This window comes from Schistocerca cancellata, chromosome 4, assembly GCF_023864275.1.
Source record: "Schistocerca cancellata isolate TAMUIC-IGC-003103 chromosome 4, iqSchCanc2.1, whole genome shotgun sequence".
NCBI classification, from domain to species: Eukaryota; Metazoa; Arthropoda; class Insecta; order Orthoptera; family Acrididae; genus Schistocerca; species Schistocerca cancellata.
The window spans coordinates 373307510-373451688 of NC_064629.1; positions in this window are offsets into that span (position 1 = coordinate 373307510).

The window sequence follows — 144179 nt, forward strand, 5'->3', positions numbered from 1 at the left end:
CTGGCTAGTACAAGAGTCTAATTAGGCTTTTCCAGTTGAACAGAAGAGCGTTTTATTTCATAAAAAATTAATCTTGTTGTAGAATTAATGAACAGCCAATCTGTTGGAAAACGGGAAGACTATTTTAAACCTCTTTAGCCTGGTTTCTACGTTTATAGAAAGCCCTCCTCAGAAGGAAATAGTAACAACCTAAACAGGTTAACAGTGAAACGATATAAGGTATAAAAGGACAGAGGATTAACAGAGCTGTCGTTTGCACTTAGGTGATTCATGTGAAAAGGTGTCCGACGTGATCATGGCAGCACGACGGGAATTAGCACACCTTGCACGCGGAATGGTAGTTGGAGATAGGGCATGAAACATTCCATTTCGGAAATCGCTAAGGATTTCAATATTCCAAGATCTGCAGTATCAAGAGTGTGACGAGAACACCACATTTCAGGCATTAGCTCTCACCGCGAACAACGCAGTGGCCGACGGCCTTCACTTAACGACCGAAAGCAGTCGCGTTTGCGTAGAGTTATCAGTGTTAACAGACAGGTAACACCGAGTGAAACAACTGCGGAAATCAATGCGGGACGTAAGACGAACGTATCCATTAGGAGAGCGCGCCGAAATTTTGCGTTAATGGTCTATGGCAGCAGACGATCGACGCGAATGCCTTTGCTAGGAGCATGACATCGCCTGCAGCGCCCCTCCTGGGCTCCTGACCATATAGGTTGAACTCTTGAGAACTGGTACCCTGACCTGGTGGGTCCCCACATCAGTTGGTAAGATCTAACGGTAGTGTTCGCGTGTGGCCCAGACACCAAGAAGCCATGGCCCCAGGCTGTCAACAAGACACAATTCAAGCTGGTGGTGGTTTCATAAGGGGTTGATCTGTGTTTACATGGAATGGACTGGGTCCTCTGGTCTAACTGAAACTTTGATTCGCTGGGAATGGTTATTTTCGGCTGCTTCGAGACAATTTTCAGCCACTCATGGACTTCATGTTCCCAAACAAACATTGTAAACAGTTCGAGCGAATGATTTGACCACCCGCATCGCCTGACATGAATCCCATCGAAGATTTGTGGGACGTAATCTACCGGCCTCTGCGGCAGAGCGGCTATAGGCGCTTCATTCCAGAACCGGGCTGCTGCTACGGTCGCAGGTTCGTATCCTGCCTCGGGCATGGATGTGTGTGATGTCCTTATGTTAGTTAGGTTTAAGTACTTCTAAGTCTAGGGGACTGATGACCTCAGATATTAAGCCCCATAATGCTTACAGCCATTTGAACCATTTTGGGACCTAATCGAGAGGCCAGTTCGTGCACAAAATCCAGCAGCAGCAACGCTTTCGAAATTATGGAGGCTATAGAGGTAGCATGGTTCCATATTTCTGCAGGGAACTTCCAACGATTTGTTGAGTCCGTGCTATGTCGGGCATAAGGAGGTCCGACACGATGTCAGGAGGTATTCAACGCTGGTTGTCACCTCAGTGTATAGGTACAATAATACCTCGTTATGATTACCCCTCCACATTCTCCACTTTCCCCTTCTCCCCCTCGCCCTCCCCCTCCAGTCTTTTGTGCTATTGTTTTCTATTTGAACTATCTCACATTTTACGTAATTTGTTGTTACCACCTGACATTTCGTAGACAGTAACTTATTATTTCATGTCATTTCGTTAATTTTAAATATTTACACAGCTAAATATGACCTATTTTTAATTTCATAATTTTAATTTTAACGCTTTAAACAAATTTAGCACAATGATGTCCATTGACTATCGCACAACCTCCTCACTCGTACTGCTAGTGCCCTCACTTGCCAGAAGCATTCCTTAGCCCGAGCTTTTCGTACGTGACCCTCGTGCACTAGCTGTACTTTGATGATGTAACACTAAATAACGACCGCCTTATAGAGCATGTTTTAATTATTTTGGGGGTGAAATTTTATAACTGACTGACGCCTTTCGGCTATATTTTAACGTACCACTGCCACAACATGATTAACTTTTTGTGTTTGTAACGAGGTATTGTAATTAATTACGTATATAAATATGTCTTCATATGTTTTCATTGTTATGACTACCACAACCTGTCCACCTTCTCCAGTACGCCGATGACACCGCTTTCCTCGCACTCTACCCCACACTCCAGAAATCTCAACGACCCCTGCAAATCTACCTATCCATCTCGATTACTTTACCTCCTGTTATAACCAACGGCTCCTCAAGATCAACCCTTCCAAAACCCAGTTAATAAATATAGGCCGAATCAAACCACCAGCACCTTCCGTCTCCCTGACTTCTAACTTACCATTTACAACCGTCGTATCTCGTTAACTAATACACTAAAATATCTTGGACTCCCCCTCGTCTGGCAAATAACGTAGAAACGTGATCTACTAACCATGATAGACTGAAACTACTGACAGCCATAACTGGGGGATTACACGCCTCTAGTATTCTCCACACTTACAAAACTCTGATACAACTCGTCCTCTGCTATGAAAATGCTGCATGGATCTCCACCCCATCATTGTTCTATAAGTTCCTCTATATCCTCGAACGCCACGCACTATATCTCGCTTTCCGCATTCTTTTACCTTCCTCCACATGGATCCCCTACCATCTCATCAAATTCCTACCCCTTCTCACCCACTTGAAAAACTCCATATCTCTTATACTATACGCTATCTAGGTCCCAATAACCTCATTGTCTCCCCTCTGACCACCAACCCTGTTATGCTGCCACGCCTTCACATCCCTCCGTCCCGCCGGCCATTGTGGCCGTGCGGTTCTAGGCGCTTCAGTCTCGAACCACACGACCGCTACGGTCGCAGGTTCCAATCCTGCCTCGGGTTTGGATGTGTGTGATGTCCTTAGGTTAGTTAGGTTTAAGTAGTTCTAAGTTCTAGGGGACTGATGACCTCAGATGTTAAGCCCCATAGAGCTCAGAGCCCGAGCCCTCCGTCCCTACACCTACACACACCCCATATCTTATCCCAACGCAACTTAAACCAGTTCCCTCTCCCAGACAGAGATCCACCCGGATATTTCTCCCTCCTACCGACTTCACACCCATCCCACTCCACATCAGGGCTCCTCTTAGTTTTGGCCTCTCCATCTATCCCCATCCATTTCCTCTTGTAACCACTACCCTACCCACACAATACACTACTCGTCACCCTCTACCATTCCTACCGATTGTATATCTCATTATTCACCTCGGCATCTACCTATCATCAACATAGTTTCCCTACCTAACAGACCCATATCTTTTTACCCACACCCCTCAACTCTATGGTTCATACTCTCTCCTCCGGCAATACTTCTCACACTGTGCAGATCGTTCAAGTTTTAAGTGAAAGTGCAGTGCTTCAGTATTTTTTGTTAAAAAATTTCATCTTCCTGTGATGTGGTTTCAAAATGCACATATTTTCGTTTTTTAACTGTTCATCTTTGATTTTTGATTTAAAGTAGAAAAACAGCGTTACATTTTGTTGCTAAGTCTCATTATGATTTTCTTAATTCTCTTGGCTGAAGAGCGTAATATTGTACGGCTGACTGCCGACCCCGCTATCCATATGCGGTGAGGGGGATGAAATAACAATAAAGGAAAACAATGTTCACTGTTTCGATTGCAATAATCCTACAGTTTCCACTCTAGTTCCCAATCCTCGGATGCTGCCGCGCCTTTACGGATACATCCGATCAACCATACGCCTCCACACTCTCCACATCTCGCACTCCCAGATCGTGAACTCCATCCAGACGTTTTCCCATCCCACTAGTTATAAGTCCATTCCCACCCATTCCGCCTTATCAAGGCTACCTCTCACTCTCCTCCCCACATTTCATTATCCCTTTTTCCCCATCTGTCTTTCTTTCCCCATCTCACTTTTCTCAACAACTATTAGCCTTACGAATAGCCTCCGCTACTCCAACCCCTCTTCTGTCCCATCAGTCACTCCTACCCAATCGATACTTGCACCAATCCTCCATTCTTATACCACCATATTCGTACACCCTCCTCACCGGCCAATCCTTTCCCCTTCAACAACAGACTCCATAGCCCAGGGCAGGTCCTTTCAGTTTTTAGTACCATGAAAGTGTTTCTCTTGAATATAACTGTTCGGCATCAGGTTTTAAATGTTTTTAAATATGATCTCATTGTGTTTCGTTTTACCTTTTATTATTGTTGTAGTTAAATACAAGTGCAAGTGCAAGAAGTCCTATCTCTCGTTTATATAAAAACTTGCAATTTATTTTAACCTTAAAAAGTTTTAAATTCATTGTAATATCTCACCTTTCTGTTTCTTGTTTTTCCGTCTCATTTACTTTTTATTGTCAATTGACTGAAGAGCTGGTTGACTGTAACGCTGACAGTCACCCCCACACTCCCTACCCCACCCATATTGGCGTGGGGGGATGAAATAACAATTAAAAAAATATTCACTGTTAAAGTGTTTGGGCTGTCACTATTTTCTTTTGAAGAAGACGTTTTGTAAACGCTGGAAACATGGTAAAGAGATTTAAATAAACCTTCCTCTTTGCAACTCATTGTCTGTTTACCAATTCTACAAGAAGATTTGATCCTACAATTGCTCCTCCAGCCACGTACAAAATTCTAAAATAAAAAATTAATATACCCAAAAATCAATAACCCTTATATTTCACCGCAGAACCCTCAGTTCTTAGATGAAATATGTATGAAATATGTATTTTGAAGATGATTGTTCTCATTACGTTGCTGACGAGAGATCACTACACCACGATAAATCCCGCCCATGAGAGCGGTCGAGAGCATAATTATTTGAAGTACACTCTACGGCACTCATGCCGGCACGTGGATGCGCATTTCCATCGCTAAAACCGGACTAAACACAATATTCACGATGTTGCCGTTCTGTAAGCAGTGGAAATCGATCAACAAACATGTTTGGAGTTATGATATTGCAGCATTAAAATATAGAGCGTTACTATGTTATATTTGACTAAAAAGTACATACAAAGTTCGAAGATAATTTGCCGTCGTGTCAAAGCTAAAAATAACAGTCGTTGATGATTCCATCTGCTGCCATTACTCTCTGATTAAATTTCGCAATTCACTTTACGAATTAAAATCCTTTGCATTGTGACATGTTACGCAGTAGCTGTTAGCCAGATCGGAAGCTTTCCCTTCTTTTTTATTGCCATTTTTCTCAACTTTTTTAGGTTCACTGCTTAAGCAAAAAGCGGACGATACATATGAAAACGCTGTGACATTATCTTTCCGTCACATGGGTATTTCACGATACGATATTTGAAAACACAAATGTGTCCATTCTGTTCCCTGTCACATTAAATATGATTATCGTGAGATTCTATTCCTGCTGGTATCAAGCTAAAGCCAAAATATGGAATAATTGAAAGTTCTTCTAAGCTTCAATAGTCATACATCTTGCTACGAAATTTAAAATTTCCAGTAAAATTCGTTCTTTCTCTCCTCTTCCTCCTCCTACTCTCTCTCTCTCTCTCTCTCTCTCTCTCTCTCTCTCTCTCTCTCTCTCTGTTTCGGTTTCATGGAAACACGGTGACTGGATATTTTGTGGAAACAGTTTAGCTGAGAAAAATATTGTTCTAATTACTTTCAAGTAATTTTAGTAAGACAAGCAGAAAAGGAAACACATTTTATTCATAGCAATTTTGCGTTAATTTGAAATATCCAACGAATCTGGTAAGATTGGAGTCTTCATTCTTGTAAAAAATATTTGCTTGGCAGTTTCTGTGTGAAGATTTCGTTTAAAGTAACAGTAGCCTAGCAGTAAGCAGAACTAGAGCTGCACATGCAAGACTAGATACGGGAGAAAGTGACCTTAGTCAGCCGTATATCCATAATTTATAATATTATCAGAAGTTGGATTTCACGTGTACCCATAACTGTTTGTAGTTTATATGACTTCTACGTACATGGATTGTCTGCCAGTTTGTTTCAGATGCATGGTACTGCCTGTAGAGGATCATATTTTACATGGTACATATTTCAGATGAGGATGGTTAGACAGCAAACAACTATTATATTTAATTACCTACACACCTAGCTATATAGCTAACTAACAGATATATCATGCCAAGTACCTACGTATCTTAATGTTATACGTTGAGTAGTAGACAACTGTTAACGAACAGAGATTTTCACACACTGTTTTTCAGGTTCCAGCTCCAGTTTTTCAGAACACTGTTATTAACGTATAGATACGTGAATATCTGTCCTGTTGTAAATAGAACGCATTTAGGACTATATACAGTATACATACCTTCGTTATTATACAGGGTGTTCGAAAAACCACTTACAAATTTCTGGGACTTGTAGAGGGGAGTGAGTACGTAATATTTTGGATAGGAACCCATAGGAAACGTATACCGTTTCCGTTCTACGACGGTTTCAGTTTCAGGTGTTTAACTCATCCATTCTGCTTGAGGAGTTGCTTTACGCGTGTGCAGTGCAATTATTAGATAAGAATTGGAAACGAAACAAAACGAAACACCCACTTATCAGTTAAATACATTTGCTTGTATTAGCATTTAAACGTTCCGTCTTTACATTGTTCCAAAACAAAAAATGAACTCAGCATACTGATACATTACAACAGCGGCTCGATATGGCGATACTAACATTGTTACAGACACTGCACCTAAGGAGTTTGTTCTGGTACACACTCTCCGTCCCACATGGTGTCTCCTAAGTGTCTAGAGCAACTATCACAACTCGTGTCAGCAGATCTTTCTCTATCTCAAAAGGGGTTTCGTAAACGAAGCTTTGCATACGCCCCCACAAGGAGTAGTCCATAGCGGCTAAATCCGGCGATCGCGGCGGCCACGCGGTTGGACCACCTCGGCCTATCCACCTGTCGCAGTACAGCGTCATTTAGTTTCACTTACTTGACGTGAGCTAAACTTACGTGTGGGTGATACTACACGTTCCAGTCACATTTATATGAACACCGCCTATGTTCGAAGTCAACATGCAATAACGACTCATAGATGGCAGGTGGCAGCACGAGCAGTGGAGGAAATATAAAATCTGACAGGGGGACACGGAAAACAATGCAGCTGTTGTTATGAGGAAACGAAGCGATTTACCTGACGTAAAAAAGGGCAACATCATTGGATTTCGGATCAAGGGTGGAAGTATTTCCGAAACGGCTAAGTTTGTAAACGGCTCGCATGCCGCCGTGCTTAAATCACACCGTGCATGGGAAAATAGCGCTTTCCAAAACTGGCGTCGAGGGCAGCCGTGGCGCAGCCCTGGCCATGGATGACAGAGGTGAACTACGGCTGCTGAGATCTGTACAGGCGAATGGGTGTGACGAACTGACTGGCCAAAGGGACGAAGAGACTACCAGCTGTGTCTCCTCAGCGACAATTCAGCGAACGTTTCTGCGTATGGGCCTCCGCAGCAGGAGTGCATTCGCGGCAACGAAGACAGGAATTTGCACGCCAGTACCACAACTGGACGTCCACTGAGTGGCGACAGGTGGCCTTCTTAGAAGTATCCTGTTTTATGCTCCATAGGACAGATTGTCGTTGGCGTGTACTTCGCGAAACGTCTGAAAACAAACACCAGCATGGCATATGGTCTGGGGGATATTTTCGTGGCATTCCCTGGGTGATCTCATCATTTTGATAAGCGCAATGGATCAACACATATATTCATCTGTCCTTGGGGACCATATCCACCCCTACATTCAATTTTTTCCCTGCACGATGGCATCTACCAGCAGGACAATGCAACGTGTCAGACAGCTCGCAGTGTACTTGCGTGGTTCGAAGAGCAGCAGGATGAGTTTACCGAACTCCACTGGCTATCAGAGAATCAGTGGGACCGATCGGGCTGTTCGTGCCGTGGATCCTCAACCGAGAAACCTACTACAGCTGGCGACGGCAATGGCGTTGGCCTGGCTCCAAGTTCCAGAACCTCGCTGTCTCCAGCATGTCTCACAGCGGTCCGCGCGGCAAAAAATGGTTATTCACTATTTTGACAGGACAGTGTAGCATCGTAGATCCCAGAGAGACAAAAACAACCTTTTTTCAGGGAAACTACTATATTCGGATCATAATATTTTGTCATGCCAATAGCTTTCTTATCCGATAGTACAGTTCGTGATGTCGTACTACAAGAATGAGATCATTACATCCAATAAAAATATACTAGGACGTCACACCATCACAATCTCGGTTTTTAAAGGGGCGCTGAGGAATTGTAGCTTTTTATTGGAGGAGGAAATTAGTGTTTAACGTCCCGTCGACAACGAGGTCATTAGAGACGGAGCACAAGCTCGGATTAGGGAAGGATGGGGAAGGAAATCGGCCGTGCCCTTTCAAAGGAACCATCCCGACATTTACCTGGAACGATTTAGGGAAATCACGGAAAACCTAAATCAGGATGGCCGGAGACGGGTTTGAACCGTCGTCCTCCCGAATGCGAATCCAGTGTGCTAACAACTGCGCCACCTCGCTCGGTGTAGTTTTTTATTCCATGTGCTTCACGTGTATCCTACGTACGTTCTTAAGGGAAAAAAACCAAGACAAATAATATATTTTATTTATTCACGGGAAATATAGTAGAAACTACAAGAGAACATTTGAATTGTAAGAACAAAGTCATTCTGTCGGGAGATGTTCAATAAAATGGTTCAAATGGCTCTAAGCACTATGGGACTTAACATCTGAGGGCATCAGTCCCCTATACTTAGAACTACTTAAACCTAACTTGCCTAAGGACATCACACACATCCATTCCCGAGGCAGAATTCGAAGCTGCGGCCGTAGCAGCAGCGCGGTTCCGGACTGAAGCGCCTAGAACCGCTCGCCCACAGCGGCCTGCGATGTTCAATAAGAATTACAGTTCATCGAATGTGGAGAACTTTCTATTATAAAAAAGGGTAAGGTGCAAGCATGCAGTGAGCAGAACCAACGAAATAAATGATGTGGAAGTCTTTTCTTACATCCCGTATCTCCTGATAAATTGCGAGTGATTGTTAAAATAAGTCAGCCTAATATTTATCGCGTTTCACACTCAAATGATTTCCATCTGTACTACGTGTCATTTCACCGGGAAATTATATTCGTGGGATCACAGAAAAAACACGAACATTTGTAGCTTGGTTCTTATGTAACATCAAGATAGCAGCCTTATTCTTCAAAGAAGTCTCTTTGCCCAGGGTGAAACTATCACGTCATGGAGATCTGAATGAATGGATATACGTTACTGAGCCTCTCAGAACCCATTCTCGTTGAGGCATGTTGAACATAATAGGCAGTGGACTACAAAAGTTCGGGATGGAATTTTGGGAGATTGTGAAACTATTACTTACTTCATTGAAGGTGTGCACATTAATATTTGCACAATATCTTACTGAATTACTACCGGCTATTCTAGAGGAAGTATTACTTGTGGTAACAGCCCGACGACCGCCTTAGCTCACTTCTTACGTGTGGTTAAGAAAAGTGCCAGCCAACTCTTTCCTGGTCGCTTGACGAGACGTAGAGGGATTATCCGTTGGCCTCCAAGTTCGTTTCATTTCATGATGCTGGACTTTTCATTGAGTTATGAGTATAGTAATTTCTCTTAAAGCAGTTACCGGATTTTAGAGATTGAAACACGGTTGAATCCTTGTAATTAACCCTAGATTACTAAACCCTCGTAAGATTTACGTTTACAGCTGGTACCAAATTGCGGTTCCCACTAATCTCGTGTCGTTAGTATAAGCTGTGAAACAGGACGTTTTTGTACTTGTTTTGTATGTGGCATACCACAGGAGGCCTTATAACTGTAATCACCAAGTGCATGAACTATAAACTATGACGTCCTTCGAATAAAATATGGAGTAGTAAAATGTACCACGGTTTATAACATTGTAACATTTTCCCACCTTAAATGTTCTAGGATTAAGAACGGTGATACTACGACGATGGTTCAAAAAGTAAAAAGAATATATTCTCTGATGGAAAATATTTATTCAGGCAATCAAGAAGATGCACGAAGTTATTACGGCACTGGTACATATTACTTTTCTAAATTATCATCCAGATTGTCTACGTATTTCTTCCATCGGTAAACTAAGTTGATGAAAGCTAAACTACAGAAATTAGAGTTCAGGTCTACGAACTCATTATCTGACGTATGATCTCTCGTCAGAGATATGGAGGATGGACAAAAATTTGGAAACAAAAAACAACACAATACATTACTATTCCTAATGTGGTGTAGGAAAACACCTGACATTCCAGTCGTCTCGGAATGCATAAATACGACTATAGTATGGTTTTCATGGGAATCTCATAGCATTCTTCCCGCAAAATAGTGACAAGTTCAGTTAAACAATAATGGAGATGAATAGCGATCACGCACCTTTCTCTGCAAAGTAGTCGACAAAGGCCCAAATCAATGTAATCTGGTGACTGTGATGGCCAGAGGAAAAGCGACAGTTCGGTCTCGTACTCACAAAACCAGTTACAGACGATGCCAGATGTGTTATCAAGGACCATCTCATATTGTAATATAGCATCACGCTTAGGGAACAAATATTGTACCAAAGGTGGGCTTGTACCATAGGTGGACTTGTCCCCCCGACCGCCATGAACCATGGACCTTGCCGTTGGTGGGGAGGCTTGTGTGCCTCAGCGATACAGATAGCCACACCGCAAGTGCAACCACAACGGAGGGCTGTCTGTCGAGAGCCCACACAATGTGTGGTTCCTGAAGAGCGGCAGCAGCCTTCTCAACTGTTGCAGGCGCTATAGTCTGGATGATTGACTGATATGGCCGTGTAACACAACGAAAACGGCCTTTCTGTGCTGGTACCGAAAACTGCTGAAAGCAAGTGGAAATTACTGCCGTAATTTTTCCCGAGGGCATGCAGCTTTACTGTATGGTTAAATGATGATGGCGTCCTCTTGGGTAAAATATTCCGGAGGTAAAATAGTTCCCCATTTGGATCTCCGGTCGGGGACTACTCAGGAGGATGTCGTTATCAGGAGAAACAAGAGTGGCGTTCTACAGATCGGAGCGCCGGCCGCTGTGGCGGCCCGGAACCGCGCTGCTACTACGGTCGCAAGTTCGGATCCTGCCTCGGGCATGGATGCGTGTGATGTCCTTAGGTTTGTTAGGTTTAAGTAGTTCTTACTCTAGGGGACCGATGACCGCAGATGTTAAGTTCCACAGTGCTCAGAGCCATTTGAACAGATCGGAGCGTGGAATGTCAGATCCCTTAATTGGGAAGGCAGGTTAGAAAATTTAAAAATTGAAATGGTTAAGTTAGATACAGTGGGAATTAGTGAAGTTCGGTGGCAGGAGGAACAAGCCTTCTGGTCAGATGAATACAGGGTTGTAAATATAAAATCAAATAGGAGTCATGCAGGAGTATGTCTACTAATGAATAGAAAACAGGAACACACACAAGCTACTACGACCAGCTTAGTGAATGCATTATTGTAGCCAAGATAGACACGACGCCCACACCTGCCACAGTAATACAAATTAGCTCCGCAGATGACGAAGATATTGAAGAAATATATTATGAGATAAAAGAAAATATTCAAATAGTTAAGGCAGACGAAAATTTAATAGTCATGGGGGACTGTAAGTCGATAGAAGGAAAAGGAAGAAAAGGGAAAGTAGTAGGTAAATATGGACTGGGGGTAAGGAATGAAAGAGGAAGCCGCCTGGCAGAATTTTGCACAGAGCACAACTTAATCATCGCAAACACTTGGTTTAACAATCATGAAAGAAGGTTGTATACGTGAAAGAGGCCTGAAAACACTGGAAGGTTTCAGATATTATATAATGGTAAGAGATACACTCCTGGAAATGGAAAAATGAACACATTGACACCGGTGTGTCAGACCCACCATACTTGCTCCGGACACTGCGAGAGGGCTGTACAAGCAATGATCACACGCACGGCACAGCGGACACACCAGGAACCGCGGTGTTGGCCGTCGAATGGCGCTAGCTGCGCAGCATTTGTGCACCGCCGCCGTCAGTGTCAGCCAGTTTGCCGTGGCATACGGAGCTCCATCGCAGTCTTTAACACTGGTAGCATGCCGCGACAGCGTGGACGTGAACCGTATGTGCAGTTGACGGACTTTGAGCGAGGGCGTATAGTGGGCATGCGGGAGGCCGGGTGGACGTACCGCCGAATTGCTCAACACGTGGGGCGTGAGGTCTCCACAGTACATCGATGTTGTCGCCAGTGGTCGGCGGAAGGTGCACGTGCCCGTCGACCTGGGACCGGACCGCAGCGACGCACGGATGCACGCCAAGACCGTAGGATCCTACGCAGTAACGTAGGGGACCGCACCGCCACTTCCCAGCAAATTAGGGACACTGTTGCTCCTGGGGTATCGGCGAGGACCATTCGCAACCGTCTCCATGAAGCTGGGCTACGGTCCCGCTCACCGTTAGGCCGTCTTCCGCTCACGCCCCAACATCGTGCAGCCCGCCTCCAGTGGTGTCGCGACAGGCGTGAATGGAGGGACGAATGGAGACGTGTCGTCTTCAGCGATGAGAGTCGCTTCTGCCTTGGTGCCAATGATGGTCGTATGCGTGTTTGGCGCCGTGCAGGTGAGCGCCACAATCAGGACTGCATACGACCGAGGCACACAGGGCCAACACCCGGCATCATGGTGTGGGGAGCGATCTCCTACACTGGCCGTACACCACTGGTGATCGTCGAGGGGACACTGAATAGTGCACGGTACATCCAAACCGTCATCGAACCCATCATTCTACCATTCCTAGACCGGCAAGGGAACTTGCTGTTCCAACAGGACAATGCACGTCCGCATGTATCCCGTGCCACCCAACGTGCTCTAGAAGGTGTAAGTCAACTACCCTGGCCAGCAAGATCTCCGGATCTGTCCCCCATTGAGCATGTTTGGGACTGGATGAAGCGTCGTCTAACGCGGTCTGCATGTCCAGCACGAACGCTGGTCCAACTGAGGCGCCAGGTGGAAATGGCATGGCAAGCCGTTCCACAGGACTACATCCAGCATCTCTACGATCGTCTCCATGGGAGAATAGCAGCCTGCATTGCTGCGAAAGGTGGATATACACTGTACTAGTGCCGACATTGTGCATGCTCTGTTGCCTGTGTCTATGTGCCTGTGGTTCTGTTAGTGTGATCATGTGATGTATCTGACCCCAGGAATGTGTCAATAAAGTTTCCCCTTCCTGGGACAATGAATTCACGGTGTTCTTATTTCAATTTCCAGGAGTGTATTTAGTAACCAAGTTTTAAATTGTAAGACATTTCCATGGGCAGATGTAGACTCCGACCACAGTTTATTGGCTATGAACTACAGATTACAAGAGAAGAAGCTGCAGAAAGGTAGGAATTTAAGAAGATAGAACGTGGATAAACTGAAAGTACTAGTTTCAGAGGGAGCATTATGGAGCGATTGACAAGAGCAGGGGAAAGAAATAGAATAGAAGAAGAATGGGTAGCTTTGAGAGATGAAATAGTGAAGGCAGCAGAGGGTCAAGTAGATAAAAATATAAGGGCTGGTAGAAATCCTTGGGTAACAGAAGAGCTACTGAATTCAACTGATGCAAGGAGAAATTATAAAAATTCAGTAAATGAAGCAAGCGAAAAGGAATACAAACGTCTCAAAAATGAGATCGACAGGAAGTGTAAAATGGCTGAGCAGGGATGGCTAGAGGACAAATGTAAGGATGTAGAAGCACATGCCACTGGAGTAAGATAGGTAGTGCCTACAGAAAAATTGAAGAGACCTTTGGAGAAAACAGAATCACCTGTATGAATACCAAGGGCTCAGATGGAAAACCAATTCCAAGCAAAGAAGGGAAAACAGAAAGGTGGAAGGGGAGTGTAGAGGCTCTATATGAGGTCAATGTACTTGAAGACAATATGGAAATGGAAGGGGACTTAGAAGAAGATGAAATGAGAGATATATTACTGTGTGAAGAATTTGACAGAGCACTGAAAGACCTAAGTCGAAACAAGGGCCCGGAGGTACACAACATTCCATTTGAACTACTCATCTCGTTGGGAGAGCCAGCCATGACAAAACTCTACCATCTAGTAAGCAAGATGTATATGACTGGCGAACAGTCTTAGACTTCAGGAAGAATATAATCACAGCAATTCCAAAGAAAGCGGGTGCTGACGTGTGCGACAATTACCGAACAGTTTCATAAGTCACGGTTGCAAAATAGCCTACTAAGACGAATTGTTCAAATGTGTGTGAAATCTTATGGGACTTAACTGCTAAGGTCATCAGTCCCTAAGCTTACACACTACTTAACCTAAATTATCCTGGGGACAAACACATACACCCATGCTCGAAAGAGGACTCGAAACTCCGCCGGGACTAGCCGTAAGACGAATCCTTTACAGACGAATGGAAATATTGGTAGATGCAAATCTCGGGGAAGATCAGTTTGGATTGCGTGAAAATGTTGGAACACGCGAGGCAATATTCAACCTACGACTTACCTTAGAAGATTGGCATTTGTAGTCTTAGAGAAAGCTTTTGACAATGATGACTGCAATACTCTCTTTCAAATTCTGAACGTGGCAGGGGTAAAATACAGGGAGCGAAAGACTATTTACTATTTGTAAAGAAACCAAATGGCAGTTATAAGAGCCGATGGGCACAAAAGGGAAGCAGTGATTAGGAAGGGAGTGGGACAGGGTTGTAGCCTATCCCCGATGTTATTCAATCTGTATATTAAGCAAGCAGCAAAGGAACAAAAGAAAGATAAACATCAACGAAAGCAAAACGAGGATAATGGAATGAAGTCGATTTAAATCAGGTGACGCTGAGGGATTTAGATTAGGAAATGAGACATTTAACGTAGTAGATGAATTATGCTATCTGTTAATCAAAATAACTGTTGATGTTCGAAGTAGAGGATATAAAATGTAGACTGGCTATGGCAAGGAAAGCGTTCTTGAGGCAGAGAAATTTGTTATCATCGCATATAGATTTAAATGTCAGGATGACCTTTCCGAAAGTATTTGTTTTGAATGTATTGTGTATTTGCATTGAGTGTATGAAAGTGAAACATGGACGATAAATAGTTTAGACAAGAAGAGAATAGAAGCTTTCGAAATGTGGTTCTACATAAGAATGCTGAAGATTAGTAGGTAGATAACGTAACTAATGAGGTGGTACTAAATAGAGTTAGGGAGAAGTTGAATTTGTTTGCCGACCGCTAGGCGCTTCAGTCCGGAACAGCGCTGTTTCTACGGTCGCAGGCTCGAATCCTGCCTCGGGCATTGATGTGTGTAGTTTCCTTAGGTAAGTTACGTTTAAGTAGTTCTAAGTCTAAGGGGCTGATGACCTCAGTGTTAAGTCCCATAGTGCATAGAACAATTTGAACCATTTTGGAATTTGTTCCACAACGTTACAAGAAGAAGGGATCGGTTGGTAGGACACGTTCTGAGTCATCAAGGGATCACCAGTTTAGCACTGGAGTGAAGTGTGGAGGTTCTCGTATCCAGTGTATTTTGCACTAAATCCATTACAGTACGCGCATCAAGCCCTCTCGTTACTCGTGAGCATGGCAGCTGCTCGAGAATAGAGCAGCGAGTAATTCGTGGCTCGAGCACAGGTGCCAACGAGTGAGGTTACACGGTCACATACGTAGCGGACGGGAAATCGCCAAGCCTGGTAATGAAAAGCTTACGATGAAAACTGCAAGTACGATGGTTACACGTATGATTGATTCATTATATCACCAACATAATATTTTGATCTTTGCATTTTCGTGCTGTCTTGTTTGCAAACATCGTAGAAGCAGGAAATGATCACACTATTTAATCGTTGAGCATGTGCCAGAAGTAAAACTTTCTTTCTCTCCTATAATCAAACTCAAGCCAATTCATAGCTGTTTAATGGAAGAAATAGCCTTGTAGTTAAAGTAAAGACTACTAGAGTAATGAATGATCAAATGGAATTGGTTAATGCAATTGATGCTAAAAATAACGTAACAGAGTAGACGACATCTATGGGCCTGGAATGCAAAAATCTATTCGTAACAGAAACTTCTGAATACAAATCTGTATATTATATTTATCTTAAACAAGTGGAGACTGTTTACACAGATGCTTTGTGTTCCATCTCGTCTGATACGATTTTCTTCACAAAATAATTTCTTTGCCCCTCTTATTGTTATGAATAAACACAATACCATTGAGTTGTTCTGGATCGATACAGCAGCGCTTCTCGGATTCAATTAAGCATTCCCTGCTCAAATTTCTTTCGTTTGCAGCGCTACTAACTTAAATTCAGGAAATTTCTTTCGCCAGTTCAAAGAGCTTCGGGAAGACATAGGCATTGGCCTTCCACCACAACAAAAGTTCTTGACGTTATCATCTTGGGTATATATATTCAAATATGTTTCAAGTTCATTTTTGTGTTTAGAAGTTGATGAACGGCAGCTTCGAAACTTCTTCACGTGAGAGGACATGGGATCTATGTTCTCTTCATCACGACGACACTGTTTAGATTTTGACGATCAGTTTGATAAATATTTTCTTTCTTCTCTTCATTCTGTACTAAGATTTCCTTGAAATGAGACAGAAAATCTGTGGTCATGTAATGAGAATCCTGTAGTTAGTTTACGACTTTCTCTTTTAGGCAGGTTTCTGCACGTCCTTTTTGCGATTTAACTGCTGTATTGCTATCTTCACTTTGGCAAGTATCTAGTAAACTAAATGCCCACGCCACCATAAAAGGCAGGGTTGGTTCTGTTTCACCCTCCAGGTCATTTTTGGCTGCTTTAAAAAGTTCAAGGAATATAATTATGCCCTCCACTACATCAGGTGATACGAAGGTATTGCCCGCATCTCGTGGTCGTGCGGTAGCGTTCTCGCTTCCCACGCCCGGGTTCCCGGGTTCGATTCCCGGCGGGGTCAGGGATTTTCTCTGCCTCGTGATGGCTGGGTGTTGTGTGCTGTCCTTAGGTTAGTTAGGTTTAAGTAGTTCTAAGTTCTAGGGGACTTATGACCACAGCAGTTGAGTCCCATAGTGCTCAGAGCCATTTGAGAGCCAGCCAGCCACGAAGGTATTATTTCCTGTTTGTTTTTCTATCCAACAGCAAATTCTCAATTTCATTTTTTTGTGAATGAAACGAATCCAACGTCATGTAGATGGCATTCCATCTCGTTTCAGCATCTTGACGTATTTTTTTTTTTTTAATCTTGCCTCCAGACCGGAACGTTTCACGTATCCTACAGTTCTACACACTGCCTGGGTGGTTTCATTAATGTCAGGCATTCTTCACAAAGGAACTTTTCATCCAATGTGTGTCTTAACGCTATGTTTATACAGTGCATTGTGCATGGGAGACGTTTGTGGTGTTGAAGAGCTTTCCTTATGTACGGCCCTTGATCTGTCACAAATATCACATGTTTAATTACAGGAGAGATATATCTATCTCAGACTATTTTTCACATAGCTCTGTAAGAATGTTTTTACTCGTCTATCAAACGTCGTGAAACTTGGTTGTAAGGAGCACCTTCTTTCGCAGTTCTTATCAATCATCAGAGTCTATAATAATACTATGTGACAGTCCGATAATGTATTTTGCAATACTTGTCATTCCGAATATCCCACGTCACAGAACAATCGTTCTGGTCAATAGCTTTCCCTGCTTGAGGCAAGATCTCACTTCTCACGCGATCGGCAGTATCTGTATATGTCGAGAGACAGTTTTCGGAGAAGGGAAAATCTCTTGCGCTCTCACTGTCCCATGCTTGGCACCAGTATCTGTTAGTCCTTGTGAAAGGCTAATAAACCTATCTCTACAAACAATGTTGAACGGCCGTAGAGCGAACGCACACATTTGCACGCACTTGTCCCAGACTCACTCCTTATCGTTGTTGGAAACTGTTATAGATGTCTAATGTGTTACACTTTTGCACGTATGACTTTTCCATGCTCGTGGTGCTTCCTGTGTATACGGGACTGAACTTAACCCACAGGGTCACGGGTATTCCTTAGCCACTATCTGGAATTAGAAATAGCAGAAGTAAACATTTGTTGTGTCGAAAACAGCTCCTATTTTTTCTCCTTTCTCTTTAAAACAATGAAGGATTTTTTTCGGAAACTATAAGCCAAGAAAAGTATATCCAAAAAAATTGTCGCATGATTTAAATTATCACGTCATCACATACGTTGCTGAATGCGCTGAATGTGCAATTTTTTTTTAAAGAGCCATCATGTCCCAATTTGAAACGTGGTGGACTGTTATTTCAATAAATTTTATATCATTCAGATCTACATGAAGTCGAAGGAACACATTTACGTTCACAAAAAGTACTTCCCATTGCATTTTATTTTGTTTTTAACAGTGACCTACGTCCGTGACTGAGCATTTCAGCTTTAGGTGGAACTGAACTAAATGAAATTAGTCTATGAGAGAAAGTAATGCATCAGTTTTTATAGTTTGTAATGTGAACGTCCAGCGTAAATAAACTTGGCATCAAAGTTCCAAAATCACAATGTAATTTCTAAATTGTGTCGTATTAACGTAATAAAAACATACTAGGTAACGAAATATTTTACTACACATCACAATATTATTAGACACTTACGGCAGAGAGCACTTTAAGAAATTTAGACTTTAGTGGCTACAGACTTTTTGATAAACTTTCATTCAGTCGAGCTGATGGCTCTTCAAAAAATTGCGCATTCAGAGAAATGCGTCACGTATGTCATGACTTGATACTTTAAATCATGCATTCAAAATATCTGGTAGGGACTGATTTATTTCCACTATTAAATGATGGGAGGCCTGGACAGACGTAGTGAATACTAGAAGTAAGTACGAGATCAAATGAAATTTAATTTTACTGGCTTTCTCCGTCAGCAAGTGGATGCAATTAGCAGAATGGCCGGCCGATGTGGCTGAGCGATTCTAGGCGCTTCAGTCCGGAACCGCGCGACCGCTACGGCCGCAGGTTCGAATCCTGCCTCGGGCATGGATGTGTGTGATGTCCTTAGGTTAGTTCGGTAGCTCTAAGTCCTAGGCGACTGATGACCTCAGATGTTAAGTTCCATAGTGCTCAGAGCCATTTGAACCATTTTTTTTACCAGAATGATTTACGAAAGTCTTACTTCAGCACAGCGTCTTTGGTTCACTTACTTGCAAAGCATATCTGTTACGAGCGCTCCAAATACTCATTCGTAATAACATTCGAAAACAAACTAAACGCTCTAATAATATACAACAACCTTTAACCAGCCACTGTTCAGAAAGCAAAAGCGACCTGAAAATAAATCTTGAGCACTCTTTTTTGACATAGCTATAAGAGTTAACTTCAGGAAAATCGGATAACATAATCGTGGGTACCTTGTTCAACTACCCCAAATTGTTTCGGGACTGTACATCAGAACGTACGTCCCATCTGCTAACATTTGCAGAACGTCGTCTTTGGGGCATTTTTTCAAGCGTGCACGTTGACTCGAGGCATTATGATACATATTCGATAACATTTTACCTTTCCGTTCCCTCCGATACCATTTCCCAAAAATACATTATAGACCTCGAAGGTGCTTCAGTTTACTTTACTGAAGGATGTGAAGCATTGCAGAAGCACTGCCTACCTCAGGAGATTGGAGGGCTGCCCTATTTCTGAACCATCAGTACTGAATTGCAATGTTTAAGAGATTTATGCATCTCTGCAATTTTCTAGATACTCTCCTGAATATATAATAGCAACACTCTTTCAAAAATATGTCTTTATAATTTTATTTTGATTCATGAGTTGTTTTTTATTACGATAACATAGCTTTAACCATTGGGAGTATTTAAACTTGACTGCTACTTTACCCAACGCTATAGATGATGATGTTTGGTTTGTGGGGCGCTCAACAGTGTGGGCATCAGCCCCCGTACAAAGTTCTAATTTTTAAACAGTCAAATTTTTAACCAATCCTATCTAGCCACTGTTACGAATTATGATGGTGAAATGATGAGGACAAAACAAACACCCAGTCCCCGGGCAGTGAAAGTCCCCAACCCGGCCGGGAATCGAACCCAAAGCTATAGACGAGCACGTCGAGTTTGAATGTTATTGCAGTTTATTCAATGTTGCGAACAACTGAAGTGCCTCGAGATATCCGTTGAGATTCCGCCAATGGCGTCTCAAGTACCTTTCCACAACTTTGGTGCTGTAGGTGCCTCATAAATTTCTAACACTGTGGAGATACGTCCCGACGTATTCAGTTTGTAATCGCATGCCGAAGTTTTAATCTTAATTCTCCAAAATGAAATAGAAACGAGAGATCTGTCATCGTCGTCCATTTGAAGGCATGCATGGAGGGTACGTGCCACTCCACGCATCTTACGATTAGGTGACATTAGTCATGTGCTACGATCTGTCCAAATTGCAGCCACCTGAGAAAAGATGTAAGCGTTACTGTGCGCGGAACGCTTCAGGAAGCTAATATGAATGTGAAGCGACCGGCATGCGCGCTCTCAACGTTGCCCACAGGACTGAACTTTCTCGTTGGACACAACATGCATTATGACCTCCAGATTAATGAAGTTGCGCTTTCTTCGCAAAAGTATTCCAGTTCAGTTCGGAAAAGTAATAGCAAAGATGTTTTGGTTTAATGAGGTACTGATACGCTTCATTATGCAGAGCCAACCCCAACTCCGCCTACAAAATTCAGGAGGTTGTTCACGGATATTTAGCGAGTATTTTCATATACGGGACACGTGATCTATGGTTGCTCATTTCAGAATGATAATGTATTTATGATTTTGCGATTTTTATCCCCAATTAACTTTTTCATAATACGAAAAAGCCGGTAATATGTAATCACCAAAAAGTGAAACGCAAGTCAAGGTGTAATGCAGCAACCCTCGTATGCAAAATTACTATGACGTGTCTGCCATCTCTGTGGGAACAGGTCAACATAGCGCCATTATGCCGCTATTCAATTACATTTAACCCATACACGAGGACCGCATCAGTTAACTCTTCGTCAGTTAACAAAAAAAAAAAAAATGGTTCAAATGGCTCTGAGCACTATGGGACTTAACATCGGAGGTCATCAGTCCCCTAGAACTTAGAACTACTTAAACCTAGCTAACCGAAGGACATCACACACATCCATGCCCGAGGCAGGATTCGAACCTGCGACCGTAGCAGTCGCGCGGTTCCGGACTGAAGCGCCTAGAACCACTCGGCCACCACGGCCTAAAATTTATTAACACCGAATACAATTTTAAATATTAGGAAGTCTTTTTCTGAAGGTATTTGTATGGAGTTTAGCCTTGTACGGAGGTGAAATATGGACTATAAATAGTTCACAGAAGAAGGGAATAAAGGCTTTTGAAATGTGATGCTACGGAAGAACGCTGAAGATCATATGAGTAAACAAAATAACTAAATTAATTGGAATGAGGAAAAATCTACTCAAAATAATAAACTGAAGGTACAGAGAAGACGGATTATGACAACCATAAAACACTAGCAGTTTATTTTACGACGTCAAATTTTAAATGAAATTACTTAGTAGGGAAAAGGAATTACGAAGGGACTATCATTTCTGTATCTACATTTGTGAACATTCTGTGAGAAGAACAAATTTACATACAGCAATATTATATGTTATGTGTGTTAAATGCTCCCAGAACTGCGAGTAGTATCGACACGGCTTTGCAGACTGGAAGATTTTACCTGCATGTCGCTTCTAACTGGCTGTTAGAAAACAGCAGTGAGACGCAAGACGAAATTTCACAGTAACTGGTGTTGAATTTGTAACTCGATACTAATGAATATTCATCGTGAGTGTCTGACAGTCAGTGCTCCTCTTCCCTGTGCCAGGAGAGCATCTAGGGTGTCAAGTCGATGTTCAATCCCTAAGAAAACTTTCAGATAGCACGATACTCACATAAATTGCCTCATAAGTGAGGAATAGTTATAGCTCATACATGAAAGCAGTATTTAGTATTTTGCTATAAAGTTTATTTCTGTGAAAGCTCACTTTTTAATGGCTATAGCTGTTATAAATCACTTATCATTACCCATAGCCCATAAACACTTCTTAGCCGATGGTTGCGTCTATGTATTGACTGAAATAAAATTTATAGTTAAAAATAATGCTCTCACTGATGCTCTTATCCAAGAACGTGGGTACCTTTCTAGTACGAATACTCTTTTACAATTTGCATGCATTTGCTAGGCTGAATTTTCATGAAATTTAAACAATGTGCTGCGGAAGGGAACTTGAAATTATCAACATACCACGAGCGTTATTCTTCCATCTCGAACTTTTCACAGCTTAAGATGCAGAAATAACTACTCGGACTAAAGAAGAGGGAATAGGGACACTATACAATTAGCAAACAATTCCATTAGTAATTAATAAGATGATCGGAAATGTTCATGAGATTTACTGTGTAGAAACGTTTCGCTGTCAATAACAAACAACGTATGATGATTTCTACGATGAGAGATCCTGGTATAAAACGACATGTAAAATACATAGGTTTTGTCTAAAGGGAGATGAAGCAAGATTTACGCAATAAAATTCATTCTTGAATTCGGATATTGTATCTTACATTTTTGTAGTCTTGTACAGTGATTACAGACGCTTAGTACTTTACTTGAATGACGACTGAAACTTTCTTAATTCAAACTTGTGCATTATCGTGATTATAGGCTACAAAATCAGTTTTATATCAGCGTTTCATATTCAGCGCGTTGGTGGCTGTAAATACGAACATGATTACCACTTGCCACAAAGTATTAAGACTAGACTGTACAACCTAACTGCTCCTCAGGGACACGGAAGAAATATGTTGACCTTCGTTTATTGATCCGTGTCGGGCTGCTAGGCAGAAACGGAAATGTTTATTCGCTGAAACTATAAACTGCATGGGAAAACATAAAATCAATTGAAAGTTTTACCTTATGTGATCTCATGAAGCTATATGGCAAATTAGAAGTCACAGATGTAAAAAATTCATGAAAAGCACAATACCTAATTAAGCATATGACATAACTACTGTAAGCAGTCTAATAAATACCATACTTATGTCTTACTTCAGACAATTGGAAGCAAAATTCTGCTAACTTGCAAAGATATATACACTTAAGTGAAACTGAATACGTTGGTGTCCATGAACTAAGAAATATTCTCAAAATATGGCGATTCACATACTTACGTGTTGAACACGAGGAATTCGGAAAAAGTACGATAGTTGGTGACTCACGAATAAGAAATGGAAACACATAGTATGAGAAAAAATTAAGCGAATTTGAACTGTCAATTTCGTATAGCTCATATAACTTCAGAACAAAATGTGATTAGCTACAGAAACAAAGCAGCACACATTGTGATGTGTTATACACTTTTTGATGATTTCTGGAAACTCCACTAAAAGTTAGCGCCATTAATTTTCGAAGGCTGCTCTCCCTTCAGCAGCGGTCGGTAGAGGACACAGAGAGCAACACGAGTGACGAGAAGATCCCAAACACAATACAGAAACTAGTGATGAGATAACTAACAACTGTGTAATATTTCATTGCTACCTTTAAGATAAAATTTTGAATAATTGTGCCAGCATAAGGGCTTACGTAAGAATCTTCACCCCTGCAGACCTGTGAACTCACCGTTCACTGTGAAAACAAAAGAACGTCTCCTAAAGATACACTCCCCGCCGCATACAGACGTTATTGCTTTTAAGGACAAGCTATACAAGAATGTTTGAAGTCCAGCATGAACCCGGACTCCACCAGCCAAATTTCGAAGGTTCTTTCGTAAGTTTTTCAGAGTTGTAGCGTAATTCCATTTCTTTTGTTACCTTACAACATTTACTTTTGTATCTATGTTGCACTGAAAATATCTGCACAACGATGCAGATGTCGACGGTATGTGCTGCTTCTATTGTCACGAAACAAACTTGTTCATTGTACTCACTGTACTTGCTACTGACAACAGTAATGGCCACTTTACTCTCTTCCTTCAAGCTTGCAATCAGGAGTACTCGGTTCTGTCTCGAATTTCTTTTCCCGGCAGTGATAATACGTCAGAAGTGATACACGGTAGTGCTGTTGTGTTCTGGTCTTCGCTCTGAGACCTACTCTGTGGCAGCTCTCGACGCTTGTCTACCCTGTGCAAGTCTCTGCAGAAGTACTTACTCACTCACGTGGCATTGTTGCAGTCCCCAGTGTTCACGCCACAAGAGGACGCAAGTCCGGAGGGCTGAAAAAGCGCACTATCCTTTCCCGCTTCGGATCACCTTCAAATTTCGTCGAATGGTTTTTAACGGGCCCTGTGGTTCCACCCTGAATATCGGAGCTCAGATTGTGGTCACACAACATTCCAACGAGTCAGATCACGTTCAGTGGGGTCGCAGCCACACAATGGCCTTACGTTAGAGCTGAAACGCCATTGGGGTGCCATTAGTGTCGAACGTTGTCCAGAACGTCGTCCTGTTTTCCTGTTTTTCATCGCTCTGCGAACTGTCGTTTTTGACTTCGAAATCTGTGGGAATAAACGCCCCAATGGAAGGTGTGGTTCCATTGACACCCTTTATGAGACCTCTTGAGGCCTTTCCGTGTCGATTCTAGGCGGCGGGGTGTCTGGAACGTCTTCCTCGGCCAGACCCCCCCCCACCCCCTCCCGAAAAAAAAAGAATGCGTGTTATCAATGTTGAGTATCGCGGTTCTAATCTCTATCGCAGAGACGTCAAAATAACATGTAAATCGTGGGTAAGAGAGGGTGTGACCTCATTTCCATTGTGTGACATGTCCACGATGGCAATGGGCAAAATTGTAAAATTGTAGTCAGATTTGGTACAAATGCAGCTTCCAGCTCACATTAACTTCTAAGCTATGGTCCTCCCTTCTCATGTGTCGACAACTTGTTGTTTGAAGCGTCGCCAAGAACGAGGGTAGCGCACAGGGTGCCATTCTTGTGCACCGTTACAGATGGAGCTTGTAGGCACCTTTGAGCTAAATTTCATACTTACGTATCACAATTGGAGACATTTACAGCTTCTCGAAAAAGTGATCTTTTTATATTATTGCGCAGTGCAAGTACCAACAAGCCGTATTAGAGCATTTTTACTCCACCTCTTACATCCAAGCTCCCTCCGCTATTGGGAGTGACACATCTTTCTCCCAAAGTATTTTCGTATGTATAATAACTCATCTACCTAACAAATTTACACAAAATCGCTCTACCTTTGCTTGAGTTATACTTCACGTCACTCCGTTTCTACTGCCTACTCTCTCCCGATTCTACAAAGAACCGAATTTCTTCTATAAAATGGCTTCAAACTTCTTATCACCTTACAACTAATGTAATGTGTTAACATTTGACGTTATACATTTGAGCGAGAAAAGATTTACAAAACATCTGAAATTTTGCTTACAGAATGTTGGAAGTTTAGAAGTGCTCTCATTAACAAATATGTACAGTCTGGATAATTTGCGCTCAATTTTAAGAAAATGCAGTTTTTCACGCATCATAGTGTTTATGATGTCATATCTCCTGAACTATGTTCATTCAATAGTAGATGTGAATACTGTCTACAAAATGTGTGGTGAATACATATAGTAAATGAGTAATAAATTAAAACATCGTGCTTCATGCAGCAGTTTTACTTCATGAAAAGCGGAAATATTCTAAGCTATAAACTTTTATGGTTTCTCATTTTGTGGGGGTTGTCAACGAGAATAAGTTTCGTAAAGGTCTGAAATTATTTGTAAAGTTTGTTACAAATCGCTAAGTGCTGGATGAATAAAGTATGGGTATTCGCGCGTCCGTGTGCTACACTCCTTTCTCACCTCCACCTCCACCGCTTTGATAGGTAGGTAGTTCTTTCCCCAACATCGATCCTTTCAGACAGTAAGTGATACATATACCACTCTTGATTGAAATCGGTCCAGCTGTTTAGGAGGAGATGTGAAATATATACGTACATACTTACATAGATGTATTTTTGTAATATGTATGGCTATACAGTAGAGTCTCGATAGTTCAAGTTTCCAGTAATCCGAGCCTCTTAAAAAAAATTGCAACGATCTACTTTCTTTTTTTTACTGACATGATAATAATGAAAACATCATTGCAGAAGATAGAAAGGGAGAATACCGCTCAGTGACAAGGAAGACAACAATACTATCAACACCGACGATTAGCTCGCTGCCCTGTTTCACGAACATCTGTTGCCAGTATAGCACGAAATACCCCGACTGCTGCCGGCTGCTACCGGTCAAAACTAGGAGTTCATACGCTGCTGTAGTTCCCAGTACCTGTAATGTTCAGTGTTGTGTGTCGTTTTGATTGTTGACTGTGTGTTCCGTTGTACATCTTACAAAGATGAGTGCTGTAACAAAAAAGAGGAAATTTGTGCCTTTGCATCTACAATTAGACGTACTAAGACGACTTGACAAAGGAGAAACAATAAAAAAACTTGCTCTCGAATATGGTGTCCGTGAAGTTACTGTTGGTGACTGGCGAAGAAACCGGTTTAAATTGGAACAGTTTTCTTCACAGAAATGCTCACACGAATCTCTCAGTCGAAGAAGTATAAAGAAGTCTTCGAAAAAACAAGTGAGACATTGTTCATGTGGTTTACCCAACAGAGACAGAAGGGTGCTCCGATTTCTGGCCCAATCTTGCAAGGAAAAGCTTTGTTTTTCAGAAACCAGCTGCAGGAAGGAGTTGACAATTTCGCCGCTAGTGTGGGCTGGCTCGACAAGTGGAAGAAGAGGTATGGAGAGCGTCAACTAGACGTATGTGGAGAAAAACTCTCTGGTGACGCTCAGGCCGTTTCGGAATTTATCGTCGAGTTTAAAAAAATCATAACTGACGAAAAGTTGTCTAATGAACAAATATATAACTGTGACGAAACTGTGCTAAATTTTAAAATGTTACCAGCGAGAACACTTGCTTCTTGTGAAGAAAAAAGTGCTCCTGGGCACAAAAAAAATCAAAGAGCTGCTCATAGTTCTGGCAGCTTCAAATGCAACTGGAAACAACAAAGTAAAACTAGTTGTGATTGGGAAGTCTGGTAAGCCAACAGCATTCAAGAATGTATCCATCTCAGCTCTTCCGGTTGTCTATACGCATCACAATAATGCCTGGATGAATCAGGAAATCTACAAGAACTGTTTTTTTGACTCATTTGTACCTGACTGCAAGAATTTTTTAAAAGAAAGGGGACTGCCATGTAAAGCAATTTTGCTCATGGGTAATGCGTCCTCACATCCAAGAGCAGGAGAACTGCAGTACGACGGTATCCGTGCCTTGTTTTTCCCACCAAACGTTACCTGTCTCGTTCAGCCCATGGATCAGGGCGTTCTGGAATCTCCAAAAAAAGTATCGACGGCGATTGCTACAGTCAATCCTGCATTCCGAAGACAACGAAAGCATTGTAGGGGCTTTGAAGAAAGTGACTTTGAAGTACGTCGTGTACTGGATTAGCGAATCTTGGAGCGAAATAAAGTCAGACAAAATTACTAAGTCATGGAGGAAAATTCTACAGGAAAGTATGCCAAACACAGAAACTGAAGATTTAGCAGATGAGGACGATCAACCATTGTGTAATTTAATCAGAAGGTTGCCAGGGTTTGAAGAGGCAGAAGAGGTGGAAGTAGGCGAGTGGTTAAATTCGGACGAACAGTTGGAAGTGACAGACTCTTCTATAGTTGACATGGTTAACATTCCATCGCAGTGTGAGAGTGACCAGGATGACGAGGCAGAGGCTGCAGCGATGATGAGTCACACCGATGGCTACGCTGCTCTCGAGGCCGCCATACGCTACGTGGAACAACAGCCTGAGGCGACACCAACTGACATACTGCTCCTGAGACGGTGGGGTGACATTGTCCCGAGGAAACGTTGCAGCTTCGCCAAACTAAAGACACTTCACTATTACTTGTCTAAATAAATAATTATTGTTATTCTGCCAATGCAAATGCATGTGTAAATACTTTTATTTTAATAAAGTTCATATTTTGACCTGTATTACTTGCAATATAATATTTATTTTCTCATTTAAATTTCGATAGTCCGAGTTTTCGATAGTTCGAGGTGGTTCCGGTCCCTATCACCTCGAACTACCGTGACCCTACTGTACCACATATACTAGAATTTAAGTAATGTTAGGTACAATTTACGTTTGTTTTACGTATTGTTTTAATGCACATTAACTTTAGTGGAAGGGAAATCAGTAATGCCAACAAGTTATCTTCACTTCATGTTGTTTTTTTTGGTTCTTATTTTAATCCACAGCCATATGTACTGATTACCATTACTCCCAAATATGCAGGATACACATAAAAATACGTTAGTGTAAGATTCATGTAGAACACTTTCCTAATGTTACAGTTCAATCTTATTGTTTTGATTGTCGTAGGTTTCATTTTGTTTGTATTTCCTGTCCGTAAAGCCACAATAAATTCATTTGCGACATTACACGATTTCACCGATCAAGTCGAAAGAGACGTTGAAGAATTATCATCTTAGCACAACGGTATTTTACGTAGGAACGGTATAATACCTGCTTATTTGTTATCAAACTGTGATAAATAAAGGCCAGCGTGTTTGGTTTGAGATGTTTCACGCCATACGTGCCAACGGCCATCTGTGTGATGGAGCATAGAACGAGATCCATCTGAAAGACCACCTGTCGCCACTTAGTGGATGTGCCGTTGCGGCACTTTCTTGCAAATTCCAGCCTTCGTACCCAACGAACGGGATCCAGCATTGGTGCATGAACTAGGGGCCTATTGTGGAGGCTCGCAGGCAGCTACGTTAGCAAACGGTAGTTGAGGAGACACTGTTAGAAGCCTCTTGTTCATCTGGGCGGTAATTTGTCGAACAGTTGGACGTCTATTCGCCCGTACACATCTCCGCAGCCATCGTTCACCCCTGTCATCTATGGCCCTTGGTGCACCACAGTTGACTGGGCACCAGTTCTGGGATAGCGCTGTTTTGCCACACACGGTAAACTTTAACACGGTGGCATGCGAACCGTTTACAATCTTAGCCGTTTCGGAAATGCTTCCACACATGACCCGAAAGCCAGTGATCGTGCCCTTCTGGAAGTCAGATAAATCGCTCCTTTTCCGCATTACGACAACGACTACACTGTTCCCGGTCTCTCAGACAAGCTGTATATAGCTTTCACTGTTAGTACTGCCGCCTGTCGTCTGTGAGTGGTGACGTCGAAAATAGGCGGTGGCCACATAAATGTGACCGGACCGTCTAGTTACGACCTGGAAAGAAATACTCTTATGATAAGAACCACCATCATCTTACCTCTTATTACGGTAAGGGTGATTACGTGGATTGAGGAGGGGCGAGGAGAAGATGAATGAACAGGGTGGGGGAAGGTGGAGACGGATTCAAGTAGCGGGAGTCGAAGATGAACACGTAGAGTGGTAGATGCAATGGACAGAGAGAGGGGAGAGGAAGAGGTGGACGGAGAGAGAGGGAAGAGGAAGAAGTGAACTAACAGAAGGTGGAAATAAATACATACGTGAGAACAGCGGGTACTGAGCTAGTGTGGAATAAAATGAGTGAGTACTACCAGTAAAGTACAAATAACACGAGTTTCATGTAGTTAATTATTTTTTATTGTTACCGCGCGAATGTATTCAAATAATATGAATGCAGAAATACCATGAACTGGATAACGACTAATTTTAGAACACTAGGTTAAAGACCGAACATAGAAAAATGCACACTTAAATGGTATAGAGTGTTCCCAAATAAATTCACATAAATTGTGGGGTAACTGATTAAGCCCACCACTATACCATCTGTCCGCAACTGAGTTAGAGCTTGATGTGTAATAAACTCGACGTTGACAAGACGTTCCTTTCTTCTTTCTTTCACGTGGAAAGATCGTGCATTAGTACTGTAAGCACATTTTCCGTCAAATAATGCAAAGAGCCCGTTGTCAAAATGTTATCTGGGCTGTAAGGTATTAACTGAAAGTGTATCGTGCTGGAAAAAATAGTACTTGTAGGAAAAAAAAACAGGTTGGTTCCGTACACTGCTACTGATTCACTGCGAATACAAACGGAAAATCTTTCAGTTAAGTCGCAAAAAACCGTGCCATCGTGCGTGCTTTACGAAGCGTTACTGCTTTTTGGCATTTCACGTGATTGCGATTGTTCTTGTTCATTCTTCCTGTGTCGTGCCTGAAATATTACTGCAGTGGAGATACTGGTAGTATTGCAGAAAAATGCGACGGAGCATAAAGGAAGCTTGGCGGTGCACGCAAGAGCAGCTCAGTGTCGGTGGCGCCACAATGGAATTAGGAAGAGGAGTCCTGCGACACCGGTGCCGCCAGCGCCGAATCCTGATTTGATTTCTGGTTCGAGTATTCGGATTTCCTCAGCTTCAGCCCTCAGCTCAAATTACAGACTTGCTCTCCATCAAAGATCACAGTCGGCTTCCACTGCACAGGCGCACTCCTCCAGAAATATTGCGTTGAAATCAAATTTTTTCCACTTCACTGACGCACGCCTGTAGAAATATTGCCTTGAAACCATACTTGAGAAGGCTGGTGCTAGCATCACTGTCATATTACACTTCTCGAGACATTAGGTAGGTGCCTTCTGTTTATAACTCCTGGAGATTTCAGTATGTTCATTTTCATGTAATTAACTAGGCATGTGATAATAACTGTTATACATGTTAAGTCAAACTATACAGTTATCATACTGCACATCTGATTGCGTGTGGGTATTTTCAACTGAAGGTTTTGAATGTAATCTGCAATTATATTGAACGGGTACCTGCCGTCGCTGGACTGATACCAGTACTATTATGTGCATGTGACATACATAGAGGATCAACACTTCAAAAGAGTCTCATGTGAAAAGATGTATAATACGTAATCGAGCAATAGCACATCTTTGTTAAAGCAAGAAGCGGATAATGATTTTCTTAAAAGTACGTATTTTCGTCATCCATGTTAAGGGCAAAGAAATGTATTTGGGATTATACTGCTAGCACTTCGCTTCTATTTATGGGTGGTAACAATGTTCGCTGAAGATGTTTAGGGCGTGACTACGTGGAAACTGAAAAAGCAGAGTAGGCTACACAAAAGACGAATGTCCAACAGAAAGAAAAAGAGCATCCTATGGGCTCTAAACTAAAGACATAAACAGAGTTACTAAGGTAGTGGTACGTACTACCCCTCCAGATAGTCTTTATGGTAGTCTAAGTATTTGTTCCATAGGTACCGCTCTGTCGAAACTGACATAAAATAAATCGACGCCCACGTGTAGGACCAATTTAATTATTATATGTTTTTACCGACAACCGATTCCACTGTGATGATTTTAGAATCATTCAAAGAAAGTCTACGGTCACTAGTGTGGAAATACCCAGATCATGCAATATTAGTTAGAGGCGACTTTACCCTACCAAGTATAAACTGCGACGTCTATGGATTAATTGCAGTGGGCTCAGAAAGAGAGTTATTTTCAACATGTTTTCCAAAAACTGTATTGAGCAGTTAGTTGGACTTCCCACACGCAGTAGGAATATTTTAGACCTTGTAGCTACAAATAGGCCTGACCTAATCGACGGTATCAGTAAAGAGACAATGGTTAGCTAAAATGGTTCAAATGGCTCTGAGCACTATGGGACTTAACATCTATGGTCATCAGTCCCCTAGAACTTAGAACTACTTAAACCTAACTAACCTAAGGACATCACACACATCCATGCCCGAGGCAGGATTCGAACCTGCGACCGTAGCAGTCGCGCGGCTCCGGACTGAGCGCCTAGAACCGCTAGACCACCGCGGCCGGCCAATGGTTAGCCACCATGATGTCATCATAGCGACTTTGGTTACGAAAGTTACTAAATCTATCACGAAGGCCAGCAGAGTATTTCTGCTAGAAAGAGCAGACAGACAATTGTGAGCATCCCATTTAGATGATGAATTGACAACATTTAGTTCCATTACAATAGATATAGAGAAATTATGGACAAAGTTTAAACGGGCTGTAAATCATACTATGGAGAAAGTACACGCCGAGTATATGGATGAAGGCCCGAAAAGACCTACAGCGGTTTAACAACTGAATTCGAAAAATTCTGAGGAAGCAAAGGCTGTTGAACTCTCGGATCACAAGAGAACGCTCAAATGACGACAGGAAAAGCTCAAAAAGGTTCGAGGGTCTGTAAAAGGTCGATGTGCGAAATTAAAACTAACACCGTCATACTTCAGCAAAAGACCTTGCCGAGAGCCGAGAAAATTCTGGTCCCACGTAAAATCGGTAAGTGTGTTTAAGGCTTCCATCCAGTCCCTCGTTGACCACTCTGGTGTGGCAATAGAAGATAACAACACTAATGACGAAGTTTTAAGCTTCAAATTTGAGAAATCATTGACGCAGGAGAATAGTGCAAACATACTGTCGTTTGATCATGGTACAGACTCCCATACGGATGACATAGTACGACGCATCCCTGGCATAGAGAAACAATTGAAAGAGTTAAAAGTGAATAAAACGCCAGGTCCTGATGGACTCCCAGTTCGGTTTTGCAAAGAGTGCTCTACTGCATTGACCCTTTACTTAGCTTGCATTTATCGGAAATCTCTCGCCCAGCGCAATGTCCCAAGCAAAAAAAGGGCAGGTGATTTATGTATTTAAAAAGGGTAAAACAACGGACCTGCAGAATTACAAGCCAATATCCTTAGCATCGGATTGCCGCAGAATACTTGAACATACCATCTATTGGAAAATAATAAATTTCTTTGACGCGGAAAGCTTCTGTCCACAGATCTCTACGGTTTTAGAAAGCATCCCTCGTGCAAAACTCGTCTTTCTCTTTTCTCAAATGATACCCTGCGAACGTTAGATGAAGGAGTAACAGGTGGATTCCATATTACTACAGTTTCGTAAAGCAATTGACACGGTGCCACACTGCCTACTGTTAACGAAGGTACCAAACGAACGGAATAGCTTCCCAGATACGAGGGCAGCTCGAAGACTTCCTTAGTAACAGAACTCAGTATGTTGTCCTCGACGGCGGGTGTTCATGAGAGACAAGGCTATCGTCAGGCGTGCCCTAGAGAAGTGTGATGGGACAGCTGTTATTTTCTGTACACATAAATGATACGGCTGATAGAGTGAGCAGCAATCTGCATTTGTTTGCTGATGATGCTGCTGTGTAAGGGGTAGGTGTCGTCGTTGAGTGACTGTACGAGGATACAAGATGACTTAGATTGAATTTCTAGCTGGTGTGATGAATGGCAACTAGCTCTAAATGTATAAAAACGCAAGTTAACGCAGATGATTAGAAAAACAAACCCATAATGTTCCAATACAGCATTAGTAGTGTCTCGCTTGACACAAATGGTTCAAATGGTTCTGAGCACTATGGGACTTAACATCTGTGGTCATCAGTCCCCTAGAACTTAGAACTACTTAAACCTAACTAACCTAAGGACATCACACACATCCAGGCCCAAGCCAGGATTCGAACCTGCGACCGTAGCAGTCGCGCGGTTCCGGACTGAGCGCCTGAACCGCTAGACCACCGCGGCCGGCTCGCTTGACACAGTCACGTCGATTAAATACACTCCTGGAAATTGAAATAAGAACACCGTGAATTCATTGTCCTAGGAAGGGGAAACTTTATTGACACATTCCTGGGGTCAGATACATCACATGATCACACTGACAGAACCACAGGCACATAGACACAGGCAACAGAGCATGCACAATGTCGGCACTAGTACAGTGTATATCCACCTTTCGCAGCAATGCAGGCTGCTATTCTCCCATGGAGACGATCGTAGAGATGCTGGATGTAGTCCTGTGGAACGGCTTGCCATGCCATTTCCACCTGGCGCCTCAGTTGGACCAGCGTTCGTGCTGGACGTGCAGACCGCGTGAGACGACGCTTCATCCAGTACCCAAACATGCTCAATGGGGGACAGATCCGGAGATCTTGCTGGCCAGGGTAGTTGACTTACACCTTCTAGACCACGTTGGGTGGCACGGGATACATGCGGACGTGCATTGTCCTGTTGGAACAGCAAGTTCCCTTGCCGGTCTAGGAATGGTAGAACGATGGGTTCGATGACGGATTGGATGTACCGTGCGCTATTCAGTGTCCCCTCGACGATCACCAGTGGTGTACGGCCAGTGTAGGAGATCGCTCCCCACACCATGATGCCGGGTGTTGGCCCTGTGTGCCTCGGTCGTATGCAGTCCTGATTGTGGCGCTCACCTGCACGGCGCCAAACACGCATACGACCATCATTGGCACCAAGGCAGAAGCGACTCTCATCGCTGAAGACGACACGTCTCCATTCGTCCCTCCATTCACGCCTGTCGCGACACCACTGGAGGCGGGCTGCACGATGTTGGGGCGTGAGCGGAAGACGGCCTAACGGTGTGCGGGACCGTAGCCCAGCTTCATGGAGACGGTTGCGAATGGTCCTCGCCGATACCCCAGGAGCAACAGTGTCCCTAATTTGCTGGGAAGTGGCGGTGCGGTCCCCTACGGCACTGCGTAGGATCCTACGGTCTTGGCGTGCATCCGTGCGTCGCTGCGGTCCGGTCCCAGGTCGACGGGCACGTGCACCTTCCGCCGAACACTGGCGACAACATCGATGTACTGTGGAGACCTCACGCCCCACGTGTTGAGCAATTCGGCGGTACGTCCACCCGGCCTCCCGCATGCCCACTATACGCCCTCGCTCAAAGTCCGTCAACTGCACATACGGTTCACGTCCACGCTGTCGCGGCATGCTACCAGTGTTAAAGACTGCGATGGAGCTCCGTATGCCACGGCAAACTGGCTGACACTGACGGCGGCGGTGCACAAATGCTGCGCAGCTAGCGCCATTCGACGGCCAACACCGCGGTTCCTGGTGTGTCCGCTGTGCCGTGCGTGTGATCATTGCTTGTACAGCCCTCTCGCAGTGTCCGGAGCAAGTATGGTGGGTCTGACACACCGGTGTCAATGTGTTCTTTTTTCCATTTCCAGGAGTGTATTTAGGCGTAACGTTGCAAAGCAATATGAAATAAAATGACCATGTAAGCATTGTAGTAGTGAAGACGAATGGTCGACCTATTATGAGAATTTCTGGAAAGTGTGGTTCACCTGTAAGGGAGACCCCATATGGGACACTAGTACGGTGAGTTGCGGAGTATGTATGCAGATGTAGATGTAGATGTAGCAGATATAACAAGAGCCTCCTGAAAGTCGGCCTCAGTTGTAAAGTGCTTCTTTACGTATTTCTGAAAGTGCTTCTTTACCGGTCCTAAGAGACGAAATTTATGAGTGCGTGATGTAAGCTGTAAGGTGAGTTTTCTAACACAGTCCATCGGAAACTCTGGACCAAATCACGCGTAATCGAAGCCTTGGCGCTGGGGTGTAATTGGAAATTTGTGGTAAGTTCTATGGGATCAAACTGCTGAGGTCATCGGCCCCTAGGCTTACACACTACTCAGTCTAACTTAAACTAACTTACACTAAGGACAACACACACACCCATGCCCGAGGGAGGACTCGAACCTCCGCCGGCGGGAGGGGGGGGGGGGGCGCAGCGCGAACCGTGGCAAGGCGCCCAAGACCGCACGGCTACCCCGCGCGGCCGTTCGGGTGTGGTCATGTGGTCATGTAAAATTATGATAGTTTTTGAAAGTAATTCCGATTTTTTTTCTTTCAGTCGTCTTCTGCGACCGATAAAAAGTGGATCAATAAGAGGCAAGCATCCATGGTGTCTCCGTGGGTGAAGAAATCGACCAGCATCACTTTCGTAGGGAATAAAATTTTTTCAACTTCTTATGGGTGTAGAGACGAGGCTGAAAAGCTGTATCTCTCAGGCCTAGATGCGTCACATCATGAATTCACATTTTACCCCCCGTCATGATAAAGCGCAGCAGTAAAACCCCATCGTCTGATAGTACAATAAATGCTGGACAGAGAAAACATTCGCTTGGCTTTACTCTCGCCTGATAAAGGTACTTTACAGAGTGGCCCTATTCGATAGGATTTGAAGGTCAGAATCCGGACATCAGTTACCTATTACCATTAGAGTCTGAAAATACCGAAGGCTGCTAAATACAAAATGTTTCTACAATAATAGTAAATTCACTGGTCGCGGGACGTGTGTTGTATAGGCAATGTAATCGTGAGGGCTCTAGTTCGAACCTCACTAGCAGCAATTGCTTTTACTTAAAGTCTATATTTATTATCAAACGGAAATATTTGGTATTAAACGTTAAATCGGACTTTTATATTATAACATTTTTTTAGTTACTAAATCGGCAGGAATAAGCGAGAATTAGTAATAAATTAAAATCCGAAACATCAGACTCAAAATTAATTCACTATAGTCGACATAACCAACGGCCTTGCCGCATTGGTAACACCGGTTCCCGTCAGATCACCGAAGTTAAACGCTGTCTGGCTGCGCTAGCACTTGGATGGCTGATCATCCTGTCCGCCAAGCGCTGCTGGCCAGAGGGGTGCACTCAGCCCTTGTGAGACAAACTGAGGAGCTGCTTGATTGAGAAGTGGCGGCTCCGGTCTCGGAAACTGACATACGGCTGGGAGAGTGGTGTGCTGACCGCATGGCCCTCCATATCCGCATCCAGTGACGCCTATGGGCTGAGGATGACACGGCAGCCCATTGGTACCGTTTGGTCTTCATGGCCTGTTCGGGAGGAGTTTAGTTTTGTTTTTATAGTCGACAAAACCGTCTTGATGGATTCGTCAACTCCGGAGTGGCCGTGCGGTTGTAGGCGCTACAGTCTGGAACCGCGTGACCGCTACGGTCGCAGGTTCGAATCCTGCCTCGGGCATGGATGTGTGTGATGTCCTTAGGTCAGTTAGGTTTAAGTAGTTCTAAGTTCTAGGGGGACTGATGACCACAGCAGTTAAGTCCCATAGTGCTCAGAGCCATTTTTTGATTCGGCAACTGTTTGGATAATGAAGACAATTCTCATTTGTCTCCGTTGCACATTTTTGATTAGATTACATGTTTAGATCATTGTGGATCATCTTCAGATCTAACAAGGGGACCTTCCGGTCCCGGAAATTCAGTTCCGCATGGGACTTCGACGCCCGATTCGGTTTCGATCTTTCTTTCGTTTTCTTAACTGTTTTAAAAATTATAACAACTTTTAAATAAAGTTAGTGAACCAAATTTTATCAGTTAAATCATAAATAAAATAATCTTCTTGATGAAATGGCTATCACAGGATACTTAAAATGTGGATTACACTCGTCAATACGTTCTTTTTAAGAACTTTAATAAATTCAAATGCATTTAATGGAGGTAAATTAAAGTGTTAATTACTGTTGTTACAAAATTGGGCGGTAATAGAAGCTGTGGAAACGTTACAAATACTCGTTTTAAATCCGAGGGACCAGTGTCTTCCTGCAAAAGCAGACTGTAGCTGTTACCCTATTTTATATACATCCAGGCAGATGGTCAGGAAGTGTTAAAGCCCGCACGATGCTAATCGAGAAATGGGCGTTACATTCTATAATGCCAATTCATTTCTGATTTTAGTTGAGATTGGAGCCTTCTATAATGTGAAATAATGTAGGAATTTTTACAATATTGTGAATTAAAGACATAGCGAAAGCATCAGAAGCTGCAGATTCATCATACAGTGAAGTGTCGAAGGTGGTGTTAAAAGATGCGATTCTTTATTACGAAAGCTTACTTGGTGCTAATAATTTGATTGCTTCGGAATCTTCAACGACAATTTCTCGTGAAGCAATGTTTATGGGTGAAGAAATTTCCAGATGAACTATGGACATGTTGGCTGAAAAAATACTTGTGACCAATGATGAACTTGCTCACGAAAATAAAAACTATGAAGGTGAACCTTTCGAAAAGAACGAAGACACAGCTCATCGGATGAATATGAAACAGAAGAAAAGAAGTCAACAGAAGTAAACCGTCTTTCTTTGGATTACAAAATTAACGTTGATAGTATCGCAAAGCCTCACCCCACATGGAAACTACAAACATTAAAAAAGAGGGTACAGCCGGTTAAGAAGGAAAGAATATTTATGCCAGTGGGAAGAAGAAATAAGGAAAGGAAGTAATGAATTCGATAAGATGCAGAAATCAGTTCCTGGGCGTATGATCGTTTTGTTGAAGCCCAAGAGAATTACAGTTCCTGGGCGTATGATCGTTTTGTTGAAGCCCAAAAGAATTACCGGTAAGTGACTACAAGGAATTCACAACAGTGAGATTTAGCAGCAGGACAATAGTTTTCAGATTTTGAATTTAAAGCTCCTGATAGCTGGGTTCATAGATTAAAACATAGGCACGGGATTCGTCAGCGAATAGTGTCAAGGTTTATTTCAAGAAAATAAAAAGCGATGATCGAAGAAACCTTAGCTCCTGCTGACATTTTTCTAATCCACACCTTAAAACCAATACCGAATTTCAACAAAGATTTGGTTGTCAACACTTACCAGACAGGTATGTATTACAGGGTATTTAGACATTCATTTTACTTTCTATTTATACGATTCTCTGACAAAATACTTCAATTTCAGTTGTTTTTTTCTTTCCAGGATATCAGTATCAGTTGGTGCACAGCAGGACTCCGGCTGTCAAAGAAAGCAAAACTACTTATGTCAGGCCGGCCGGAGTGGCGGTGCGGTTCTAGGCGCTACAGACTGGAAGTGAGCGACCGCTACGATCGCAGGTTCGAATCCTGCCTCGGGCATGGATGTGTGTGATGTCCTTAGGTTAGTTAGGTTTAATTAGTTCTAAGTTCTAGGCGACTGATGACCTCAGAAGTTAGGTCGCATAGTGCTCAGAGCCATTTGAACCAACTTACGTCAAAAGACACGACTTGAAGTGACGCATACATACACCGTTCAATATGCTGTCACTAATACCCTACCTCAAGTGTTTGTTTGTTTACTAGAGGTAACCGGTAACTTTGTTCCCCCCCCCCCCCCTCCCTCCAAGTTCTAAAAACGGTAAAATAATATGAGCAAAATTTTACAAACGTTGTAATAACGTCTTCTAAACCTGTGAAGCTTGAGACAGAACAATATACTGACTTTCTCAGGCAGTGTTTGAAGTCTTGTGTGTGGGTCAACTACGGTTTCTGTTAATTATTGACTTTTGGCGTGTACAAGCAAAGCCTGCATTATACGACATCTTTCAGCAACACGAGAAATCCCCAACACGTACAATTAAAGTGACTCCTCAGAAATATACTCCACTCGTTCAAACATGTGACGTATATTTTTATAGACAAGTAAAAATTCTGATAAAAAAATTGCGCTTATCTTATTGAAAATAATACAGAAATAAATTATCATCAAGACTGTATAGAAATACAATCAATAGTCCACCATGAGCAGTCATCTCCAAATTTTAAGGAAATGATCCGAGATACCTGGTATGCTTCCAGGCTTTCTGATGAAAGACAAGTTTTCAAGAATGTCAACGAAGTATGTTTTTCAGCAGATCCTTTTTTTAAAAAAGAAAAAAATACGGTTTTCCTATAAACAATCGTCCTTCATAAATTGTGCAAGGTGCTAAAATATTTTTATTTTCAGTGTTCATGACAAATATATTTTGGTGCTTGCACATATAATACAAAATTGACAAATGAACATGATATGGTAAAAAATTTATATAATGGTAACTCCTCCCAGAATTTTGTGACAGTGGTAATTAATTTACCTCCATTAAAATGCATTTGAAATTATTCAACTTTTTAAAAAGAAAATATTGATGGGTGTAGTTCACATTTTAAATATCTGCGACAGCAATTTCATAAATAAAATAAAATTATTTATGACTTAAATTATGTACTTTACCTGAAGTACTACCAATTAACAATAGTTATAATTTTTAAAACAATAAAAAATGACAATCTAGCACGCTACCTACTGACCTGCTTCACTCATCTACTGCTGCAGTCCTTATGACCCACATATGAGATGTGTACGAGCTGCGTTTAAAACCTTAGAGTCCCTTTTCTCGGAATTTTCCGGATAGTGGGCTTTAAGACCTCTATGAGAGTCACCCTTGAGGTATAGTACTAACCTGCGAAGTCTCATCCCGACGTGAATTTCCAAGACCGCAAGGTCCCCTTGTAACTAGGCCCAAGACAAAATACAGGCCGTGGCGAGTATTACGTCACGAAGGTAGCCCTGAATCGCTCTATCGCTCAGCTCAGCAGACAAACTACGCTTCTGCACCTGTTAACTCATAATTGCGTATTTACGTTCAAATGAGAATTGCATCGTCTACTGGAACCCGCTATTATGGAGTCTTATTGCTTATTATATCTACAACGATCGAAAGTCTATATGCCTACAAATAAATCGTTACGACTGTACTAGTTACATTAAAATGTTATCGGTTGGATGAGGCATTGCATCTTGTATTAAATGAGGACTGTTAAGCAGTAGAGACTTAATGCTGTAAATGAGCTGTTATATCATTTATGCAGAGCACAGATGTTAAATTACAGCTACTGTACAGTTGCAGTAGTAGTAATCAGTAAGACTCTATAAAAGCAGATTTCAGTAGAATATGCAGTTCTCGTTGGAATGTAAACACCCAGTTACGAGTTAACAACGCATTTCTTGTGCTGAGGTGAGCGAGCGAGCTAGCTCAGGCCAACCTTCGCGACGTACTGGCGGGTCGTGTTGTGAATGGTAACCTGATCAGAGGCAAGCAGGCGGTTCCCCGTGGTCCTTGGTAATGCATCAGAAATAACATGGGCCCGAATTTCGTACCTATATGATGTTCGGTCGGTCATCGCTGCTCGCACAGTGCGTCAACATCTTGACTTACGCAAGCACTACGCGAACGTCCAGCACCTAGTCTACAGGTGAGGGAATTAGATTAGATTACATTAGATTAGTACTTGTTCCATAGATGATGAATACGACACTTCGTAATGATGTGGAACGTGTCAGGTTAATAAAAGGTGTCTATACAAGATATTACATTGCACAAAATATTACATGACACTTAATATTTTTAATTTTTTTGTGGGGGTTGGGGAAATTACCCACTTACTATATCCAAAAATTCATCTAATGGATAGAAGGAGTTGCCATTGAGAAATTATTTTAATTTCTTTCTGAATGCTATATGGCTATCTGTCAGACTTTCAATGCTATTAGGTAAGTGACCAAAGACTTTCGTGGCAGCATAATTTACCCCCTTCTGAGCCAAAGTTAGATTTAACCTTGAGTAGTGAAGAGCCTCCTTTCTCCTAGTGTTGTAGCCATGTACACTTCTATTACTTTTGAATTCGTTCGGACTGCTAATAACAAATTTCATAAGTGAATATATATATTGTGAGGCTTCAGTGAAGATCTCTAGCTCTTTAAATAAGTGTATGCAGGATGATCTTGGATGAGCTCCAGCAATTATTCGGATTACACGCTTTTGTGCAATGAACACTCTTTTACTCAATGGTGAGTTACCCCAGACTATGATGCCATACGAAAGCAGAGAATGAAAATAGGAAAAAAATGGTTCAAATGGTTCTGAGCACAATGCGACTTAACTTCTGAGGTCATCAGTCGCCTAGAACTTAGAACTAATTAAACCTAACTAACCTAAGGACATCACACACATCCATGCCCCAGGCAGAATTCGAACCTGCGACCGTAGCGGTCACGCGGTTCCAGACTGAAGCGTCTAAACCGCACGGCCACACCGGCCGGCAATGAAAATAGGAGTGGTAAGCTAATTTACTCTGATGTATATCGCCAAAGTTTGCAATGTTCCACAGACCACTGCAACACACCACAGATACACCGTGCTCGACATGCGCAGCAATTTGTCGGTACTTGCGTCCAGCTTCTCGCAGACCCACGCTGCGACTCCATTCAAATGATTGAAGTTGTTCAACAGGAGTACGTACTCGTCGGCAGGGCATGTTTGTACCCTAAAATTATTGTAACAGTTTTTCAGTTACTGCCTGCAGACTCAAAACAGAGGGCACACAGAGAGGCCACCTGAGCGTCATCTGAGCGATGATGATGACGCCGCATAAATCACTAACACAACAACCCCTCAGTATGCACATATTGTATCCTGGTGCCACAGTCCTTGAGGGTGCTGCATTTTCTTTTCTTGCAGTGTATGTGGCCACAATACGGGGAACGATGTAGCCGTATTATTGGTAGTTTGTATTTTTTCTTTTATTGTTGAACTGCATAATGCAGTGTATTTTCGTTACTCGACCTTGGCCTTTTATTTTAAACTAATCTATCTCATCAGTCCCCATGAAAGAAAAACCCTGCGTGCATCGTTTCTGTATGTCGTGTACATCGTGTCTCTATGTTTGTGTATGTTTGGTTCAAATGGCACTGAGCACAATGTGACTTAACTTCTGAGATCATCAGTCCCCTAGAACTTAGAACTACTTAAATCTAACTAACCTAAGGACATCACACGCATCCATGCCCGACGCAGGATTCGAACCTGCGACCGTAGCGGTCGCACGGTTCCAGATTGTAGCGCCTAGAACCGCTCGGCCACTACGGGCGGCTTGTGTATGTTTCAGCATAAAATGTTTACAACAGCATTTCCGAAGTCCCATAACTACATTAAGCATTGTGCGGCCATAACGAGTTTGTTGAGTGCGATGGTACATGAAATATACATAATTTTAAAAAGTGTGAGATGCACCCCTACCAAAGGAGCTAGTGATATCTATTTTATGACAAGTGTGACACCTGCAGTCATGAGCACAATGACGGTGCTCATTATTTAAACATACACAGTTGCAGAGACCTGTACGTGCCATCGATGCATTTTTTTAAAAGTAAGTTGTAATAATCCTATGATACCTTAAAATCTCTCATATTTTTACGTTTAATTTTTAACTGATTGCAATCGTCCAACGAAGAAAGAAAGAAATGATAGCTTCAGGAGGGATTAAACAATTAATCGCAGTTGCGGACCCAGCCTCAGTCAAAGTCATTCCCTCTTAATTTAAGACGGCCTATTTTGCTATTTGGAGGCATGATAACTACACTCTCTTCCCATCAAACTATAAATATCCATTTTATGACTTCCCTTTTCCCGCGTTGCCGTGTTACTAACAGAATGTCCACAATAATAAATCATCTATAGCGTCTGTCCTTTATTCCTTCTACACTCTTCAAATAACATAGTGTCAGATGCAGCTGACCATTAGAAAACAGAAGAAATACTGAGAGAAGTTAAGTTTTAATGGTTTAACATAAAAAACTGCGTCTGGCCTCTCTAATTTTACACAGTCTGTTTTTAATGTACCAAAACTGTTGATGAGATGCATTGTTCACAGTTTTGATAAACGTGACTTTTGGGGCTTCACATTTGATTTTCAGCATACCCGTTTGTCACACTTTAGAGACTTGAAGTTTGGTCCTTGAAATCTTTATTTCTTGTAATGCATTAATCGATCGTCATCATAGCCGAAACATCTGTTCTACTGGAGTAGCGACAGCGGTTGGACGTCTTTACTCCTCAGCTCCCGCCGCAGCCCTTTGAGCGTGTGATATGTGTTCATTTCTGAGGGTACGTCAGTGAAAGAGCCGTCTTTGTCTATCCATCTGTGGTACTTTGTTTGGTGGCGGATTCGCTGGCTTTTTTTTATGTCCAGCGCATCCAGAGTGATTTCACGTAAAGCTATAGTCAGTTTTGCGTTTGATAAGACCATCCATAATGTGTAGCCATGTTCCCTCGAAATTCGTGATTGGTTAAGGAAACGTTTGATATTACTTCAGATCAGTTTCACAGCGCATATATTTACACTGATCTGCCGAGGAGATCCGTCGGAGAATATGACTCTCTTCAATTCTTGTTCCTATCTTTGGCAAGCTGTTTCGCCGATCGTGTTTTCCGTTATATATGGGGAAAAGTGGTCTGGAGACTTGATGCTAGGATGGTATACATAAGGAACGATGCGTGTTCGATTCCTTTTATATCTTCAGACTTTTTCTGAGGTAGGGAGTTCTTGAACGGGTTCCAATCCGCCTCGTAATGACAATAGGTGCTTGAAGAAACAGTTGGGTGATCGGGATTCACCTGCAGACAGTAACGACTGGATGAATTTGGAAAATATTGATCAAATGTCCCACGATCAGAGAGCACTTCCAGTACTACCTTGTGGATAACAGTCAGCTAGCCCTAACAGACCTAAGCACTAATCCTTGAGTGGCGTTTATGTTTTTAGTTACAGTTCATGGGCAGCGTCATGGAAACAAACAATTTTTCTTCTGTTACGCAGCGCGGGATTTGCCGAGCGGTCTGGAGCGCTGCAGTCATCGTCTGTGCGGCTGGTCCCGGCGGAGGTTCGAGTCCTCCCTCGGGCATGGGTGTGTGTGTTTGTCCTTAGGATAATTTAGGTTAAATAGTGTGTAAGCTTAGGGACTGATGACCAGTTAAGTCCCATAAGATTTCACACACATTTGAACATTTCTTCTGTTACGATTACTGTAGCAGCAAATGTAGACAACAGAGGAGATGCTGCAATTAACACAGGATAAACATCCGCATCATCCTCAGCAGGAGAATTTTAAATTCATTTAGCTGAGTACCAGGGCTAATTGGATGCTAGAGCGCATGGAAATGGTGAAGATAAACTGTCCCTGGTAAAAGTAATCATCTAGTCATGGTGTGCGTCATACCTCTAACTGCGAAGTCACCCTGAGCTACGTCCGAATGGGACATGGTCCATTAATATCAATTAATGCATGGATTCGTACTCCGGCGAGTGAACCCACCAGTCTCTGTGTCTGTTGCTTAAAAATCACGGTTTCCCACCTTTTATCTGAGTACATTTCATACGTTGACGAGAGGGCAGAAGCAAATTCAAGTGGGGGACCTACCGTTATTTTATCAACGGTGAAAAGTATATGACAAAATTTCTAAAATATTTTGTAGTATCTGCACTCTAACCTAAGCTCTTAGGGTGAAGATTTTAGTGTGCTGCAAAGTATCTGTCTCATCGTTTTTTGGTTCAGAGCCCTGTCACTCATGTGTGTGTGCATCGTTTTTGGTCCAGTGACCTGTCAACCATGCGTGGGATCTATGCGTGTGTGTGTGTGTGTGTGTGTGTGTGTGTGTGTGTGTGTGTGTGTGTGTGTCAGTGCAAGGTTGTTCATTAATTGTTTTCTTTAATTTCTGTGGAGTTTATATTATTCACCACTTCTAATCACAGCCGTTTGTTCAAAGTAAGACATCTACAGCAGGATTATCATCTTCAACTGCGCTTAGTATCTTGATGAATATATGCGTAAGTATAACAGTTATTCAGAACTGAAAGAGAAAAGAGAAAATGAGAATTCATTTGCTACAGCTATTCACATCAAACGTAGAGGAAGTTCACAGATAGTTTTGATGGGAAATACCTGAGCCACTTTCATGTAACCGAAAATTCTTTGTTGTTTGCCTTCAACGTAGTTATTCGTAAACAAATATTGGATTAACGTACCGAATAAGTCTGTAGGCAAACATAAAATAGTTTGTAATAACACCAAGATCATCTAAAACCAACATACTTAAAAAAAACCTTTTACATTTTAAGAGCAATAACACAGAATCCGCTGGTTATTTTTTGTATTTAGGGCATTTGAAGACAAGAACTCGATGTGCAGCTGAATAAATAAACTGAAAAGTAAAAACTGCTTTGAGTATGTCTGGGAAACTATTCTGAGTACCCAATTTTGACGTAGGGCAGCAAGATAGAGAATTTGCAACGAAAAATTCATCAAAGATAATAATCCGTCGCCTGTCTGCCCATACAGACTTTCATCTCAATTTTCCTGGAAGTCACAATAAAAGGTAAAGGAAAGGTAAGAATCAGAGAACAGTCTCGAGCAGAAGACACGATTTTGAGTGTAATGAAATGGATATATACGTGAGATCGACCTGTAGCCAGGTGCATAGATGGTAGACGGACATAGTAATTTCTGTTTTCAATTCTAAGAATGACAGAAGCATCGTGACAAAGGCATAACAGAAGTTGCATAGGTGATGTTAGAGAACACGAAGTAACCACACGAATGCGTATGTTTCAGTAATATAATTAACGGAAGATTCGTTTGATTTATCTTTCCATACTAGTTTGTACACTGGAATGAGATTTTCACTCTGCAGCGGAGTGTGCGCTGATATGAAACTTCCTGGCAGATTAAAACTGTGTGCCCGACCGAGACTCGAACTCGGGACCTTTGCCTTTCGCGGGCAAGCGCTCTACCATCTGAGCTACCGAAGCACGACTCACGCCCGGTACTCACAGCTTTACTTCTGCCAGTATCTCGTCTCCTACCTTCCAAACTTTACAGAAGCTCTCCTGCGAACCTTGCAGGACTAGCACTCCTGAAAGAAAGGATATAGCGGAGACATGGCTTAGCCACAGCCTGGGGGATGTTTCCAGAATGAGATTTTCACTCTGCAGCGGAGTGTGCGCTGATATGAAACTTCCTGGCAGATTAAAACTGTGTGCCCGACCGAGACTCGAACTCGGGACCTTTGCCTTTCGCGGGCAAGCGCTCTACCATCTGAGCTACCGAAGCACGACTCACGCCCGGTACTCACAGCTTTACTTCTGCCAGTATCTCGTCTCCTACCTTCCAAACTTTACAGAAGCTCTCCTGCGAACCTTGCAGGACTAGCACTCCTGAAAGAAAGGATATAGCGGAGACATGGCTTAGCCACAGCCTGGGGGATGTTTCCAGAATGAGATTTTCACTCTGCAGCGGAGTGTGCGCTGATATGAAACTTCCTGGCAGATTAAAACTGTGTGCCCGACCGAGACTCGAACTCGGGACCTTTGCCTTTCGCGGGCAAGCGCTCTACCATCTGAGCTACCGAAGCACGACTCACGCCCGGTACTCACAGCTTTACTTCTGCCAGTATCTCGTCTCCTACCTTCCAAACTTTACAGAAGCTCTCCTGCGAACCTTGCAGGACTAGCACTCCTGAAAGAAAGGATATAGCGGAGACATGGCTTAGCCACAGCCTGGGGGATGTTTCCAGAATGAGATTTTCACTCTGCAGCGGAGTGTGCGCTGATATGAAACTTCCTGGCAGATTAAAACTGTGTGCCCGACCGAGACTCGAACTCGGGACCTTTGCCTTTCGCGGGCAAGCGCTCTACCATCTGAGCTACCGAAGCACGACTCACGCCCGGTACTCACAGCTTTACTTCTGCCAGTATCTCGTCTCCTACCTTCCAAACTTTACAGAAGCTCTCCTGCGAACCTTGCAGGACTAGCACTCCTGAAAGAAAGGATATAGCGGAGACATGGCTTAGCCACAGCCTGGGGGATGTTTCCAGAATGAGATTTTCACTCTGCAGCGGAGTGTGCGCTGATATGAAACTTCCTGGCAGATTAAAACTGTGTGCCCGACCGAGACTCAAACTCGGGACCTTTGCCTTTCGCGGGCAAGCGCTCTACCATCTGAGCTACCGAAGCACGACTCAAGCCCGGTACTCACAGCTTTACTTCTGCCAGCGCACACTCCGCTGCAGAGTGAAAATCTCATTCTGGAAACATCCCCCAGGCTGTGGCTAAGCCATGTCTCCGCTATATCCTTTCTTTCAGGAGTGCTGGTCCTGCAAGGTTCGCAGGAGAGCTTCTGTAAAGTTTGGAAGGTAGGAGACGAGATACTGGCAGAAGTAAAGCTGTGAGTACCGGGCGTGAGTCGTGCTTCGGTAGCTCAGATGGTAGAGCGCTTGCCCGCGAAAGGCAAAGGTCCCGAGTTCGAGTCTCGGTCGGGCACACAGTTTTAATCTGCCAGGAAGTTTCATATCAGCGCACACTCCGCTGCAGAGTGAAAATCTCATTCTGGAAACATCCCCCAGGCTGTGGCTAAGCCATGTCTCCGCTATATCCTTTCTTTCAGGAGTGCTAGTCCTGCAAGGTTCGCAGGAGAGCTTCTGTAAAGTTTGGAAGGTAGGAGACGAGATACTGGCAGAAGTAAAGCTGTGAGTACCGGGCGTGAGTCGTGCTTCGGTAGCTCAGATGGTAGAGCGCTTGCCCGCGAAAGGCAAAGGTCCCGAGTTCGAGTCTCGGTCGGGCACACAGTTTTAATCTGCCAGGAAGTTTCAGTTTGTACACTGTTTACAATATTTAAGCCTTGAGTGATCTCCAGAATATTTGGCGCCAGCACTTACCTCCATTACCAGATCATCTATTCATTGATGCCTCCAGACGTGTTTTGAAGGCTAGCGCTTCTTATGGTGAAGTAGTGCCGTGAAGGTCTTCCCTCTCCCACTCTCCATTTCGAAAGTTTCCATTGTCATTTCTATTGTCACCTTGTCTGCACTGTTTGTCGGCCATATTCAGATTCCATACAAGGCTACATTTCAGGAAAATACTTTAAGAAAAGACTTACTAACAGCTAAATTTATATTCAACTAGCAGAGTACATGGCATTACCTGGGTAAGTATTTATTCCAGTCTTCTATTAGTCCATCTCCTCCGTAGTCTCTCTCTTTATATCTTTTCCTCCCCATTCTCTCTGTCCATCTCCTCCTCCCCTTCCCTGTCAATCTCCTTCACACCTTCTTTGTCCATAGCTTACTCCCCATTTTCTAAGTCCATCTCATACTCCTCCCTCTTCCTGTCCATATCCTCTTCCCCTCTCTTTATCCATCTCCTTCTATTTTCTTTCTCTGTCGATGTCCTCCGCCATCCTACTCTCTCCATCTCCCCATCCCCCTTCCTCCATCCAGCTCTACTTCCCCTTCTCTTCCTCCATTACTTCCTCCACCCTATCTGTGTCCATCTCCCTCTTCCCCCTCTCAGTATCGCCATCTCCTTCTGCCCCACCCTTCTCTGCCCTTCACCCACAACCCCATAGGAGTTTAGTCATTCTTACCCACATACCATTTCTTTCCAGACAGTATGTAATAGATGTGCTAAATTTGATTGAGATCGATCCAGTGGTTTAGGGGAAGCTTTTTACTCGCCATTTCACCCATGTACGCACATGTCGCACGTATTTCACACACGTTTAACACTTTTTACACATATTCGTAAGCATATTTCAGCTTTAACTCCTATGAACTTCGTCTGCCGTTTCGTTTTCACGCAGCTCAATGTTTATGATGTCATACATATGTAGTACATGCTGTAGAGTGATCTAATTTTGCAGGAACGTCCAAAGGTATATGTTGTAATATTGGAAAATAGAGGAACGGTGACTGTAGATTATTGTTATAATGTTCACCTTCCTATCTGTTACGTGGTGCGTTTCATAAAAAGCCCCACCACCTTGCAGAAATTCTACAGATTATGAGGGTATATCTTTTCACTCCCCTAGAGTCACTAACTCTGGTCTGTTTACCTCGCATTTTCTAAAGTTATCTCGCAGATCTCATCCTGATGGGCTTCCTCTCCACATAGGTGGCGAACTCGTTGTCGAACAACAAACTGTGCTACACTGAAGTAGCTGTGTGGGAGAAAACCCAGTACTACGAAAAGAAGTTATCAGAACATAGGATGCCACTTGATTTCTATTGATTAACGTTTAATCAAGAACGGCAAGTAAGACCCTGATTATGTTCATTTATTACATCATATTCAACAGAAGCTACCTATGTCCAGAGCACGGCAGCAGGACACAGTTTAAGGATTTCCAGTAGTGCAAGATTTCAAAACTTCACAAGACCATTCAGCGAGACACTATTCAAAACGATAAATGGTTTTCGGTAATTCGTTACACTGTACTGTCCAAAATGCGTGTTGTCTTTGTTCGTGTCTGATATAAAACTTCTAGTGAGTTGTTATACACACAAACGTTTTATGAGGCACTTTTAACTGCAACGGATAATTATCGTCGTCGGATTTCATTTGACTGTCCCAATGTGCATTGCCTTCCTTGTACCCTATGGAAGACTAATAGTGAGTTACAGCAGCATCTGCTTATTCACTGCACACTTCCGGTTAGTTCATCGTCTTCCACCATTAACGACCAACTTAAAATGTTCTTCTCACTTACGTTAATATTTTCGTTAGTAACTTTATGAAATTATTTTTAACCTTCTTTCAGTGCTACTAATCATGATGGTATGGCAAGAGGAACATAGCTGTGCTCAAATAATAAATATGAACAAACAACATTGTACTGCATCGCCCCAGGCTCAGTATGTGATTTCTGGCTATCTAGTCAGTACAACAGCCTATACAGTCACCGCTAGCACACACATTCTCATGCTCTGAAGTTTTCTGCAGCACAACTCAATGCTACATTCCTGCTAATGAATGTTCTTGTCTGACTGATGACAAGGAGAAGTTAAATAAAAATGTAATGTGGGCCAGAAATGTGGCAGAAACTCCATACATCCTCCAATAAAAAATGAATTTTTTTGATTTTTCTTGGATTTTCAGAAACATTTAGAAAATTTTAAAAAACAAGAAAAACAAAGTTACTTCCAATCCTACTATAGCGTTATTTGACTGTCACATTTTTCATTCCTGCTATTGTGTTCTCAATACCAGTTCCTCCCTACTGCTGAAATTACAAACCCATAAATCTTTAATTATAAATAGTTTTGGCTCCTTGCATTGCAATACAAATTTAATTTACAGTTAGTAAGATTTCATCTTGATATACATTTCAAACAATAAAATCTTTTTGATTTACAACTCACGACACCTCTGCAGCATATTTGTGAGTTACATCTTTCGTGGCTGTTCACAGAGTCTTCTATTGATTTACAGGTGCTTCATGCCATAGTAGGTCGCATCCATATTTCATAGCTCTCATACAGTTTTTTTATGTGTAAGATACAACAAAGAACACAAATATTAGATACATATAAAAGATGTATTCTACATTACACTGTTCCTGAAACAATTACGCAATTACTACTTTTATAAAAGAGAAACATAAAATTGTACTAATACACATGCATATGTCGTATTTAATAATTGAATTCATAAATTTACAGTAAACTGACTTTTTAGTTTATCAACACTGGATGATGTCTTACGGCTCGATGCACATCACACATCGATTCACCTTCCACATTGCACTATACTGTCCTACAGGTGCCATACCAGCTGATCTGCTGTCAGCTCAGTGGACAAACCCACATTAAGCACTTGTCAGAACTGCTGTTAGACACTAGGGTGAGTTCGACAGTCCATGCCACATCCTTAGACTAAGTCATTTAATTCATTCTTAAACAAAAGTTAAGCACACACTGTGAACCACGTCACATTTATGCAAGCACAACATTAAAATTGAAATTAATATTATTGCTTTCTAGTATTTACATTACTTATTATCCTTCTTTATTTCTGTATAACTCCTGGGTAAGTAAGTTTCCCAGCGTGAAACAAAGCTAGTAATGCTTTATTTACAAAAACATGTGTGATATCTATGGCATAGTAGACACCTTTTAACACATTTGTTCTGAGAGTCGCTAGTTCCATCGCATTAGAATGAGCTATAAAAAGATTTTTTTGTGTCCTCCTTATGTTTCATGAAATTCCTTTATCTGATTATTCATTTTTGAAGACTTTGTCCTTGCCTTCACCGACACAACACCTCCTCCTCTACAGAAACTGGCTACTTCCCTTTGTTGTACGTTTCGTTTCTCTTTTCTGCTTTTTCTTTTAACCTGTTTAGTGTGAGCTGTCTGATCCCATTCCATGACAATTGTGTCTTTGGTGAAAATGTAATGATTTGTTCAAAAATGGCCACTATCAAACTTGACTTCATGAGGTTATAGTTCCAGTGCCGAATGTAGCAGGTCATTCATTATTCACTCGAAATCGTTTACATTTTTTCCTCAGAGTGAGTGTTTCTCAGTTCAATAGACTCTTACCTGCTGCATCACTTTCTCTGCGTATTTGACGATGGACAATATATATATATGAGCCACTAAAAATATTTCGTAGCTTTCCAACATTTTTACAGTAATCTTTTCCTGTATTGTTTCTCAAAGGATACAGTATTAAATACCTAAAAACAACATCCAAAGGTAGTAACACACTATTGTCAGAAAACATCCTTAGCAGTCCACACCAACAACTTCTAATACGGAATTCATAGTAATTTTATATATAAGCCCTCTCATTGGTGATTTAAGTCTTTAGCTTTCGTGTACAATTCACATTTCTCCAATAATTACCCCATCCTCTTTACCATGTTATTAAATATACTTGCTTCCAAGAATTTGTACACTTTTTGAGATCATAATGGCCACAAGCAAGAGGAATGTCCTGTACAAAATTCTCAGTGACATGTTCCGGTAGACATGTTTTCCAATCACTTTTTCTTGACTGCCCTACAGAATAAAACCTATCCTTAATTTTGTAATACTTCTGCAATTTAACCTTGTTTGCCACGCACAATTTTGTCGTAACTGTTCTTAGAACATCATCATTCTGTTCTCTGTCCACACTTTTTAAGACTCTCTTCACATAGCTTTTAAATGAAATACACTCCTGGAAATGGAAAAAAGAACACATTGACACCGGTGTGTCAGACCCACCATACTTGCTCCGGACACTGCGAGAGGGCTGTACAAGCAATGATCACACGCACGGCACAGCGGACACACCAGGAACCGCGGTGTTGGCCGTCGAATGGCGCTAGCTGCGCAGCATTTGTGCACCGCCGCCGTCAGTGTCAGCCAGTTTGCCGTGGCATACGGAGCTCCATCAGTCTTTAACACTGGTAGCATGCCGTGACAGCGTGGACGTGAACCGTATGTGCAGTTGACGGACTTTGAGCGAGGGCGTATAGTGGGCATGCGAGAGGCCGGGTGGACGTACCGCCGAATTGCTCAACACGTGGGGCGTGAGGTCTCCACAGTACATCGATGTTGTCGTCAGTGGTCGGCGGAAGGTGCACGTGCCCGTCGACCTGGGACCGGACCGCAGCGACGCACGGATGCACGCCAAGACCGTAGGATCCTACGCAGTGCCGTAGGGGACCGCACCGCCACTTCCCAGCAAATTAGGGACACTGTTGCTCCTGGGGTATCGGCGAGGACCATTCGCAACCGTCTCCATGAAGCTGGGCTACGGTCCCGCACACCGTTCGGCCGTCTTCCGCTCACGCCCCAACATCGTGCAGTCCGCCTCCAGTGGTGTCGCGACAGGCGTGAATGGAGGGACGAATGGAGACGTGTCGTCTTCAGCGATGAGAGTCGCTTCTGCCTTGGTGCCAATGATGGTCGTATGCGTGTTTGGCGCCGTGCAGGTGAGCGCCACAATCAGGACTGCATACGACCGAGGCACACAGGGCCAACACCCGGCATCATGGTGTGGGGAGCGATCTCCTACACTGGCCGTACACCACTGGTGATCGTCGAGGGGACACTGAATAGTGCACGGTACATCCAAACCGTCATCGAACCCATCGTTCTACCATTCCTAGACCGGCAAGGGAACTTGCTGTTCCAACAGGACAATGCACGTCCGCATGTATCCCGTGCCACCCAACGTGCTCTAGAAGGTGTAAGTCAACTACCCTGGCCAGCAAGATCTCCGGATCTGTCCCCCATTGAGCATGTTTGGGACTGGATGAAGCGTCGTCTCACGCGGTCTGCACGTCCAGCACGAACGCTGGTCCAACTGAGGCGCCAGGTGGAAATGGCATGGCAAGCCGTTCCACAGGACTACATCCAGCATCTCTACGATCGTCTCCATGGGAGAATAGCAGCCTGCATTGCTGCGAAAGGTGGATATACACTGTACTAGTGCCGACATTGGGCATGCTCTGTTGCCTGTGTCTATGTGCCTGTGGTTCTGTCAGTGTGATCATGTGATGTATCTGACCCCAGGAATGTGTCAATAAAGTTTCCCCTTCCTGGGACAATGAAAAATGGTTCAAAGGGCTCTGAGCACTATGCGACCTAACTTCTGAGGTCATCAGTCGCCTAGAACTTAGAACTAATTAAACCTAACTAACCTAAGAACATCACACACATCCATGCCCGAGGCAGGATTCGAACCTGCGACCGTAGCGGTCGCTCGGTTCCAGACTGTAGCGCCCAGAACCGCACGGCTACTCCGGCCGGCCTGGGACAATGAATTCACGGTGTTCTTATTTCAATTTCCAGGAGTGTATATTTTAACACCATTATATTGACATCTTTTCCACTGTTATTTTGAACGATAACTTTATCCATACCAATTGGTATATGAGGTAATGCAGGTAGCAAAAAATGTTATTTTCCAGGTTGGTAATTAATTTTAAAAGTATACTCTTGTGTCAGTACACTTCACCTTGTAAGTCGACCATGAGTCAACTTACAGTCTTGCAAAACTGACAGATGTTTATGATCTGTGTAAACTGTAACCTTTCTGCCCAGAAAATAATTTATGAATTTATCAAATATCCTTACAATGGCTAAAGTCTCCCAATAATTCATTTCTCTACTTATGAAATTAATTGTATTTCATTCACATCCACTGGAGTTCCTTATTACCTGGAACATTTTGGCTGGAGGTCTATATTCCGAACTATCTATAGAAATGCTCATGGTTTTAGAGAAATCTGGATGAGCTAGCGTTAGTGTTTCACACAAAGTTTCCTTTATTGCCTATAATTCTTGTTTATAATGTTCTGTTCAAATCTAAGAGATATTTTTTGTAGTAAATTCCCATAACGTCTGTGCATTCATAGGTTGAGCATTTGCAAATTTTCTATAAAATTTACATAATCCTATGAAAGCTGTAAACAGTTTTTTGTTTCTGGATTCTGACGCATCCTTAATTGCTTGCAATTTTTCAGTTTTTAACCTAATACCAAATGCTGAAGTGATATGTTCCAAAATCGTATTTTTTCGTCCAAATTCCGATTTTTTTAACATTAACTTTGTTTTTATTCTCAGAAAAGTACTCAACGTTTGATCCAAAACTTTGTTACGTTCTTTCAAACTATCTGCCATTATCAGCACATCATCCATGCAACATGTCACTTTCGATAGTAACCCTCACCTGGTACACCATCTAACATTGTGATATAAGTTGATACAGAAATATTTAGCCCAAAGGGTACCACATTAAAATGGTAACACCAACTCATGTAAACAAAATCTTCAGCCACTGGTCTATCCAGAAACTGCCCATCAGATCATTAGTAGTTACAGTCTGAATGTTATTAAACTTTTGAGCCAGCTCCTCTAATATTTCTGGTCTATCCATTCGTTAATAATTTTGTTTATTGCTCTGACAGCCAGTGTTATTCTTGTAGGTCCATCTTTCTTTAAGATCAGTACTAATAGACTACAATATTGACTCTGTGACCTTTCAGTGATATTCCAGTTGAACACACCCTAGATTTCTTTGTCCACCACTTCCCATTTTACGACAGGGATAATATGTGGTGTCAGTTTAGATGGACTATGCCATTTTACTTCGAATCTGAATACATAGTCCCTCCTTTAACCAGTTCTATCGGAAAGTAGTTATTACATGTTCCTTTAATGTCATACTTAGTGACTCACTTTCATAAAGTCCTGTACTTTCCACTTGCACAACTTTGGCACTAATAATGTCATCAATCTTTTCTCGAGATGCCATTAAATTTAACATCAACCTACAAACATCATATCCACTGTTCTCATCTACATTATTTTGCAACAGATCTGTCACTAATCATGGTACAAGTCATTGTTTCACCATCTTCTGCATTTGTCACACCTACCTCTCCTATTATTCCATTGCCAGTTTCCTGAGAGTAGTCATTAACTTTATGCTTTAGTACTTTAACACGAACCTCACTATGTTTATCCTTGGCGATCACACATCCCTAAATAACAACTTTTCTTCCTCTCTACCTGTGCTTACCTTACCAACTTCTCATGCAAAAACTACTGCCCAAGTCTCCACTAATCGATTAATAACCTAAATTAATTCTATGCACAATCCAGGAATGATCATTACATTAAACCTCCTATTCTTAATCTCAATTAGTGTCATTTCTTGGTTCTGTATGAACTTATTTTTACCATCTATGCCTAGAATAATGCTCATACCATGTATTGGCAATTCTGGAATAACACTTCCCTTCTTTAATTTCAAAACAGCTCCTCATTTATTGCACAAATGTCACTCCCTGAATTCAGAATAGCAAACACTTCTATACCATGTAATTGTACCTTTAATTAGGGTTCATAATTTTTATTGCCCTCTTTCAAGGTAAGCACAGGTAGAGAGGAAGAAAAGTTGTTATTTAGGGATGTGTGATCGCCAAGGATAAACATAGTGAGGTTCGTGTTAAAGTACTAAAGCATAAAGTTAATGACTACTCTCAGGAAACTGACAATGGAATAATAGGAGAGGTAGGTGTGACAAATGCAGAAGATGGTGAAACAATGACTTGTAACATGTTTATTGACAGATCTGTTGCAAAATAATGTAGATGAGAACAGTGGATATGATGTTTGTAGGTTGATGTTAAATTTAATGGCATCTCGAGAAAAGATTGATGACATTATTAGTGCCAAAGTTGTGCAAGTGGAAAGTATAGGACTTTATGAAAGTGAGTCACTAAGAATGACATTAAAGGAACATGTAATAAGTACTTTCCGATAGAACTGGTTTAAGGAGGGACTATGTATTCAGATTCGAAGTAAAATGGCATAGTCCATCTAAACTGACACCACATATTATCCCTGTCGTAAAATGGGAAGTGGTGGACAAAGAAAGATGTTAAATCTTCCTTAATGGCATCCCTCTCCTCGCATCCCAAACAATTAACATTGTCTGTCTCCTGTTCAAAATCACTTCACAGCCAGATCTTATCAGAACTTATAATTAGTTTTCCTGACTTGACCTGTCGATTCCTTCCTGTCACCTGAATTTGATAGCTTCACTCTCTGCATGTCATCTTTCGGCTCCCTTTGATATTGTCCATTAGAATTGTGGAAATATTCATGGTTCCATACACCTCTACTTCTAGCAAGAGTTCCCCTGCAGTTTTCTCTATGATCGTCTCTTTTACGAAGAATCCAGCAGAGCATGCAAGGTACCGTCAACACTACCTTTTTGAATCTGTAATACTTTTTCTTGCGTAACTGCAGTTAATTTCACCAATACAATAGAAGTTAAATTCCTTTCTCCCAAAGTATTATCTAAACGTTAGTCCGTTTATCAGTAACTTTAAACGAATTCTTTATAACTTTGACACCCACTCTCAACAAATGTCTTCCCATGAAAATGCCACTGCACACACTATTACGTGCAGTGTTTGACAAATATTATTTAAGAAGAGTCCAATCTCATAACCCACAACAGCACTTCACCTTCCAACCTACTACTTGGATATACAATTTTCTTTCAATCGTCCTATTTTCTGGGTTATTGTATTACAAATGGAACAGGATGAAAACTTCTTGAAAGCTGATGGAACATCCATACAAAAAAAAAACTGTCATCAACTGTGCCACAGCTTCCTACTCCAGTCTGATTGACTTCCTGAAATACCATGTCTCTAATCGCTCTCTAATGATATTTTCATCTTGACCACATTACCGATTTAATTTCTGATAGTAACATCGATATTTTCAGTTACATACGCATTAATCTCATTTACCTTAATTACTTCACCTCCTGTATTATGAGACTGAGATTTGACATTACATATTTCGAAGGTGTTGTTATGAACATTTTTATATATTTGGACAATCCTTGATTTTATTTTCATTGGAGCTTATCCATTCCTACAATTCCCCTTCTGTTGCCCTCAGTGAACTGTTCAGCTCAGCAGTTCTAGTACTTGTCTTTTGATTTACTGTTGTAAACATTTCTTTCATGAAGATCATTTCAGCCTTAAATTTAGACAGTTCAACCCTGACATACTTTTTAATTATTCACAAGACTTGGTCAACTGATCAATTCTCTCATTAATTTTCTTTGACAGATACTTTCTAGTTTGTCCCACCTCATTAACAGCTTTGTCATTTTTTCCTAAGCCAAGTTTCATTAAATTCATCAATTTTACTAATTCTCTTAGTCAATCTCATATTATTCATATGATTTGCTTTTGATATAGACTGAAGACTACAATTTTCTGGTCTTTGAACACTAACATCATCATCACTAGTTTATGAGTCGTTTGCTTCAATCTGACTTACACTGCCATCAATTCATTGTTCCCAGTTTACTCCAACAGTGTCATGATAAGCTACGTAATGTTTACTCAATGATACTGAACTGCTGTCATCATTACCAGTTAACTCATCAGTATTGTTTTCAGCAGTATGAACATCTGCCTGCATAGTGATCACATTACCCAGGTTACCAATAACTAATTCATTATTATACTCTTCATTACTATCAAAATACCCTTGATCGATTGCTTCATTATTCACATTTACATTAAAAGAAGCCGTGTGGTCCTGTTACTGACTCACGAAGTAAAAAAATTTAAATTACAATATTCTTTAGTTAAAATTTCTTAAAATTATGATAAAAAGCCCTTTCTCTGATAGTAATGTAACCACAACTTACACTGGAAACTGCAAAGTCAAGCGCCACCTACACGTTGACACCTAGTTGAGCTCCTAGGCGTTGAAAACCGCGTCCTCGACGATATCCCTGCCTAACGCCTGTAACTATTGCCGCTGATGTTCAGATGTGGTGTCTCAGCCGCCGTTCTGCATGCCGCCGAATTTGTGGTGACAATGACACCGCCGTTGATCTGCGTTGTCAGCCGCCAGCACACCACTTCCGTCATCACTGTACTTCAAAATGCACTATCCATTCTATGTCCACGTCTTCACCCTCCCTGTTTCGTTTGTAGTGCTAACTGTTCCATCGTAACAGCTTCTGAACTATTTGTCCATTTATTTGTCGCCAGAATCAATGTTCGAAACTTCTATTAATAATCACTGTTCATATAATGACATTTCATGAAATGTTTACAGCTGCTTTCTGATTCTGACTTGAAGAGCACATTAACTAAAATTCCTGGATGTAAGCCAAGATTGTTGTTCTGTCATCTCCCCCAACCAAAAACTTATCCATACTCAAAAACGAAATTTTCATGTAATAGCAAAATAAACTATTCATTTAAAGTTAAATATTCTAAAACCTAATTTTAAAAAAGGTTAAAATTTATTCAAATTCAATCATATGAGCTATCTTTACTTGTTTCTCATCTCTATAACAAAATTCAATCCCACAAATTTATCTTATTTTTCATTGTCTTCTGAAGACATTTTAGTATAACGATCTGGAAGAGCAATTTTAAATTGATCATTTAAAAGTCATAAAACTTTTTCACCATATTTAGTTGACAAAAATTTGCTTTTGAATTATTGTAAGATTTATGTTTTTTCAACTCTGGTAATTTAGTGGATACTTCTACACAAACATTACTATAACTGTTAAGTTCACTTACTAGATTTTCAATACTGTAAATTTTGTTAATTTCGTTTGGTTTTATGTATATAGAATAAAATTTAAGATTTCCAAATTTTTGAGAATCTAATGTTTTCAATTTTTATCTTCTCCATTTTTCTGAAAATATTTAAACATGAAGTTAAATGTTCATTAACTTTTTCTAATTTTTATTCATTTATGTAATTAAAATTTTTCTGTAAGCATTCTATATTGTGAATCACAGGTCAAATTCTTTTTACCATACATAATAACATTTGCAAGCTTATCATTAAAGGATGCACATAATTTCATTGTTGTTTCTTGAGTAGTTACAACATACATTCTTCTAGACATATTTATGAAATGGATAGGATAATTTTGAATAAAGTTGAATGGACTTATAGACTTACATTTTCATTAATATTTAATTGGGTTATGCTTTTAAAATTTCTAAGGGCATCATAAGCTTTTAAAAGGTATCTGATGGATGACGATTCCAAAATTATTGTGGATAATTTTCATTTACTCCATTTTTACATTTATTTTGTGTAATTTAATAAAGAAAAATCATTTAACTGATTATTATTTCGATTTGTTTAGAAAACAAAGAAAATAAAGTATGGTATATCACACCCTGTAGAGTTATAATAATTAGTAATATCTAGTTCAGCATTTAATCTAGCAAATTTATTTTTCTGTAGTTCAAAGAAAGATATTGAAATTTTTTGATTTTTGGAAGCATACTGTTATCATTATTGGTAGTCCAGCGAAGAATGGAATGTACTTGACCGTTTCTTGACCACCAATTGAAAATTACTCTTAAATCTATTTCTTACACCATTTCTTTATAACCTTTAAAAATCCACCAAATGATTCCAATAGATAAAGTATTTAATTTGGTTTGGTTTTAATTTTACCACTGTTAAGAATATGTCCTTCCATGTTCACTTCATTTGACAGACATGAAGTTAATTGAATAACAGTACATTAAGAAAAGGATGTTAGATTCATGATAAAATATTATTTCCTTTTTTAATTGCAATAACATTGAAAAATTTTAATACATAATTACCAATTGGTTAAATATTCGATTTACCATCGTATACTGAAAAATCTGTTCCATTTGTGTGACTAACATCAAATGTCATATAATGTTCCAAACAATGAGGATGGATGCAACCACCACCAATATTAATATTAATTTCTTTTTCCTTGTTATGAAGATTTAAATTATTTTTTGTTTTCTCATTAAAGGGAAATGAATAAAATCGATAACACTGATATTTCTCATGTTTTATTAAGTGACGAATTTCTTAATTCATTTGCAAAACATTTGGTGCATAATCCCCATTGAAATGAATGAAATTATCGTTTTCACTAGTTACAGTTACTTCTAAATTCTGAATATCAAAAATTGGAATATTCCTATCTTTTAAATTTGCCATGCTTTCTTGCTGCTTCTGCAACAGCAATCTGACCCATTTTGTGTACCAAAGGGTATCAGTACCATCGCTTATTAATTCAATTGCCATTGATACTCTCTTTGAAATCATTCCACTTTTCTATCCTTACATGATCAGATCAGAAGGAGTGGAGACTGTCTCATAAAAAGGCATTAAGAGCATTTTAATCAGCTTTTTTAATTAGATATACTTTGCATTTGTTTGTGATGGTTGTGGGTGTTACGCTATTCAGCCTAGTAGCAACTCCCTTTTGGTCACTAATCCCAGTATTTGTCATAATACTATTTCCCCAGGATTATTTGTTCCTAAGAGATCAAGTATGCTTTAGTAACCATTTACACTGCTAGTGGGCTCATGAACTAATTGTTCAAAATAATATTCTGAGAAAGCATTCAGCAGAATTTCGGATAACGTTTTATGCCTGCTGCTGGCTGTAAATGTATAATTTTTCCAGCATATCGAGGTTAGATTCAAGTCACTACCGACTATGTACAAGAGGGGTACCTATTCGAAAAGAGGCTCAAGTTTTCTTTTAACTGTTCAGCCACTATATCATTGTTAAACACTGTACATATATCTGATTTATCAGTAACAGAATTAATTTTACTACAAACTGAATTTATATTATGGACCTTGTGCTGCTGGCCATAGTTCCTTCACAACCGACCAGATGGTTTATATTTTATCCAGTGAAACAGCTGTTCTATCTGCATACCACATACTCTTTGCCTTCCTAATAACTTTTTAAGCACCTGACAGTACTGTTTGTAATGGGCTACTGTAGCGTGATTGTGACTACTTCTAACATTTTAATACAATTTATGATATCCTTATCCCACGAGTCAGCCACCTGGGCTGCCTACTACCGCTAGAACCGCGTTTAGAACGTTCTAATGGAAAGCAACTCTCAAAGAGCATGAGAAATGTGTTAAGGAAAGGATTATATTTGTCATCTATGTTATCGGCATTATAAACATCCTGCCACACTTGTTCTTTGACGAAGTTTCAAAAACTCTATTGTTGTAGGATAAAGTTCCCTCCCCATGAACCATGGACCTTGCCATTGGTGGGGAGGCGATACAGATACAGATCAGCGATACAGATAGCCATACCGTAGGAGCAACCACAATGGAGGGGTATCTGTTGAGAGGCCAGACAAATGCGTCGTTCCTGAAGAGGGCAGCAGCCTTTTCAGTAGTTGCAGGGGCAACAGTCTGGATGATTACTGATCTGGCCTTGTAACACTAACCAAAACGGCCTAGCTGTGCTGGTACTGCGAATGGCTGAAAGCAAGGGGAAACTACAGCCATAATTTTTTCCTGAGGGCATGCAGCATTACTGCATGGTTAAATGATGATGGTGTCCTCTTGGGTAAAATATCACGAAGGTAAAATAGTTCCCCATTCGGATCCCCGGGTGGGAACTACTCAAGAGAACATCGTTACCAGGAGAAGGAAAACTGGCATTCTACAGATTGGAGTGTGGAATGTCAGATCCCTTAATCAGGCAGGTAGGTTAGAAAATTTAAAAAGGGAAATTGATAGGTTAATGTTAGATATAGTGGGAATCAGTGAAGTTCGGTGGCAGGAGTAACAAGACTTTTGGTCAGGTGAATACAGGGTTATAAGTACAAAATAAAATACGGGTAATGCAGGAGTAGGTTTAATAATGAATAAAAAATAGGTGTGTGGGCAAGCTACTTCAAACAGCATAGTGAACGCATTATTGTGGCCAAGATAGACACGAAGCCCATGCCTACTACAGAAGTACAAGTTTATATGCCAACTAGCTCTGCAGATGATGAAGAAATTGATGAAATGTATGATGAGATAAAAGAAATTATTCAGAAACTGAAGGGAGGCGAAAATTTAATAGTCATGGGTGACTGGAATTCGGTAGTATGAAAAGGGAGAGAAGAAAACATAGTAGGTGAATATGGACTGGTGATAAGAAATGAAAGAGAAACCCGTCTCGTAGAGTTTTGCATGGAGCATAACATAATCATACATAACACTTGGTTCAAGAATCGTGAAAGAAGATTGTATACATGGAAGAATCCTGGAGATACTAGAAGGTACCAGATAGATTATATAATGGTAAGACAGAGATTTAGGTACCAGGTTTTAAACTGTAAGACATTTCCTGGGACAGATGTGGACTCTGACCACAACCTATTGGTTATTAACTGTAGATTAACACTGAAGAAACTGCAAAAAGGTGGGAATTTAAGAAGATAGAACTTGGATACACTGACTAAACCAGAGGTTGTGCAGAGCTTCAGGGAGAGTATAAGGGAACAATTGACACCAAGGGGGGAAAGAAATACAGTAGAAGAAGAATGGGTAGCTTTGAGGGATGAAGTAGTGAAGGCAGCAGAGGACCAAGTAGGTAAAAAGACGAGGGCTAGTAGAAATGTTTGGGTAACACAAGGAATATTGAATTTAATGAATGAAAGGAGAAAATATAAAAATGCAGTGAATGAAGTAGGCATAAAGGAATACAAACGTCTCAAAAATGAGATCCACAGGAAGTGCAAAATGGCTAAGCAGAGCTACAGGACAAATGTAAGGATGTAGAGGCTTATCTCAGTAGGGGCAAGATAGATACTGCCTACAGGAAAATTAGAGACCTTTGGAGAAAAGAGAGCCACTTGTATGAATATCAAGAGCTCAGATGGAAACCCAGTTCTAAGCAAATAAGGGATAGCAGAAAGGTGGAAGGAGTATATAGGGGGTCTATAAGAGGGTGATGTACTTGAGGACAATATTATGGAAATGGAAGAGGATGTAGATGAAGATGAAATGGGAGATGCGATACTGCGTGAAGAGTCTGACAGAGCACTGAAAGACCCGAGTCGAAACAAGGCCCCGGGAGTAGACAACATTCCATTAGAAATACTGATGGCCTTGAGAGAGCCAGTACTGACAAAACTCTACCATCTGGTGGGCAAGATGTATGAGACAGGCGACATACCCTCAGACTTCAAGAAGAATATAATAATTCCAATCCCAAAGAAAGCAGGTGTTGACAGATGTGAAAATTACCGAACTATCGGTTTAATAAGTCACAGCTGCAAAATACTAACGCGAATTCTTTACAGACAAATGTAAAAACTAGTAGAAGCCGACCTTGGGGAAGATCAGTTTGGATTCCATAGAAATGTTGGAACACGTGAGGCAATACTCACCCTACGACTCATCTTAGAAGCTAGATTAAGCATGGGCAAACCTACGTTTCTAGCATTTGGAGACTTAGAGAAAGCTTTTGACAATGTTGCCTGGAATACTCTCTTTCAAATTCTAAAGGTGGCAGGGGTAAAATACAGGGAGCGAAATGCTATTTACAATTTGTACAGAAACCAGATGGCAGTTATAAGAGTCGAGGGGCATGAAAGGGAAGCAGTGGATGGGAAGGGAGTGAGACAGGGTTGTAGCCTCTCCCAGATGTTATTCAATCTGTATATTGAGCAAGCAGTAAAGGAAACAAAAGAAAAATTCGGAGTAGGTATTAAAATCCATGGAGAAAAAATAAGAACTTTGAGGTCATTCTAATTCTGTCAGAGACAGCAAAGGACTTGGAAGAGCAGCTGAACGGAATGGACAGTATGTTGTAAGGAGGGTATAAGATGAACATCAACAAAATCAAAACGAGTATAAAGCAATGTAGTCGAATTAAGTCGGGTGATGCTGAGGGAAATAGATTAGGAAATGAGACACTTGAAGTAGTAAGGGAGTTTTGCTATTTGGGGAGCAAAATAACTGATGATGGTCGAAGTAGAGACGATATAAAATGTAGACTGGCAATGGCAAGGAAAGCGTTACTGAAGAAGGGATATTTGTTAACATCGAGTATAAATTTAAGTGTCAGGATGTCGTTTCTGAAAGTATTTGTATGGAGTGTAGCCATGTATGGAAGTGAAACATGGACGATAAATAGTTTGGACAAGAAGAGAATAGAAGCTTTCGAAATGTGGTGCTACAGAAGAATGCTGAAAATTAGATGGGTAGATCACAAAACTAATGAGGAGGTATGGAATAGAATTGGGGAGAAGAGTTTAAAATTATATGTGTTATTTACTTGAATACAGAAGGCTTTTAGTGTTGGAATTTGTGCATCATGGTCTGCAAGGCCATTCACCCTTTTACTATCAGAATGCCGATCTAGTAATGAAGGATGAATAAATATATTGTCTATGGCTCCGCCAGTGTTCCCCTAAACCCTAGCTGGAAACAACACAGAATTCTTCAGATCATATGAATTTAAAAGTTCTACCAACATGCTTTTTCTTGCACCATCATATACAAAATTTCGATTGAAGTCACCACATATAACTAATTTGTGGTAAATCAAGAACCCTCTGTAGCTTGAGCAGAAATGCTCTGAACTCAGTGTTAGGGGACCTATAAACAGCAAGAGTTAGAAGTTTAGTTTCACTAAATTGAATGCTCCTGCACAACATTCAAATGTCGTTCAGTGCAGTGCCGTGATACATCTGTTGGCTCAAATGGAATACTGCTTTTTACGTACATAACCACTTCCCCATCCTGCAAGGAACTCTTGAAAAACAGTTACCTAATCTGTATCTTGGTAAAGAAATCCCCTGAATTATTTAAGTGATGCTTCGATTTACCAATAATTCCAGAGTCAACATCTATAAGTAGTTCACTAACTTTATCTCTAATATCCCTTATATTTTGGTGAAATATTTAATTCCTTCTCTACTTGGAATCATGACGTTGTCTGAATGTGAGCCCTTAATTAGAAGGACTTCCTTTAAGCAGGTGTACCTATCAGCTGAATTCAATCTAAAAAAGGTGTGGCTGTAACACCAAGTACTAGAGAAATTTTTCCATGAGTGATCTCACCACCACAAACTACACTGTCACCTATAGACTTTACAGCCTTTCCTTCCCATACCTATTGAGGTGCAAATCATGCCTAGTGAAACCCAATCTACTGACAGACCAAACTGGCACCACTGAAATGTGACCCATGCCCTCTGCCATCTGCACCATCTTAAGTGTCCATGTTAACATGGCTAACATCCGCATTAAGATTATGCTGATCATGATGCTGAAACAGTTGCACGAAATGCTCGTTATTGCCACCAGTTTGAGTAGCTATCTTTATGAGGTGACCACCTACATCATGTTCCCTGTCGCTATCAAGACTGTTCCCTGCTCCACCCACTATCACTACCTGGTTCTACTTTGTGAAATTCCTCCATAACTCCCCTATGTTGTCAGTCATCTGAGACAGTGCTGAGGACTGCTACATGTTCCTCACATCTACAGTTACAAGAGGCTCCTCACCACTCTACTCTGACTGTTAGTCAAATCTTTTGCGCTATTCGCAAATTATAACTGTCTGAACACCTCCTCCTCCTCGCTGCCTTCTTGCCAACTGCCATTTCCCTTTCTCGACCACCCTTCACCCTCCTTGACCTATGCAGTTCCTGCTTTGCATGTATTAACAGCTCCTGAAGGGCATTAAGTATTTTGAAGAAGTAATGAAAAATATAATATTAATCATTGGCCAAGTTTTAGTGGATTAAAAGCATCTGTTGTTCAACAGGTTAACATGACATTAAAAGAAAAGATGTGGAACAAATTTGCTCTTCAAGGAAATTATTAATGGTTGGCTTAATTTCTGAATTAATTGATGGATATAAAAAGAGCTTCTGTAAAGTTTGGAAGGTAGGAGACGAGGTACTGGCAGAAGTAAAGCTGTGAGTACCGGGCGTGAGTCGTGCTTTGGTAGCTCAGTTGGTAGAGCACTTGCCCGCGAAAGGCAAAGGTCCCGAGTTCGAGTCTCGGTCGGGCACACAGTTTTAATCTGCCAGAAAGTTTCATATCAGCGCACACTCCGCTGCAGAGTGAAAATCTCATTCTGGGACCTTATAAATGGTTTATTTGACCTTTATAGAGTTATTTTACATTCATCTTGATTTTTCATTGTGTATATTTTCTTAGTGAAGGTAAAATATCATGATAAACCATTTTTTAAATTGTTTTCCTTCTTACTGTTTAGACCTTAAAATTAGAGAATAAAAAACCTAATCCATTGTGAAAATAGTTGATCTTTAATTTCCTTTCAATAACTCCAAATTGGAGGAATCTGATTATTCTACTGTAGTAGTATCATTGTCATAATGTTTAAGTACTTTATCTACTTTTTTATGTCATACAGGTGTATCCACATCTTTTTCTTCACGCCATGATTATTATTTTCATCAATAATTATTAAAACTTTTTATTGTTATAAATAAGTTTGTTATTTTTTACATCTACAAGCGACTCCATTTATATATAATAATATATAAAATATTTTAATTTTAGTTTTAAAAAATTCTTTTTCTGTACAAATGAAAAACAAAAATAAAATAATTTGTCCATTGTGGAAATGAGAAAATATTTTATATAGAAATTAAAATAATACAACTGAATGCACCTTCAAAAATGGGTTGTATTAATTGTATAAAAAAGAAACAAAAAGAATATACGAAAGCATATGAACATATAAAAGAACTTGTGAAGAACTGGGATAATAAATGATTTACTTGCAAAAATTGTAAAAAAGACATTAAACATACTTCTAGATATATTTAACATTGATGAATCAAAGAATTCAAAATCAACTTTCAACTATCAAAAAGATAAAGATCGATATTATCAAAAAGTGGAAAGTCTGTCTGGAAAATGTTCTTGGAAAACGTTAAAAATTAGCATATAAAGTAATAATACAAAAAACTGACTACTCTTTAATTTCATTAATCTTCTATGCATATATTTAACTTCTGTAACAAATCATTGTTGCCATCAATGATTTTATTTGGGTTTAATTTATAATAACCATATGGCAATGTAAAGACTTAATCTTTTAATGTAACATGTTTATCATAAATCAGAACTTAAAACAATTTTACTACATTTAAATGTATACAATTCGTGTTTAAATGATCTACTTAACCTTATTTTTCTATTTTGTTTTATTTTGTTAACTAAACAAAATAAAACAAAAACTTTTTTTACAACTTATTTCTTAACATCTTAAATTTTTTGTCTTTTCTTTACACCAACTTATTAAGGATAGATTTTCGATCTTAAGCTAATGTGTTCTAATGTAATTTTTTTTACAATTTCAATCAATTATTTTTCATAAATTCCATAGATATTATCTCTTGAGTATTCATTCATTCAAATTCGTTTCTTATTGATTTCATATTTTTGTATAAGACTTTAGTTCTTATATCATAAATGAAAGAATCAGTATTCATATAATATAAATCAATATTACATCGTATTTTGGTTTCATAACATTCTAATGAAAATTGTACACTCTTATTTTCGAAATATCTAGAATACTCATTCCAATATAAATTGGCTTATTGAATATTATTTTAATTTTCTTCATATGAACTGCTACAAGATTCTCTGAATATTGAGTAGTGTGTTCGTATTTTCGTTTTGAAATATAATTCGTATAATATTTTGGATCTGTTATTAGTTTAATATTTTGTCTGATTCTAATTTGTTCCATTTTCTTTCCAAATATGGCATTATTCATTGATTTGCAGAAATCTTTTTCAAAATATTTAGTTGCCTTTTTCTCCTTTCTGTATTAAAATCAATATTTCTTGAACCACTCTGATTGTTTAAGTGATAAGATTCTATGAATTTTCTTTCATTTTAATCCAAGATTTTGCCATTGTTTGATATTGATATAACATGAAACATATTTTTGTTTATTGTTTAAAGTTGTTAATAATTTATTTCCTTCTTCAGGTCATATAGACACATCTTCAGGTTAGTCATGTAAATTTTTTGGATGTTCTAAATACACTTCTAAAATATAACCATATGAATCATCGACTGTCTTTTTTCAGAATAATAACATTTTGGTACTAACCAACAAAATCTTTAAATGGTAAAAACTGAGACATTGCCCAACCATATATATTACCTGCTTCTAACTAAGCAATATAATTTGATCGGTATTTTGACTCAATGTTTTTCATTTATTTGTTATTCAATGTAGCATACCTTTTAATAATTTGAGAAAATCCACCTCGAATTTCTTTTTCAAGAAATAAGATCACATCATTATCGTTTAATATATCTAATCCAACATTTCTCATTTATAACATAGAATACAAAGATTATCCTGGAGTTATAAAATACCAAGATAGATCGAGTTTATAATATTTAATAAATGTATCCCTACAATTTTCATTAATAACTGTGTGTGTCAAAATCTCACATCCATCATATAACCTTGTATATATATTTACATTTTTAATATAGAATATTTCGGAAATTTTTTTTGGTCAGTTATAATCTTAATCAGAAATATTCTCTTTATTAAGTCTCAAATAAGATCATTCTTTTTTGGGGAATTTAGTTTCTTGTAATTTTTCTTCAGAAACCAAATAGTCATTGGGATAATTATTTAATTTTTTAAATTATTATAACTAATTGTTCACCTTCAAAGCCTTTTGTAAGGTTAGATAAAAACTTACAATACTTCAGGCCATAAATTTAAACATATCTATACATCTTAATGTTAATCCATCTTCAACAAATATTGTCATTATTAATAATTACAAAAGCTATTAATCTTGATTTGAACGCAGAAGCTTTTGCATAAATTCCTTTAGGTGATTTGAAAAAATCGTTATCGTTTAGAAAATTGAACCCTGGTAAAATTTTCTGATTTTTTAATTTCTTTATATTTAACCACAAGAAGCTTTCGAAAATAATTTGCATTATCATTATTGATATTGTTCTCTGATATAATGATAAGATTGATTAATTTTTGACTATTAAGACTGGAATATTTTTTAAACTTTACATTTAACACATTTTAGGAAGATCATCTAAGGGTTTTTACTCAAATCATCATCAGTATTATTGATTCTATCATAAGATTTTTTGATAAGAGCGGTTAACTGTCTTTTATTAAGGGGGGTAGGACTACAAATGGGCCGACTTTGAGCAGGAGAGGCACCACACTGTCTCTACTTTTACAAGTAAATTCATAAAACTTTGTCAGCATGACCAGGAAGGATTCAGAATTCACACTCATAGCAGTGAAGTTCATAAACAAAATAAAATAATTTTTTTTACATGTGAAGTTTCGTCATTTTTTCACTTACTATTGGCTGCATTTGTTGCTATAGGTACACTTTTTTTCACAAGTAAGAGAGACGGTTCGATAAATTTTGCACAGTATACAAACCATACTTAAAGGTGTCTGAAACTCTAGAATCTATTTAATTTATGAAAAAATGAATGAGCTGTTACATCTTAAACTTTATGTTTAAAAAAATGAAATTTTGTAGTTAAGTATCTCAATTTTTACCACAGTTTTTAATAGATTTGGATAATTCTATAGTTTCATACGCCTGTAAGTATGGTTTGTGTGCTGTGCAAAATTCATCAAAGAATCTCTCTTACTTGTGAAGGAAAATGTACCTATAGCAACAAATGCAGCCAACAGTAAGTGAAAAAATGATGAATTTTTATATCTAAAAAAATTATTTTGTTATGTTTTTGCACTTTCACTACTATGAGTGTGAATCCTGAATCCTTAATAGACATGCTGACAAAGTTTTATAAATTGATTTGTAAAAGAGTAGACAGTAGAAAATAAAATGTCCTGTGGTGCCTCTCCTACACCAAGTCGGCCCGTTTGACGTCGTACCCCCTTAAGTTTAGCAGATTTATTATTATTTTCATTTTACACATATTATGGAGATCTTTTAAAGTTTCATGTTCAGTACATTATCTTTATCATTATTATTAATATTGGCATCAGGATTTACAATAAGATTGGTAAATTTTACTTTATTAAATTCGGAACAATGTTTTAAAGTTTTGTTTTACAAATTAGTCGAATTTATTTTATATTTTTATATTTTATTTCTATGTTCTTCATTTCTTCCTGCATTTTTTCTTATCAAAGTCATCAATAAATTCCATCCAATCTTGTCTAGTTTCATTTAAATATCAATTTTCTCTACAATAATTTTTTAAATCATTATAACTTACTCCATATACTCCTTTACTATCGTTTTCTATGTTTTGAAATAGCTCAGTTCTGGTGTATATTTCTTTTTCCTTTTATTTATATAGATATAAATATAGATTTTTAAAATTAAAACATGTATACATTTGAATTTTTTAGTTTAAAATTCAGTCGATGTCTGGTTACCTGCCATTAGGAAAGTACATGCACTCAGCATCAGTGATGTTATTTATAAATTACAAAGTGCTGTAATCAGTATTCAAAGAAGTGTGACTGACTACTGAGCAACAGGGAACGGACACGAACTGACATTAGAAAATGGTGCATTGATAATGGCTAGGCACTAGACGAAATCTGGATTTGATAAATAAAACCTGCGAAAATGGACGACTGATTGGTGTGATCTGTGAATTATAAATTTCAATTGATGTTATAAGTAGGCAAGGTTTGACAGATCCTATTTATAAAGAGAAAATTTATTACATTTTCAACATGGCAAATGATTTTTGGTAACCCATTACACCATACCGTTGAAAGAGCGTGTTGCATTTGTTCATAACTGATATAAAACTTCTAGTGAGTTGTTACATATGGACATTTTCAGAGTTGCTCTTAATTACGACGAATAATTATTGGCATCGCATTCCAGCTAACTAGTTATACTATACCATTCAAAGCTCGTGTTGCATTTGCTCATATCTGATAAAAAAACTTCTAGTGAATTGTTACACATGAGCGTTTTCCGAAGCACTATTAATTGCGACCAATAATTATCGGCATCATATTCCACATGAACGTCCCAATGCCTGCTGCCTCGCTTGTACCACGTAGGAGCCTTTTAACAGGTTATGGCTACAGTTTTGCTCATGCTTATTCGCTGCGCACTTCTGAGTGGTCCATCGCCTTCCACGTATAACATAACCTAAAATGTTAGTTATTGATTATGAAATTATTATAAGCGTCCTCTCAGTACAAGTATTTTTGATGGTATGGCTGCAGGAGCACAGCAAAGTTCAAATGAGAGATGTTAATTAATGACATCGTATTGCTTCGCACCATGCTCCGTATGTGATTCATGGCTGTCTGGTGTGATTCCCCCTACCATGGCACTACAAATTTTCTTGTCCGACTGGTAGCAAGTAGATGTAAGATAAAAACGTAATGTGGGCGTAATGTGTAGTAGAAGCATTACAAAGTGAAGACTGTCAGCAAAATGGGTAGCTAATACAGTTAGTGGTAAAGAAGAAATATATTATAATGTCGTGCCTGACACAGCAGTTTTACTGCGAGAACGGTGAAAATGTAGTAAGTAATTAACTTATTTTCTTTCATAATTTTGTGTGGCGTGTCAGCCAGAAAAAGTTTGGCAAATATTTGTAATTATATGTAAAGTTTTCTACGAGTCACTAAATGCTCTCATTCCCAAATACTGTATGATTAAAGTCTGGGTATTCGCGAGTCATTGGCTACAATTCCTTATCATCCCCTCCCACACGCCTTTGACAGGCAGGGGGTTCTCACCACCACAGCTCTTCTTTATACACAGTGAGTGATATGTGCACCATGTCTGGCTGAAAACTATCCAGTAGTTTAGGAAAGACACACATACATCCATTTTTATAATAAGTACGGTTTTTGCTGTTAACATTCAGATTTTCTTCAGAAAACTATTCCTGCTACTCCTAGTGCGCTACTTTCTGTGTATCATTTGCTAAGCGAATTTCCTCAGAATTGCCTGATTTAATTCGACAGCACTGGGTCAACCTCGTTTTACTTCTCAAGATATACATCTTATGACCGATTGTAAAGACAACATGGTTTCAAGTGATCTTTCAGCTTGTTTGTCTTTTCTGCCAGAATTATAACGCCATGTACAAACTTTAAAAGTTCTTATTCCTACCCTCCTCACTCCTCCTAAAATATAAAAAAATATAAAAAAATACCTGCCATATTCGTCGTGTTTCTGTACATCTGGTTCAAGGTAAAGATTAAATAAGATTTGGGAAAGATTAAAAACTATTTATTCTTTGTTAACTTCTGGTTCTCATTTATGTCAGCCCACACTTAACACAGCGTTCTGTTTTCCCTAATAAATTGTAGATAACCTTATGCTCCCACTAATTTATCAATGCTACGTATAGAATCCACCCTCCCACCCCTCTCCTCAATGAACTGTGGACCTTGCCTTCGGAGGGGAGGCTAGCGTGCCCCAGCGATACACGCGTAGGTGCAACCACAACGGGGGATATCTGTTGAGACGCCGGCAAATGTCTGGTTCCTGAAGAAGGGCAAAAGCCTTTTCAATAATTTCAAGAGCGACAATCTGGATAATTGACTGAACTGGCCTTGTAACATCAACAAAAACAGCATTGCTGTTATAGTATTGCGAATGGCTGAAAGCAAGGGAAAACAATAGCCGTAATTTTCCCCGAGACCATGCAAGTTTATTGTATGGTTAAATGATGATGGCGTTCTCTTGAGTGAAAGATTCCAGAGGTAAAACAGTCCCCATTCGTATCAGCAGATGGGGTCTACTCAGGAGGATGTAATCAACAGGTGAAACAAAACTACGTTTCCACAGATCAGAGCATGGAATTTTAGACCCCTTAAAGGGTGGGTTAGAAAAATGGAAATGGGAAATCGACAGGAAGTTAGATATAATGGGAATTATTGAAGATCGGTGGCAGGAGGAACAAGATTTCTGGTGAGGTGAATACCGGGTTATAAATATAAAATCGAATAGGAGTAACTCAGGAGTAGGTTTAATAATGAGTAAGAAAATAGGAACGAGAGGTAAGCCACTACGAACGTAGTGAACGCAATATTGTAGCCGAGGTAGATATGAAACCCACGCCTGCCACAGAAGTACAATTTTATATGCCATCTACATCTGCAGGCAATGAAGAGATTGAAGAATTGTCTGACGAGATAAAAGAAATTATCCAGATCGTTAACACAGACGAAAACTTAATTGTGATGGGGGAATGGAATTCGATAGCAGGAAAAGAAAAAGTGGGAGAAGTAGTAAGTGAATATTGACTGGGTGTACGGACTGAAAGAGGAAGCCGCCTGATAGATTATTGCACAGAGCGTAATGTGATCATAGCTAACACTTGCTTTATGAATCTTGAAGGAAGGTAATAGCGGGGAAGGGACCTGGAGACACCGGAAGGTTTCAAATTGATTATATAACGGTAGGACAGAGACTCAGGAACCAAGTTTTAAATTGTAAGACATTTCCAGGGGCAGGTGTGGGCTCTGACCCCAATTTATTGGCTATGAACAGTAAATTAAAAGTGAGGGAATTTAAGGAGATGGAACCTGGATAAACTGAAAGAATCAGAGGTTGTAGAGAGATACATAGTGAGCTTTAGGGAACGATTGACAATAACAGCGGAAAGGAATACAGTAGAAGAAGAGTGGGTAGCTTTGAGAGATGAAGCAGTGAAGGCAGCAGAGTATTATGTAGGTGAAAAGATGAGAGCTAGTAGAAATACACGGATATTGATTTTAACTTATGAAAGGAGAAAATATAAAAGTGCAGTAAATGAAGCAGGCGATAACGAATTCTAACATCTCAAAAATGTGATCGACAAAGAGTGCAAAATGGCTAAGCAGGAATGACTAGAGGACAAAGGATGTAGAAGCTCGTGTCACCAGGGGTAAGATAAATGCCGCCTACGGGAAAAATAAAGAGACCTTTGGAGAAAAGAGAACCATCTCTATGAATATCAAGAGCTCAGATGGTGAACCAGTCTTGGAGAAAAAAGGGAAAGCAGAAAGGTTGGAAGAGTATCTAGAGGGTCTATACAAGGGCAATATACTTGAGGGCACTATTATGGAAATGGAAGGGGACGTAGATGAAGATGAAATGGGAGATATGACACTGCGTGAAGAATTTGACAAAACTCTACCATCTGGTAAGTTAAGAGGTATGAGACAGTCGAATAACCTTAGACTTCAGGAAGAATATAACAACAGCAATTCCAAACTAAGCAGGTGCTGAAGGGTGTGAAAATTACCGAACTATCAGTTTCATTGATCATGGTTGCAACAGACTAAAACGAATTCTTTACAGACGAATGGAAAAAACTGATAGAAACCAATCTCGGGGAAGACCATTCTGGATTCTGTAGAAATGTAGGGACACGCAAAGCAGTGCTGGCCCTACGAATTATCTTAGATGATAGGTTAAGAAATGGTAAACCTATGCTTATAGCATTTGTAGACTTAGAGAAAACTTTTGACAGTGTTGACTGGAATACTCTCTTTCAAATTCTGTAGGTGGCAGGAGTAAAATACAGGGAGCGAAATGCTATTTACAATTTGTACAGAAACCAGGTGGCAGTTATAAGAGTTGAGGGGCATGAAAGAAAAGCAGTGGTAAGGAAGGAGTCATAGAGTGTTGTAGCCTATCCCTGATGTTATTCAATCTGTATGTTGAGCAACCAGTAAAGGAAACAAAAGAAAAATTTGGAGTAGAAATTAAAATCGAGGGAGGAGATATAAAAGCCTTGAGGTTTGACGATGACATTGTAATTCTGTCAGAGACAGCAAAGGACCTGGAAGAGCAGCTGAATGGAATGGATAGTTTCTTGAAAGGAAGATATGAGATGAACATCAGCAAAAGAAAAACGACGATAATAAAATGTAATCGAATTAAATCAAGTGATGCTGAGGGAATTAGATTAGGTAATGGAATACTTAAAGTTTGAGTTGTGCTATCTGGGGAGCAAAATAACTGATGATGGTCGAAGTAGAGAGGATATAAAATGTAGACAGGCGATGGCAAGGAATGCGTTTCTCAAGAAGAGAATTTATTAACATCGAGTATAGATTTAAGGTCAGGAAGAAATTTTTGAAAGGATTTGTATGGAGCGTAGCCACATATGGAAGTGAAAAATGGACGACAAACAGTTTAGACAGAAAGAGAATGGAAACTTCTGAAATGTGGTGCAACAGAAAAATGCTGAAAATTAGATTGGTAGATCAAGTAGCTAATGAGGAGGTAGTGAACAGAACTGGGGAGAAAATTTGTGGCACAACAAGATTAGGACACAGGAACGATTGGTAGGACACGTTCTGAGGCATCGAGGGATAACGAGTTTAGTACTGTAGTGAAGCCTGGAGGGTAAAAATCGCAGAGGGAGACCAAGAGATAGATATACTATCAGATTCAGAGGGATATAGGTTGCTGTAGTCATTCAGAGATGAAGAGGCTTGCACAGGATACAGTAGCATGGAGAGCTGCAGCGAACTAGTCTTTGGACTGAAGACCACAACAACAACCTTCATAATCCAAAAATATGTATTCTGATCAACGTAGTAAAACACTTTTTTAAATACAAAAATACAATAAATGTGCGTATGCATTTTTTCAATTCTGAGAAGCATGGTAGGATCAATATTGCGTCGCGTGTGGGCGTATTTCCCCAAAACCAAAACTGATTCTTCTGTGCAGGTTGATTTCAATCAGTTGTTCCATTGTTCTACAAGTATTCGTGTTCGTATTATTTGGCGACCATGAGTTATTAAACTGATCGTTCAGTGATATTTACACCTTTCAGTGACTGGCTTCTTTGGAAATGGAATTATTACATTCTTCTTGAAGTCTGAGAGTATTTACGCTGCTTCTGTCTTTCACACCAGGTGGAATCGTTCTTCCGTAGATCTCAATAATTTTGCGGGAATGTCGTGTACTGCTGGTGCATTGTTTGGATTGATGTCTTTGAGTGATCTGTGATATCGTTCTCGCAGTATCAAATCTCCCATCTGAGCTTCATACACTTCCTCTTCTCAGTTCAACAGATTCTTGTGATGACGAAAATCGCCGTCGGCATATTCTCGTTCGACGTAAGGGAGCAGAAAGAAGTCCTTATGCGATTAATCAGGGGAATACCGGCAATGAGACGTTATTAGACGACTTTCTCCGTCAAATAATCACTCGTTGACGTGTTGTTTGACATCTGGCATTGGAATGATGCAGTGTTTGTGAATGTTTCTTCCTCATTCCATGAATTGTACCAAATAAATTGTACTCTACTATTCAATATTAATTGCTCTTCTATCTTCAAAAGTAACGGCCCGTGATATGTACAGTGTAGCGAAAGAAAGAAACTTTGCGTAATGTTATGGTATGAATGGTATGATTCCATCAACCATGAAATTTATAAGTTGTTGTATGATAATGCAATCTACTGTTGAAGTTATATGTCAAGAATGTTCAGAAATTTGTTGTATCTTCCAACTTTTTATGAGCGAGACCAATACAAAGACATCTGTCTTGCATTTTACTATTTGTTTTTTAATTTTACGATACAGATGCTCTCGTTTTCCTTGATAGCAAAATATACATATTTATTTAACCACATAACGTTGCGTTTCGTTTATTTTCGATGGTCTGTTGACACCCCATTACGTAGCTCTTACACGTTATTTGAGACTTTGATTTCTGTTCCAAATGAAAACAGTGTTCCCTTCTGGTTGCATGTCTTCTGTCTTAAAACCAGTTGCTGTTCCTAATTTCACCTTCAGGGAAGACTTCAAAGGAGGGAGTCAGTAGGTCCGGAAGGCCGCAACTATATTTGATAATAGTGCAGTGTTACGCGAAGATAAAAACAAAACATAAAAAAAAGTTTTAAAGTTATTCGACTGCACAACAGCAAAAACTGCTTGGTTTTGAGAGCGATGGGCGATGACGAAAATACGTACAGATGATGGGAAACATTAGGTTTTATTGTGTAGTACATACTGTTCGGTTACAGAAGCAATACGTGTCGGAACTCTTGCCGAATAACGGTAAGAATGGATTAAATGCCTTACTTCTCCAACCATATTGTAAACATGAATTCTGGAAAATAATTTTTAGAAGCTCGTGGCGACCGCAGAATGCTGCTGGTGTGTGCATAGAAAGTGCACATCAGGCAGGGAACTCTCGCGCCGGAAGCAACAAGTTGCCAATAATATATTCGTGACGCTGCGTATTGCTCCGTTGTCGGTCCGTTCTCGCTTCCTCTTACCTCTAACACTGCAACTACATCCACTGTTCGTATCGTATATTCATTGTGTAAATCGTAAATATCACTCACACAAACCGCATACCGGCTGTTCCCCGTAACGATGACGGCCCCTAGTATTTTAAAAAGGCTTACTGTATCAAAATGAGATTATCGGTAAGTGATACTACACAGTGTAACGATGTCGGCTATACTCGTGCATTTTTGTGCACTGCAGGGATTGGATAAAAATGTGGAAATACCGGGAGAAATGCATGCTTGAACGTAAATGCAGATGCTAGCCAGGCCTGCGGGTTGCGCTGTTGTGTTCGACCACGAACAGTACGTGTACACGGTTCTCAATACTTTGCAAGTGTTATTTATTTACACGTCAAGTTCCGTAGGACCAAATTTAGGAGCAAATCTCCAAAGTCATGGAAAAACGTTAGTACATGAAATTACTACATAAAAAAAATAACAGATAAAATATAATGTTTATGAACCAGAAAAAAGTCAATCCTTAAGTTTAAGTAAATGCAATCAACAATAAAACAAGAATCAGCTTAATTTTTCAAGGAACTCCTCGATAGAATAGAATGAGTGACCCATGAGGTAACTCTTCAGTTTAGATTTGAAAGGGCGTCGATTACTGCTAAGATTTTTGAATTGGAACGGTAGATTATTGAAAATGGATGCAGCATTATACTGCACACGTTTTTCCACAAGAGTTAAGGAAGTCCGATTCAAATGCAGGTTTGATTTCTGCCGAGTACTGAATGAGTGAAAGCTGCTTATTCTTGGGAATGAGCTGATATTGTTCACAAGAAATTACAGTAAAGAATATGTATACTGAGAGGCCAATGTCATAAATCCAGACTCGTGAACAGGGCTAGACAAGAGGTTCGTGAAGTTACACCACTTATTGCCCAAACCGCCTGTTTCTGAACCAAAAATGTAACTTCAGATACCGTTCGAATAGTAAAAATGGCAGCATTAAGTCTTTGAATAAGATCCTGAACATAGGCTTTCCACAACAGTTTACTACCTATTTGAACACCTATAAATTTGAACTGTTCAGTTTCACTAATCATATGCCCATTCTGTGAAATTAAAACGTCAGATTTTGTTGAATTTTCTGTTAAAAACTGTAAAATCTGATTCTTACTGTGATTTAGGTTTAGTTTATTTTCTACAAGCCATTAACTTAGGTCATGAACTGCACTATTTTTTATATTTACTACCAAGCTACTGTCATCAGCAAACAGAAATATTTTAGAGTTACCCGTAATACTAGAGGGCATATCATTTATATAAATTAGGAACAGGAGTGGCCCCAACACTGATCCCTCGGCCACCCCCACTTGACCGTACCCCACTCAGACTCCACACCGCAGCCATTCTCAACATTGTGAATAATGACCTTTTGCTGTCTGTTGCTGAAGTAAGAGGTGAATCAGCTGTGAGCTACTACCCGTATTCTGTAATGGTCCAACTTCTGGAGCAATATTTTGTGATCAACACAATCAAACGCCTTAGTTAAATCATAAAATATGCCAAGCGTTCGAAACCTTTTGTTTACCCCATCCAGTACCCCACAGAGAAAAGAGAATATAGCATTATCAGTTGTTAAACGACTTCTAAAGCCGAGTTGTACATTTGATAGCAAATCGTGTGATATAAAATGATCAATTATGTTTACGTGCACAGCTTTTTCAATAACATTAGCAAACACTGATGACATAGAAATTTGTCTAAAATTGTCTACATTATTCTTTTCTCATTTTTTATACACCGGATTTACTACTGAGTACTTTAGTCGTTCAGAAAACAGACCATTCCCAAATGAAAAATTACAAATATGGCTAAATACGGGGCTAACATATAAAGCATAGTACTTAAATATTCTGCTACGCACTCAATCATATCCATGAGAGTCCTTAGTCTTCAGTGATTTAATTATTGTCTCAATCTTCCGCTTGTCTGTATCACAGAGGAGTATTTCAGAAATCAATCTTGGAAAGGCATTGGCCAAGAAAATTATATGATTCCCTAATTCTGATTTTCGAGTACAAGAAATATTTTTACTACGAACTGAATTTATATCGTCGACCATGTGCTATTCTATTTGCATACCACATACTCTTTGCCTTCCTAACAACATTTTTAAGCACCTGACAATACTGTTTGTAATGGGCTGCTGTAGCTTGATTATGACTACTTCTAACATTTTGACATAATTAATGATATCCTTACCCTACCAGTCAGCCACCAGGGCTGTCTATTACTGCTAGTACCCCGTTTACAACGTTCTAATGGAAAGAAACTCTTAAAGAACATGAGAAATGTGTTAAGGAAAACATATTTATCATCTATATTATCGGCACTATAAACATCCGGCCACTCTTGTCCCTTGACAAGGTTTAAAAAAATCTCCATTGCTGTTGGACTAATTCCCTACATAGTTTGTAATTATATGTGATATTTGTTTGAGTACAAAAGCCTTTCAGTGTTAAAATTTGTACATCACGGTCTGAAAGGCCAGTCACCCTTTTACTAACAGAATGGCGATCTACTAATGATGAATGAATGAAAATATTGTCTATGGCTCTGCTATTGTTCCCCTGCACTCTAGTTGGAAAAAAAAACAGACTGCATCAGATCATATGGATTTAGGAGATCTACCAACATCCTTTTTCTTGCACCATCATATATATAATTTCTATTGAAGTCACCACATATAACTAATTTCTGGTACTTGCTTCAAAGCGAATCAAGAACCCTCTCTAACTTGAGCAGAAATGCTCTGAAGTCAGAGTTAGGAGACCTATAAACAACAATTAGATGTTAAGTTTCACTAAATTCAACTGCCCCTTCACAATATTCAAATACCCGTTCAGTGGAATGCGATAATACGTCTATGGAATCAAATGGAATACTGCTTTTTACGTACATAGTCACTCCCCCAACCCGCAAGGAACTCCCTGAAAAACAGTCATCTAATCTGTATCCTGGTAAAGGAAGCCTTTGAACTGTCAAATTATTTAAGTCGTGCTCCGATATACCATAAATTTAAGAGTCAACATCTATAAGCAGTTCACTAACTTTATCTGTAATACCTCTTATATTTTGATGACATATTTAATTCCTTCTCTACTTGGAAACATGGCAGCCTCTGAATGGGAGCCCGTAGTTAGAGGGACATCCTTAAACAGGTATAACTATCAGCTGAATTCAATCTAAAAAAGGTGCAGCTCTAACACCAACTAATACAGGAATATTTCCATGAGTGATCCCACCACCACCCACTACACTGTCACCTATAAGCTTTGCCAGTCTCCCCTTCCCATACCTAGCGAAACCCGATCTACTGAGAGAGCGAACTGGCACCACTGAAATGTGACCCCAGCGCCGCTCAAGCCCCATGTTAACACGGCTAACAGCCGCATTAAGATGAGGCCGATCATGACGCTGAAACAGTTGCACGAAATGCATGTTAGTGCCACCAGTTTTAGCTTCACAATGCTGGTGACATGGTACTCACTCCCCAACGTTTTCTGCAACTGCTGGCCTACACTTCTGCCGTGCGAACTACCTAGCAGCTGAACCTTCATCTTTCTGTTGGACTTTGCAACTGACCTAGGCCTCCTAACTGCTGAGAACTGCTACATGTTCCCCACATCTACAGCTACAAGAGGCTCCTCTCCACTCAACTCTGACAGTTGGTCAAATCTATTGTACATTCGCAAAGTGTAACTGTCTGAATACCTCCTCCTCCTAACTGCCTTCTTGCCAATTGCCAGTTCCCATTCCCCACCACCCTGCACCCTCCTTAACCTATCTAGTTCCTCCTTTGCGCGTTGTGATTGCACCTGAAGTGCACAGATCTTACGCTCTTCCTCCTATATCAACTTATTTCTACTACAGGTTCTGCATTCCCAGGAAAGGAATTCGCTAGAATGCCCACTGTCTTCCCCACTGCATCCCCCCCCCCCCAACGAAAATACCCTTAAAAAATCCCACACCGTAACCCACTACTCACAAACCTACGACACAGCTCATACTTCTCACTCATGGTAAAATTTAACAGTTACTGAAAATAACTATGCGTCTACGTTACCTAAGTTGAGTTACATTAGTAGAACTATTTATAGAACTAACAATAGCGGTCTCGAAATTCTAGTATCAATACTACTACACCCCAGCGAATATCAGTACCAACAAAACTTCACAAAATTATTAGCTGAAACCAAAACTTCAAGCGGCCACTGGAGCACTCAACGAAGTTAAAACACTGAATGAAAATTTTACTGAAATATTTCACTAGAAACAATAAGAAACGTCTGCTGAAAACTAAAGCACGGAATTTACCAAACGAATTCAATGCACAGAAAACTCTCAAAAACGCAGCGAGCGAACGGTTCCAAAAGTTTATTAAATGTTATTTCGCCACAAACAGCACGAAACACCAGTGAAAACTATTATATTTAATAACTGTATTACAGTGCATAAGTAACTTTGTCATTACTTAGCTTTATAACCTCTACAGCTGCAACTGCATGCCGCAAAATGCAAACACACTACTGAGGCGTGAGGCTTGGACGAAAGTGGTCATAACAGTGTTCTGCGTAAATGTGAGTCATTATGTAGGGGCTACGTGTATTCGAAGGTGGGCACATTGTTGGTGTTCGTATAGTGGATGCATCCGTAATCAAGGTAGGTGAATGGTTATGTGTTCCAAGTTGCACCCTATCGGAGATTTATACTGCATACAGGGAAAGTCGGATGAGTATTTATTCACGTTGTTTTCAATTCCTGGCCAAGTTTCCGTCCCAAGAGAGAAACACGGCAGGGGTTCGGTAATAATGATAGTGTTCCATGGGCCGCATGATTACTCTGCAAGGTCGCATGACTGCCAAAGATTATGTGCCCATTTTGGCTGATCAGGCTACCGCATGGTACAAGGTTGGTGATGGCGTGTTCGAGACGACAGGGCTCCGGTCCAAACAGTTGGCATCGTCCAGGACAGGTTTTATGAGGACAACAATAAATTGTAACATCTCCCCTGGCCACCACACGCACCAGATCTCAATATTATTGTGCTTTGATGGCCTGCTTTGGAGAGAACAGTGCATGATCGCCATCCACCTCCATCATCGTTTCCTCAGCTTGCCACTGTTTTGGAGGATGAATGGTATAAGCTTCCCTTGAAACCCAGACAGGATCTGTGTTTATCCTTTCCGAGACAACTGGAAGCTCATTTGAATGCCTACACCGTATTAGGAACGGTAATGTGGTGTACTTCTGTTTTTTTCATATTTTTGTCCACCTCTGTATATACTGGAACAGTTGTACGTTGTTTCATCTGCAATGGTATTCGATATTTCTAGAACGGAAGAAATAGCGATGTATGTACTTCAGTGTTGGTAGTCAAATTTTAACGAAAATTCGTGGATAATATGTTACGTATGATGCTTACGTATCCAGCACCGTGAAGTTCCAATTTCGTCATTAGATATTAGTAAGTGGAACGGCACTGTTCCCACATACTTCTACCTCATTCTACCTTTATCTAGAGTGACAAAAATTTACAAGTATTAACAACAGACAACAAGCCTACTATACTTGTCGTGAACCTCGTTTCGATGTCTTCAGTTGTTGATGAAATATTAAAGTTTTCGCCATAGCCTTTTATTAAGCACCCAAATCAACAAAATCGACAGGACGAGTTACCTTGCGAGTGTTTCTAGAAATTTATCGGGTAGAGATATACTGAAATCTTGCTGCTGTTTCACATTAGCCATTATGATATGTTGTGAATAAGTTTCAAGGGTCAAAGAATGAAAAAAGTTATTAAAAACAGGTCAAATGTTTTCTGAAATGATGGGCCTGAAAGTAAGAAATAAAACAGCGCAGCGAAACATTTGACGCACTTCATTTGCTGTACACTGAATGCAGGTCAAATGTTTCTACATTTTATTTCTCACTTTTAAACAAAACATTTCAAAAAACGTTTAACCGATTTATTTTCCAATTTTTTTTTATTTTCAAGTTTTGTTCATGAGACACGATCTTATTGACACATCATATGCTTCCCTTTCGTCTTCTGTTCCCGAAATGTCCGGAAGTTAATACTCGATTGAACGGAAGCCTTTCTGACGGTTAAATATCACAGAAATGTTACATTTATCCCTCGAACAGATGAGCCTTTTGATCTTCATTTACATTTACAGGTAGCCGTAGCCGTTCAAGAAATATTTCAATTTGTCTCAAGTATCTAATTAAGGTTTTCTGAACGAACCTGATTACTTTCAAGCAATAAATTTTTTTTTGCAAAACTAGACCTCACGATGATCAATTTGATTGGAGTATTTGTCCATTCTTACCACTCATCGTTTGACTATCAAAATTAGGGCAAAAACCCATTGTGTAATTCGTGTGGAGCGTTGTTATCGTTCCGCTGAAACAACTGACCAAGAATGGGACCGGATACGGGCCTCCTAAGCAGCAGAGTGTTTCGAGCAGTAGGATGTCTTTTAAATATCTGCTATGTTCTCTATTAAGATATATAGGTTCTATGAGAAATAACTACACAAACTTTGTGAGTGTATGTCTCAGACCCAAACGGATTTAAAACGTACAAAACGCTTCAGAAAGCCCTGTGTTTTAGAGGTATTAATAAATATTTACAGTCTACGCGCCTGAAGACAAAAGCCGAACGCTGTAGTTTGTAATTGATAATAATTTTTTTTACATCTTTCACTGATATTGTTGATTAAAGTCCCACTGCGAATTCATTCATTATGTCTTCTATACCTATTGTCTGCCATGGGAGAAATGTTTACACAGTTATGTACATTTGAGCAGTACATCTCGAACATTTGACGTGATACGGTAGTGAGTTAGGACGCTGACCATTCAGCTGAACACCATAAATCCAACATTTTCAACAGAGTAGTGAGTTCACTGACACATTTTCAGTGTAACCATGGCTTTAAGAATTTGAAGAAATGAAGGATTTTCGCACATACGTTTATGTGGACGTATTGTTTCTTACCTCCAGGGTTTTTAAAAGTATTTCTGATGAACGTAAGTAATATCTCTATATTACTGATATAATGTGTTGCTGTATATTTCACGGACGAGGCTTCTTTGAGTCATGATGGTGTTTGTATTTCGTGCAGCAGTCACTCCCGGAGTGATGAAAATCCACTCGCCTACCTCGTTTAATATCACCAGCAACGATTTTCCATGAACTTGCGCCCTTGAATTGTACAAGATCAGGTAATAGGATGCTATTTTCCTGCCACCCCATTTGAATATGCATTTTTGTTTGTCTTCATTGTAAACGTGTTGGCATATTTTTTAGATACTGTACCTCTTGTCTTCCACTTGAAGGTAAGGTTTCAACACAACAGTGCACCCTCATCGTTTGTTTTGGACTTGATCCCTCTCGTTTTCCACTTGAGGGTAAGGTTTCAACACAACAGTGCACCCTCATCGTTGGTTCTGGACGTGATCCCTTGCTCATGTGGAATACCTAAATATTCCTTTCTCACCATGAATCCTTACCTCAATGTACCCTGTATAGAATCCTCTACCATTTGTATAATTATGATCATAAAGTTTCGGGACATGGTATAAATCTAGCGTGACTTTACAAGAACTACAGATTCAGAATGGAGTTCGGGAAGTCTCTAACCATCATAATGTCCTGTGTCAAATTACATACTCAGGCAGCGCTGTCGCAAAGCTCACCACGTCGACATCAAAACGAGAATCAAATAAAGCCGTCAGTGGGAATTACGTTCAGCTTGCGACGTGACACCGGGCCTCTTTACACCAGTCGCTTTTCATAAAATATTCGCAATGATGGTCTTCATTTTATCACGAACGTTTCTTAAGTCGGTCTAGTGCCCGAACTTCATCTACATAGTAGTAATTTAGTCCAGCCCGGTTTACATGCGAAATATTTCTCGCCGTTCATGTAGATAAAAAGCCAAGAAATACGATTCAAACACTAAGTTCTCTATACTATCTCATTTTCAGAAAACTACTACGTTTAGCTTTTTGTGTCTAGCGATGTCTGTCGATAAACGGATTTGCTGTATTTAAGTATAACCACATAAATTGTTGTTTTCTCATAATGAATACATTAAAATGCGAGTAATGTTGTCAATTATGTTCCGTAAATAATTAATTTGCGGAAATAAAGTACAAACTCATCACAACTTGTGAAAAATAACACAAACTTATTTTCATTTAATTTTTATTCAAATGCGAAGTTGCAGTCTTCAAACTTAAACTAATTGTTGCTTGTTACGGAACTTATGGTACTGACACTCACCACGAGTAGACTGGAGCAGGTATATCACTTCTGATGGATACTGCCCAGTTTCATCGCGAATTAAATGTTGAATATTTGTGCGGCACTCAAAAATAAAAAAGAAAAAAAGAAAGAAAAAAGAAAAAGAAGCGACCTACCACGTAGGAATCATTACAGAGAAACAGATGATTACAATTTCAGAAAAACTTAGTCATTTATTCATGATCAAGGGCTTCACAAATTGATCAGTAGATCAAATTAATAACCCGTTGATACAGCTGTGGCCCTTATGCAAGCAGTTATTCAGCTTGGCATTAATCCACAGAGTTTCTGGATGACCTCCTGAGGGATACCGTGCTAGTCCTTTGCAACTGGTGTCAGATCCTCAAAATCCCCAGCTGTGTGGAGGGCCCTACCTTCTAACTTGGGGAGAGGTCCTGGGGCCTCGGTGGCCAGAACAGGACTTAGCAAGCACGAAGACAAAAATTAGAAACTGTCGCCGCGTGCAGGCGAGCATTATCTTGTTTATACGTAAGCCCAGGATGGCTTTTCATAAAGGGCAACAAAACGGAGCGTAGAATATCGTCGACCACTGCGCTGTACGAGTGCCGCGGATGTCCACCAAATGAGTCCTGCTATGAAAAGAAATGGCACCCCAGACCATTAGTCCTGGTTGGTTGGCCGTATGGCTGGTGACAGTCAGGTTGGTATTTTATCGCTGTCTGGGGCGTTCCAAGACACGTATTCGCTGGTCATCGAAGCGAAATTCATCACTGAAAATAATTCCATTCCAATCAATCACATTTCAGGCCGAAGACGTGTCTGGAGAAGCTCCGCACAGCGGTAGGATACCAACCTGACTGCCGCTCGCCATGCGGCCTGACAAGGAGTAATGATGTAGACCCTATGTCGGTGAGAGCTTTTACCGCTTGTCTTCGTACCTGCCAAACCCTGTCACGGCGAGCAAGGCCACCGGATCTCTCTCCAAATGAGAACGTTCGGAGCATTATGGGCAGGGCCTTCCAACTAGCTCGTGATTTTGACGATCTAACGCTCCAATCGGATATAATATGGCACGATATCTCTCTGGAGGACATCCAACAACTCTATCAATCAATGTACAGCCGAGTAGCTGCATTAATGGACCAACGCGTTATTGATTCGCTGAGTTTTTGAAGCTCTTCCTTTTGAATAAAACATACGATTTTCCTGAAATTATTATCATTTGTTTGTTTTTACATGTACATTATATATGCTGATTTCCGTCCCATTCGCATAATTCCTTCGTGGTGGGTCGTATTTTTGTCTTAGAGTGTAATTGCCATGTTCGGCAGACTGTAGTAGGTTGCTACCATCCACCGGAAAGGAAGCACCTAAGATTAAGGTTTAACGTACCTTTGACGAGGAGGTCATTACATTCGGACCACAAGCTCGGATTTGATAAGGTTAGGAAAGAAATCGTGTGTGCGTTTTCAAAGAAACCATTCCGGTACTTAATTTAAGACACTACGGGAAATCACGAAACACTTAAATCTAGATGGCTGGACGAAGATATTAACCATGCTTCTCATGAATACCAATCCCGCGTCTTACCATTGCACCATCTACTTGAGCAAGATCTACAAAGAAAGACACGACTCCAATGACGACGCTATCCACTTAACGTCATACTTTTAGTTGACATTTAGTTTGATTCTAATTGGAATCACAGTAGGAAGTCAGTAAGCCTGGTAAATCATTCATCACACTCTCCATCTGTTATGTTAACTGTGATAGAGCTTAGTGTTTGGTCAATTGGCCATTTTCTGTTTGGCAACTCCACAGTGACGTACAGACTATAACGTAGCTTAAGATGTAGAACAATCTGTGACTGTGGACTTTTTTTTGGTGATTTATGTTACTGTAGTTCAGTACAGTTCATTGTATCATTCACTGTGAACATAATTCCAGTATGCAGAATACGATCAACATCTTTGACTATACAGTTGCATTCACGTAGAATACTGACTTGTCAAATTAATCCTATATCTAGCGACACTGATGGCTAATTACGTCATAGACTCCATAGACATTAACATCACATCACAGATTGTATTATTTACCGACACATTAGACGAGTCTAGTAGGATGATGTGCGGCGCACTAATTATCGTGGGCGAATTCGACCATTTCGATTTATGGAAATATATAACGTGAGTTCTACATCCACGTAAAATCCGAAGTGGTGTCACTTCTGTAATGAAGTTCCGAAGCTGAATTGTAAGACCAAATGCTCTGTCTTAAGCTGTGCGAAATATCTCGACTGACATGTCGTGCTCACACTCTGTTCAGCTCACTCATCTATGGTACTGCCCATAGAAGCTGTGAAGAACTTCACCAGTGTGTAACATGCGCACCTTATCCAAATAGCTAAACCTTATGAGGTTTCTCTTCTTCCAGGCAGAGTTATTTCCTAAATTTTACATTTTATTGAGACGCTGCAGTTAGCATAAATAATCCGCTTCCTTAATCAACACTAGAATACAGCATCAATGAATGATAAACAGTTTCCAAATCGTTCAAATGGCTCTAGGCACTAAGGGACTTAACATCTGAGGTCATCAGTCCCCTAGAACTTACAACTACTTAGACCGAACTAACGTAAGTACATTACACACATCCATGCCCAAGGTAGGATTCGAACCTGCGACCGTAGCAGTCGCGTGGTTCTGGACTGAAGCGCCTAGAACCGCACGGTCACAGCGGCGGCTAAACCGTTTCCCACGCAGGCATAGGTAACGGATGGGCCATATGGCACAGTAGTGAATCGTTGGAGTGAGGAGATGTAAGCGAGCCATAAGAATAGGCTGACCAGATTTCCAAGCAAAAATGCCGAGAGACGTCTGTTTCTGCTTTATGCCGAACTTCATTACTACTCCTATGCTTACGTTTCTTTTGAAACTGATAACGGGCCTATGGTGATACAAGAGCTGAAAAACCATAGCAAGAATGTATTTGCAGTTTGTGAATTGAAAGGAACATATAGTTACATCACACACAAATAAAATTCTTTTCTTCAGAAATAAAAATGGCTGATGTAAGCTTTTTATTGTAATAGCCCGCATATATTTTTTTGTAATATTTAGTCACTTACTAGGTATTTGGGTCCAATTTCCTAATCCTAATAACTGTGTAACATTCCTTATCGGTAATCAGATACAAATTACACATTTCATACTAAAATGTAGGATTTTGTTTGACGGCAGACTATTTGACAAGCGTGCTTACATGCGAAACAATATCCAATGAGCACTGCTAAATGGTTCAAATGGCTCTGAGCACTATGGGACTCAACTTCTGAGGTCATTAGTCCCCTAGAACTTAGAACTAGTTAAACCTAACTAACCTAAGGACATCACACACATCCATGCCCGAGGCAGGATTCGAACCTGCGACCGTAGCGCAGCACTGCTAACACACGTCGCATCGTTCACGTTCTTCACAAAATTAACTTCCTTACGGCTGCAATTCCGTTAGATGAAAGGGTTTAAGTGATGCTCCTTTATACTTCCTTTATTTTGGTTTTACTTGCCTCGAGGGCCATGACGTGGAAGGTTGGCAAGTTAAGAGGCGGGGGTAGGTATAGGGGTTATAGTGAAAACATATGTTTCTATAATGTTATACTTCCAGTAAACTTCATTTTCCCAAAAATTTAACTATATGTGAAATATTATCGCACGTATTTTGTTTCTAGATTGAAAATGAGACAATTATGTTTTCCGAATGATTTTTCTCGCGACACCCGGACACCTATGCGAAAACCAGGACTGTCTCGGCAAAACCGGGAGGTCTCGTAAGCCTTCATAAGAAAGAGTCTTCCTTGGCGATCTACACTCCTGGAAATGGAAAAAAGAACACATTGACACCGGTGTGTCAGACCCACCATACTTGCTCCGGACACTGCGAGAGGGCTGTACAAGCAATGATCACACGCACGGCACAGCGGACATACCAGGAACCGCGGTGTTGGCCGTCGAATGGCGCTAGCTGCGCAGCATTTGTGCACCGCCGCCGTCAGTGTCAGCCAGTTTGCCGTGGCATACAGAGCTCCATCGCAGTCTTTAACACTGGTAGCATGCCGCGACAGCGTGGACGTGAACCGTATGTGCAGTTGACGGACTTTGAGCGAGGGCGTATAGTGGGCATGCGGGAGGCCGGGTGGACGTACCGCCGAATTGCTCAACACGTGGGGCGTGAGGTCTCCACAGTACATCGATGTTGTCGCCAGTGGTCGGCGGAAGGTGCACGTGCCCGTCGACCTGGGACCGGACCGCAGTGACGCACGGATGCACGCCAAGACCGTAGGATCCTACGCAGTGCCGTAGGGGACCGCACCGCCACTTCCCAGCAAATTAGGGACACTGTTGCTCCTGGGGTATCGGCGAGGACCATTCGCAACCGTCTCCATGAAGCTGAGCTACGGTCCCGCACACCGTTAGGCCGTCTTCCGCTCACGCCCCAACATCGTGCAGCCCGCCTCCAGTGGTGTCGCGACAGGCGTGAATGGAGGGACGAATGGAGACGTGTCGTCTTCAGCGATGAGAGTCGCTTCTGCCTTGGTGCCAATGATGGTCGTATGCGTGTTTGGCGCCGTGCAGGTGAGCGCCACAATCAGGACTGCATACGACCGAGGCACACAGGGCCAACACCCGGCATCATGGTGTGGGGAGCGATCTCCTACACTGGCCGTACACCACTGGTGATCGTCGAGGGGACGCTGAATAGTGCACGGTACATCCAAACCGTCATCGAACCCATCATTCTACCATTCCTAGACGGGCAAGGGGACTTGCTGTTCCAACAGGACAATGCACGTCCGCATGTATCCCGTGCCACCCAACGTGCTCTAGAAGGTGTAAGTCAACTACCCTGGCCAGCAAGATCTCCGGATCTGTCCCCCATTGAGCATGTTTGGGACTGGATGAAGCGTCGTCTCATGCGGTCTGCACGTCCAGCACGAACGCTGGTCCAACTGAGGCGCCAGGTGGAAATGGCATGGCAAGCCGTTCCACAGGACTACATCCAGCATCTCTACGATCGTCTCCATGGGAGAATAGCAGCCTGCATTGCTGCGAAAGGTGGATATACACTGTACTAGTGCCGACATTGTGCATGCTCTGTTGCCTGTGTCTATGTGCCTGTGGTTCTGTCAGTGTGATCATGTGATGTATCTGACCCCAGGAATGTGTCAATAAAGTTTCCCCTTCCTGGGACAATGAATTCACGGTGTTCTTATTTCAATTTCCAGGAGTGTATGTGTAGAGGAACCACATACACTCACGCGCTGAACTGAGAATTTTCTTTCATGCAGTAAACATTAAACATTAGAGTCAGCCTTTGGCATATTACATGCTAGGAGGACCCTAATTGTTATTAAAGTTTTAATACTAAAATACCACTACATAGTAAACCTGTTAAATCTAAAAACCATTGAAAATTATTCAGCTACCAATCACATATGAACAGCTACAAAATTTTACGAAATATGCACGAGATTTCTGCTGCTCGACAATCTAGTCAGTTGGCGATAGGATAGAATCCAATACTGTTCTCTGCACTATTCATCTGAACCGTGCTGTGTTTTTTGTACCTTTTGTGCTAAATTGTTTTAAGTGTTTAATTGTAAACTGTTATAAAGTGTTTGCTATTAAATTCACCATAATTGCATCCTGGGACTTATTTCAAATAGATTAGCTACCTGCACTCCCAATTAATAGACACACGTCGTCTGCTTACATTTTCGAACACATCCAGTGCGCTATAAGAACGACTTTCAGGGAGGACATCAACGAGACATATACGGAGAACAACAGGATGAAATCCTATGCCCCGATTCATTAAGGTAATATAAGAAAGGGTCTACTTTTGCAGTCTCGTGTGGGAAGGTATGACCAGTTGTACTGCACGTCACCTATACCGCTCTCTACGGACTTGTGACTAGACTGGGAAACTTCTATGGAGGTTTGGTACCACGAGAGAATCTTGAAGCCTGCCACTTGACTAATGAGTATCTGGAGCGCTGACCATCATGACTTTATTCATAACCTCTCTTCCTCGACACTATGATACGTTGTGGTCTTATTTTCGAGAGTACTTAATTTCATAATATGTTGGAGTTGCTAATTTTCTTATTTTCTACTACATTTATTTTCAGAATGTCATGATGTTTCATTGTTACGAATGTGTGGCTGTCTGTGTACGCCACTCCATGTCATATACAGAATAAATATGTTTAATTACCGACTATTATTTCATGCAACTGGAACTCTTCGCGAATAATAGTATGCTCTTTAAAAATTACATTACACTGCACAATTAGGTTCTTGGGCGTCTCCCGTTGATTCGTAATGGCGAGGTCTTCTATTGTCCAGCGGACACCTGAATGCTTAAGACTTTTCCTGGTTGAAGCTTACTTCGTGTTCAAAAATTCTAACGAATTAGTCAACGCGTTAAGCCATATTTTAGATCAGTTAGAATTAGAAATGTAAATTCATGTATAAGCTGCAATGTAAAGTAATTTAAATATTTCTTGGTTATTTAAGCGACTCTTAACCACTAACTGTGTGGCGGTCGACTGAAAAGATCTCCACAATCAGAGCTTCATATCTTTATAACAGTTAACCGTTCATATTTTTCTAATTTGTCTCTAACTTTTTGTGCTAGATAATCATACAACTGCAAACAGACAAAAATTCTGTGGCTTTACCAGATTTATATACTGATGTATTACTGCAGCTCTCTTAATGTCAGAATACTATAGCCTAGTAAAACTTATTTTATTTTCTTGTCCAGCTTAAAGAGCATTATGGGACAAGTTCTGTAACTTATTTTTAGTACTGTACTGTGCTTTTCTTTTTATCGCAGTAACTTTCTGCATGTATAGCTAAAAATTTACTGTGAACTTACTAAGCAAATCTTAGACTGAATACTATGACTCAAAACATGTGTAGCTCTACAATGGAACATGCACTGAGTATGAAGAAATATGCAGAATATCCCAAGGAAGTTTTCATTTCTTTCGGCAAGTTAACCTTATTGTTGACCAGACGATAACTGATTAATTCTTTCACGCCTTATGTCTTTAGACACCTCAAATAGACACTTCACTGGTCAGAAAGAGTCTTAAAAGCTTGTAAGTGTGTTTGCAGGGGATGTTTTTCTGATACATAATTGTTAAGAAAAAGTTCTATACCTTGCATCATTTCAGAGTTATTTAGCATTGAAGTTAGCCAATGAGGCCGTCACCCGTACAAATTCAAACAGCCTGCCAGAGGCGTTGTCGCCAAACGCGTTCTTCGTTTGACTTCCTCACATTGAACAAACGTAGCTTTTACTCTTCTAGCTTAAATTTATCACTTCCGGAGAAAGGTACATTTTAAGTGGTAATGAGTATGTCAACAAGTGGTAACTCACGGAACCACAGATGTCTGTGCACTACCGCATTCTAGGGCGTGCAGGTGCTTGAATTTGTGTGCTCAACGACCTGGTCGGCTAACTTCAGTACTAAAGAACTCTGAAACTGCGGAGCGAATCGACCTTCTTTCATAACAATTGTTTCTCAGAACAGTGTCTCCTGCAACACCATTACAAGCATTTCACACTGTTCCTGACCAACCTGTATATTTTCCATCAGTTGTCATCTATGCAAATAGTCAAATGGCTCTGAGCACTATGGGGCTTAACTTCTGAGGTCATCAGCCCCTTAGAACATAGAACTACTTAAACCTAACTAACCTAAGGACTTCACACACATCCATGCCCGAGGCAGGATTCGAACCTGCGACCGTAGCGGTCGCGCGGTTCCAGACTGTAGCGCCTAGAACAGCTAGGCCACTCTGGCCGGCGCAAATAGTCACGAGATGCTCTTAAGACAATAGGTAAAGTATTTTCATTAACTAATTAACTATTTAGATAGTAAATGTGATTTTACTTTTGCCATAAAAAGTATGCTTCCATAAGATTCGGTTCTTTCTGTTGAAAAAAATACGGTCACATATAGACGCAGCAAATCTGACAAGAAGTTATGGTTTAAAAATTTTCAAGGGGGAGTTTTCGGTTATTCTTATGGCAACACGAAACTGAAGTTGGAAAATCTTTACCAAACGTTTCAGTAACACGTAACACAGTAGGAAACACGAACTAAGTAGTACATGTTTTCATCGGTGCTAAATATATTTAAACAGAAAACTTTGCCTCTTTTCTTTAGCGACGCTCAATTCCGTTAAGAGCTTGACAGCTGCTGACTGGTCGGTGATTCAGCTTGCTACAGTTTTAATAAGACATAACATTTATCCGGATTTTTCACGGCTACATCTTACTTTATTTGTCTCTTTCGCAAGAGTCCTGCTTTCTGGAGATCAACAGCAAGTGATGAGTCGAAACACTACGACCACTTGTGTAATATACAATAGATCCATGTTTGGAACATAATACAGCAACAGTTCTGCGTGGCATGTCTCCGATAAATCCTTGGTGGTGAGTCTCAAGTACCACGGTAGAGTCACAAACGGTTCATCGTGCACGTGCTGCCAAACTGCATTAAGCATTTGAGAGTCTAATTTTGCGTAACAGTGTTGATCCGTAAAGATACAGACACACAGCGTTGTCTCGGTTTTACAGGTGTAGACATATATTGCAACTGCGTCGTCCTGCGAGGCGACGTTACAAGGCCTACAGTAACGCCGAGGAGTAGACAGGAACGGAAATGAAGCAGGTCACTGGCCACGACATATGTTGTTAGCCCTTCCCAGCGTGATGCTAGCCAATTGGGTTACTGCTAACTGGAATTACTTTTCGTTTCGACCCTTCTGCGTGCGACACAGCCGCCAGAAAGAAGAAGCACGACTTCCAATTTCGAGTGCTAATCGTGGTGCGTAATTGTGTAGCTATTTTCGTCTGTCGTAGGTATAAGTACGGACCTCAATCTGGCTGTTGGAGCACGGCCTCTTCCAGGCGCAGCGACGTGTCTGCAGTTTTAGATATTTCAGTCACTAACTTCTTGTTATTACATTTATGTACTGCTTCAGATCTTGCCAAATACTACTGCAAGCCCAAGTTTCTTCTTCTTCTTATCTATTATACGAGCAGAACGTTTATGTCAAAGTCGGTGAATCTGTGAATAAAAAATTGCATTATATCTAAAATTTTACCAGTAGTTCGTTAATATTTGTTCTATTATGCTACGTACGCTACCTATCTAAAACCAACTGCCACTTTCCACTGCTTGAATCTGTTTAATTGAAACATTAGCTCAGCGATTTGTTTTAAAGGGATGGTTGGCAATGCTTAAATCTTACATTTAGTTTCTCTCAGGATGTGCATATCCTTCAAGTCGACGGCCTTTGGAGGTAGTATGAGCATTTTGCTCGTCAGGCAGAACAACGTGCTTAAATACATAATTATCATGTGTGCAAAATTTAAGGACGAAAGTAAATTTCGTATGATATGTCAGTGTCAAGTAACATAGCTCAATGAAAATTGGATCATACATAAAGAGAACTGCTATAGAAGGTAACTGAAAGAAATGAACGATGAGACGAACAGAAATGACACTTTTATTCCAGGACAATAAATACACTAAAGTCATCGCGATTTACGATAGTGGCCTGGGGATTAAAAAGGGCGGAACGAGGTTCTTTATAGGGAGCACGGTCACCACGATCAGCAAATAAATTTCCTGCCGGCCGCGGTGGCCAAGCGGTTCTAGGCGCTTCTACATCTACATCTACAGCAATTTTGCTTACCTGTTATATTGTAGCTAAATAATAAAGCATCTTCAGTCCGGAATCGCGCGACCGCTACGGTCGCAGGTTCGAATGCTGCCTCGGGCCTGAATGTGTGTGACGTTCTTCGGTTAGTTAGGTTTAAGTAGTTCTAAGTTCTAGGGGACTGATGACCTCAGAAGTTAAGTCCCATAGTGCTCAGACCCATTTGAACGATATTTGCTCCTATGCTTTTCACAAGGATGGTAAGGAGTTCTTGCGGTTGGGCGTAGCATTCGTCCACCAGCGCGGCTGACAGCAGCTGGAGGGTCGTTGGTGCATGTGGATGTGCTACAACACGTCTCCCCAACGTGTTCCACAGCTGCTCGACTTGATCAAGTCGTGGAAACGGCCAGGCCAGTCCATTCACCCAATATCCGCTCATTCCAAGAGCTGATCGTGAGCTGTTTGATGCAGTTGGGGATAGTCAATCATACAAATACAGTCAGGGCCCAATGCACATCTGAAAAGAAGCATATGGGGAAACAGAGCAGAGTCACAATAACGTTGGTCGGTGAGTGTACTGTCTTCACAGATTTGGAGGACAGTACGCCCACGCAACATTAAACCTCCCCACAGCATAACAAGTGCACTGCCAAAACGAATCTGTTGGGCATTGTGCCTGGATGCATTACGTGTTCTCGCTTCTCGCTATATGAGCGTGCGTCCAGAATATTTACTCAGAATGAATCTACTCTTATTTGACAAGTGCACGACGCCATTCCTCGTTGGTTCATTCCCTGTGCTCTTGGTAGGCCGCCACCGAGGTGTGCGTTTCAACGGAACACAACGTACTGGTCGTCGGGCAGAGAGCCTATCCTCATGCAGTCACAGTGCCACTGCGGAGCGTGAGATTGCGTGTGCTACAGTGCTGTTACATGTGGTTGCAATTACACCCGGCCAGCCGCGGTGGCCAAGCCGTTCTAGGCGCTTCAGTCCGGAACCGCGCGACTGATACGGTCGCAGTTTCGAATCCTGCCTCGGGCATGTATGTGTGTGATGTTCTTATGTTAGTTAGGTTTAAGTAGTTCTATGTTCTAGGGGACTGATGACCTCAGATGTTAAGTCCCAAAGTGCTCAGAGTCATTTGAACCAAGTACACCCGCTGTCTGATGTGAATCCCTGTTTGCCTGCTGCACAATGTAGCGGTCATCTGCTCCTCCAGTTGACGGTCGTCGACCGCCTACTCTTTTTTGGGTAGCAGTGTCTGTGGTTCAGAACATATCATGCACCTGAAAAAGTGCTGTGAGTTATACCAAACTGCTGTGCTACACACATCACACATCGTCCTCCATACAGTTTCCTCGTGTGAAGTCATCCAGATGTTGGCTCTGGGCCCTTTTGGAATGAAAAACATCCCCACAGAGCATCGTAATCCATAAAGAAATGTATTCGCAGTTGCGAACATGAACCATTTTCAGTATACAGGGTGAGTCACCTAACGTTACCGCTGGATATATTTCGTAAATCACATCAAATACTGACGAACCGATTCCACAGAGCGAACGTGAGGAGAGGGGCTAGTGTAACTGTTTAATACAAACCATACAAAAATGCACAGAAGTATGTTTTTTAACACAAACCTAGTTTTTTAATGGAACCACGTTAGTTTTGTAAGCACATCTGAACATATAAAAAAATACGTAATCAGTGCCGTTTGTTGCATTGTAAAATGTTAATTACATCCGGAGATATTGCAACCTAAAGTTGACGCTTGAAACCTTCGACGTTCAGTTGCGTGTTGTAACAAACACGGGCCACGGGCGTTTCATAGGACGTGAAGGACGCATAAATTGGCCAGCCCGTTCTCCTGATCTTACACCTCTGGACTTCTTTCTGTGGGGTACGTTAAAGGAGAATGTGTACCGTGATGTGCCTACAACACCAGAGCATATGAAACAACGTATTGTGGCAGCCTGCGGCGACATTACACCAGGTGTACTGCGGCGTGTACGACATTACGCCAGAGATTGCAATTGTGTGCAGCAAATGATGGCAACCACATTGAACATCTATTGGCCTGACATGTCGGGACACACACTATTCCACTCCGTAATTGAAAACGGAAACCACGTGTGTACGTGTACCTCAACCCTCATGGTAATGTACATGTGCGTCAATGAAAAAGACCAATAAAAAGGTGTTAGCATGTGGATGTAATGTGCTGTTCCAGTCTCTTCTGTACCTAAGGTCCATCACAGTTCCCTTTGGATCCCTACGTAATTCGGTGCTCTCCGATACACACGATCGAACAGCGGAGGAGTGGTACTCAAGCGTCAACTTTAGGTTACAATATCTCCGGATGTAATTATCATTTTACAATGCAACAAACGGCACTGATTACGTATTTGTTTATATTTTCAGATGGGCGAACAAAACTAACGGGGTTCCATTTTTAAAAACGTAGGTTTGTGTTAAAAAACATACTTCCGTGCATTTTTGTATGGTTTGTATTAAACAATTACACTAGCCCCTCTCCTCACGTCCGGTCCGTGGAATCGATTCGTCAGTATTTGATGTGGTTTACGAAATATATCCTGTGGTAATGTTAGGTGACTCACGCTGTATATTGAGAGACGACAATGAAAATTTTTGCCGGGCAAGACGTGAACCCGGATTTCCCGCTTTACGCGAGCGGTCGCCTTAAGAGCTTCAGCTACCCATGCACGAATCACAGCCAGATTCAAACTTCCATGTGTCACTATCTACACTCGCACGTTACGTATATGTCGGAAGGAACATTGCAATGTCTTTGTTAATAAAACAGGTGTTGTTGTTTCGTATTTATTTACTAATACTAGGCCCATGACTCTGAATGTGCTTCTTGGTCGGGAATTACGAACGTACGGGTGCAAAATGTGAGAAATGGACAGCGACATATGGAAGTTCGGGTCTGGCCTTGATTCGTGCACAGATATCCGAAGCGGTTAAGGCGACCGCTCGCAAAAAGCGGGAAATTCAGGTTCGAGTCCAGGTCCGGCACAGATTTTCACTGTCGTCATCCAAATATACAGCCGAAGGTAGTTCATACTCGCAACTGTGAAAACATTTCTTGTTTTTCTGGACGGATATAGTCACTGTAGTGCCTGTTCCTTCTGACATGCATGCATGTCTGAAAGAACATTGCATCGTGTTTCTTGATAACACATGTACTGCTATTTCATATTCGCATCGCAGTTGTTTGCTGCGTGACTCACACTGTGTTTTGCCGTTGCTTCAGCTGCCTCGTATTGGAAGGTCACCCTTATTTGGCGCTATAGTCGCATTAACCCCGCGCAGTGTTACGTCCATCATTTTGTGCACGACTGGGCTACCTCTCCAACATGGTGCCGCACTTCCATTCATTTTCACGAAGTAGTTAATATCTTATATTACTGTATACATCTCGTCCCTTAATTTTGCAGAGCTGTGTCTTTGCTATACAAGTTTTACATTTTTCTACTGATAATTCCGGTTACCACGGTATACCATGAAATTGACCTAAACAGAGGCCAAACAAAACGTTTTCGTATTGCGGTTGCGTTGCAGTCCCTTGCCTTCTTCAGTGGACTACCAAGACATTATGCTGGCCACTCCGGCAACAAAGTATTTCTTACCATCCTACCACCAAAAATTACTGTCCCAAGAACCAAGCACGTTTTCAAGATGTTTTATTGTGTGTTTCAGATGGTCTGTTTTTCTGGTATCTATTTAAACAGTACTTCCTTCTTTCTGATTGTCACAAACGTTTATATCCCTCAATCAAACAATCAAACACATAAAACTGATGCCATTCGCTTCTTTAGTTAAATGTGATGTACATTCTATTACGTTCGACTCCGTAGGTAAGTGATCAGAGTACAGGGATGATGATGATGATGACTAAAACAAAAACACCCAGTCCCCGGGCGGAGAAACTCTCCGACTCAGCCGGAAATCGAAACTGCCACTAGCTAGCCACTAGACCACGAGCTGCGGACGTGAATATGGAGGACCCGGATTCAGTTCCCGGTGTTGTACATCCTATTATATTCGCCTTCGTAACTACGCGGTCAGCATATTTGATTGTTATGTAAGAAGACTAGCGTTAACCATCAGTAATGCCAGGGATTTTTCTTTGGTCGGAGGAGGATTCGATGGAGATGCACTCATAAGAGGAAGGCCTCACATACGGAGAACCGATTTGGCTCATAGTTGACATGTCACTTGAGTACAAGCTACAATGAAAGACTCTAGAATATTTTAGTGCAATACCCTCCATTTCTAATAGAAGCAACCTGAAAGTTCTTGGCTAGCAAGCGACTCAAAATTAACAGGATCGGTAGAAAACTGAAAACTAAGCATTTTTCATTATAATATATGGTGTTGGGGTTGGGTTGTTTTGAGGGAAGAGACCAAACTACGAGGTCATTGGTCTCATTGGATTAGAGAAGGAAGTCGGCCGTGCCCTTTCAAAGGAGCCATCCCGGCATTTGCCTGGAGCGATTTAGGGAAATCACGGAAAACCTAAATCAGGATGACCGGACGCGGGATTGAACCATCGTCCTCCCGAATGCGAGTCCAGTGTAATATATGGTGTCTGCAAACACATATTTTTATAGAAATCGAGGAAAGAAACTGTTACAATTATGTCTTATGTACGCATATGGTGAACACTGTTCAACAAAAGCGCCTCTGGCGAAGCTACTGAAGCATCTGGATGGGGACTATAGAATTTTAAATGCATTTGTATATTTTTGTTTTACTTTTATTTTTTTCCGTATCGAAATGAGTAGCAATTGGAACGTTAATAAGGTAATGAATAAGGAATAATAACAAGGCAGGCAAATAAATTTACTGAAAGACCTCGATTAGGAAGGAATTAAAATTTTAATTTGTATGAAACCAGGTGCGAGTAATTCCGCTCCGAATTCGTCACGGGGAACCACAGAGAGTCGACCGCGCAATTCTTGCTTACAGCGAGGCGCAGTACAGGGATTTGTTTGGAGTTTTCGGAATTGCAATGTGCTTCTGGAATTGCACAGCTGCGCAGATGCAACGATTCATAGCATAATTATTTATTAACGTTCTGCACAGATTCTTCATGCTATGTTATCGTATGCGTGGTATGCATTAAAATTAATTCCTGAAAAAGAAATATTTGAAAGCGTAAAATAAGTCCATTTTCCGCCAAATCTTCTTGAAGGAAGTATATAGTTGCGAGGAGACTGTATTCATATTTGCTTCGAATGTTTATATTGGAAATACCATTCATATTGTTGTTCGAAGGAAAGTGAGAACATGGAACAGACCGGGGGAAAGAGCCATCGCAATTAAAGTCGTTTGAGAAATGCTTTGGGCTACGTTTATTATTCGTTATCGATTATCATATTAATCCTCCCATTTCTACCAGTTTCGACACGAAAAAAAATACAAAAAAAAATACTACAGAAGAGCTTGCGAATCGAAAAGGGATTCTCCACTCAGCTGCCAGATGTCTTGTTCGCTATACCAGTGGTGTTTTCGTTGAACACTCTTTACCTTATGGATACATGAGCTGCAGACGTAACAAATTCTTCCTTCAGTTTCAAAGAAAATACGCGTTTGTGAACTCCACATACGATGATGAAATACACTTAATCTTGAATTATCTATCGATTCCGTCAATTTCTGAGTCGATTACGCGTCATGAAATATACGGCTGGTTCTCTCCTGAAAACGGAGGTGTGTTGAGGCAGTATGCGTTACCGTCTTTCGTTTTAGGTTCTAGACAAGCGTCCTGCCTAATATGAGCCGAATCGGTTGGCCGTGTCTCAGTCATTCCCCATTGTCACTGCCGGCCGGTGTGGCCGTGCGGTCTGGGCGCTTCAGTCTGGAACCGCGTGACCGCTCCGGTCGCAGGTTCGAATCCTGCCTCGGGCATGGATGTGTGTGATGTCCTTAGGTTAGTTAGGTTTAAGTAGTTCTAAGTTATAGGGGACTGATGACCACAGAAGTTAAGTCCCATAGTGCTCAGAGCCATTTGAACCATTTTGGACCCATTGTCACTATCGTGATGGCAATAGAGGAACTACTTGAGAAAAGCTGACAACAGCCGGGAAAGCGATGTGCTGATACAAGGCACCTCTAACTGCGTTCAAATGTCGCCGTTGGCAAAGGATGACACGGCGGCTTCTCGGCACAGAAATTTCCGACAGTGATGTGTTACCTTATCCGGGTTAGTTATTAGTATTGCTCCACTCGCTGCTGTCCTCCCGCATGGTTAAGTGCAGTGAAAATTATCAAGTTCTTGGAAGCTGGTTACTGCATCACTCATAATCTCATTTACTTCTGTACAATCTTAAATTCTTCAATGTTTATTGTTCATGGAGTGTAAGGTGGTTTCTTTCGTTTGGCTCTTTCTGGATTATCCTTGTGATGGTAGTATGTTAGTCGTACAACCAGAAGTGCTGGTTGGGTTATTCCCATGAAACTGCAAACTGTGTGATTTGTTCTTAATGGATAATACATTAATACTGAAATCATGTGATGCTAACTTCTTTGGCAGAGACTTATTTTCCTATACATACTTCATTTAAATGTGCCACTGTACAGAGCGGCTACCTTGAGTTACGATACAATTCAAATATACCATTCTTATTTGCTTTCAGCAACCATTAGTCAAATGCGGAGTGGGCAGTGGTTATTATTGTTACCTATCAGACACTTTGTTTCCGTGGGTAGATCGTCAACTGCATGTTTCAACCCTATTTCTGAAAAAGTTAGTTTCATTCAAGGGTAATGCAGATCACATGTCCTTCTAGTGTTGCACTTGGGAAATCTCTGTTATTCTAAAAACATAGGTGAACTGCTGATAAAAAATTTCATAAAGGAGTAAATGTACTGTGAGGCTGTGGTTAACATTCCCAGCTGCTTAAAGAGGTACCTCCAAGATGTACCTGTCTGAACTCCACGCATGATTCTAATTTTTTCTTTTGTTCGAAGAAAATCTTTCGCCTAAGCGAGGAGTTACATCAGAACCTTATCTCATAAGACATCAAAGAATGAAAATTTGCATAATATGTTAACTTATTGATTTCTATATTCACAGAGTTGGGATTTATTCCTATAGCAAAAGTAGCACAACGTAAACCTTTTCAGCAGGTCTGCTGTATGGTTTCTATAGTTTAAGTTTTTACCGATACGTACACCTAAAATCTTACAGTTTTTCCACCGTTTATTATTTCTTGTGGTGTACAAGGTTAATAGGAGATGGTATATTTTTGACAGTACAAAACTGAAAGAACTGCTTTCTTCAAAGTCTAAAGTTAGCCCATTTGCGCAAAATCATTTACTTACTTTCAGAAAAACATAATTTACTATTTTCACTGTTGATGCTTCTTTGCTAGGTTTCACAACAGTGCATGTATCACCTGCAAACAGGACTAATTCTGCCTCCTGCTTCACATAAAGTGGCAGATCATTAACAGAAAGGACGATCAGTAGTGTCCCAGAAATGGTCTTGGATTACAACAGAACTAAAGAGGCAGGTGATGAACTCGTTCAACTAACAAGTAATTGTGTTTGTAAACGCAACAGTAACCGATGTGAACTATCATTTTCTACAATATTGTAGACGTTTCTGCGTACAAGGCCTCCAAGTTGGATCACAAAAAATTAACAATAAGGACGGTGTTCTTAGAAGAATTTAGAAAATTTCTCATAAAGCAACATATAGCATCAAGAACATGTCATCCAATGTCGGACGAATCATTGTGGACTACCAAGAATATCTAAAAACTTGTAAATACTATTTCAGTCTCGGAGCTCGCCACAACAGGAAATACATTAAAACTTGCACTCTGTAAATTATGTCCAAAGCAACAACAATAAGACGAACTTGTGTGGCAAGTGTAACAGACATATTTGAGAAGCTACCACCACGTACTTGTGATAAATTAACAGCAGTATTGGGCTGCAAATTAATATAACATACACGTCTTAATAAAGTACCTGCGTTACACTACGAATAAATTGTGTAGAAATAACGCTGTATCACTATTACTGTTCTTATTACTTGAAATTGGTGTTGAGCTCAGTACAGTGATTAATAATAACGCAGTTTTTCAGTGATTGAATTTTTGGAGTTTTATTTTCTTCTTTGTGCCTAATTTAAGTGATACAGTAGTACTGAATCGAACAGTTCTGGCAGAACAGTAAGAATAACTTCCTGGCACAATAATACTCTCTGCCATAGACCAAAGTAATTTAATATTGACAAAGATTTATCGGGCTGTCACAGTTCTTTATTCACTCTACGTGTGCTATGTTTTAGAATTACTGTTCACTTTCATAATCATACCAAAGTTCGACGCTTGTAGAACGTAATCACTGATAGCGATCTAAATTTCCCTATTATTTAAGGCGCCGCTTAAGTTCAACATACAAAATAAATTACGTGAACAATGAGAATGATGCTGTTCAAAATTTCTATGTCTTTATTACCAAATGAACACATAGGGTGTACTTGAAAATTCAGAGACAAATGGCTTGTTTATGAGAATGATCTTCAGAAATATCAGAAATATCGCCGACTATAGAACGCAGTTAACAAATAGGATACATTTTAAGATTCAGAAACGCCCTACACGTTACAATCGTTACATATCTGGTAGGTCTGATTATTCTGGAGCACGTAATTGTGTTGAATTACGATCGCTAGGGATTACTTAATCACAACCTTTGAGGATGCCGCATCGCTACTCTACATTACTGAGGCAGAAGGTTAATTCTCGTTAGTTTCTATGTTATTGTCTTTTTGCAATTGTGTTTTATTATTTCGTCACCGTTGGACTGTATTAAACTGAGACGAGCGACAAGACCATCATTCGATATCTATGCAAAAATTTTGTGCAGATGATTAATGTTATACTATATGGGCCGTAAATGGCTCACTACGAGGGTTGTAAGTGCTCTGCTCGTTACCTTATGTGGCCAAGATGGGATGCAGATTATTGGGCACACGTATTCCAAAGAGACCATAACAATATGCCAGTGTGTCCATTGTCGATGTCTTATGAAAGACTTAAGATTCGTAGAGCAAATTCCAATATAAATATAGATCCACGACGAAAGGGAAATTCAGACATCAGATGCAATCAGGCATTGAAATACAACCAATGACGACAAGTGAAAATTTGTACCGGACCGGGACTCGATCCCGGATTTCCCGCTGATCGCGAGCTGTCACCTTAACCACTTCGGCTATCCAAGCACAATTCCCGTTCAACCCAAATTCCCTCGCAGCCTCACTCGATTCCTGCAAGAAGTAGAATGCTGTGTGCATCCTCTTTGAATATATCATTATTGGCCGTCAAGACGTATATATTTTTATACCACACATATAAAAAAATATGGATCCTAGTTTTTATCGCAGAAATTAGTTACACTCTAAGAGTCGTTTATAGCCGTTATTTTGCTAGGCACTGGCAACGGGGCAATGATAAATGAAAATGCTGCTCAGAACCGGTAACACTGGGTCACTAGGATGAACTGGGTACTGTAGAATCCGTGTAATGCAAATCACTAATCTAAGTGGAAGTTAACACCAAAAGCCACTAAGTGTGATAATCGGGTTAAGCTGGAATAGGCATTCAACTTAGTGTATTCCTACCGGAGCATTTCATGTCGGATTACAAACAAATAAAAAAGCATACAGGACCCTTGGCAACCATTATTAAGTAATACTCCTGTTCACGTTTTTTGCCGTGTTAGCAAGTGATATGATCCAAATCGTAGCGGTATAGAATAATAAAGTTATGTTTGCGTGTTTCGCGGCTTAACTTCCCACTACCGATCGCCAGTAAAATGGCTTTTTTCAGATGCGGAACACTACACCATACATACATTAAGTACCTGGTACTGAAATAAATATTTTCCTTAAATACTGACTATCAGTCAGAGAGTGATCTTTCATATGGAACAAATGAACCTAAGTCTATAGGTGAGCTATAATTCCTTGTTCTAAAGTAGCAGAAATTGATAAGAAGCACGCAGCCTCTCCCAGGGAAGGCTTGGTCCGGCTTGGCAGCACAGCTGCTGACCTGCCCCAGAGCTATGTCCAACCTGTTGCGGGGACTCTAACAAGTTTCACAGACATTCTCGCTTCTCAGACGTGGTTTTGCCCTTGGTTATCAACGAGTGGACCAAAGCTGCTAAAAGGATTTAATCTGCCGAAACTACTAACAAAAGATTATTCAGAGCTTAAGTTACTGAAATATTTTTCACGAGGTTATCACAAGGGCTCAGTCTTTGCATTGATAATGATTTTATAGCATTACGTCGGTTGTAATCTCTGAAGTTACGAATAGCGTTCTGGAAGTTTATAGCAGCGTCACATTTGTATAAAATGTTATAAACAAAAACAGACATCAGATAATGCAGAGATCTAAATAATTTATCATTTCTTCTACTCTTTGTCTACAGCACAGTCTTTTCAAGTTTTCCTTCTACAATACACACATACTGTAACCGTGACAGAACATTTCGATTCTAGATGAACTGGTATTAAGTTCGTAAGGTTTAATTGAACACAAGGATATGCTGGATTTTTTAAATGAAAACTTTCTTAAAAAGGACGTCACTAATGTTAAAATTCCCTTCGTCGAGTACAGCTGTTGGCTTTATGATGCTTTATTGAAACCTGTTTTTCTTTAAACGGAGATACTTACGTATTCCCCTAACATACTGTACAGTATCAGCTGGTGAGATAAAAATAAGTATATGAACTATTAATTGTAGGATCAGAGAGAGGATCGCAAAAACAAATTAAAATATTTGAAAACATTTATCGCAGATAATGCTTTCTACAAGGGTAATGATTATTTACTGTCATAGATGTGAGAAACAATTAGCCTGTGAACAAATATCAAACTCTGGATGTTACCAAAACTTTAAGCTGGGCTGTAGAGAGTTACATGCGTAATTCCTGTGTTAAACGAATTACTAGGAGACAAGTAGTTCTCACCTTTATTTTAATGAATACAGATTCATTCTCACAAAATAAATTTCACGGAAGAATATAAACAACGTTATTGTTAACCCCGCAACCATTTGTTAAAAAGGAACTAATAGAGGAACAGCTCTTTTTAATAGCAATCCATGTGTCTCCTACCTTCATTAGTATATATTTAAGATTTTCTCGCTTGTTCTTAATAATACACATTACATACACATGGTTTAAATGATAATAATATTGTAAGCAAGTTTTGGTATAAAATCGCTACTAATTTTTGTAGTAAAAATATCAATATTTTAACTTTAAGTATGCTCTGTAATCTATTTGACTCTTAAATTCTTAAAAGCGAAGGATAGTCTTCTTTTGGTAACCAGCATCCTTAATTACAGCACTGTTTACAAAGTAGTAAACGTTTCCAAGCATTGTTTTACTATGAGCATAAGTCTTACATGCTAGGAGTAGCATAGTTAGGTGTTTTTGGACAGGGCAAATAATAATTAATCTTGTATGCGAATAAATTATTACTGTGATGAATTCTAATGTCTGAATTTTGTTCTATGGTGGCTTATATTTTATACAAAAATCAGACTTTCATATTAGCGACCTGTGAAAAATAAATTTGGCTCGTAGATCATATAAATTTTTTTTTTCACAATTTGAAGTCTAAATATTCTGGCAATGTAACCTCAAAAACTTACCTAGTGTAGGAATCGAAATTAATATGTCAACATTATGTGGACGATATTCGTCTGAAAAAAAAAGGCAAAATAATTTGTTACCCGTAGAATCTTTTTGCAATACCTTCCTCACCATTTCTCTTCGACACCTGACTCGACTTTCCGTACATACTTTTGTCATCATTGAATCCCAATAGAAATTCTCAAATATAATCAGAGTATTCGGTTTTTACTGATTTCGGTTGGACATTTTATAGTATTATAAATCTGTGAAATACGTAGTTGGAACAGGGTATGAATTATTACTTAAAATTATGGACGCCAATGACAAAAAAATATTATAGCTTGATTTTCAACGTACACGAAAGATGTATATAAAAGATGCTCATTCAAAATGTCGTTCTCGATCCACTACAGAGACTTCGAGTGTTATTCCATCAGACTTCAGGGGAAAGACAGAAAATCCTGTACTGCCCATGATTGGCAGAGCCTCCAGGTGCATTTCAGACATTTCCGTTGGTACGCCGACATATCATCAATATACAATAAATTCTAAAGAAATGAAAGAAAAATAATTGAAGCAGATAAAGATTAGCAGCATAGTGTTGTATTGATGACCAGATTTTTTTGAGAACAATAGTTTTATGGATAGCTACGTAGTATATTCTTCTTTCAATTTTCAGCACGATTCCATTTTTGTCAAAAGGTTTTAGATGAACAACACCAAGACACTAGTGCTTAATAATAGCTTTGGTAATGGACTGAATGACTTCAGTCGAGTTTCCAACAACAAAATACGTGAACTTTGCATTGACTGCAGACAACTGTATCAAATAAAATGTAACAGTGCAATTAGCAAACGTAAGAACTCATTACCAGAGAGATGAACGGAGATGTGGCGTCAGCGGCATTGTGATTCATGAACCACATACGTTTGCCGGAGATTACAGCTTGCTAATGAAGTACTGAAGGAGCAAACTCCCAACTGGAGCTGAATACTAGTTAATTGATGTAGGAGAATAGTTTAAGCAAGTACCTCTGCACTTCCTTTTGGAGATATTATTTTCTTAGGATATCCAATCGGTCTGGACAATCCTGCGGATAAGATTGTTTAGTTTGTCAGTAATCACTTTGAATCAAAACTATGAAAAGAGCTACAGAATTTTCATTGAAGTTCGATAAAATCACAAATGATATGTAGAATGTTTAATCAGGAATGAAATCAAATAGTAAAAACCGTGTTTGCCGCTCATGGAGTTCGTTCTTGTATCAGGAACTTTGAATGTTATCTAGAATGGATTCACACATTAAAAATATGTCATTACAATTAAATATTAATTGTAGCATAAAGATTATTGTTTCCAGATTTTACAACATATAGAAAAATATTTGTACTTACGGTAGGCTGGCAAAAATGCAAACCTTGAATTCTCTACAGATTAGCCAAAGCCGCACTGAGAATTGGAAAGGTTTCATGTTAGATTTGAAAGGAATACTGACAACATTTTTTGCTATATTAGTTTCAATTCTTAAACCATAACAAACCGAGAATTACTCGCTATAATATAATTACAACACTAAATGTTTTACATAATCACGGACTATCCAAAATCAGTAGCTAATTACGTCCTACCAATATCGTACGTGGTAAAACCTGCCGTTTGGACACCGCAAAAGTAAGCAGTGGGTAATTAATGTCAAATTCAAAATAAGTACGCGTCAAGCGAGAGCAATCACACGAAGGGGCGTGTAAACTAATGTTCATCAAACACAGAATGTGCCAGAATATTTCGTTGCAGCCACATTGATTGTTTCTTGGCGTGGAGCATCACTTATGATTTTTGAACCTCTGTGCGAGTTTTACGTCTCCCAATGACTAACCGACAATGCGATGACGTGTTTCGTGAAGGAAAATAATTAATGTATACACTGCCTTATTTTCATCACCACCCTGTAAGCTCACTTACATGAATTTCTGCACACTTTCACAAACTGTAACAAGAAAAACCAATGTGTAAATGCAAGGGGCTCCACTTTTGGAGAGATAATATGGCAGGTAGCTGTCGTTCCACAGAACAGTCATACAGATTACTGAATGCTGTCGATTTAGTGATGCACACACGCGACTACACACTGACATAATATCGAATGCTACTAGATTTTTGGAAATCTCCAGAGGCACGCTGTTCCGCGAACTTAAATCAAGGTAGAACTCTGAAACGAATTAAGCGTCTTGGGAAACTACTGCGCTAATTATCTCAGTTTGTTCCCTTAAAGGGCGTTCTCTGTGGAAAGGAACCACTGAAAGAATATTATGCGGTGGAGTTTTAGCGGTGGAACGAACATTTGCGCTCTTGAGCGGAGCAAGACGGCGACTCGTTCATGCGGTCGCCAACGCACGCAGCAGTCAGTTCCACTCCGTTGCATCGAAAAGACGGCTCGCTGGCAGCCAATTACACTCCTCAGACAGCCCAACAAAAGCTAAACGTAATCTCATTGAGTGTTTGGCTCAGTAGAAAGAAATGCAGGGGTGCAGCGCATGTGGCTCATTTTGCGTGGAAAAAAGAGAAAGAGGAGAGAGAAGTTTTTGTTTTTGTCTTAGAACTCTTTGGTAGTAATACTTAACACTCCGTAAGTAGTGTAAAACATCTTGAACCCCAAAATCAATACTCATAGTCTCAGGTGAATTATTGTGTCAGGCATATGGATCTCCCGATTACTATTTTTCTGCGAACTGTAAAGACTGCAGACTGTAATTTCGGTGTCGATGCAAATGAATGAATGAATGATCGTAACAAGAAATAAAACATACAAATTTGAAGACCTTCATTTTGGAGAAAAGGGGAAAAAAAGAAAAAATCTAAGCGGTTACAAAAAAAAAATAGCTGATAGAGTTGGACGGAAAAGTTAGCCTGAAATCCGTGACCAGCTGCAAGAAGGAGAAGAAGAGGCGAGGGAGAGAGCGCTACACGTGCTGCGAGGCGCTTACCTCGCAGAGGCGGCTGGCAGCTACGCTAGAGGCCACATGCTGCCCTGGCGCGCAGTCGCCCCACACTGAGCGCGCCGAGCGCCGCGCGACTCCTTGAAGCGACGCTGCGCGGCCGCCGCCAGCCGACCAATCAACGCGCAGCCGCCCCTGCACCTAGCCAATCGCGGCCGCGGCTACCCACGGGACGTCTGATGGTCGGCTTTTTTTCGGGCACCCAGCAAATCCCACTTGCTTCGGCTGGCCAATACAGCATCTCGTCATACTCACGGCGTCCCGTGAATCGATGAGCTCGACACCGAATTGTCTAGAAATATATTCCAGTACCGAGAGATGTAGCAGTCGCTTCGCGTTGCGCATTGTTGCATAAACAGCTGCGAAACCGGAGGTGCCGAAAACGGACAGAAAAAGGAGCACTCGAGAAAAAATTTCCGTCGTAGTTCTATGAGAACTGTATTAATAAATCTGGATCACTGAAAATCGCTCGCAATTTTCTATGAAGTATCATTCGTGACGTACGACGTACGTTTCCTCCCTTTTACTTACGTCTAATGAAATGAAATTTCTCATTCAGTGCCGCTGTCAAGTGCTAATAAGTGCAGGAAGAATTATTTGTATTAAAGTATATTTTCATTGATCTAGTAGTGTGCAGCAATACACTATTAAGTCAAATATGCGTTGAAACATTGTTCGATATAACAGTACATGTTCTGAACCCTGAATATTTTTTATTAAAACTAACTATAAACAAATTTAACAAAATATTTTGACTTGTGCATCATAAAGTTTCAAACGCTGTCCAACATACGATAAATACAATATACAACCCTGGACTAAGTATCAATGTTGTTAAAATGTTAGCAACAATCTTTCACTGCATAAAATCAAGGAAAACTCCGCAAATCATGAAAGTACTCTCTCAAACACACTTCAAATTGATTCGCAGAGGACAGGGATAGCCGACAGCTCGATATGTTCACTCACATAGCCATGGTTTCCTCACATGTTGGCAGCGACAGTTAACAGCTTTTCCAGTTGTTATGTATCTGTACTTCTCATCTCTAGTTATCTATTCTCTGTAGTTATAGTTACAAGTAAAAACAGATATACCGTTCAAATATACAGTATACCAATGTCTGTAATTTCACGGCTGCCATAGATGAAGGGAAAATATGAAATGAACAACAACAAATGTCTTTTTTCGCGGATGGTAATGTGCAACACGAACAAGATATGTTGGGCAGATCAAGTTCTGAGGAAAGTTTAACTTGAGTTTATAGTTTCGATTAAAGTTTAACTTGTGTTGAATACTGAAGAATTGCCGTTGTGGAGTGCAACATAACGTGCTGAGGGCAGTGTACAACGTTAATGATTCCAACAGAACACCCCTAACACTGCAACTGGCAGACAGTACGTGCAGCACGTGCTAATCAGCTATAACTATTACTAACACTGATGGCATATTTTAACAGCCTCAGTGATACTAATTCCACTGCTAATACAATAAGGGCTTTTCCGCTGGCTGTGTCGTTTACTAGGATGTTCGTGAGTTCCCCAGTAATTTCACTGTATAGTGACAGGGGTTCCTGCGTTATCCTATGGAAACGAAAGCAGGGTTACCACAAAAAAGTCAGACAGCTGAGAAGAGGTTCTAAGGAGGACGAAGGGTTTCACAAGAAGAGACATGTTTGTTAACGATGATAGAAGAATAGAATTAAATATTTTCTGCTTGACTGAAAAAATTCACAAATGATTTGAAAAGGAGAGACACACGTAGAGACACCTCATGGAATGCCAAGTCACATTATTACCCAGAAGATCCTGAACTACAAGAAGAATGGGAAAAAATACACTCGAAAACCTCGGAAAAGATGAGAATGATTATGTTTCTGAGTTCGGAACGTGCAACAGCGTAATCCTTGTAAGTAAGACGATGATGTTGGTAATGATGTGTAGTTCATCGATCGCATCGTTACTTCATGTCGACAATCATTCAGTGACGCTATTTATCGTGTCAAAAACAAACAAAATAAAACAGTAACACGCACAGATTAACTTAGTATAAATATTAAAAATATTCAGGAGCAATGCCAGAATAGTTTTTGAAATACCCTGATGGGAAACAAATCGCAGCACTAAGAATGAATTGTGTGACATATACGAAAGTTGATAGGCGTTTTTCTACATCTGAAAGATGTTACCGATGCAAATTTCATAACAGTTGCATATGAGTGGCACCAGTAGCGTCACTATAGGAGTGAAAATCACTTTTGCTTTAAATACACGCTGTAACGGTCGTGAGCGTTAGTTACCTTTGCGATTGGACGTGGTGAGTTGGTATTAGTCAAGAATGCCTTTAAGGCGACAAAGACGCCATTTTTTTCCATCAGCGTATGTCATGGCACACAGGGCTCGGCATACACGATACCATAAGAGGGAGGCTCAGCCTCAGCTCCCCAGACCCCGCACTGGAGACTGGTTTTGTTCAGAACGGAGTGCGCTCAGTGAATTCCAGGTAATCTACTTTTTTGTGTGACGATAAGCGAGTACTTATTTAGGTATCATCCATCTTTTTAGATGTTGAATTGTGGTCCATCATGTTTGAAGTCTCGTTTGCTGGGATTTCAGTGCCTCAGTCGTTTCAAGGAAACTCTTTCCCAATTTCAGTAGCAATGCTCCGTGCTAGTAGCCAGTAAGAGGAAGAGTTTAAGATATTACTACTTTGGTCCTTCATTTTGAATAGTGACTGTATAGAGTGACGTGACAAAAGTCATGGGATAGCGATATGCACGCATAGAGATGGCTATAGTATCGCGTACACAAGCCATGAAACACCAGTGCACTGCTGGAGTTGTCATTTTTACTCAGATGGTTTATGTGTAAAGGTTTCCTACGTCATTATGACCGCACGACGAGAATTAACACACTTACAGTGTCGAATGGTAGTTGGCGCTAGACGTATGGGACATTACATTTCGGACACCGCTAGGAAATTCAATATTGCGAAGTCCTTAGTTTCAAGAGCGTGCCGAAAATACCAAATTGCAGGCATTATCTCTGAGCATGGACAACACAGCGGCGTTTGCGTAGAACCGTCAATACCAACATACAAGCAACACTGCGTGAAATAACTGCAAAAACCAATATAGGACGTATGAAGAACGTATTCTTTAGGACAGTGCGGTAATTGGCTGTAACAGCAGACGACTGAAGCGAGTTTCTTTGTTAATAGCATGACATCGCCTTCAGTACCTCTCCTGGGCTCGTGGCCGTATCCGTTGGACCCTAGAAGACTGGAAAACCAGGGCCTAGTCACACGAGTCACTATTTCAGCTGGCCATAATTGATGATAGTGTTTGATTGTGTCGGAGACCCACGTTGTCAACAAGGCACTGTGCGAGCTGGTGGCCGGTCGATGAGGCCGAGCGGTTCTAGGCGCTGCAATCTGGAACTACGCGATCGCTACGGTCGCAGGTTCGAGTCCTGCCTCGGGCATGGATGTGTGTGACGTCCTTAGGTTAGTTAGGTTTACGTAGTTTTAAGTTCTAGGGGACTGACGACCTCAGATTTTAAGTCCCATAGTGCTCAGAGCCATTTGAACCAATTTTGCGAGCTGATGGTGGCTCCATAATGGTGTGCCTGTGTTGAAATGGAATGGACTGCGTCCTCTGGTCCAAATGAAATTGACTGAAAATCGTTATGTTCGGCTGCTTGGAGACCATTTACAGCCATGCATAAACTTCATGTTCTCTAAAAGCGGTGAAACTGTCACCGGTCCACAGTTGTTCGCGACTGGTTTGAAGAAAGTTCAGGACAATTCGAGCGAAAGATTTGTCCACCCGCGTCGCCAGACACGAATCCCATCTAACACATGTGGGACATAATCGGCAGGTCAGTTCGTGCACCGGCAACACGATCGTAGTTATGGGCGCTATAGGGACAGCATGGTTCAATATTTCGTAAGGGTACTTCTAAAGACTGCCGGCCGGTGTGGCCGTGCGGTTCTAGGCGCTTCAGTCTGGAACCGCGTGACCGCTACGGTCGCAGGTTCGAATCCTGCTTCGGGTATGGATGTGTGTGATGTCCTTAGGTTAGTTAGGTTTAAGTAGTTCTAAGTTCTAGGGGACTGATGACCACAGCAGTTAAGTCCCATAGTGCTCAGAGCCATTTGAACCATTTTTCTAAAGACTTTTGAGTCCATGCCACTTGGAGTTGCTACACTACGCCGAGCAAAAGGATGTCCAACACATTATTAGGAGGTATCTCATGACTTTTTTCACCGTAGTGTATACATGTTTTACGGGATCTCATGAAGCCAGGTCTTTCGAGCAGTGAAATATAGGGTCTCCGAGAAATGTTGTGAGTCGTTGCAGAGGCTGTAATCAGGAACAAATCGAGGTTAGGAACCCGTGTCCGGAAACCTCATCCAATGAAGTTAGAGAGCGTCGAAATTACAGGCGTTGGCGCCTGCCGCTAGTCCCCATGTTCGACAGCATACGTGATTGTGTACACCGACGGAACATCTCGCCATGTTGTCTGTTATTCAGGCATCGCGAATGATTTGCACGATCGCCAGTGAAGAAAATGGACCTCGTTGCTTTGTAGACAGGCCTTGTCTCCTACGAATGCGGTGCTCTGTTTGTTACCTTGGTGGATGACGGTTTAGTACACGGATTTCCGTCTGCAGTTTATTTTTTGTTCTTTGTGACAGAAACACTGGAGATCCTAGAGGGTTCAATCAGAAAAATAAGCTGCGGGTGGAAATCCGTGTCTGAAACCATAATCCACCGAGGCAACAGAGCATCGCATTCATAGGAGGCAAGGCCTTTCTACGCAGCATCTGGCTGCATCTTCTCCTCTGGCGATCATGGCAATCAGTAGCGAACCCTGAATGACAAACAACATTGCGAGAAGGCCTCATACGATTCGTCAGCGTACAAAGTCACGTTTTCTCCTGAAGGGAGGGCCTTGTGGCAGGCACCGGCTCCTGTAACTTCGACGTTCTGTAGCGTCGTTTGATGACGTTTCCGGACACGGATTCGTATTCTCGATTTGTGACACATGACATCCTCTACAGCCCATCGAAGCTTGTCGCAACATTTCTGGGTCACCATATATTGCGCACATTTAACAACAATATCTGCGTCCAGATGGAGAATGGAAGCACTGTGACGAGCTGTGACATCATTTACAGTACAGATTAAACAGTTTTACTGCTAAGTTGTTAATTTCATTAGGTACGACACAACGTACAGGCTTGTAACACTGAAAGCGAATCCCATCTGCCAAATTTTCCTATAATTGAGAAACGAAGGCTAGGTTGAAGGCAAACTGAAAATTTCGTGGTCTGACAGGTATTTGATTCCGCGACCTTTGTATTCCGTGCTTTACCACTCCAGCAGCCCCGACATCATGTGAACACACACAATCCTCACAGCAATCCAATCTGTGTCCGCCGCTGTTGACGCCAACGTGAATATACGGCACACTGTAAATCTTTATAAAACACTTATCAGAAATATCACTTGTCACGAATCGGTAATGTTTTTCTGAGGGTCAACCCACCGCAGTATGGACTCACTCAGCCGATGCCACACACCACATCACTTCTACATGCACAGAAATAATTTGAAAAAAGTTACAGATACAAATGGTAAAACATTATAGATTATTCAGATTACGAATATATATCACCGATTCTAAATTAGAAGATTGGTGTGTAAGGGATCCATGATACATTACCGAGCGATAAACCCTTTTTTTCTTCACACAGGTCGATGGCAGGCAAAATAGTTCGTTAGACACTGCTAGCGCTAAATGAGTGAAGTGTGAATCGAGTTCCAGTTTGGCATTCGTCGAGTCTGGGCGGAGCCGTGAGCTATGCAGTTTGTCGTTCTGGCTGAGTTCCAGCCGCCCTGGGTTGATCCTCAGCAAAACGTTACCGATTCGTGACAAATGATATTTCTCACAAGTGTTTTAGAAAGGTTTACAGTGTGCTGTATATTCGCGTTTCGCGTCAACCGCGGCGGCCACACATTAGATTGTTGTGAGGAATGTGTGTGCTCACCAGTGTTATAGCGTCTGACGTTATAGCAAGGATTTTTACATGTGATGAGATTATCCGTGCTTAGAAGTGTGAGACGAAAGTAGTGTCCGGCTCATATTGTGTCTAGGCAGAATATATAAGTCAAACTGTGTTGGTGTTGGTTGTTGCAAAACCCTTTATCACTAAATTCTTTGTTTGTGTGGCCTTATTGCCCATAGTTTCCTTACAGTTCCTGAGCCTGTTATTGTTCCGTCGTTATAACTAGATGAAAAAGCGTATTTTTCCCATTAGATGCGTTTCGCTTTATTGAAGTAAAGCATCATCAGTGGTCTGTAATTAAATATATTTAAAATTTGATTTGTTTTTAAATCTGATGGTTTCAACTGTTTTATACAAATTGAAATGAGTTTTCGTAAACTGGTAATAGAGGCCAACTGGAAATGCTTGACAAGGTAAATTCTTCATTTGTGTGGTCATATTGTGCATAGTTGCTTTAGAGTTCCTGAAGGTATTTGTGTGAACATTGTCGTGCAGCCGCACTCTGATTAGAAACAAATTTCGAAGTAGCTAAATCCGATTAACACTTATCCATTATGTCACGGTCACGACAAAATTAAAGTTAGTCTCCTGTTTCGGTTAACAACAATCAACTTCATATTAATCAAGAGTGTTTCAGGAGTCGTCCGTAGAGTAAGGTGCCAGGTTACAGTTAGTGTCTCATGACAGCACCACAACGTGAAGACAGTTCGCTATCAGACGCAACCATGAATGAGAGACGTCGGCGAAGACAAGCTCTCAAGAAGTTCCATACGCCGCCGCTGCTGGATATCCATTTACATCAGAGCGCTGCGTCGCTCGGTCCACTCTGAGACAGCAGATTAAGACAGCAGCTTCAACACAGTCCAAACCCATCAGAACCTATTTTTATTGGTTAGAACTGTGCACCAAAGTTTAAAATTACGTGTAAATTGGCCCGTGACTGTGCTTTAGTACTGTTCAAGTACGAACAGTTCTTATTGTAATCGGCGACAGTAATATACATATATTTTCATTCAAGTTTACACGGACTGCGTCTAAGTATTCTATATTAAATAGTTGTTGTAAGATGAGATAAAATTTTGTGTGTGTTGTAGTACCAGCTCGACCTCCTCCTGAAGTAAATCTAGGCTCTCTGTGGCATACAAATATGTTGACGATGATGTTTGGTTTTGTAGTACAGTTTTCTTCCCTCGTCCGCTGTAGAGAAATGGCGGCGAGAATACTGGCTTAGTGTGGATGGTCCTAGCGTTCCGCTGGTCGCAGCGGCAAAATAAAAACTGTGTCTTCTGTCTAATATAAAGTGTTTAACCATGTGTGAGCCACAGAGGGAACAGTCTCTAAACTAAGTTGTTCAATTTCAGGCGCAGCCGATTGGACGACTGCTACTCAGTGTACAGTAGATGATGAAGTAACAGTCTATGTTAGCCCACAATAGCTAGTTGCTGCACCCAAGTTTCGTCAGTTTAACAACAAAGAAGAGGACTGGTCAGAATATCGGGTCTAACTGAAAGCACACTTCACAGCATTCATCATTAAAGTTATGGTGTGCTTAGAATTTTTTCTATGTACTGTCGGAACAGAGGTTTACCGTTTGTGTGTAAAATTATTTCCCAACTCTCGGGCGGATGATGTTGATTAAAAGGAAGTCGTTCGAAAACTCGACATCCATTACGAAGCACAGATTCATGTCGCTGCGACGAGATTAAATTTTTTCGTCTTAAGATACAACCCTAGCAGTCTTTAAAACAGAGGATTGCTGAACTCAAAGGGCTAACAATACACTGCAGGTTCAAGTGTTCTTGTGGACTAAGTTACAGTAATGTTATGTTCTGCGATGCAAGTACCCAAAACTAACGTATCAGACGTGCGCATACACACTGGTATCCTAAAATTGCCAGATCCGGATATGAAAACAGTTTTTTCAGTTGAAGAATTGTGGGCACAACTGGTTCTGATTCTGAAGCTCCGTCTATTTCTCTTGTTCATAGGGCACAAGACACTAGTCTCCAGTTTATGCTAATGTTAGAGTGAATAAGGCAGGGCTCAGATTAAAAGTACAAGGAAAGGTAAAGCCTTTCAGTAACATGCTACACGAGCAGTTTTTCAGAATATGATGAAGAAATCTTGTCCTCGGTGTTTTTTCCAGTCATGATGGAAAAGCTCGTTCTTGTCACCATGCAAAGTGTTTAAAGTGTTATAAATAAGGCTGTGTCCAGACAGTCTGTTCACACTACAGTCACGGCAAGCACTGGTCTACCGGAAGGCTACAGCGGAGCTTTCATTAAGTAAATGTTGTGACGGCACTAACATTATGGTCAGCATCAACGAAGGCTTGCATTTCACTTCGCGGAAACCGTATGTTGTAGCCCAAAGACAGAAGAACAAACTTTTTACTGAATTAAGAGTGGCTTAAAAGACGAATAATTTCAGTTAGACATTGTTGTGTCTGTTTCTCTAAGCAATACACACATCTATGAAATGAATGGTAGCCAGCAGCTACAGAAGCCTGCTTCTGTTTTGTCTGCTTATAACATACACATAATACCAGTACTTTGTAGAGCATTTCTTTAGCAACTTCGTGGCGATAAACAGTGTGTCTCATTCCAGTCCTACGTTCTAGAAACAGTGCAATCAAGTTTTGGTTAGACCTTTTTGATTTGTTCTACCTGTGCACACAAGAAAATGAGTTACAAATCTGTGTTTCAGTGCCTCATTCCAATCTTTCTGACTTGAGTAATACATACAGTAAACCGAATCAGTCTAGGAAGGGCTAAAGATGTTAAGACGCACGTTACTTTCAAAGACAACGCGCAAACTGTTCAGAAATTGTAATGATGGAAGGGCAATGGGGTGATTGTTCAAGTCAGTGGGCATTCCTCTTGATTACACTTGTAACACAGTCAGGAGGCTTACGTTTGTCTGCTGATTTCAAAGTCACGATAAACCCACAAACTGCAGTGGATTCATTTCCTGTCCCACGACCGGAGGAATTAATGAACAGATTAGAACAGGGCAGATTTTTTCCAGGTTTGATTTACGTAATGCATACTTACAGTTACTGCTGGACGAGCAGACCAAGGTATGTTTCGTGATGGATACTCACCTGGTATTGTTCCAAAGCCTACAGTACGAAAGTGCTTCAGCACCTGCTATTTTTCATAGTTTTCTGGAACAATTAAGAACCAAAATCCCTTAATCTACAAACTACCTACATGATATTGTTGTAGTGGGTCGTACGCCTTGTGAACATTTGGCAAGTTTGAAATTTTTGTTTAACATCCGTGCTGGTGCTGGCTTAAATTGTAACAAGGAGAAGTGATCCTTCTTCTACGGAGAACTTAAATACTTAGGACATGTCATAAATGACCAATATGTTCATCCTGACCATTTGAACTTGTCTGCGATTAAAGGTTTGCCAGCATCCTGTAAGATAGTCGGTCAGTAGGCGCATCAAGCTCGCTCATTGCTCGCGAGCATGGCAGCTGCTCAGGAGTGTGGCAGTAAGTAACGCGTGGCTCGAGCAGAGGCGCTCATGAGCGAGGCTACACGGTTATACTCGTAGCGAAAGGGAAATCAGCCAAGTGAGGGAATCAAAGTTCTACGATGAAAACTGCACGTATGATGTGTACAAGTTTGATGTATTCATTATGTCACCTTCATAATATTTTGATATTTGCATTTTCGTGCTATCTTGTTTATTACCATCATAGAAACAGAAAAAAAGTAGTCGAAAGATTTGTTCGTTGAGCATGTACCAAGAAGTAAAACTTTTCTCTGCGACTGTCAAACTCAATTTACGAAGTCACTTCATGGCTCTTTAACGAAAGAAATAACGTTTTATGCTTAAATGAAAAATAGGATTGAAACTACTTGAATAATGACTGATCTAATGGAATCAGTTAATGAAGTAGAGGTTCAAGATAACGTTACACAATACATGACATCTATGTGTCTAGAATGCAAAAATATGTTGGTAACAGAAACTTTTGAATACATAACTGTATAATGCATTTATCTTATACAAATGGAGGCTATTTACACAGATTATTTGTGTTCCATCTCGTATGATATGATTGTTTTCACAAAATAATTTCTGTTTCCTTATTATTGTTAGAAGTTAACAAAGTGTCACTCACACGCTTTGGCTCGATACAGCATCGCTCCTCGAATACAATTAAGTCTGCCCTGCTGCAAATTTCTTTCGCTTGCAGCGCTACTAACTGGAATGCAGAGGATTTCTTTCGCCACTGTAAAGAGCTTGGGGAAGGCACACGCATTGGTCTTCCACCATGACAAAACTGAGGCATCCGTGTCAAATACTTCTCCAGCTTCGGAACTTCTTTAAGGGAGAGGGCATGGGTTCTTCTTCCTCTTCTTTCACAAGTACACCAAATGCCCACGGCACCACAAAAGTATGGCCGGTTCTGTTTCAGCCTCCAGATCATTTGTGGCCTCTTTAAAGCATTCAAGGCATTCAAGGCATTTAATTATGCCCTTTTTCGTGAATGACACGAATCCGACATCGTGTAGATGCTATTCCATCTCGTTTCAACATCTTGATGGAACGGTTTTTTATAATCTTGTAACCAAACCTGAGCATTTCATATATCCTACAGTTCTACCCACTGCCTGGATGGATTAGTAAATATCAGGCAATACTTCACTGCGGAATTTGTCATCCAATGTGTGCATTAACGCTATGTATAGACAGTGTACTGCGCGTGGTAGCCGTTTGTGGTGTTCAAGGGCTTTCTTTATGTTCGGCACTTGATCTGTGAGAAATGTTACTTTGTAGAGTTCCAGAGAAGATATATACATTATATACATCTCAAACGAATTTTCACGTAACTCTGTAATATTTTCACTCGTTTCTGAAACGCCGGGAAAATTCGTTGTGAGGAGCACATTGTTTCTCAGTTCACATCTGTCCTCAGAATCTACAATAATACTACATGTGACAGTTAGATAATGTGTTTTGCGACAACTGTCAGTCCTAAGATAGCACGTCATAGAAAACTAGGTCTGGTCAATAGCATCCCTTACTTCAGGCAAGATCTCACTTATCACTTGATCAGCAATATCTTGTACACGTCAAGAGACAGTCCTCGGAGAAGGCAAAATCTATTGTGCTCTAACTGTCCCATACTTGGCACCCATTAGTTCATGTGAAAGACTAAGAAACCCACCTCTACTAACCGTTGATTGCTACTGTTGGGACTCCCATACCCAGAGCTATGTTGGTGATTAGTTTTTATTAGGTTTACAACACTGAACCTGTGCTGCGTTTCGTGTAGCTTCTTATATTTCATTGTAATGATATTTGATTGTTGAGTTTTGGTTGAAGCGCATTGTCTAAGAGTGATTTTAGCATATTTGGGTCAGCCAGAACCAGTGGCAGCAAGGAGGTAAGTTCTGTGTGGTTCTACAGGCCCAGAGTAGCAATAGTGGTATCACTGTTCATAACAAAACTACGATTTTAGTACACATCCAAAACATTGACTCAGCGTATTTATTTCAGGAGAAGGCTAGAAATGGACGAAACAACAGATCTATGTAAGTACGCGTTGCTAAATGAAATCATTAGTGAAACACCAGGTGAAGAAGTTGTAGACTCAGACTGTGAACTACGTATTAGTGAACACGATACAGACAATGAAGGAAGTAAGGTGACAGTGATACGAATAAGAATAATAATAATTTTTTTCATAAACTGGTGCAAGCTATTCCCTATCCTCATATCAGAACTTGGTGCGTAATACTGTACCACATTTATCAGATTTGAGGGGAATTGCGAAGAATGAAAGTACAGAAATATACACTCCTGGAAATGGAAAAAAGAACACATTGACACCGGTGTGTCAGACCCACCATACTTGCTCCGGACACTGCGAGAGGGCTGTAAAAGCAATGATCACACGCACGGCACAGCGGACACACCAGGAACCGCGGTGTTGGCCGTCGAATGGCGCTAGCTGCGCAGCATTTGTGCACCGCCGCCGTCAGTGTCAGCCAGTTTGCCGTGGCATACGGAGCTCCATCGCAGTCTTTAACACTTGTAGCATGCCGCGACAGCGTGGACGTGAACCGTATGTGCAGTTGACGGACTTTGAGCGAGGGCGTATAGTGGGCATGCGAGAGGCCGGGTGGACGTACCGCCGAATTGCTCAACACGTGGGGCGTGAGGTCTCCACAGTACATCGATGTTGTCGCCAGTGGTCGGCGGAAGGTGCACGTGCCCGTCGACCTGGGACCGGACCGCAGCGACGCACGGATGCACGCCAAGACCGTAGGATCCTACGCAGTGCCGTAGGGGACCACACCGCCACTTCGCAGCAAATTAGGGACACTGTTGCTCCTGGGGTATCGGCGAGGACCATTCGCAACCGTCTCCATGAAGCTGGGCTACGGTCCCGCACACCGTTAGGCCGTCTTCCGCTCACGCCCCAACATCGTGCAGCCCGCCTCCAGTGGTGTCGCGACAGGCGTGACTGGAGGGACGAATGGAGACGTGTCGTCTTCAGCGATGAGAGTCGCTTCTGCCTTGGTGCCAATGATGGTCGTATGCGTGTTTGGCGCCGTGCAGGTGAGCGCCACAATCAGGACTGCATACGACCGAGGCACACAGGGCCAACACCCGGCATCATGGTGTGGGGAGCGATCTCCTACACTGGCCGTACACCACTGGTGATCGTCGAGGGGACACTGAATAGTGCACGGTACATCCAAACCGTCATCGAACCCATCGTTCTACCATTCCTAGACCGGCAAGGGAACTTGCTGTTCCAACAGGACAATGCACGTCCGCATGTATCCCGTGCCACCCAACGTGCTCTAGAAGGTGTAAGTCAACTACCCTGGCCAGCAAGATCTCCGGATCTGTCCCCCATTGAGCATGTTTGGGACTGGATGAAGCGTCGTCTCACGCGGTCTGCACGTCCAGCACGAACGCTGGTCCAACTGAGGCGCCAGGTGGAAATGGCATGGCAAGCCGTTCCACAAGACTACATCCAGCATCTCTACGATCGTCTCCATGGGAGAATAGCAGCCTGCATTGCTGCGAAAGGTGGATATACACTGTACTAGTGCCGACATTGTGCGTGCTCTGTTGCCTGTGTCTATGTGCCTGTGGTTCTGTCAGTGTGATCATGTGATGTATCTGACCCCAGGAATGTGTCAATAAAGTTTCCCCTTCCTGGGACAATGAATTCACGGTGTTCTTATTTCAATTTCCAGGAGTGCAAATGCGGCGGTAGTTTCTCACTCATGAAATAATGGATGAAGTGGTGATATGTTGTAACCTAGGCATCAAGACTACTTATCCTAAGTACTCTTGTACACTGTCCGTCATTCATGAGGTAGATGGAGTTGAAATTGAAGTCCTTTTTGGTCTAATATAATTTGGGGGAGTACACGTGGTTGGTAGGGTAAATTTGGAAGTACTGCGGGACAGAAATGGTACAGGATTAGAAATGTTCTATTCTACAATGAACTTGCAGACTTTCTAGATTCTGTCACAGTGTGTAAGATTTGACGATAAGTCATCTACGTCCGAGAGATGGATAGATGATAAAATGGCTCTTATATGAAATTCGTTTGTTCACTAAAATGCGACTGGCGTACTATCCTCTTCGAGAAATGTGACTATAGTTGATATGCTTGTAAAATTTCAAGGACGATGTAGTTATCGAATCTACATTCCTTCCAAACTTAGCACATACTGAATGAAAGTGTACAATCTAGATCATGCAAGAACAGCTTACACCGCAAGTTTCGAAGTTTATTTAGGAGAGCAACCAAATGGATGTTATAAGACTAGTGGCTGCAGAGCTAATGTTGTGAAAAGGTTGTGTAAATATACAAACATTTACTCAAATACAAAGCAAAATGGGGGTGCCTACTTTATATACACAACATAATTCAATGTCAAGCATTTTTGTATTCCCAATCAGTAAAAAATAGGAGAGAGAAGCAAACTGGGCCTAAGAGACCCATCGTAACGAAGGTGCTACAAGCGAACACAGTAGCAGTTCAAAGCTAACAATGTTGAACGGCCGTAGTGCCAACGCACAAATCTGCACACACTTGTCCCTGAGTGTCTCTTTATCGCTGCTCCTAGCTATTGTAGCTGTCTAATGTCTGATACTTCTGCACGTATGTCTTTTCACACTCTAGGTGCTTCCTTTGTATACGAGTAAAGCTCTCTTCGGTATTGAACGTAATCCACAAGCTCATAAGTATCACTTTAACCACAGTATGGAATTAAAAATAGCCGTAATAAACATGCGTTCTCTAGAAAACAGCTCCCATTTTTTCTCGTTTCTCTAACTCAGTGAAGCATTTTTTTTCGGAAACTATAAGGCAACAAAAAGTAAAGCGGAAAATATTGTGATTATTATTCCCACATTGCCCAAGTTTAAATCTGGTGGACGATCCCTTCAGTATATTATTAACATCATTCAGATCTCTATGAAGTCTAAGGAACACAGTTTCTATTTCCGTTCGCAAAATGTACTGTCTATTTTATATTATTTTTAACAGCGACCTTCGTCCGTGACTGAACTTTTCAGCTTTATGTGGACCTATCTTAAATTAGACATGAGTAAAAGAAATGCATCAGCCTTTTATAGTTTGCAATGGGCACGTCCAGCGTCCTGCCTGTCTGACGTTAATCGTGTTTTCTAAAACTCTGAATTAAATGTAAATAAACTTGGCATCGGACTTGCAAAAGCACAGCGCAGGGTCTAAATTGCGTCCTGTTATTGTAATAAAAACACACCAGATAACGAGAAGCTGTGCTACACACCACTGTGTTATTAATACTTTAAAGCAGAAGGCAGTTGGGGAAATTTAGATTTTAATAGCTATAGAGTGTTTGATAAACTTTCATTCAGTGGAACTGACGCCTCCCCAAAAAACTGCGCATTCAGCGAAGTGCGTCAGTAATTAACCCATTTTACGTGATGACATTGTAATTTGAATAATGCATTCAAAATATCTGGTTGAGAGCAGATTATTTCCATTATTAAACGCAGATCATATATTTCACAGTAAGACTTAAACAGACGAAGCGAAGACTAGAAGTGACTACGAGATCAAATGAAATTTAGTTTCACTAGTTTTTACGGTCAGAAAGTGGAAGCAATTAGCAGCAGTGAATGCAGAAGTTTTTATTCAATATAGCGTCTTTGGTTCACTTACTTCAAAGCATATCTGATACGAGTGTGCAAAGTCCGCATTCGTAACAACTTTCGCAAATAAACTAAAAGCTCTAGTAATATACTACAAGCCTTTAAACCCTCAGTTCAGAAAGTAAAAGAGACATGCAAGTAAATCTTGAACACTCCTACTTGACGTGGCTCTAAGAGAAAACTTCGGGAAAGTCAGATAACATTATCGTGCGCTCCCTGTTCATCTAACATGAAATGACACGAATTTCTAGTGTAATTAAACTAGTACCTTGAACGTATCCCAGCAGGAACTAGCCCGGCGTGTTCCGGGTCTGTGCAGCAAGAACGGTAGTCCCGTCTGCAAACATTTGCATAACGTCTCCTTTCTCCGTTATATCTCTGCAAGAAACGGCACTGGGGTGCCTACGAGTGTGACGCGTGCAGTGGAAGTTGATAGCAGGCGAGCCGTGGCAGGCTCGCTAGGCCACATGGCCCTGCGAGTACGAGTCACGGCGGTAACGAGCTACCAGCAAGCCTGAAGCCTCAGCTGACCGACTCTACTGTGAGATTAAGAAACTTCAGCCGTTATGAGGAGAATGACATACTACGTTAAGTTTATTGCATACACTACGCAACTTGCTGCTGCGCTGAACCAGCTGCGCTTGAAAGGTGTTCGATTTGTGTGGTCCCAAGTGTGTCAGGATGTATTTCAGTACTTAAAGGACGCGTTGTTAAGTGGTCGTTGTCTAATTCATTTTCCTCCCTCCAAACCCGTATTTTTAGCTGCGAAGGCATGTTCTTATGGTATTGGAGATGCGATCTCCCATAGAACTGGTACATCTTATAGCCTCATTGCTTCTGCCTCGAAAACTCTCAACAAAGCACATCGCAATTATAGTCATTTTGAAAAAGTGGTACTAACCTTTATCTTTGGCAGAGCTCTCCATATTGCTAGACCATGAGGGCAGCATATCAAGTAGAGGGCTCTTAACACATTTTCTTAGAAATTAAAGAATAAAACCGTAACGAAATTTAGTATTGTTTAACACAAATACAATATTCAGTGGAAACTCTATATACACTTTTCTAATTTAGCGAGAGGTGTGAAATTTGTCTTCTGGATTCAAAATTATCTCAATCTGTGTCTGTAATTATCTACTGTAGGATTAAAATATTTGGCAAATGTTCGTCTCTGACATTTCTACTGCATTTAGAGTTTTGAAATTTCATCAAATAAGATATTTACTCACACCTGTAGGTAGTACCACATGCAAATAACAAACCTGTTGCAAACTCTTTGACGTTTCAGATGATTTCCTTCTGGAAGAAACTTTTAAAAGTAACCAAGGCTTCCTTTTTTACACTTGACTTTCATGGTATCATCAGCCTGCAGATCAATGATTTGTATTTGGAGTGGTTGAACACCTTTCACTTCACCTCTACAAACAACAAGACTTGAGTAGTATGAGAGTGCTCTATGAATTCGTTCAGAGACATTGAGTATCAAGGAAACTTAGGTGTCTCTTCTTGTAACTAATTTGATAAATTACAAACAATATTATCTTTAACAATTTGTTTTCTGCCATATCTTCGGTTGCATGTAATATTATGTTAATAATTTGTACATCTTCAGATCCGTCTAATCACAACCAAGCAAAGCAAATTATTCTTGCGATTCACGTTTGGCATTTATTATTTCCAAGGCATCTTCAGTTGCAAATGCTGTTTTTCTCCTGATGTCTGCCATACGAAATTACCTTTACACAAAACTAAGGAAACGTATCTTCAGTTCTAGAAGGCATTGTGTTTGTTGAAAGAATAACTGATTTACATTGTTAGATTTCGTCAGGATTCAGTTCTTCTCCTGTAATTAAAATGAATTTCTTTATGTAATCACTTTCAGTGAATGACTTGCCTTGTTTGGCGATTTCATTAGCAATTCGTAAACTATCTTTCGTAATGTCTACACCTTCCTGAACACCTTTCCTAAAAATGCTTTGCTGGAAACCGAGCCCAAGTTTCCATGTTTCGAGTTTATGTTCACGTACCATATCCGTGAATATATAAAACTGGGCATCATAACTTTTCGTAGTGGTGGCGAATATTGTGTGAGTCAAGAACAACAATAACTTCGTTACTGATAACACACATTCTTTTGTTGTCCTTCTTTATAAGGAAACTTTTCACGGGCCACGTTTTGTGAACGTTGCGACACACAGAATCCAATTTTTACGTTTTAGTTGAATCGGACATGTTGTACGCGTATTCGTATGGAAGAAAACTTGTCAACACGATACAGCCAGGAAGTCACAGTCAGTTGCAGGCTCTGCGCCCCTGGAGGCATCTCTGTTGCAGTGCTATTTATCAGCAAGTGAAGATAATACCACTAGCGACCCCTCTTAAGAATTAAAGGAGCCGGAATACTTGCGCGCTAACTTTAAAAAAATTCCCTCTCGAGCGCAGGTCGGATTAAATACCTTCGCTGGGCGGATGTGTCCCACGCGCTGTAGTTTGGAGACCCCTGATACATGGTGTTACCAAGTTCCACCAAAATCTGCAGGTTCGAAAGTTCTATTTGTTTACAGATCATCGGCCTTTAAGGGCTTTGTTCAATCCTTCCGAGCCTGTCCCACTACGGACAGCTCAAAAGTCGCAACATCGAGCTCTGTTGTTGGCTAATTACCAGTACAAGTTGTCTTACAGTCCCATTGCACATCATTCGAATGCAGACTGTTTATCTCGGTAATCGGTCGGTACCGACATAGCGTTTTATTCGTCTGGGGAAAAATGTTATCAAATTGATATTCAAGGTTTTGTACTTATTCAGAATTTTCTACTTGACTACTTTTGGAGTATTGTTGGAGCGACTGTTTCCGACCCAGCTTTCAGGGTAGTTCTGCAAAATGTGGTACGTGGATATCCACGTGATGAAAGGAATTGCCCGGTGAGCAGTGCGTCGCTGCGCTACGCATCGTGACGCACTGTCCGTCCGGTCAGATGTTCTGTTGCTGAGTACAGAGAATGGTGAAGCATTCGTCGTGATTCCTCACTCCTTCCGGTGACAAGTTTTGTCATTGTTGTACCAAGGTCATTTGGGCGTGGTTCGCACAAAAAAATACACCCGACGTCATTTTACTTCCCAGGTCATGGACGCCCAGGTTCATCAAATGTCGTCTCGTTGCAATGTTTGTGCAGAGCATCAGTCCGCTCCGCCACAACACTTTTTCCAGTGGCCACATCCCTCGACAACGTGGTAAAGCATTGACATGTGAAATGTATTCGCAGTTGCGGATACGAACAAGCATCAGCCGTATAAGAATATGACGACAGTGACAATGAAAATTAGTACCTAACTGGAACTCGAACGCAGATTTCCCGCTTTACGTGAGCGGTCGCCTTAACAGCTTTGGTTATCCGTGCACGATCGACGGCCAGACCCAGACTTCCGTACGTCGTCGTTCATGTGTTACAACCTGCACTCGTACACATTCTATATTTCTCGTACAGGTGGTGGGGACATTTAATTGAAAGTCACTGCCTATTATCGGCGAATAAATACGATATTTCAGTGCCTCTGTTGTTAAGAAGTACGATGCAACCTTCCTTCGGACATACATGCAAGAATGTTATTCTTAACAACACAGGCAATGTAATGTCGTATTTCTTTGCCGATACCAGGCAGCGACTCTCAGTTAAAATGCCCTCCCTTGTATGGGAATTACATAATATATGTACGAGTGCAGGTTGTGACGCGGGAACGATGACATATGGTAGTTTGGGTCCAGGGATGACTCGTGCACGGATAGCCGAAGCGGTTAAGGCGACCCCTTGCGTAACGCGGGGGAAATCTGGGTTGGAGTCCCCGTCCGGCACAAATTTCCTCTGTAGTCATTACATTATACAGCTGATGGTTTCCGTATTCGCAATAGCGAATGCATTTCATGACGGCTATAATCGCCGCAGTGCCCGTTCCTTCGGGCATACATGCATGTCCGATGGAACATTTCATAGTACTTCTTAACAAGATAGGCACCGGAATATCGCACAGCTATTTATATGTGTTGGAGGTAGACGCTTGGAGTAAATATCCTTTTGAAGTCTATATCTACATCTAAATACACACTCCTCAAGCCACAGTATGGTGCGTGGCGCAGAGTACAGTGTCCCACTATTAATCATTTCTCTATCTGTTCCGCTCGCAAGCAGAACGAGTGAAAAGCGAATCTTTATTTGCCTCTATATCAGCTCTAATTTCCCTTATGTTCGTGGTCCTTACGTGAATTGTACGTTCGCCACCAGTAGGATCGTTCTGCAGTCAGCTTCAGATAGTAAGTAGTGTTCCTTGAAAGTAACGTCGCCTTCCCTCCAAGGATTCCGGTTTGAGTTCCTGAAACTTCTGCGTAATACTTGCATGTGTATCAAACCTACCGTAACAAATTTATCAACCGCCTCTGAATTGCTTAGATGTCTTCCCGTAATCAGACCTTGGGGAGGGAAGGGAAGCGGGCCCTCATACTCAAACAGTATTCAAGAATAGGTCTCACAGCTGTTCTACACCCGGTCTCCTTTACAGATGAACTACGCTTCCCCTAAATTCTCGCAATAAACCGAAGTCGACCATTCACCTTTCTCACTGCAGTCCTTACATGCTCGTTCCATTTCCTATTGCTTTACTACGTTACGCCTAGATATTTAATCGACCAGACTGTCAATTAGCGCACTACTGATACTGTATTCGAACATTTCGGGATTGTTTTTCCTACTTATCTGCAGTAACTTGCATTATTCTACATTTGGAGTAAGCTGCCATTCATCACACCAACCAGAATTTTCGTCTAACGTAAGCCATCTTGTATCCTGCGACATTCATTCAACGACGACAGCTTCTTCTACACCACACCATCAACAACAAACAGTCGCAGTTTACTGCTCACCCTGTTTGTCAGACCATTTATGTATATAGAGAATAACAGTTGTCCTATCACACTTCCCTGAGGAACCTCTGACGATACCCTTGTCTCTGATGAACCCTCGCCGTAGAGGACAACGCACTACATCCTGTTACTTAAGACATCTTCTAGCAACTCACATGCCTGGGAACCTATTCCGTATGTCCATACCACCGTTAACAGTCTGCAGCGGGGCGCCGGGCCAAACGCTTTTGGGATATCTAGGAATATGGAATCTACCCGTTGCCCTTCATAGATAGTTGTTCGCAGGTTAAAATGTGACAAAAGGGCAAGCCGAGTTTCGCATGAGCGAAGCTTTCTAAAATTCGCGTGCAGAAACTTTTCCATTTCTACCAACTTCATTATGTGCGAACTGAGAATACGGTCAAGAATTTTGCAGTATACCCGTGTTAAGGATATTGGTCTGCAGTCTTACGAGTCAGTTATTATACCATTCTTATATGTAGGTTTCATCTGCCCTTTTTTTCATTCGCTTGGGACTTTGCGCCGGCGAGAGATTCGTGATCGAAGTAAGCTTAGTATGTGGGCAGTGCCACAGAGTATTCAACTATTTCTTTTGCTTCTCCGTGCCAGGAATGCCTATTACGTGTCGGATCTCTTTTTGCCCAGCAGTTCGACGTGGCATGGACTCACCAAGTCGTTCGAAGTCCCCTGCAGAAATCCTGAGCCATGCTATCTGTATATCCGTCCATAACTGCGAAGTTGTAGCCTGTGCAGAATTTTGTGCACGAACTGACCTCTCGATTGTATCCCATAAACGTCCGACGGGATTCATGTCTGGAGATCTGGATGTCCAAACCATTCGTTCGAATCGTCCATAATGTTCTTCAAACCAATTGCAAACAATTGTGACCAGGCTACATGACGCGTTGTCATCCACAAAACGTCCATCTTTGTTTGGTAACATGAAGCCCATGAATGGCTGCAAATGGTCTCCAAGTATCCGAAAATAACCACTTCCAATCAATGATCGGTTCAGTTCGACTAGAGGACTCAGTCAATTTCGTGTAAACACAGCCCTCACCATTATGGAGCCACCACCAGCATGAACGGTATCTTGTTTGACAACTTGCGTCTATTGCTTCGTGGGGTCTGCAACACAATAGATTCCTACCATCAGGTGATACTAATTGAAATCGGGATTCATCTAACCAGACACGGTTTTCCGGTCGTCTATGGGCTAACCGATATGGTCACGAGTCCAGGGGAGGTGCTGCAGTCAGCTGTAGACAAACGCACTGGCGTCAGTCATCTGCTTCCATTGCCCATTAACGCCAGAGTTCGCCGCACTATCTTAACAGATACGTTCTTCGCACTTCCGACATTGAGATCTGTGGTTATATCAAGCAGTGTTGCTTGTCCGTTAGCACTGACGTCTCTACACAAACACTGCTGCTCTCGGTCGTGAAGTGAAGGCCGTCGGCCATTATGCTGTCTGTGGTGAGATGTAATGCCTGAAATGTTGTATTCTGGGCACACTCTTGAGACTGTTGATCCCAGAATACTGAATTCCCTAACGATTTCCAAAATGGAATGTCTCATGCGTCTAGCTCCAAGTGCCATTGGCATTCAAAGACTATTAGTTCCCGTCGTGCGGCCATAACCACGTCGGTGACAGTCTCACATGAAGCATTTGACTACGAAGGACAGCGCCGCCAATGCACTGCCCTTTCACCCTTTTATGCCTTGTGCACGCTGTACCAACGCCATCTGTAAATGTGCATATCGCTATCCCATGACTTCCTTGAGCTCAGTGTGCTACACGGTCGTCACCATACCCTGTTGTATCGTCTGCGGCTGCCGCGGAAACGTCTCGTCCCATCGGGTCATATAAAGTTTTAGCCATAGGACGAAGTTTTCGTAAGAGTTATTGTCAAGAAACAGCGTCGGGACCACGACACAATCACACAAGGTTCCTCTGAGCTGCACCGCCGTCAACAGAACATGCTGTGGCACTCATGTTAGTGATTCTGCAGCAGACCCAGCCCGCTGCTATGGTCCGCAACAACAGTCCTCATCGTCTCTTCGCCCATCGCTGTCGGCACCTTCCAGAGCGGTGCCGATGGAAATCGACGTCACGCCACCGTCACCGCCGACACTGCCGCCGTCTCTGACGAAGCCATCGGTCCTGCAACCTGAGCCCACGTCCATGAATGGGGGAGTACCCCTCGTGGCCGGCTTTTCGGCCGGTGTTCCCGGTTACTCGCAAGATGGATACTGGAGTGCGGACAGGGAGAAGCATTGGCTGTCATTTCCTCACCGTCGTCACGTGACCCAGCACTACGTTGTCGGTGCGGCGGTTTGGGACGGAGTAATGTGGTGGCGCCCGAAGAGTGAGGTGCCAGGTTACAGTTGGCATCTCACGACGGCACAGCACTGTAAAGACAGTCGCTGCCAGAAGCAGTCACGAATAAGAGGAGGTTTCGAAAACACGTTGAGAAGAGGTTCCACACCTCCCTTGAAAACCGTACGGGACCATTATTTAATCATTTCGGGACGATTGAAAGCGGTTTTCGATACCAGCGGTATTTATACACCGTATTGCGCATGGTAATGTGTTGTGTTCGTGGTGTTTCCATTTTGCATTCATTTTTTGTCCATCCCTTGTATTTCCAAATTTTTTAATAGAAATTATATGCTGTTATACTTGCGACAACGATGACCGATATCAAAAGATACACAAGAACAACAATATGGATTAATGTGACATTAACGAATATCTGTGAAATAATTATGATTTTACTAGCATACGTACGTTAAAGGCACCGACTCGTACACATATAGCTTTGCAACAACTGCCAAAACTAACGTGTTTCCATAACAACAAAAATGTGTCTCCAATTTCTTTGATGAGAATTAAATACAGCGGTAATTAAAACATCTTCAATCAAGTAAGTAATAATCCTTGTAGTATATGTCGGGATATGACTTCTTCGAAGGCATAATTCATAAGTGGTACTAATGCATTCAGTGTATAAATTTTCTGTTTCAGATACTTGAAAATGGACTAAGGCCGACATTGTACAATAGCACTTCAAACAGAGAAAATGTCAGCTGAAGCCATCACAAAATCGATTAAAAGAATTAATCGCAGCTTTGGACTCTGTCGCAATGAAAATTAAAGAGGTCGAGGTTGAAATTAAAGCTCGAGAATGTGTGTGTGGATATAATAAAGAGATGGAGATTAAAATTAAAACTCCAATGTGTCTGACTGATAACGAGGAAACATATTAAAATCTCGTCCCTAATAATTACATAACTGAGTCAATATTAAAAGTCCTTCCACAACCCACTCTTTATTTGTCGAAGTAGAGGGTTGATCTGAGCATAAAAATGGCCTCTGCTAATAGGAGGGCAGTGATTTAATGAGCCCAACAAATACTGATATCGCGATATTGCAGTGCCTGTGTTATTCCGAATACGATGCAAAGTTCCTTTGGACATACATGCATGTCCAAAAGAAAATGCCCTGCGGCGATTACAGCCGTTATGAAATACATTAAATACATTAAATGTATTCGCAAATTCTTATATAGACAACCATCAGCTGCAGAATGGAATAACGACAGTGAAAATTTGTGCCGGGCCGGGACTCGATCCCGGATTTCTCTCGTGCGCCCTGTGCATTGTAATAGCGCTCTAATTAACTTGTATGCTGTGCCGTGTAAATAGGCCAATGTCATTACGCGAAGTCATCGTGCTCTCAACCATGGCGCGCAAGTTTACCCCTCCAACCTCCAACCCCCACCCCCTCGAGCAATTTTAATTTTTATAATTCGACTGTTTTAGCGACGTAATATTCCATGTATACTTTGCCCAGCGTGAACTGCCGTCAGCAGCAATCAGCCGGACAGAAGATGTGTGATAGAACGTGTTGGTTAATTCTCCTTTTTCTTATAACAACATTGTTAAAATGGTTCAAATGGCTCTGAGCACTATTGGACTTAACATCGGAGGTCATCAGTCCCATAGAACGTGGAACTACTTAAACCTAATTAACCTAAGGACAGCACACACATCCATGCCCCAGGCAGGATTCGAACCCGCGACGGCAGCAGTCGCTCGGTTCCGGCCTGATGCGCCTAGAACCGCTCGACCACCGCGGCCGGCCAACAGTTATTATTAGCAAAATCCGTCAATTCGCATGAGTGCATCTCACTGGTCCAACGCAATGTGATGGCAACAGCGAACGTTGTACTGCTTCCATGCAAGACTTAGAGAATTACTGTATGTATTTTCTCACAGACGCGCTAACCTATGTGATCAAGCAATATCTTTAGAACATTCTTTGTACACACTATATACAGTGTGTCTCTCCTAAGAGTCGTTAGGCGTAATTTCTCTGGCGTTTAAGCAAATAATTTCAATTTTTTTTCCACTTTTTAGCTGGAGTAAGTCCAGAGATGGTGCTCATCAAGTCTTTCAAGCGATTCTCAGTATCGGTGGAAACCGTCGGTTTGTTTCCCGTCGCAAAACAAATGAGTTTTAAAGCGAGATTTTACTTGCCCACTCGATAGAACGGTCCCAGATTAGTGTAGTGTGAATTACTTTTATTGAGATGTCTTTTGTACTCCAACAGCGACAGTATGACAGTGGCCCGATACCGCCAAGCATGCAGCGCTACTAAGCTGGACTGCTGTTTATTTTTCGCGTTTTACTGTCCCTGTTAACATACGTTGTAGAAACGAATCTCGGACTTGATTATTTTGTAGCGCTCTGTCAAATGGGCACATAAAATCCCGATTTAAAAATGATTTTGTTTGTAATGCGAAACCAACTGAAGCTCTCTGTTGACAATGGGTGTCACATGAGAGACATGACGAGCAGGAATTGTTTGGGCTGACTCCAGCTAACAACGCAAAAACGAAATTGTAATGCCGAGACACCAGAGACAATGCGCCTGATGGCTAGATATATTTAATGTGTTTATACTTAGGTTTTGTTGTTATCGTGACGGAACGTGATCTTATGCTGGACCAGGACATAGATGTGTTCTCTAATGTACTATTGCCTCGAGAGCGGCAGCCACTGTTCGCAGGACATCTTCCTGATTTCCCGGACCGGTTGTTCGACTATGCAGCAGCAACCGTCTGCAGCCCAAGGAGCCCCTAATCCAATCAATTCTGGCAGAGCTTTTGGACCTGCCACAGCAGCAGCGTTCTGCATGAAGACACGACTGTTTATTTGGTCTGTCAAGCAGTCAGAAAGAATACAGATTGACAGTAAGTGGCTATTATGTAATGGTCGGTTGTAGACTGGCGGTATATACAAGCTGATTTAGCTCCACCTTCGACGTCGTTTTGTCCAACCTGCAATGTTGTATCTGTCCTTCAAAATGTGTGTGTGTGGGTGGTAAGTTCCTATGTGACCAAACTACTGAGGTCATCGGCCCCTAGGCTTATACATTACTTAATCTAACTTAAACTAACTTACGCTTAGGACAACACACACACCCATGCCCGAGGGAGGACTCGAAATTCCGACGGAGGTAGCCGCGGGAACCGTGGCATGACGCCCGAGACCGCGCGGCTACACCGCGTGGCTATCTGTTCTTCAAAAGCCACGCACCCGATCTACATATTCTGCTGCTCGCTACACGCAAACTATCAGTCATACAGAAAACTGAACAAGACGTTTTGTAGGAAATTTGATATAGTTAATCAAGTAGTGCGATACGTTTTCGTTAGAGGCCGTAGTCGCGTTATTCAAGAAAAACGTCCAAACGGACGCCATTCCACTCTCACGCTCAGCCCCCACCGATTAGGATTTCTAGTACGTCGTTAACGGTGCTCACCCCTACCACCGTAAAAAAATGTGTAACTGTAAGAATTATTTCCGACATTCTGCATCTTTTGGTCTTCGCTGTCTTGTCTTACAGGCCACCGGGTTAGTCGAGCACTTACAAATTGAAAATAGGCGTTCGTATAAGCTTCACCAAACAATTTTATGAATTTTATCAATCAAAAATTAACAATTACATCATTGTATTTGGCAGGCTTTCAGACTGCGATACAACTGTGCTTGTAAGAGTTAACTTTGGATTGAACTGTCAACAGAATTAGTTTTAACGAAATAGGTGACTATGCTGGTGGCGAAATAGACCAATCATTAGAAACCAAATAAGGTCGAAAATAGGGAATAGTTCTTGCAGTCGTTAATGTTTGTACGGTGGTAGGAGGGACTGCCTCAAATAACATAGTACAAGTCCTAACTGGTGACGGATGAGTGTGGGGCTGAAGGTGCGCTTAAAGGTAACTATTGTAAGTTTTTAGTGAGTAACTTGAAAACCGTGGCCTCTTGCGAAAACGTATCCCAGTACAAAATTTGGTAACATTAAATTTCGCTTTAGAAGGCCCTATCTACTTTCTCTTTAGGGCTAATAGTTCACGTGTAGAAAGCAAGAGTATAAAAATCCTGCACCTGGTTTTTGAAGGCCAGATATAACACTGAGGGTTGCATAAGACGACAGGAACCTGAGAAAAGTGTACCACATGAATATAATTAAACTTCCCCTATTTAACACGTTATGATACGGAATATTATTACCATACGAGTACCAAATTTGGTAGTATTAATGTCCACAGTATGGGGTGCATGATTTCCATGCTTCACGGCGCCACCACCCAGTTATAACTATTGCCACCAGGTGCCGTGAACAGTCATTGTGATTCATAGTCTGACACAAATGACTAGTCGCAGTGCACTTGTTGACGTGTCAACATGAGCTTCGACAAAAGGAGCAGGGCATTATTGGTGAAGCTCTATTATCAAAACAACAGTCATGCTGCAGCTGCACTTCGAGAATATCGCCGGATGTAAGGATTACGGAAGGGTCCTCTTTCTCCACCGGCTGTGCGGAGTGTGATGAAGAAGTTCGAATCAACCGTAGAACTGGTCGTCGCCCCGTGAAGAGGCCGACGACCAGTTGCACCACAGGTGCTTGATGAAATGGCTGTTGCTATGGCAGACAACGCTGCGCGCAATTCCCGATTGTCAAGCAGTGGGCGTACTGTGTAACGACAGTTGAACATCCCGTGGTCCACTGTATGGAAGTTTCTTCGAACCATTTTCAAATGGTATCCGTATTAAGATTCAATTCGTACAGCAGATTGCACCACAGGACGCACAACGACGTGTTGACTTCGCTCTCCGCTTTCTCGCAAGGATTGAATTTTACGGCCATCCCATGGATGAGGTGACCACATTCCCAAATGTGGGAATCTACACCAACATTCACTGTGCATGAAGTTCCTATGTATGGTGAACGTGTCACCGTATGGCGTGGCTCCACGACTACGTTCATCATCGCCCAGTCTTTTTTGAACAGATTGGCGCTCAAGGAGCAAAGAAGTGCAGTATGACTGGCAACCAATCCTGCGATATGCTTCGCCAACATTTCGTACCGCCCTACAGGAGAGAGACGCATTGAACTCAACAGTTTTCATGCAAGACGGGGTCCCACCGCACGTCGCTCGTGAAGTTCCTATGCTTCCCCGAAACTTATTTGGAAACTATCGAATTATTTGCTATCGTTTCCAAATGCTTGGCCGACATGATCACCTGATCTCAGTCCCTGTGATTTCTAGTTGTGGGGCTACCTGAAGGACAAGGTTTACTAGGGAAGCATTCACACATGTACTGATCTGAAGCGCAGCATATCAAGAGAGGTGGGCAGCTACCTATTGACGTGCTTAGTTCTGTTGTGCAGAATGCAATCCAGGCATTCAGAATCTTCTGGACACTGATGAGAGCCTTTTGTAACAGTAATAGTACCGGTATGTAATGGTATGATGAACCGTAGCAGCACATTAAAATTATTTCATTTGGATTGATTCTGCATAATTTCTCTTCCCCATTTCCTTGACATCAATGCTACAAGTTTGGTACTCGTACGATAACTAGATCACTTGTTATAACGTGTTAAATAAGGAAAGTTTAATTATAACCACCTGATATACACTACTGGCCATTAAAATTGCCACACCAAGAAGAAATGCAGATGATAAACGGGTATTCACTGGACAAATATATTACACTAGAACTGACATGTGATTACACTTTCAAGCAATTTGGGTGCATAGATCCTGAGAAATCAATACCCAGAACAACCACCTCTGGCCGCAATAACGGCCTTGATACGCCTGGGCGTTGAGTCAAACAGAGCTTGGATGGCGTGTACAGGTACAGCTGCCCATACAGATTCAACACGATACCACGGCTCATCAAGAGTAGTGACTGGCGTATTGTGACGAGCCAGTTGCTCGGCCACCATTGACCAGACATTTTCAATTGGTGAGAGATCTGGCTGGCCAGGGCAGAAATCGAATATTTTTTGTATCCAGAAAGGCCCGTACAGGACCTGCAACATGCGGTCGTGCATTATCCTGCTGAAATGTAGGGTTTCGCTGGGATCGAATGAAGGGTAGAGCCACGGGTCGTAACACATCTGAAATGTAACGTCCACTGTTCAAAGTGCCGTCAGTGCGAACAAGAGGTGACCGAGACGTGTAACCAATGACACCCCATACCATCACGCCGGGTGATACGCCAGTATGGCGATGACGGATACACGCTTCCAATGCGCGTTCAGCGCGATGTCGCCAAACACGGATGCGACCATCATGATGCTGTAAACAGAACCTGGATTCATCCGAAAAAAATGACGTTTTGCCATTCGTGCACCCAGGTTCGTCGTTGAGTACACCATCGCTGGCGCTCCTGTCTGTGATGCAGCGTCAAAGGTAACCGCAGCCATGGTCTCCGAGCTGACAGTCCATGCTGCTGGAAACGTCGTTGAACTGTTCGTGCAGATGGTTGTTGTCTTGCAAATGTGCCCATCTGTTGACTCAGGGATCGAAACATTGCTGCACGATCCGTTACAGCCATGCGGATAAGATGCCTGTCATCTCGACTGCTAGTGATACGAGGCCGTGGGGATCCAGCACGGCGTTCCGTATGACCCTCCTGAACCCTCCGATTCCATATTTTGCTAACAGTCATTGGCTCTCGATCAATGCGAGCAGCAATGTCGCGATACGATAAACCGCAATCACGATAGGCTACAATCCGACCTTTATCAAAGTCGGAAACGTGATGGTACGCATTTCTCCTCCTTACACGAGGCGTCACAACGTTTCTTTGTGTATGAGAAATCGGTTGGAAACTTTCCTCACGTCAACACGTTGTAGGTGTCGCCACCGGCGCCAACATTGTGTGAATGCTCTGAAAAGCTAATCACTTGCATATCACAGCATCTTCTTCCTGTCGATTAAATTTCGCGTCTGTAGCACGTCATCTTCGTGGTGTAGCAATTTTAATGGCCAGTAGTGTATCAGTATGGACCGCTAAAAAAGCATGTACATTTATCTGCTATTACCGACGTCGTCTTGCGCAACACACAACGTTATATCTGGCCTTTAAAAACCTACGAAACTGTTCTTTTCCTAATCCTATTAACCAATAAGAGGACACACGCTTGTAGTTTATTAAGTGTCATCAGATGAACATGCAGCAGTAGAGTCTTGTAACTGTCAGCTGTATCGCGTTTTTGAATTGATAGGTTGTTGTTAGCTTTGTTTGAGCAGTATGTACATTGGCAAAAGTGACTGTAAATGTGGCAGTTTGCTAGGACGCAAGGTCCGGACTATCGCGACTTTGTAACGGATTTACACACACGAAAAAGTATTGCATCACCTCGGTTCCGAGAGTTCCGGAAACTGTACAGAAAACTGGAATAGAGATCAACATCAACATCATTTCCTTCCCTTTTATTGCTCATAAACGCACACATTGCATGTTGTACCACCATACAGCGATACCTTCAGATGTGGTGTTTCAGACTGCTATACACACGTCCTCTTGAATTGATGCATGCCTGTATTCGTCGCGGCATACTATCCAAAAGTTCATCAAAGCACTGTTGGTCCATATTTCCCCGCTACTCAACGGCAATTCGGTGTAGCTCCCTCAGAGTGGTTGGTGGGTCATGTCGTCCATACGAAGCCCTTTTCAATCTATCCCGGGCATGTATGGTAGGGTTCGTGTCTGGAGAACATGCTGGCCACTCTAATAGAGCGGTGTCATTATCCTGAAGGAAGTCATTCACAAGATGTGCACGATGTCCACGATGGGGGCGTTAATTGTCGCCCATGAAGACCAATGCCTCGTCAATATGCTGCTGAAATGGTCGGAGGATGGTATTCACTTATCGTACAGCCGTTACGGCGCCTTGCATGACCACCAGCCGTGGACGTCGGCCCCACATAATGCCACCCCAAAACGTCAGGGAACCTCCACCTTGCTGCACTTGCTGGACAGTGTGTCTAAGGCCTTCAGTCTGACCGGGTTGCCTCCAAACACGTCTCTGACGATTGTCTGCTTGAAGGCATATGCGACATTCATCGGTGGAGAGAACGTGATTCCAGTCCTGAGTGGTCCATTAGTCATGTCTTTGGGCCCATCTCTACTTAGCTCCATGGTGTCGTGGTTACAAAGATGGACTTTGGCATGGACGTCTGGAGTGAAGTTGCGCATCATGCAGCCTGTTGCGCACAGTTTGAGTCGTAACACGACGTCCTGTGGCTGCACTAAAAGCATTATTCAATATGGTGGCGTTGCTGTCAGGGTTCTTCCGAGCCATAAACCGTACGTAGCGCTCATCCACTGCAGTAGTAGCCCTTGAGCGGTCTGAGCGAGGCATGTCATCGACAGTTCCTGTGTCTCTGTACCTCCTCCATGTCCGAACAACATCACTTTGGTTCACTTCGAGACGCCTGGGCACTTCCATTGTTGAGAGCCCTTCCTGGCACGAAGGAACAATGTGGACGCGATCGAACCGCGGTACTGACCGTCTGAGAATGGTTGAACTACCGACAACACGAGCCTTGTACCTCCTTCCTGGGGGAATGACTGGAAGTGATCGGCTGTGATGATGGTGATGATTGTTTACGTCTTTGGTCAAAGGGACTGTGTCTGTGATACAATATCCACACTCAACGTCTATCTTCAGGAGTTCTGGAAATTGGGGTGATGGAAAACTTTTTTTGGTCTGTGTACACGAAATATTCGGGTGCTGTGAATATGCGTTAGTGATTGCGTAAATTAGAGTATTTGTTCGACGTAATATCACTATTAGGCCCATGCATCTAGAAGCTGGTAAACTAGGTGTGTAATTGGTAAACTGACTTTACGACGCCACACATGCGCCACATACGCTTCAAGTAAAAGACAATCAGGCCTCATACGCTTCCATTACATCACAATTACGCAACAATTACGCTAAGACATACCCAGGAATACGCAATACATATACCGCTCACATGTTGTGCGTACGCCACAGTAAGATACTTCATCTACATCTACATGGATACTGTGCAAATCACATTTAGGTGCCTGGCACAGGGTGACAGTATAAAAAGATGTTGTACAATAGTATGTAAAAATTTAGTTGGGATGCGACAAACCGGAAATTGATAAAAATGGCAATTTGGTACGACGCCAAATCTGAAACTGGGAAAACAGGTTGAACGTAAGCGCAGATGTACCAGCCAAAACAGAATTGGCAGTTGTGTAAGTATATCCATTCCTGGAGATGTTGATTTCGATTAGAGAATATTTGTGGGCTGTGTATTAATGATTGTTGAACTGCTGGCATCCATATGCGCTATAGTGAGGGACAGAGTTAAAAAAAACTGGTGAGGTGGTGAGATACTTTGACACTGCAGCGTGGTTACATCATCGTGTGTGTGTGTGTGTGTGTGTGTGTGTGTGTGTGTGTGTGTGTGTGAATTCCAGCCCTTCAGGTGAATTGTGTGTGTGACTAGACCTACAAATAGTAGCCAATACTAGCATAATTATTATCTTTTGCGTATAGCATCAAAGTACTGCACCTTTTCTATAAGCACTACACAAATATCGAAATTGTGTGACCCATTTACATGAATTTTTCGGGTAATGTAAATATGCATTAATGATCGTGTATATCACAGTATTCGTGCGACGAAATGACTATTAGGCAGCTCGCATTTTTGCTGTCCCTATACACATTCGTTTCTGTCGAGTCTGTCATTGCTAGTAGAATTGACTATGTACTTTTGCAAGCCGCAACTTGTCAGGACGAACATTCTGCCTTTTGCCATGTGCAAGCCACAGCCTATGCCACTATGCAGGTGGTGTATTAACGCAACAGGAGTAAAATTTTTTATCACAATTCTGTGAAGTAATATTGCTTTGTATGTCTTAAGAACAAAAGAGCCAGTGCGCCAGACGCTGACTAGAATCTACTTTTCTATAGTTTTTATTACTTAACGAGGAAATCGAGACACTGTTGTATCACACCTTGTAGCATATTGTTAATCTGTTTCTGTGTGTGTTAAGCTTCGATTTAGAACTACAATATTTAACCTACTCATTCACAATATTTGCTTCACACATACGAGAAGAAGACGTTGGAATGTCCACATAACCCCTCTGCCAAGTGTAAACAGCAGTAAAAAGTCTTGGAATTGACCAAAATGCTAGCGGAAGAAAGTTGGTAGAATAGCGGCCTAACGTGAAAATAACACATCTCCTTTTGAGTGTTTGCCTGGCTGACTTTAACAGGATTAGGGGCACTGCCTCCAGTATAATGTGAATTAGAGCTAGAGATAAACTTTTGCTACCCATCGAAGGATCTAAGTATGGTCAAACCATGAACACTGTCCGTCTTTCACAACTTCGCACAGTAGAGAGATACCAACAGCAAAGTAGTTTCATGTATCTGCAAAGTGATTCGCCCTGTCAGTTGACACCAATACCAAATGCACAGAATGCTCATTGTCGACGTCAACGTCACCCCAACCAGCACAACAGACAGCTGAGCTACCTACTATAGATGACCCACCAGGTGGGTAAGGAAATATTCATTTTATAATTCGTTTTTCCCCTGGGATACTGGAATAATGTGCATCTTGTATGTGAGTATGTGTCAGCATCACATCCCAATACATACCAATAAATCAATAAATCAACTTAGACAGGCTGCACAGCACCAGGATGTCATGCAGCCGATCACCTTTATACTGAGTGGATTTCGCATCTTGCTGAAACCCCTTGGCGATGTGTGTCGGATACCACACGCGGGTTTAATGCTGTTTGATGTCATGCGGCCTCGTCCAAATTTAGTGATATGGAAATCACATAAGCTATAAGAATTGGAACTTCTACCTCAGAACTAAATAAACAGCTCGAACGAGAAAGCCTTTGATACAAACGTGAAACGCACAATAATAGTTCGTAGTGTGCTGTTGTGATAGTACACCATCAAATCCACGTTAAACATACAGAATCTGCGATATGACTGCAGAATTTGCTATCGTTTCAGCATATGTAAACACTGGACTGGTTTACAATCGACACAGTAAAACAGGTTTCTGTTATATTT